Source organism: Epinephelus lanceolatus, chromosome 18 (genome assembly GCF_041903045.1).
Source record: "Epinephelus lanceolatus isolate andai-2023 chromosome 18, ASM4190304v1, whole genome shotgun sequence".
Classification (NCBI taxonomy): Eukaryota; Metazoa; Chordata; class Actinopteri; order Perciformes; family Serranidae; genus Epinephelus; species Epinephelus lanceolatus.
Genome location: NC_135751.1, coordinates 21,842,862 through 21,961,709, shown reverse-complemented (window position 1 = coordinate 21,961,709; position 118,848 = coordinate 21,842,862). Strand labels below are relative to the sequence as shown.

Here is a 118,848-nt window from a genome sequence, read left to right as displayed (position 1 = left end):
ATGCATTTCATACTCACAGTCTTAACTTTTTAAATCATCTCTCTGTGACAGCTGTCATTTGATTTCTCTCTTACTTTCATTACACAGTCTTACAAATTCAACACTGACTGAGCTGGTGTGTGCTCAGGAGGGTTTTTCCTCCATGACTTCAACACAGTTTTCTATATAAACACCCAGGAAACCACAATGTCTAATCTCTTATCACAAAACAATCTATACACACCCGTTTCTGTAAAACAACCATTTCCCAATACACATTCTGTTTGGTGCCAAAGGTTGTAATGATTTTGAGGGTTTATAGCACCAACCCATTTCTCAAACACATTTCACAGCTAAATTTCAAAATATTCCCACTGAGCTGGGTGCTATATAATCAATAATTGTATTTTTAAAGTCTTTAAATATCACTTTAAAAACACGTGGGTGCTGCTTGAGAATCACTTGGTGTAAGAAGCTGCACACGTCTTGCCTTCTAATTAATCAGTGTTTTGTCAATGAGGTTGATAAATATAATTGCATCGCAGTAATGAGTGTGTCGCTGCCGTTGTTTCAGGGTAGAAAGGTCGTGATGACATTATCCAGCAGCTGAAGACAAAATTCCACTTCCTTAATTTAATAAAAAGAGAAACAGTTATTATCAGGGGGCCCCAGAGTTTACTGCCTCGCCTGTAACCATCAGAGTAGGTGCAGGTTGTTGTCAGTAGGTGGCACTGTTGCATAATTCTAAGGGAGGTGGCATAGATCTGCGTCTACTCTCCACTCTGCATAATTATGTTTTCGATATAGGCCATGCATTTGCATACCTGATTAAATTGCACTGGCTTCAAAACCATACTGTTTATAATGACTAATTAAATAACCCGAAATTGGCAAGCGCCCCACTTTCATACTCACCTTATTCACGACAGCAGACGAGCGAGGAGACAGACAATGAAAGTGAACTGGGTCACACACAGGGTTCAAACTGAATTATTCTGTCTTATTTCCAATGGAAATTAAAAAGCACTGGGGAGAAGTGATGGAGCTCGGCTCAGCGAAGGGAGCATCCAGCGGTGGCCTGCTGTGGCATTGACTGACTGGTCAGATGACTGAGGAATCAGATCATCATTTGTATGCAAAGCCTCTAGTCTCAAGATGCGTTAAAGGTCAGCGTTTCAATAAGGCTACTGCCCCCGAGCCAACATCCTGTGCCTGCCTACAGCTGACAACACTCCATCCTGGCATCTCAGCCTGGCGGGGACACTAGAGAGGAAATCCAAACAGAATATAATAGAGGTTATAGCAGCTGCTCCAGTACCTGCCGTGGATTCATACTTTAAGCATGTTGCACACACCAGTCACCAACACCTGCTGTAACATCATGACTGGACACAAAGGCAACACGCTTAAAGTATGAATCCACGGCAGGTACATACTTTAAGCATGTTGCACACACCAGTCACCAACACCTGCTGTAACATCATGACTGGACACAAAGGCAACACACTTGGATGTTTGAGCTGACACAGACAGGTACAGCAGCAGTTTTCTGCCCTTTGTGAATCATTACAGATTTGCCCTTTTAAAACAGACAACAGTGACGGGGTAATTTCACCTCGGCTGTCACAACTTACCATACCTGTTAACAGCATCCATTATCTCCCGTCTAACGACAGGGATTAGACTAGAGCTGCTCCAGTGGTTTGGAACATACATTGCAGAAAGATCTGAGAAGACATTTGGCAAGAGGATAGTTGTACAAGATGGCATTTACAAGATAGCATCTCTATTAATGTATCTCATATCTTTCCTCCACCTCTTAGGCAGATTACAATATTTAATATGGCCAGAGTGTCACTCTATAATCTTTGTTTCACTAATCCATTTAACCACTCCATAAAAAATGTTTTACATCCCAGTAGTGTGTAACGAAAAGCCGAAAAAATATACATTAATGTTTAGACTTTGTGTGGATTTGCGGGTTTAAAAAACAAGCCACTTCTCTTTTAGTACATATATATATATATATATATATATATATATATATATATATATATATATATATATATATATATAAAATCAAGTAAAATGAATAAACATTTCAAACAGTAATGGATATGCGTGGGGTGTTTTTATATCTGGGAAAATTAAAACATTTTTTTGTAACCTTGTATATAAAAAAGCTACAGATCACGTACCACTGCAGATTTAGAGGTTGAACATGATTTCATTGTGGAACTGTGAGGCGGAAATACAGTATCTGACTCCACCATGACAGCATGTGGTGGTGGTATGTGGTTGCTGGTGGATTAACTGCGCCTTTGAAATGCCTCCAGCACAAAAGATTAAACCTGGATGTCGGACCTCAGAGGTTGTTGATGTCACTGTTGGAATGTGAAGTACATTTACTTAAGTACAGATTTGAGGTACTTTTATTTGAGTATTTCTATTCTGTCTATTTATCTGACAGTAGTTACTTTTTACTGTTTACTATTAAGATACAGAACATTAATCAGCTTATGAATTATGATGTACTAAGACACCTCACAGTTCGGGACATCGATGGCTTAATGGATAGAGCAGACGCCCCGTGTACAAGGCTGTTGCCACAGCGGCCGGGTTTGACTCCAGCCCATGGCCCTTTGCTGCATGTCACTCCCTCTCTCTCTCTCCCCCCTCTCACCTAACTGTCCTATCAATTAAAGCCAAAAAATGGCAAAAAAAAAAAATCTTAAAAAAAAGACACCTTGCAGTATTTAAAGTAGTTGAAATGACCCCCACCTTTACCAGCTGTAACATTAGTGTTGCTGACACATGAAAGCATCAGTAATACAATAGAGACTTTTGGTACTTTAAGTATATGATAATGCTAAACATTTACTTAAAGGAGCAGTATGTAAGATTTAGTGGCATCTAGTGGTGAGGATTGCAGATTACGACCAGCTGAAACTTCTCCCATGTACTAAGTGTGAACCTCCATTAAGGATTCCTTCAGTGTTCACTGTTCAGGCGGTTTTATCAGAAGGGAGGTCTCTTTCTCTCCACAACAAACAGACCAGGGTTCTCATTTATAAAACAGTGTGTAGGATCCATACTAAAAATGTACGAAGGGACAAAAGCCAGAAATGGTGTTTCTATAGGCCTAATCAGGTTTCCACCTCACCATCTGCATCATCAATTTCCCATCTCTAAAACATTTGTGAGCGTGGGTCAGAGTTTCTCCCGTCAAGTTTGTTTGTATAGATCACAACTTTTGCATGGAAGGTGGTGTGCACTTCTTTCAGGCCTCGTTTTGTACGCACATAATGTTTATAAGAGACCCCAGGTGATTAAGAAGGGTTAGAACACTGAATTTAAAAAAAGTTTTACGTTACAAATCAGCCTTTCTCCAGCGCTGTTCTGCTCATCACAGACTGGCCACTAGCTTAGCACCTGCTAATGTGTGCTCACCTTTTTTCATTGATGACTTAAAATCAGGCGGTTTTAAAAAGGGAGCTGAGTTTTCTGCAGAGGTCTCTTCCTCTTCAAAACAAGCAAACCTGGTGACCAGTTGAAACACTGATTAAAACGGTTTCAAGTTAAAAATCTGTTTTTCCGACATCGTTTGGCTCATTGTAGAGGGGCTGCTAGCTATGTTAGCCAACAGGAAAACACAAATGGCCCTATTCTGGAGCCAATATTTGGTTTGTCCATTTGGGGCCACTGTAGAAACATGGCAGTGTAATTGTCATAAATCAGTTCAGGGGGGCTCAAATGCAGAGTAACAGGCAGGTTGAAGTTTTAACAAAAAGCAAACTTTAATTCAGCTCATAAAAACATCCAGAGCAAGCAGGAAACTGAAAGTCCAAATGAAAGCAGAACAAAAACCAAACTGAAAACCAACCGGCACAATACAATTAACTCAGGTAAAAAAAATCCAAACAAAACACCAGGCAGGAAACAGAGCAGGGAACGACACCAAGAACAGGGGGATGAGCACAGGAGTGAACGCGGGACAAACTGAAAAGGAATAAAGGGAAACACACAGGTATATATCATACACAAAAAACTAATCAGGAGAATGAGACACAGCTGGAGTGGAAGGACACGGGCAGAAGGAGGGAAATGGGGACTGGCTAACAACAAAGGTGTGGAGGGGAACACTAGGGTGGAGCAAACAAGACTGATATAGAACAGGTGTGAAGGGAAGACTCCGGGAACAGGGAAGGACTAACGAGACAGGCGGGAAAACACACAAAGACAGGAAGTAAAACCAGACATGCCACATGAGGAAAGAATCTACAAAATAAACAAAAACCCAGGATTATGACAGTAACATGGACCCACTCCTTATGTATATAAAAACTGCTCAATCTAAGGTAATAAGAACATGATGCTGCTCACCACTTCACTGACCTAATTTCAAGGCTCTCCAAGTTGTTATGGCTGATCTACTAATGAGCAACAACCTGATGATCATTAACAATCCTTTTAGGTCAGTCGAATATTATGGTAATATTGGCATACAAGCAGCACTGTAAACAATCATCTTCTGGGAAGACTTCAGTATCTGTATTCTGTGTCAGTCTCCATGAGAGTGTAATCTTTTATTATGGTGGGTGCTGCTGTTACAAAATAAGCGTTTATTTCTCTGCCTACTGCACCACAGGTGATTAAAGATTTAAGAGCTCGATCTTCCAACACTTGCTGCAGGAAAAAAGACAGAGATCGAGGGAAACCTTTAAGCTTTCCAGTCACTCTGTGTGGTGTAATAGTATATAATCTCACCATACCATTTAGCCATTCGAAAAGACAATTTAAAAGATTAGTAGGAATGAATACTTAAGGTGTGTATAGCACCTTTTCATCTGCTTTGTGATAGGCTATGTAGAGTGAAAATCATGAATAAACAACAACTTTTGCAACGGCTTTGTGAAGTCTTTGAATGTAACTTTATTGTAGATTTATAAATAAAAGTCCCCAAGATTAATCACTGCCTCATGTTCATTCCTGAGGCACAGCTTGAGGGCCAACTTTGAGTCTGTTTACTACTTCTGCCTTCTCGCAGCCATTCTGCTGAAGCTTCCTCCCTCCACATTGGTGGCACTCTGCATATGTGAATCCAAGGACCCCATGATAAGCTGACGTATTTTAATACCACTATCAAGTCTGTATTGAGCTCCAATGGAGCCAGGAGTAACGCAACACTGCCTCGGACTCAGCTGTCAGCTTCATCACTCACAGAAAATCCTGTATAAATGATCAATGTAATATTGAGTCATCCAATTCTCCTAGCGAGACTACACAAACCCCCAAATCAAATCAAAATTTCATATTATAGTAAAATTTAACAAATCCCAACAGAGGTGATTAGCTGTCTCTTTAAGCATTAAATTTACATCAGTGGGCTGCAGGCCTTTACAACAACAATCCCCTGCTTCGTCGATATTTGGCTTCACACGCAAGACAGGCGGATGTGAAATTGGAAATATGCCTTCACTTTTCTCCTTTGTGAGACAGAACATTGCGAGAAAGCAAATGGAAATGCACCTGTTTATGTTTTCAAATCAGTGTCTTCAGATTTTATTTTTGGAGCCTGGATGTTGTCAAAAGGCCCAAAAATCTGTTTAGGATTAGGAGAGTGTACCATGAAATGAAGAAGACAGCAGAAGCGCTGGTATTGGGCATGCATTCAAAGGTACTTATTTTAATTTATCAAGTTAAAATTGTGAGCCTATGTTTAAGTGAAGGTAAGAGATGGTTGGGGGTTTCGTTGGGATCTTAACTTTGTGAAGGTTATGGCAGGTATCTGACAGACTCATCACTCTGCGTGCAACAAGGGAATCAAAACAATTCTGTGGAAAAAAAGACAGAAAAACAAAAGTGACTGAAGATTACTTTTCCCTGTCATTTACAAAAACAAAGATATTTGTGGATTTTTAAGCGATTATCACATTATTAAAAAAATCACAACTGCTTTAACTGCTGTTGTAGTCAATATTGTTAACAATAAAATGAATATTGTGCTGCTATCCTCATGAATTTGTCTCAAGGCTCTTGATACTTTTATTCACAACTTTAATAACTTGTTCTGTGGTAAATAGTTCTGGTTAAACTAATATCTTTAGCCTGTAGTAGATTTAAATACATCTCTCTTAAATGTTGATAGAGGTGTAGCTTACCACAGTGGGGTTCAGTGGTTTAGTGGTGGGTATATGCACTTATACGGGCTATACCTGCCTTTCTCTGGCCATTTATCAGCCAGAAGCCAGTTGAGTGTATAGTAGCGTATGCCCACTTCCTCCTTGGTAACCTAGCCACCTACCTAGCACGACACTCACCTCATTAACTACACCAATGGTGGGGTCCCATGATTACCAGTGGTGCAGTGGAGGGAATACACTGATGTAGGGTGAGATGGGGGAAGATGCCCCCACCCACTTAATTCATCTCCTAACCAAAATAGGGCACTAAATCTATTTTCAACACATGTATTGAATGGCTATGCCATAGTGAACTGAGACATTTCATCTGAACAACTGCATTCTTGAGATTTATTCCACCAGAAATGTTTCAGGGTAAACTGATTTATCACAGGATAATAGTGATTATGCATTTGTATTAAGTTGTACATAAAAAGCTTTAATATATAATGATTGCGGATTTGTGGGAAGAGTTATTCAGTTTGCTTTGTTAAAACACAGACCCTTGGGGCAAGAAGCCCCTTCAGAAAGGTGGCAAAGACTCCATGTTACATATTGCCTTTTAAATATTATTTAGTTATATTTTCTAGTATATAGTCATGTGTGAATTTATATAGTAGGTAAGTATAGCCTGCTATTGTCGTTTCAGCAGCATGCTAGCGTTATTAGCTCGCTAGCAGTCATTAGCATTGCTAGCTATCTAGCATTAGCCAACATTTTTAGCAAGCTTGCAAGAGGAAGAAATCCTGAAATAAAAACAATTAGTCTGAAGTAACGGCTGCAAGGCTTGTAGCTATTTCATTAATGTGTCGGAGTTGGGACTTTAGTTGGTTTTATTTAGTTAGATAGCTTGAGCCAGGGGCCTTCTTGCCCCAGGAATGAGGCTAGAACAACAGAACTGGCCAAAATTGACCAATTTGTTTCTCCCTCCTGCACACGCTAAAATCATATCCAAATATTTTTTTTAATTTAACAGTAAATTGACTTTGTTCTTAAGGGGGCATCTTTCCCAATCTTACCCTACAGGGTATATCCACCTTTTTTTCTGGCCACTTACAGCATACCCACTTCTCAGCCAAAAAGCCATAAAGCAATATATATACATATATATACAAAGACACAATCCTGCTGGGGACTGAGGGAGCCCCTCTTATGGAACTGAATGTACAAAATAAACAGATAAAAAATAAAACTTGTGCATCAGGAGGATTGTTACAGTTACCTCCACCTTGGCTTTATGCCACTGTAAATGCCAACGGCTCCAGTAATTGTTTTATTCTGTTCTGCTTTTTAGTCCAAAGGCTGCTTGAAAGCAGCAGGGATAACGAGTTGGTCTCTGCCTTGTTTACCTCGTCCTGGGGATTGGCACATCTCAGTGATGCCGCTCAATGTGCATTAGCATGTTTGATGTGTGTCCAATCACATATGCTACAACACCAATTGCCCATGTCCACTCTTTCCTATGCTAATGTAGCTGACCAGGAACCCCCAGACGGGTCTTCCAGCTCCAACGTTTAATTTGCGCTTGCTGTAGTGTGACTGACTCGCACACTTAACTGCTTGTTGTGCAGGACCCAGTGACAACCTCCGGAGCTGAAAAGTGAAGCAACACAGAAGTACCAAAAACTGCAGCTCTTTTTAAAGATATTTTTTGGGGCATTTTTTGCCGTTAATGGACAGGACAGTTAAGTGTGAAAGGGGGAGAGAGAGAGGGGATGACATGCAGCAGAGGGCCACAGGCTGGACTCGAACCTGGGCCACTGCGGCAACAGCCTTGTACATTGGGCGCCTGCTCTACCACTAAGCCACTGACGCCCCAAACTGCAGTTCTTTGAACGCACACTGGAGTCAGTACCATAGACCCCCATGTTAAAACTTAACAGCAGAAATCAACATGTTACAACCTGGTACAAAAAAATGGTTTCTGTGTTTTGTGACAACTGTGCGGAGGGTGAATTTTTGTATAACTCACCCATTTACATTTTATTAAAGCTTAAAGTTACACATACTTAAGGGCAGGATGCTTCACAGGCCGTCTGCCGATTGTGTCCTTGGCTTCTCAGTCAGACCCACCCCTCTCTCCTTCACAGTTCCAGCCTCTTGCACAAATATGGTCACTTCGGAGTCCAGAAAACCAAGATGGTGACAGCCGTAATGCCTAACTTGAGGCTTCAAAACAGGAGTCAAAGGACCAACGGGTGACGTCACAGTAGCTACATCCATTATTGTCACAGTCTATGTCCAGGACAGAGGTGTCTTTAGCTAGGTCAGTCCTCAATGAGAAAGAAAGATCAATGCCTCCTCCTCAGTGTTCAACACTGACCCAGTGGCGAAAAGCTAAAAGTTTCTGGGTGGAACTTGCATTCCTGAATTTTGATTCTGCATTTTGTGCATCAATCTACATACCAGACCGCTGCTTGCATTTTTATGGCATCCGCCAAGGTGGCTAGAGTGACTGACTTAATACACCACAGATGAATTCTGATGAATAATGTCAAGCTCTGATGGTGACATCAAACTGAAGAGGCAGGTGTCCGCAAGACATCTCAAAGTGTCCTGAAGGTCTTTAGTATAATCACATTCTCTTTATACCACAAAAACAGTAGTAGTGTTAGACTGACTGACTGACTACCAACATATCTTAAAAATATAATTAAAGGCCTCTCCATCTCAAAGTGGCAGGCTGAATATAAGTCCCAGTCTTCCCTTTGGTTCTGCTTGAGTTCAGATACTCTGTTACTTGCGAGAAATTAGCCCCTCTTTGTGTTGAAAAGATGTTTGTTGACTTTTCACATAGGAGCACTGAAGAATGCAAAATTTAATTAATAGTTGATAAGACCAGATGCCTTGTTTACCAAATGAGCAGAAAGCAGACATTGTTGTTGGTAGCTTTATAACTTCTCCTGGGGCACTACGTGGTGCTCGACATGAGAAAGTGAAGGACTTTTAGTCATTGCTGTTATAATTTCTTAAAACGATGTTGAGCATCTTTTCAGATTCAAGAAGCTTTCGAGTTTTTCACACCGAGTTGTGTGATTTACTGTTATTCTTAATTGAGTTGCAGGACATACAAAAGTCCCATTTCTCATATTTGTGTAATGGAGGCGATTCAGTTTAATAGCTCCTCAGTCAAATTGCCAGGTACTTAATGGATAAGTGTGTGCAGAGTTCAGATTTTTCATGCAAATAGGAGTGATTAACCGAGGGAGGCAATCTGGCTGCCAAGACATTGGAAGGAAGACTGAAACATTTGTACTTATCTCTACACTGAATGGACCACGACACCCAGTGGGAGGCAAAGGGGACAGACAAGTTTAAAAGCATAATTTAGGTCATTTTCAGTTTTCTCATTTTAGTCATCATGAAAACAGATCGTGTTTTGGCATTGCTTCCTTCTGAGTACTGGTCTGTGAAATAGTCACAACCAAAATTCTGTGAAAACAGCAACAGCTTTAGTAAATCCCGGGATGAACCTATAAAACTTTACTGTTTCTCTTTCTAAGTTTGCATCCTCTAGTTTTTCTAAAGCAGACTAAATCAAAATCTGGAACAGCAGGAATTTTCTGACCCTTGGGATATTGTACAAACTTTGTACACACACCCATTGGAATATATTTTGTTGATAACCAGCTTTGTGGTCTAAGATAAAGGAAGGAAACATTTTCATTTAGAGACAATGTTTCAGTCCTGAATTAATTCCCTCGGGTAGCTTGCCTGCAGGCACTGTGGTGCCCTCCAGAAGTTCAGCTAATTAAGTGGCTGTATTTGATTTAGGTTTTAGATGGTCAGGGTTATGGCTATGGTTAGTGTTTGGGTGTCCCAGTCCTGGTGGAGGAGGTGGATTTGTATTCCGCATGAGAGGAAGTTCTGTCTGAGAAGCTCAATTGAGGGCAAGAGAAGCTAATGAGCTCTTTTCACAGGAAGAAAACGCAGGCTGCCAAAATGTGTTCTCTCCCCTCTGTATTCCACAAAGTTTGGACTATGATGAAATGCTTTTGTGGGCCCGGGGAAATTCTGACAGAGAGACATGATTTTGCATGACACCAGTCAGCTCTGTACGTGATGGGGTCATGACTTCTTATGTGATCTCTCATGATAATGGATATTTTAACTTTCCCTCCTTACATACAGTGAGCTGAAGATGCCAACTCAGAGGACAAAATACATTGTTTGTCCTCTAAAGCGACACATGGCAGCGTTGTCTGATCTGACTGCCCTCCCAAGGCCATTACAAATCACTGTTGAAAAATAAATCTGTGTTATCATCTGACAACACTATGATTAATGGTGCTGCATGACACACTCAGAGCATTAATATAGCAGCAAACCACTATTTTCTTTGTAAAGACATAATGGAGTAATGGCATGCTGAGCAGAGAATGGAGTCACACTGCCCCTGTGTGTGTGTTGTAATCTGACCTACTCTGTGGTGTGTTGTGGTAAGCCAGTCCTGTCATGCCTGCATGTTAGTGCGTGGGTGCATCCCACTGGCTAGCTCATTACCTTCACTTTGCACTTTGCTCATATGGGGGTTACCTCTCATATCAGGACAGCTACGTTGCGGAAGTGTCGTGCACACCCTCCGGCTCCCCCCTGGTTAACACCGTTAGCTCTGTTGTCACTATTACTGTTGTTTGGCATTGTTTAGGGAGTTAGCACCGTTAGCTGCTAGCCACCTCCATGTTGGGAACCATGTAAAGACAACTCATACGGTCTGAGTTTTGCATAAAGCCTATTATAAAGAGATGTATGAATAGCCTTCATTTTTGTTTAGTCATAAAAAAGGCTATACGGAGGATTTAATACATTGTTATCTGCAGGGACAGATGAGTAGGCACTGGTCATCAGCTTACATGACATATATATGAATATGACAGCAGTGATAATTGAACGTTTCCATGGCAACGGGAAAAACAGTCTCAAGGATTTTCTGTCAGCCACTTGCAGTCTCTGCCCTTGCAGACTTTACGTGATGATGGTAAATATGTCACACTGTGTACAACTGAAGTCAGCGAGGACTTAGTCTGCAAGTCCAGAGGGTGGACATTTGGATTCAGCCTCTGTCTCCTTGGGCTGAGAAGGAGGGGCCAAGTTTGAATGTTGTGTCTACAAGCATTCATTCATTTTCCATAACCGCTGCTGGGAGTCATGGGGGTCTGGAGCCTATCCCAGCTGACACTGGGTGAGAGGCAGGGTACACCCTGGACAGATTGCCTGTGCTGACACATAGAGACAGACAACCATTCATGCTCACGTTCACACTTACGGCCAATTTAGAGTCACCAATTAACCTGACGTGCATGTCTTTGGTTTGTGAGAGGAAGCCAGAGAAGGCCCATGCTGGCACACAGAAAGGATCCCCCACCCCAGTGTTCGAAGCAGGAACCATCTTGCTGTGAGGCCACAATGCTAACCACTGTTACACAGTGCCGCCCCCTTAAATTAATGTTACAGTAAAAGCTAATATCTTCTATAATCCCTAAATTGTTGAGATATGACATTGGTTTGACAGAATGGAAACTTCTTCATGTGTTTTGATATTAAATTAGTAATTTTTTAGCAACAATATTCACATCTAATCACAAAATACATCTTTGCTTACCAGTATATTTCAGGAAAATACATACATAATTTACATTACTTGCAATGTTTGAGGTTAATGTGAAGGGTGAGCTATTCTAAGAAAATGCAGAGTTTATGCCATGAATCATCAGTCTATAAATATTGCATTAAAAAGGAAATACAAGAAAAAAGGTATATGAAACAAAGGAAATGTATACTCTTTCTTACTCTGATGAAGTTATTCTGTATGTTATAATTGTGACAGCTGCTTGCCATTACCGTGGAAAGAAAGCAGCAATGCTAAAGGGCAGCCGAGAGAAAAGGTAAATCAGGGCAAAGATGTGCAGTTTTTCTTTTCTCTTGTCGGTGTGCTTCCCGCCGTCGGGGATGAATGGGCTTCTTTAAATAGCTCTGATTAATTAGAGGTTTTAATTGGAAGGGTGGTGGTGGCAGCCGCTCTCTCTCTCTCCTCCAACCAGTCATTTAGGGGAGTGGTGCCCATGTCAAAAGGACACCTGGCACTGGCTGACTCAACACCATCAACCACTGTGTTCAGCCTCTCCTGTATTGACATGACAAATGCTCTAACTCTACTGTATCCTCTTTGTGTAGGCATAAGTGACACCGTTTGCTGTAGGAAGCTTCACCCCATCTCGCAAACGCTAGCTTTTCTTCCCTTTTCACCCCATTTTTTGCTCTTTCAACCCTGTTGCATCACCACGTCTCTCCTCTGTAGTGTGAGTTATTAACGCCCCCTATATTCTCACCTCTCTTGGGTCTCTTTCATTGTTCCTTGCATTGTTTTGCATCACCGCTTACAGTTCCTCCATTCACACAATTCATCAATGACTGCCTGTGTCTCCCTTAAAAATATCATTAAGTGTGTGATGTGTGATCATAAACTACTTGCAGACAAACTCACAGCTGTGCGTCACTACCTGAGCCAACATGCACTTTCTATTACAGCCCTCTTGTCTGTTAGTCATGATTGCTGTCTTGCTGTTCCTGCTCGTTACTGATACAAATGAACATGATTAATTGTAAACAATGCATCATTAACAACAGTTTTCTTTACTTCAACACACATTATATAATCGACAGGAAGGCAATCCAGGCACACTGAAAAACTATAGAAAAATGAGGAAGGAATTATTAAAGAGCAGGAAAAAAACAGGAGCTATATCCTAGTCAACTCTTTCCTGAACCCCCTATTTTTTCTTTTAGACATGCCCCCACGCTTAAGGACAGACTCATGCATTCACATCTTCCAGCAGACAAAAAAAGCACTTGGTTATCCAAACCTTTTGGCACTTTTCAATGTCTGCATTGCCCTCACTTTGACAACATCATGCTAACTAAACATTTTGTAGATGTCAACACTAACAGAGCTTAAAAGCTAAAAGATTTTATTAATTGCAACACAACTTTTGTTATGTACCATCTAACTTGTCCATGTGTGGAAGCCTTTTTCTACAAAGGCCGTACAAAAAGACACCAGAGGGATCACCTTGCTGAGCATAAATATGCCATTAGAACAAAAAATCACTATCACCCCATGGCTAGACATTTCAATGAATTTCATAATGCTAATGATTCCTTATTACACATAGAGGGCATTGAATATATTAAACCTTTGGTCAGGGGGGTGACAGAAACACACACTTAATCAAAGGGAAGCTTTTTGGATCCATCAACTGGATGTTTTAAAGTATCCTTGTCTCAATGAGGATATCGGCTTCTCCATGTTTCTCACAGTCTATGGGTTAAGATGGGTGTATATATGTAACAGGGTCAATTATGCAGCAGTAATATGTTTAACAAAGTCAAATGCATATTTGTAATATTAAGTATTATAATTCCACAAAATTTGGTTCAGTTGTTGTTACCTGACACACTTAGGCCTCTGTACTCAATTTGGGGTCCATGTCATTGGTCCGACAGCCCATTGGTCCAACATCCCATTAGTCCGACGGTCCGCGGTGCTGAACGGCTCCCAGCGGGCGTATTTCTGCCTTGATGGTGCGCCACGACTGGCTCTGGGTCAGCTGGGAAAGGCTTGAGGCGAAGCAGGCTCACGGCTTATGTGTTTGCCTTTTTCTTTTTCATTTTAACCCACACCATGATCTTTTCCTGACCCTAACCAAGTGGTTTTTGTGCCTAAACCTAACCAGACCTTAACCACAGGGCATCATGATGATTTCGGAATGGACTTCGGAACAATGGGTTTAATATGGTCGGAACAATGGGCAGTTCCCCTCAATTTGTGGAACGTTTGATACTCAGTTTCTGTACCCTTACGTTCACCTTTGGGGGTACCCCACCTATAAAGGGATGTCTCCCGCTTTGCCTCTCCCCTTTTGCTGTTGTGCTCTATGGGAGAGGTAAGTGACATTGTTCTCGTAGTAATTTCCGTGTTTTAGCGCTGTTAAGCTACATTTTTAAGTTCATTTTATGCTAACATAATCTTGTGTCGCTTAATTTGTGTAGGGGCTGTTTGTATGGTTGTGTATAATGGAGGATTTTGTTTTTGCCACCTGCTGTCAGGAATAAATGGAGATCGCCTCTGAAGATATCCACAGTCTGGGCGTCTTTCTATCTACACAACGCAAACATCAGTCCACCAGTTGCATATATATTTAAATTCATTTTTTCTTGTTATCTTAGGTCATGTCACTCTCTGTTTTTTTTTATTAAATTGTTATTTTTTCATTTTTGTCGATTTGTTTCGCCTGTCATGCCATTATATTGGTCATGTGACAGCCTCTGATTGGTTCCTGTCACTATATAGGTGGGGCCATACCTGTGTTGTATGTTTTGAAAGCCCTGTAGTGTGCCTGGATTGGCTTCCTGTCGATCCTGTTGTTTCCCATTTGTCACAAGATTTTGATCTACGCTTGTATATACAGAGCAACCAGTTGTCTCTCTCTTTTTCACATTATATAATCTCAGTTAATTTTTCACTCATTCAAGTCTTTTGGCTGATTGCTACAGTTGTATTTGCGGTGTTGGGAAGGTTTCAAATGTAAAAGGCTGCAGGTTCTAGTTGTAGGCATGGCAGACTCAGGTTAGAGCAATGCACACATTTTGATTGGCAGATGCAAGGCAGTGCAGATTCAGGAAAGGGAACCATTCAACAACATTGCTCAAACTCTGAGTGCATACTGCCAAATGAATGGAGCCTGTCGAGTGATAGAGACAGCTGCTTGTAAGCCATCCTACCCTTGATGGTGTTGGTATCCACAGGGGTCTCTTCCTCTCCAAAACAAATGGACCTGGGGATAAACCAGGAAAAACACAGAGTAAAGCAGTTTCATGTTGCAAATCAGTGTTTCTCCATGTTGCTCAGTCTGTCTGCAATGAGCACCTGCTAATGTGCACTCGCCTTTTTTTCTGATCAAGACGTTCAGAAGGTTTTTACTGGGTGGAAGCTGAATTATCCACAGAGGTCTCCTTCTCTGCAAAACAAACCGTGAAAACACTGAATTAAGCATTTTCACATAAAAAAATCTGCGTTATTACGATGCTGTTTGTCACAGATCTAGAGCCAGTGTTTGGATTGTCCATTCTGGGCTGCTGTAGAAACTGCACTGCAGCATGACTTGCTCCCTATGTAAAATGGCTCATTATAGTGTAATGAAAACAAATTATTCTTATTTTCAGGTGATTATACACTATATTTCTGTCAATATATCCCCCTAAATCCTACACACTGGACCTTTAATTGCATTTACTCTGTTACATATAACTAGTTACTCCCCAACACTGTGTTTGTATATACAATAGGAGCTAGATGCTGTTGTCTGTAGAAATTCTCACCAAGAAAAACCTCAAGGAAGATGTGATCCATGTTTGTTTGTTTTTTTTTACTCAAGATTCTTATATTTATCTATCAACTTAAGTACAAATACAGAAGTTATATTGTCATTTTACCGACTTGTTTAAAGGACACTGTAAGTGCCTATTCGGCCTGGTGAGTGACATTGTTTGGCCTTTCCCATCTTCTGCAGCCTGCTTGGGTATGCACAGTAGCCCCCAGTGATTGATGAGTGGGAAAGGGGAGAGGAAATCTATCCCCAGGTTACAGCACGGCCCTGGTGATGGATGGCCCCTTAGAGGTCTTAGCAGAACTGATGGGTCACGGGCCTCAGAGAGCCCAGAGCTGGGAGTAAGAAGACAGATCGGGGGGGCAAGGATGAGAGCGCAGAGACAGAGGTGGGAGTATGGGAAAAGGCAAAATGTATGATACAATCTGTGTGTTTTTGTCCGTGAATACAGTGAAACAGCGAGTGTTATTTTCCTCTCCTCAAAATGAGCTGTGTGAGAATGTAAATTTATCAGGTTTATGGTTTGCTCCACATACAGGAGCAACACATTCCAGAAATAGCTGTTTCTTACGCTCAGGTAACTTAATTTCTCAGAGTTGAGTTTTCCAAGCAAAAAACTTTCTCTCAAGCTACAAATATTCCACCTTTACAAAGATCTGCCAAACATAACCCCTGACCTTATCATTTATGACTTTGTTTGGTGGAGACTTGTAGGCACAGTACATAGAGTCAGAAAAAGGATACATAGGAGGCTCAACTCAGGGCAAAAGTCTTACTCAAAATATCCATCCATCCATCCATTTTCGTCAGCTGAGCAAAGTACTTCAGACATCCCTCTCCCCAGCAATGCTTTCCAGCTCCTCCTGGAGAATCCCAAGGTGTTCCCAGGACAGATGAGATATATAATCCCTCTAGCATGTTCCAGGTCTACCCCGGGGCCTCCAATGAGTTTGATGTGTCTCGAAAACCTCCCAGGCACCCAGGAGACATACTTATCAGATGCCCAAACCACCTCAACAGGATGCCTTTGACACAAAGAAGCAGCGGCTGTACTCCGAGCTCCCTCCGGATGTCTGAGTTTCATCCTACAATGGAAACTCACTTCGGCCGCTTGTATCTATGATCCTATTCTGTCACTACCAAAGCTCACAACTGCGGGTGAGGATCGTAGTGTAGATCCTTGAAGTATGCAACATAAAATTTTTACAATACAACTTGAATGATGCTCTCAATCACACGAACTGAATAAGAGAATCAAGTGATATGTCAGCATGTCATGGTGGTAAACTGAAGGCGAATAGATGAATTGGCTTTCACTCTCATAACTTTTCACTGTTTTGCATTCTCTCCAGGTGTCCTCACATCATTGAAAATAAAGTCAATGTGCTTTTTCAGAGGGCGACAGCTTGAATGTCAACATCACCCTAAACAAGGTTTTGTATGGGAGACAGACTGCATCTCTTGTAATCTGTTGATGTACCACCTTTCTGGGACACATATTTGATCATCCTCCTGCAGTGAATTAACTGAAAATCAATCACGATGATGCACAGGGAGCGCGGAGAAACTGACAGAAAATAATATAATCTGTGTTTTTATTATCACAGGAGATGCAGGAGACGCTCCCGAGGGCTGGCGATGATTTGGGGAAAATATCATATCTGACAGATTTAGCCCTCCGAACATAGACACCTCCTATTAGGCTTGGCTTCTTGACGCCAACTTCTTTCATAAACAAGTAATGAATACTGCTACAGTGGCCTTATGCACTTAAAGCAAAAGTGATCATCAACTATTCTCTCAATGCAGCAAATATGGTAATGAATCTCTCAAGAAACTTTGTAATGCTCTTTTCCTCCCTAGGCTATTGGAGAGATTCATGACTATATCTCTGCACAACAGCAAAGTTGGCCAGCTTCCATGCAGCCATAAAAGGTGCAAACAATGGCTTCCTTCATGGCCATCCTCTATTTTTTATTCAAATACAAACAAGCCCATCTCGTACCCCTATGCAAGACATTACATGCACCCCCCCTAGTGCACACACACAAAAGGAAATAAAAGGAAAAACACCTGTCATTTGCTCTATGTCTGTGCCAGCAGTCTACTCTGAGGCAATATGCCACCCAGTAGTATCCACTGGGGTGGGCTGCAGTGGTGATAAATTGGCATGGATTAAATGTCAACCCTGGAGCAGATTCACCCTCACTGGAGCTACGGTGAATCTCTTCATATGAGAATAGGTCAGACAAATTAGTGCAGTGTCCATCCTCAGCACATAATCTTTATGAATGGGAGGGGAGTTGAACAGACTGATTGAAAGAGGCAAAAGTCAGATAGGCAGCAACACAGATAGACACAAGGTGGGACTGACTTGAGGCATTAAGTCTATCAGTTGAGTTTTACACCATTTTATCTCAGTATGTGCCAAGTTTTGGAAAGTATGGCTGCCTGGATGCTTAAAATAGATGCTTCACTATCTTTAAAATGGTACTAAACTTGCCGTTTACTAACACAATCCCAGTTGGGAATTTGCCTGTTGCAGCACAAAGAGACACGAAGCTCTAGAGAGTACAACAACAGTCTGCATTCAAGCACAACACTGTGGTAAATACAATTCAGGCCACGGCTGTCAGCCCCCTGTTCTCACTTAATCTAGGCCTTCTCCTCCAATTCAACCTGCAGATTCAGTGCCTTACATCTTTGCCTTTCGGCTGAATGTCTTTCTCTTGTCACATCCAACACACTGTATATGTCTGCCTTCATTCTTCAGGCTCGTAATATTTGAATAATGTCCGCACACAAGCAGGAACTGCAGCGTGGTAGTGGCATTCAGAAAATAAAGGACAATTAAATTAAACACTGTTTGGATTACAGGAATTCATTTCCTCTCGGGCTATGTTTCAACTGAATCAGAAAGCCGAATGAGAGCTGGATAGCTCACCAGTATGAGAGTGTGTGTGCGCCTGTGTGTGTGTGTGTGTGTCTGCAGAATTTCGAGAGCACGGTTCCTGCTCATTCGCCCAAGGGCTGAGTGATTTCCCATGCGAAAGGCAATTAAACAAAAGTCTCCAGTGAAGGAATCAGATCAAACTCCACAAAGTGAGAACTTAAATCGTGCCATGTTTTTATAACCGTAGGCTACCATTGCAGGTGTCCCTTGAGGAAGACTTGGTCTTCCCTTCCCTTTTAGAAAACTTTTTTAATGTTTCTTTGCACCTTGTCTGCTGTCTGATTGCTTAAAGTAGCTGTGATGTGATTTACAAGCGCTCTGGCCCCCTTTTGGCAAGTTTGCATTTGTATTTTAATTTAACAGAGACCTCTGCACCGTGCCGGTTCAACAAGCAGCTGCTGAAATTGCTAATTGGCTTCTCTTTTAGTATGTACTCTTGCAGCTCTGGCCAGACCCCAAGACATGCTGCTATTCCATACTCATGCACATGCATGAATACGAGGGGACACATGATACATACAGAAAGCACACAATGTGGGTTTGCCCAAAGGCCTGAAGAACCATTAAGGGTCCATTCGAAAAAACATTGAAACCAACTTAGCATAAATGTGAGTTCGCTGAGACATCAACCATTTACCTCCCTAACACAGTTTCAAATACCTCATACATTTCTGATCTTTTATATCTTCAACGTTTCTTTTTTTTGCTCAGCTTCATCAAAGGTTGTGGCACTGACAAAATTGCCTGATGTAGATTTAGCTTGCAGTTGTGATGAAATGGAAAACAGGGTGCACTCACCAGAGTTCTTAAATAGTTGAAAAGGACAGACCAGCACGTGTTTTGGGATTGCTGGTTTGCCTGGCAGGAAACCAGACAGGAGATAAGGGCTTGGGATGTAGCGTGCTGGACAATATGGCTGTACTTGTGCTCTCTATCTCTCTCTCGTTCTCTCTCACTCTGTGTTTGGACTCTGGTGGACGACTGCCCAGAACTAAGTTGTTTCAGGGAATGGGGGAAGGGGGTTTGGGGTAAGAGCACAAACAGCCCAAGACCCAGAAGAAAATGTTGGCATTGTATGTTTATGCAAACCATGGATACGTTTAATTTGATCACTGTTTGAGAACAGCAAACAACAAAAACAGCCGTGTTTTAAAGAAACGTGACATTTGATTTGATTTGATTTGATTTGATTTGATCTGATTTGACATTTATAGCGTGATTGTGACGACAAAACTGGTATTTTTAAAGCGACATTAACACGTTTCCAGTGGTAACTGTGGTGACATCAACTGGATATGACTGTGGCACTGGGTGTAAGTATAGGCAGTGCAGGCAGGGCGGTTGTACTAGGGCCCATTAGGTAAGGGGGCCCAAAGAGAGAGCAGGCCCTGTTACAATATGTAGGGTAGAAAACGAGGCCTTGTGGGTAAAGAAAAAAAAAAATCACATAAATAAAAAATGCTGCCATTTGCCAGGCTATATGCCTTTGAAAAGGCAAACCCTTCCCACTATGTTATGAAATATGCTAATTCTACATAAAATATGAAGAAGCTATAAAAAACAATCAAATGAATAATTCCTTATTTTCTTCGGTAGTTTTGTCATATACGTATATGCAATTATCATTTCTGGATAATATTTATGGTGTTGTTATACAAAGGCAAATCTTCATTTGATCATGTGACAAGACAATACAATTACACTGTAAATAGTTTAGGTGCACAGATAGTAACTAGTGTGCACTAGGACTCGTCATAATAGCGTGCACTAGGTTGGCCTGTTGTACTTCCTTACACCACTAGCTGTGGCAACAATAACCTGGTATAACCACATGTCAGTGGCTGTGCTGAGAGTCCGGTCTTACTCTGAAGTCGTCGAAATCTGATGCTTGGGCAATGACTTGCAGCGTCAGACACCAATGAAAAAAAGGCATCCTTCAACATTGGTAAGATTCACGGCTGGTTGCTGTTATAGTTTAACAGTACCTGGCAGCGTCAGGGGGAAATGTGGCAGCACAAGGACAAAAGTTAAGGCGGCGAAAGTCCGACTGGGGCAGGTGGCAGGTGTGGTGGATGGGTCCAACAAACACAGACTTTCACCCGAGAGAGCAATGTTTGCTTTCTGTAAGATTCTAAAGCTAAGCTATGTCCTTTTTTCCTAAACCTAACCACATGCTTGGAAGTGTATTTTGAAAGAGGACAATGCATGTAACAGGCAGAACTGGACAAGAAGTCCCAGAATGTCAACAAGCAAGGCACCCAGGGTACCTTGCACATCATACCGTATGTGGACGTGGAAAGTCCATGACCAAACATCAATGTGTGATGAGGTCAGCGTGAGAATGTGTTGGTAGTGACAACAAAACAGGTTATTTCAAAGGCAACATTGACACATTCCCAGCAATAGTTGTACGACAATAACCTTGTATTTTTTTAAGCGCTATCGGCACATTTCCAGTGGTGATTATAGCAACAAAATGAAGTATTTTAAGCCAAAACATGATCTTTTCCTAACCATAACCAGGTATATTTGTGCCTAAACCTGACCACTCATTAATCACAATGTTGTCACAACATAAAACTGAAAATTAAAACGTAAAGAAATGTAAAGTTTCGACATTTCCACTACCTGTGAAATGTACAAATGCAAATTATCAGAGGTTTGCAGAAACGTTCAATGCCAACATTTATTCTGGCAACTGGGTTGGCACAACGTTAGTTCAAAGCAAATGGGCAGCAATGATCCTTTTTTTTGCTCTCTAATGAACACAGAGAGCAATCACACAAACTGCCTGGCAAGCTGAGTGCCGAAAATGCCTCAAAACCTAATCATTGCTGTTAGAAGGCAGAATGTAAAATCAGTGAGCTGCGTCACACTCTGGATCGCAGACCTTTGTCAGCTTTCTCCCTCTCAGTACTTGAGATGCCACCGGCACCTGTCAACAGCTACTTAGTTCCTTTGGATGGGCAGCAGATTTATAATACACCTGCTTTCTCAGTATTGCCTGCTTGACTTCTATGATGTGAAGTACATGCAGCACTCATTTGGCAGTAAACCAGAAAAAGGTACTGCAGTGGCAGAGATGTTCCATTGAGGTGGCTGGTAATTGATGTATGGCTTCAGCCATGTTAGGGCTGTGTAGTGGAGAGGAGGGAAGCAATTTGTGGCTCAGCTAGGGGCCCTCTCAGCAGCTTCAGTAAGCACTCCAATTTCCCTTTCATTCTGCCCAGCGCTTTTGTCTGAGGATAAACGGCAAGCTGAGAATTTCCAGTCATCACATGGACTCTCTGTTACTCACACACACTCATGGGCGGATTGGGCTTTTTGGCCTCTTCAAAAGGATGTTTTCAAGGCAGAGTGAATTTGAGCAGATTCCTTACTTCTTATGCATGAGCAGGACGTTCAACGTACACACAGCGGTGGGGTATGTTTGGGTTTTTAGCGGAGAATTGATTGAGGGGCTGTTTGGGCTGACAGAAGAAGGGAGGAGAATGAGTTGGTTGCATTTTTGGCTTTCAGCTGCATAGTGAAGTGCTCCCATGTGTGCCTCTGTATAAATATTCATCTTCCTCCGTGTTCTGCATCAACAGCTGAAACACTTTCATCTATCTACACTTGCAGTTTCAGAAAATAGATCACTCCTGGGTTTTGAGCAGCAGTAACAGTGTTAGCAGAAGGATTAACTTTGTTAAGATCAGCTCTGAAGCAGTAATTATTTCTGGAGTAGTTAAACACATCCAGCTATTAACTGAAAGAAAATCCAGGCATGTATGCAGAATGGATGACATTTTTTAACTGTGTGACTTTTATCATTTTATAGGGATGTCTTTGCTTTATGACATTACAAGCTCTAATCATGCCTAAATACCATTCCCCAGAATATGCTTCACAGAGGTTTGCTGACATTTTTCAAGTGTGAATGGAGTTTAATTTCCCATGTGTGCATTTAATGTAAGAATTCATTGAACATTGACATTGAAAAAAATTAATTTAATGGCTAAATTTTCATTTCTATAATTGAAAATGCAGCTAAATACAAAAAATAAAGGTCCAGTGTGAAAAATATAAGGGTTTAGTAGTTTCTAGCAGTGAGGATTGCAGATTGCAACCAGGTGAAACTTCTCCCGGTTAGAATTCCTTTAGTGTCCCCATCTCCAAAACAAATGGATTTGATGATTTAAACAGGTAAAAACACTGAATAAAGCAGTTTCATGTTACAAATCAGTGTTTCCCCTACACTGTTCAGCTCCTCAGAGCCCATGACCTTTTATGTGTGCTCAACTTTTTTCTCTGATAACTTAAGATCCAGACATCTGGGAGGTTTTTGTTGGGAGCCGAATTATTCATAGAGGTCTCTTCCTCTTCAATGCAAGAGTGATTTAAACTGGTAAAAAGCACTGAATAAAGCAGTTTCACATTAAAAAAAGTCTCAGAGGGGCTCCTAACTATGGTGGCTAACGCAAACTTGCAAATGCCCCCATCTGGAGCCAGTGTTTGGTTTGTCCGTTCTGGGCTACTGTACAAAATGATAGTGCAACATAGCAATCTCCATGGATAAGGACCCGCTCCCTTTGTAGATATAAATAGCTCATTCTAAGATAAGGAAAACACAATGACTTTTGTTTTCAGGTGATTATACACTAAAGGAAACATACTTCCATCTCTGCCTATATATCCCCCTAAATCCTACACAGTGGACCTTTAAACCATGTGAGATTCTTGCATTCATATTTGCATTAATTTGGTGTCATCTAATCTGTAAATTTCATCATATGCAGTAGTTGCAAGTGTTTTCTCTCCTGCAGTAAAGGCTGATGTTTTTGCTATATCTGACGGTTCATCATGAGCACTTACAGCTGATGAAAAGCCTTGTCAGTGTTTATCCCTGATGTTCAATTTTCAGTTATTGCAAGGAAATTAAACACGCCTGTCAGTCTGTATTTCCAATGAGGTCCATCATGTTGTGACAAACAGGGTAGGACATTTTCTTCTCCCATGCTCTGTATTTACCTCACATACACAAACACACACAGTCATGCACACATTCATAAACACATTCCAGTTTCTGCCTTGCTGCAGTTATTATTTGTCTTCCTCACTTGATACATCATTTTTCCCCCCAGACTATTACTTGTGCCTTATGGATGTCAAGATGGAATAATAATAATACTAATAACAGTAGTGATGATAAAGAAAAAATACTCCAAAACATCTGGAGAACTTAGGTTTGTTTAAAGCTTTACTTTCTGTAATTTCCTGTACATTTAGCGGACTGTTGTTTTGCATAATTATGTAGCTTTCTGCTCCCATGGTAATACTTGGCTGACTGTGGTTTCCGTGGTGATGCGGCTCTTGTCTATGCTCACTTAGAAATATAATGTTGAGTTTAGCAAGGAGGGGGGCCTTAAACCCCGGGGGCTGTGACTGCTGTCTAAATGGTCCAACTGAAATTACGTGAATTATTGTAGCTCATCTGAAAAACCTCTTGACATTAATTAAACAACCCTCTGCAGAAAGTAACTCCTGATTATCCCATAAATTAATCCATAAACCCTTATGCAAATTCCTCTCTTCATGCCTTCAGTTTCTTAACTGCTTTTGCAGATGGTTTAGAGAGCCAGTCGCACTCCTCTACATCATTCATAATGCATGAGCCAGATCGTATCGGTTGGTGATCAAAATTCCTATTTTTCTGCTCTCTTCCTTCAAGGTCTGCATTTTCTTCTATTATTCTCATTTATTCTCCAAATGGACACACACACACACACACACACATACACACACACGTGCCTTTTCTTAGGACAGATTAAATTTAGCAATTTTTTCTTACTTCAGGAAGTTATTAGCAATTTTGTGAATGTGCTTGCCCTTTTCATACTGTTATTGTGCCAATCGCCTATTAAACAGGACATGCACTGACAGGATATGCATTCAAGAAAGACTGCAAAAAGCAGGATTTCATTGCTCGAATATAGAAACCACAGAGGCCTTTTTTAAAGGGTGGAATGTAATTACAATAATTTCCTGAACCTGAAATTATATGATAATGTTCAGAAACTTCTGTCATATCCAAGTTAAATAGTTTAAATAGGGACTTTGTGATTGCTGAGTCATTCAAATGGGAATATAATGGGTGCCGCTGTCTGCAAATTGTAACGTAGGTTGTTCTGTTAAATGATAGGTTACATATACCTAAGATGTATTGGAAGCTTTTACACAGTATATTTTTTAACTGTTTTCTTGTCCTATTTAATGTAATGTAACATAAACAGCTGATGATTTAGGATAAAGCTCACATTGCATGATATACGTAATGCAATACTTGTGTAACTTTGACACAATAAATGGAGACAAGTGTGTGGCTGGAATCGATAACTTATCTCAAGCAAGTTTAGACTCTCAGCAGTTCATTTTGCCATCACAGTTAAATGAATGGAAACCAATGGCTGCCTGGAAGACAGATAAGGCATACACAAGAATCAGGAAATCTATGATATGTCTTGTGGAGTGAATTCAGTAATGAAGGCTACAGTGTATTTGTAGCAGATGAGCTAAAGCATGCTTATGTAATGGGATTCACTTAGCAGACACTCTGAACAGCACTTTTTGGTCAGCGTCTCTTTGATCACAGGCTTTCAACTGTAAGACCTAATTTATATCTTGTTTCTTTGTTGGTTTTCCCCACAGCTCTCACTATGTGTGGAGTTCAGGAGTCATGAGTCTCGTGGAGATGTCGATGTCAGATTTGCCCACCCACTGTCTGACTAGTCTTGCCCCTCCTTAATCATAGGTCTTGTGAATATGCAGGGGCTGTTAAGCAGACTTGTACCTCTTGTAACCACACAGCCCAAGAGCTGCTCAGGGAGTCATAAAGGACCAAGCGGGAGGAGACACTGAATAGCAATAGATGAGAAAGTGCAGCAAAGGGACGTCTGAGCCGGCGCATGTGTGTATCCATGTGTGTGTGTGTGTAGACTACTGTGATGTGAATAATAACTCTTTTTGTTCACCCGTGGCCCTGAGTGTCTGAGAAGTCACCGCAAATCCTCATTTTTGCAGACATAGCACAATGCCAGGAGGGGAAGAAATGAGTTTTATTTTAAAGATTTGTCTCATTCAACAGATTACATTCCTCTCCATCTTAGGTGACTGCATGCAGCCTGGTTATCTAGCCGCACTGACAATATGTGGAGACTGTCTCCCAATTTTACAGCCTGACTTATAATGCAGTGTTGTTGTGGTGGCAATTTACTCCAACTCAGAGTTTGCGCTTGGAGTTATTGTGTATATATCGCCTGGACCAAAATGGCTCCATATTATATCCATATTTCTATCCAGTCAACCCTAAACTTTGAAATAGCATTGTTTTGCCTCAATACTATCTATTATTCTGATAACACTTAATCCCACTATTTTTATTTCGCACTCTCTTCCAAAAGCCATTTATGTTTTGCTTGGAGCTGTTGCTAATTGAGATTTTTAAGTCCTATTTCAAACATGGCAGTAATTTATATATTTATTTACATGCATACACAGGCTTGTTCCTCCTACAGTCACAGAACCATTATGGAAGAAAACCTGAAATGTCCTCCAGGTCCGAACAATCATTTCTTACACCCAATCGCCAGAAAAAATGTTGGCATTGTACGTTGCTGCCAACTACAGATACATTACATTTGCACACCATTATGTAGTGGATACAGTAAAACTTTAAGTTCCAACAGCACTGTGGTTAACGTGTGGTAAGATTAAGGCACAGAAAATGCTTGGTCATGGTTAGGAAAAGATCATGTTCATTCATTTTCCATAATCGCTTATCTTGTTAGGGGTTGAAGCTGAAGCCTATCCCAGCTGATATGGGCAAGAGGCAGGGTACACCCTGGACAGGTCGCCAGACCATCACAGGACTGACACATAGAGACAGACAACCATTCACACTCACATTCACACCTACGCCCAATTTAGAGTCACCAATTAACCTGACGTGCTTGGATTGTGGGAGGAAGCTGGAGTACCTGGAGAAAACCCACGCTGACATGGGGAGAACACGCAAACTCCTCCACCCAGGATTTGAACCAGGAACCCTCTTGCTGTGAGGCAATGCTAACCACTGCACCACCATGACAAGTCTTGGTAAAAAACAATTGCTTATCGTGGCACGATCCTGGCAGGAAATGCAGCAATGTCCTCCCTGCTGACAACAGAGCGATGGGTCACAACCAAACACCCACATTTGGTGCCTCAACAACTGCTGGAAACACAGCAATGACTCGCTAAATCAAAACTGGATTTGAAGTCGTCTGCAGCTTGGCAGGCATCTCGCCAAGGTGACAAACCATCCACCATCCCCTTTGACTCCTAATGACAAAGTCAGCTCATATACTATGCCACTTTAGATATGATATGATATGTATGAAATGTGCAAATGTAACACATGAATGGTTTGTAGAAATGTACAAAGCCCACATTTCCCTCCTATAACTGGGCAATTTTCTCTGTAGAGAATATCTCAACCATTCTTTTATTGTAAAACAAAAAAGAAGGGAAAAAGAATTCTGTCACATGTCAGGACTGATCTCTAAATTGATAGCTTTTTATCAGAGGCAAGAAGGTCTTTGTGAAACTTGGTATATTTTCTACAGATTGGATCTGGTGGAAGCATTTTAGAAATAAGGCGAAGGCGCACTCAAATCCGAGAAAACATTCAGGAGTCAGTTTGAACAACCACTTTGTTTGAAATTGGCAAAAATGAGACTTTACAGGGCAACATTTTGATTTCCTCTGTACTACCTGCGATAGTTGCTTTGGGAATGAAAACATTAAAAATCCTTGAAATAACAAATTGCTGTGAAAAGCCCAAACAGCAGCTCAATCACAATGGGGTTGCCATGCAGTCCTGGGGTGTAATTGGGTGGCATACATGAGTCAGCAATTTAGCTGGCTCTCACTGTTAGCAATTCTTTTCTGCTGGCTCTCACTTCCTCTCTCTTCTCTCATCCCTCTCTTCCTCCTCACCCATGCACATATATGCATGCCTTACCTGCTAACAAGACATATGCACTGACACGTGTAATTCATGCACACGTGCACAAACACTCCTCGCACATGCTTGCAACACCCATTAGAAACTGCATATTTTCATTGTTTTTCTCTGTTGCTGGCATCCATAATGAGTCACTTCTATAGAGAAATAAATAAACCTTTCCCTTTTCTCCTCATCCTCTAGGACAAACCTTGTAGCAGTAGAATTTTGCCAGCTCCGGGGAGCCCAAATCCTTTTTTTGTTGCCTTTTCATCCTGTGTTTACCTGGTATTTGTTCACATTATGCTCACCACACACTGAAAGGACAGAAGCTGATTTTTCAGGCTTTGAATAACTCAGCAACTCCTGTGTAAAACCCAAAATGGCTCGGTTGGTGCCTTTTCAACGTGACCACTTGACACACACTGTCATTTTAGTGTGACATGGCCAGTGATGCAATCTTGGCTCTCTTGACACAATCTGTGTTGGGGGCTTTGGCAGTGTGTCTTTCTTGGTTACTTGCTTTTGTATTAAACCAGCTGGATTTTAATGTAAAGTCGTGGAAAACATTCGCTCAGGCTTTCAGCAAGAGAATTTAGCAGCTGTGACAGAGTGCAGATGAGATGCTACACCATTAATCTTTTAAGTCTTGTATTGGTACAGTATATACATTTATTTTCCTGCAGAGGCTTTTGGGGGAACTGCTCTTTTTATGTCGTGTAAAGAGAAATGAATCGATACTTGCTCTGCTTCGAAGCAAACAGTTAAAGAATAATTGAATGAGTGCCCCTCAGACTGAGACAAATGACTCTCATCTATGAGTGATTGGACTTGTTGCTGCCTTGCCCTCCGCTACCTTACATTTCTCTCTCTCTCTCCTTTCTTCTTATTGCCTTCCCTCCACACCAAATTGAAATTCAAATGAGCCTCAGTGGCTCGACAGCAAACAATAAGCGTCTGCCAAATCATCTTGTCGACACTTTTGAAACAAACAGTATAAAAGTTAAGATGAGATAAAATAGAAGTTTAACATCACACATCCATTGTATGTAGTTGCTTTAAGATTTTTTTTTTCAGGTGAATTTCTGCTTCATTATCTCCCTATTCCCTGTTGACATCACAGCTGATGCCGGCACAAATTGCTTCCTTGAGAGTGTGGCAGTCCACTGCTTTAGAACTGAGAGAGGAATGGATACGGAGCCCCAATTATAGATATAGATGTCTGGTTTTATTTTTAACAATATACTTTGAAAACTGGATAAGTGGTCTTTGCTCTGCTTCAGCGCCAAAGATATCCCGCCGAGTTCTCAGCTTGCACTTGCAGAGACAGGGCATCTTATATTTCTGTTTTATCTGTGCATGGTCTGGCTTTATGGCCAACGTGAGGAGCAATCATGTAAGAGGAGGTATAGCTTGGTCTTCATCACCCTGTGTGGAGAGGCCTTGGATTCATTTCACTCACATAAAAGCAGCATCCCAGAGTTCCCTTGCATCTGTTATTCATGTCAGCATTTAATTAAAATTCACCTGAGTGTTTTTGTAATGACCTTGTACTTGTTGTTTTTAATTACTGGCAACTCTTCTCTTTTTTCTTTTTTTATCTGTTTTTCTTTTTTTCTTTGATTAATTCAATTGCAAACTCTTCCAGATAAGTGACACAAGGAAAACAAACTGCATTAAAAATTTCCATTAAAGAAGTATTTCACTGCTGGAATGATGGTCTTTTCATGGAACTAAAAGGCAAATAGTTTTGAAACTGGTGCCATATGATCAGAGAAAAGGAGTGGTGGCATTCGCTTTTGCTTAAGAGGTTCAAACAAACACTGGACCAATAAATGCTCCCACTGGTAGGTGACGTAATGCCATTTCAAATTACAGTTGCACAGTGCATCAAAATATCTCTTTGAAGGCATTTTAGGCGAGAAATATGCAACACAGAAACAAAATCTTGGTTCATATTTGATCAGAACTGGTTTTACAATTTGCCTGTGTTTTTACAATACAGGAAACCATATGCTGCCTATTCCTGTTCAGAAACTCTTTGTGTCCATGGTGGTGTGCATACTAAAATGCTGAGGTGCAATCTGTAGTTCCAGCAACACCCATAGACTGTATAAAACAGGCAATAGCTCTAGAGTAAGTGGAGGTCAACCAGCGGTGATTAGTTGAAAGATAATCAGGGAGATGTGGGTGTTTGTAAGATGGAGGAAAGTTTACCACAGCTCATTTACACATACTGCCTTCTAATGGAACTGATGAGCTCGTGGTTACCACACGTTATGCTTGGTGTCCATGTGGTTAAGTCCTAAGAGCACCACTGCTAGGAGTAGCAACATGGACTCTACTGTTGGCGTCTATAAGCCACCAAGGCTAACAGCTTAGCGAGCTATCAAGTGGGTCACGTGATGCAGAAAATGCATGGACATAATGAAAGAGGGAGGCCACTGGGTATATCAACATTTTCCTCAGACTCTATGCGACTGAAATTGCGATATATTAAATTACCACTCAGCAAAAGATTAGTACTCATGGCTTCCCCCATTTCTGAAAATGTCAGGAAACATGTCACAACCGCTGAACTTGAAGGTTTCAATAAATTTCCACTTATGAGGCTATGAAAACCTCAAGGGGGGGACTTCTTTTGTGAACACGGTAATCACAACCCCATTTGAAGGCAGCAACACTCACATTGTTATGACACAACGCTAGTTAAAAATCAGCAATGTATGCCCTACACATAGATGCAATATCTCTGATAAAGATGTGCTTTTTTGGCATGGATCCATGCACAATGTTTGAACTGGCCTGATGAGGGAAACAGGACATCTGGGAGGTTAATTAAATCTGAGGAGTCCGATGAGGCACAGATGCACAGATCACAGCTCCAGTAGCACCTGCTATCTATTTCTCTGCTTAATCTGGATGTGTGTGTTCCTGCATTACATAAGAAACACTATACTTTATGTACAGAAAGTGGGACAAAACCTATTTAAAGAGGCCATGTTAATCAAAAGCATGGTCTATAATTAGAGATTGTAGTTTGCAGTGGTACACTGATGTAGTGTCTGTTGGATGGCGTGGTGAGTTTCTGTTAAGTGAGAGGTGGAGTGCAGCTTTCAGCACTGTGTTGAAAATTAAATAATTCTTGAAATAATAAAATAGAAAAGGCTCCTTTTGGCTGTCCTTCTGGCACAAAACTTAGCTGTGACTCTGAAAGTCAGGGAGAACTAATTCACAGCCACATCCACGTCACCGGGCTCGTCCATATGCTGTCCAGTTGTCTGAGTTATGGAAATAGGATTTAAATTGTAACAGCATGCAATCTGTTAGCAGCTCTCCTCCATTAATGATGAATGATGATTTCCAGAGATCAAAAGCAAGATTGTTTTTTTTCACCTCATTGCGCTTTATGGGATTATTCAAGAAGCTCTTTGTTTTCAATGATGCCTGCCCCAGTAATGTCACCTCTTTTTAAATATGTGTGGGAGATAGAGTGGTGATTAAATAGATAGCTTCACTTTATGAAGTGGCAGCCTTCTGAAAGACCTCCATCTGCAACAAAGATCAGGGTGCAGGATGACCTCAATCTCTCACTCATCGGGGGAGCTCGCCATTCACATTTCCCTTTCCACATCACTCAGACGCACGCTTGCATTTCCTCTCCCATACGGACGAGGCACATCCGCCCATATACATAAAGGGCACATTTAAAAGTTTATTAGTTCTCACGCCTCTTGTGATTTTCTCATCACGCACGCACACACAAACAAAGCAGTCACAAGATGAACTAGCGTGTTGGTTTAGTGTGACGTCAAACAAAACGTAATGCAAATTATGTCTAAACGACAGCAGCATTTTAATTATGCATCACGTTTGCATGCTGCTTTAGTCACGTCAGCAGCTGCACACCCTATTTCATCCATGGATGTGCACATGCAAGACATATGCACAGAAAAAACATGTGCTGTGTACTTGTCTGCACCGCCTCCCGCTGTGGAGCCTGTCAGCTGCTGTCAGGTACTGCGTTTTAGTGCAATGGAAGGTTGTAAAAGAGTGGGGAACCTGCTGTGGTTGTGTATGAGTATTCTTCAGCCTGCTGTCTTTCTTCTCTCTTTGTAAAGACCTCAAAATGGCAGGTCTACTGTGTCTGTACAACTTCTCTCCTTTCCCTCTGCCCCCACGTTCCCTCTGTCTCTCTATCCTCCCCTCCTGTTGGGCATCAAAGAGCCCCATTTCTTTCTCCACTTCCCATTTTGGCCTCCTTTCTCTGTCTGTCAGGCAGTGAGACACGAGTACAGCCTCGAAGCAGTGATCCACTGAAGGGTTGCTGTATTCCTGACAACATTAGGGAGCAAATAAGGCAGTCAGTCAGAGGGCCAGCCAAGCAGGGGTGAATAAGGTGTTAGGAATCACGTATATGAGGGAGAAAAAGATGACAAGGAGAGCAGGAAGGGTTGTGGTGTGAGGAAAAAACCTTAACGACATGTTTGCTTCCACATGGTTGAGTTGTTGCTGTTGAAGTCTGGTAATAAAGCTCCAGAGAGTCTCTTCAGAGTGATGCTGTTTGTTGCCTGTCTTGCATCTTCCTCCACTCTCTCTTTCTCTGTTTTTTTCTCTAGCAAAAACTAGGAACACACTGCGCCGCATAATCATAATTATTTGATGTCCACAGACTTCGGAGTGGTGTTATTAGTGAATGTGATGAAGTGCAGGCCAATGGGAAATAAAACAAACACCACACTTTGACCCTCGTGTGTGCACGTGTCATCTTCACCACATTATCTACACAGCATCTCTATAGAAACTGCTCTTTCCCTGACACCAGTGTTAGATGTTGCATAAACATTTAACCAGAAAAATATATGTCTGAGACAGAGACAAGGACACAGAAAGTGAAGCGGCTAATGGAAAGAGACAGATTGTTCAGATGAAAATGTCCTTGCAGATTTCTACCACTAGAGGGGGAGTTTTTGAATCAATGTAAATAAGCAGACATAGCCGGCTGTATGATTGTGCTTGGTTCCATGGCCTTTGATTATGAGCCGTATCTCGCCTTTCTCTACTTAAAAACACTCTAATCATTTCATCAGCCGCTCTTCTTTTGCTTCAGCTGCTCATCACAACCTCTTCATCCCCTCTCATCTCTGGCGCTGTATTTTCTGTGCTGATGAATTTGCTGCTGCAACAAAGGAGTTGTTTACAGTCTCTCAGCATCTGATTTCTCTTTTGCAACTTTCATTTCAGCCACCCACTTGTGTGAACTTCTTGTCTGCACTGTCTGATAAAGTCCCACAAACTATTGATTTTTCCAAACACAGAATTAGCCCTAGCTGCATGATTTATGAAATGACAAATGGCCACTGGAGCACCCGTTCAGGGTCTCTGGTTTATTTGCATTTTAACTGAAATTCTTCTGTTATGAGCAATAAAAAGTTGACAACTGTCGCTGAAATATTAAACAGTTGGATTGTTAATAAGATGTTTTTGTATTTAGTCTGCAAAAATTAGTTTTTATCCAACTGTGCCTCACTGTTTTTTTATCTATGTTACACACAGACACAGATTTAGCCAGGTACATGAACATAGCCAAAGAAAACAAACAAAAACACACACAGTGGGCCTTCTGCATTTAGATAAAGACACATTATAAATGCTAATCTATGCACACAAACAAATTTTTCTTGCCAATTCCTTTTTTAAAATTTCTTATTATGCCTCCTCACTGTTGACAGCCGTTGCTGGAGTCATTATGTTTTCAGTTTGTCTGTCCATCCCATTCTCGTGAACACGATATCTCAAGACTGCCTTGAAGGAATTTCTTCAAATCAGGCAGAAATGTCCACTTGGACAAACTGATGAAATTTTGGTGGCCAGAGGTCAAGGTTACTGTGACCTTGTGTGCATCTCATTCTCGTGAACACCATATCTCCAAAAGGCCTTGAGGGATTTTCATCAAATTTGGCACAAGCATCCACTTGGACTTAAAAATGAACTGATTCGAATTTTGTGACCAAAGCTCAAATGTCAAGATCCATGTGACCTCCAAAAGCATGTTTTATTTGCCATAACTCAAGAATTCATATGCTAATTATGACAACATTTTAAACAAATGTGTACCAGGATAAAATGATGAAGTGATGACATTTGATGTCACTGTGACTTTGTGATATTCTGCAAAAACACGTTGCTGGCCGTTATTCAATGTCATAACTCAGGAACACAAGGGAAGACACTGGGTTAGATACTGAACTGGTGATAGTAATCTTGAAACTGTGCTGATTGTACAGATCTTCTATGCTTTTGGGTTGAAGACGTGTGTGAAGCAGCCATGTTTTAGAATATGTTTCTTTGGAGAAATATTCATTTTTGAAGCACTGTCAACTGTCATGGCAACATATGAGTCTGGACATAAACTGTAACTTGACTGGTTTAAGATACATTTTGGGGCATTTTAGCCTTGATAGGACAGTCAAGCATGAAGGGGGGAGAGAGAGAGAGAGAGAGAGAGAGAGAGGGAGTGACATGCAGCAAAGGGCCACAGGCTGGAGTCAAACCCGGGCCTCTGCAGCAACGGCCTTGTACATGCAGCGCCTGCTCTATCCACTAAGCCACCAAAGCCCCCAACCTGACTGGTTTGAGGAGGCAAACAACTGTGACAACTAGGCTTTTATTGGTGCGAAAAACAAAATAGTAGTGACTTTACAGCAGTGTTGTGGAACACTTTTTGAAGGTCTTGTCTTGACGTAATACAAAAAAGACTTGGGACTTCATTTCAAGAACAGTTCAAGAACAGGTCACAACTGCAAGGATATTGCTAAATAGCCTGTTCACTATGTAAATGATTAAAGATGGTTAAGTTGATTTCAGCTCCTTGGTATTTGATTTTATTGGTTTGCTTATAGAAAACTAACAAAAATTCCCATACATGAAATTGACCTCTGAAATGCCTTTTGATTATTTTATCAAGACATTCCTCATGTTACACTTACACATACACATATCTAGTGTAGCAATGATAGAGGAGAGTGAAGAGAAATCTTTGCTTATTTTCTGTGGGTGTTTTTTATGGGAATGTGAATCATACGAATGCCTATGATTTCCATGTTCCACAGTTTATCATAAGTGTGTCATACAGCGTTGGACTCACTGTGGTCTGGGTCTTGGTCTTGTCTCAGTCTCGGTACACTCTGGTTTTGGTCATGACTTGGTCTCGGTTTAGGTGGTCTTGACTACAACACTGCTTTATGGATGCAACAATGATATGAACAGGGGAAAATATCCACACATACAACATACATATAACACATACAACACATACTTTTGCAAAATAACCTAAGAAATAAAACAGCTGTATGGTAATATGGAGGAATGAAGAATAAATAAATAAATTCATAGTTGGATATTTAGTTATCCTAGGGTCCTGGCAGGGATGTAGAGGTGGGCCCGCTGATGTCACATCATTTCAGTGTCATCCAGAGGAGACATTCAAAAGCTGGACCAGTTTCTTCACCCCTCTGGTGAAAAGTGATGAATCAGGCAGAGAATGGGCTCACAGTCTCTTTGTTGACAGTCAATTTACATTCTGAAAATGTGGTAAACGGTAATTTGCCGCATTTTGTTTTTCCTCAATAGGCCCATTTGGCAAGATGTGGACCTCATTGTTTGTTCAATGTAAAATCGCGGTCTGTGCTACTGAGGTTTTCATCAGTTTAATCGTGTTCCTCTCACTTTGCTCTGCTGCTGCTAAAGCTTTGGCTTAATTGAGTCATAATGGCAGCCCTGATAGTAATCCCATCTGAAAGATCATTAGAGGGATTGAATGAGTGCTAAAGGTTTGAACTTTGTGTGACCACTGGCCTGCATTAAGAAGTGAAAATTGTCTAAAATTAGGAGTTGCAAAACAAGGCTGCATTTTGGCTATGTTTGGTCTAAGTAGGCAGAGGATGCAAACTTTGAATCTTTTATTTTGTTCCAGGTCCGTGGGTGTCTGCAGGCGTCTTGAAATCTCTAGTCAGTTTTAGATTGCTGCTTTGTATACTTCATTCTTCCCTCAGCTCCTCTGCTTCATCCTCCACTCTTCCTTTCTCTGCATCAGAGGGTGGCTCAACGTCTTTGTCGCTGGTTCCTCTGTTGCAGTCGGCACAGTGTTTGATCCACTGGGTGGCCTGTATGTATACTGCTCCTACTCTCCTCTGAAAGTCAAGCACACACTGATATGAATAATTAACGTGCTGGGGAGAGGCTGATTCTTCTCTTTTACATAACCCGACATCCCGACAGTGTTAGCCTGTTTGTCTGAGCGCTAAAGCTTTACTGAATCTGTTTGTGAATGTGTTCTCTGATGTTCCTCCCCTCGTTTCCTCTCGAGATCAGCTGGAGCTTAATCACTGGTTACAAACACAGCACTGTCAGGAAATTAAGATTTTCTGGGCCACTGCGGTAACCTCTAAAGTTCCCACCCCCACCGACAACCTGATGCTCTCCCCCTCTTTTTATGTCATGCTTTTTCTCACTCATTCCTCCACCTTTCTCCCCCTCTCATCCAATGAGATTGGGGGAAAAGGGCAAGAGGAGCCTGGCTGTGATATGAAATGTTCTGATTGCGGTTTGGACTCCTGTGTCCTTAAGGAAATTGAATTGACCGGCGGTTATGTCTCAATACAGTGAGCTCGGTGACCTCCTCCACCTCACTCTTATCAGCCGAGCCCCAGACTCCAGCCTGGCCGTGTCATGGCCAGCTCGTCACTGCTCACATCTGCCAGTGTGGGCAGCTACAGTGGGGACACAGAGCCATTTGAAATTTATGCCTCAGAGGACCAAGTTGCTGTATTAGACATCCAAGTTATCACCGTGGCAGAAAATGCACGCTCTGGAGACCCGAGAAGAGCTATTGGCTATTTTGTTCCTCCTCTTTTCCACACTAGTGTTCACTCAATTACACTTACGAGTCCACTTCTCTTCCATTGAAATGCCTCCTCTTTCCTGCTCTCCTCTCTTATCCTCTCTCAAACACGACTGCCGACCCTCTCGACTGCTGCCTCTGCAGATATTCCACCCTGCTTTCTTTGTCTCCTCATCCTGCACTCTTGTTTCGCTTTCTCGTACTTGCCTATAGCTCAATTTTTTCGATGTGTGCTCTTCTTCATCTTTCCCTTCCATCTCTCTCCTATGCAGGATTGTAAACACCAAGCACATAATTGCTCCCTGTGGCCCTGTGATTTCCTAGTAATTGCTATAACGATGCTCGCTGGTTTGCTAATGTCCCCCTACTCTAGTCTTTGCTCAAGGTCACTTCAGATACAAATAAAAAAAGGCAAGTAAAACAAACAATCGAATCGTTCCCACCTGGCACACAGGAGGAAACCATTTCACCAGTTCTCCTCTGCTGTTTGTTAATCTGACCGTTGGAAGTCAGTATTTTTCAGCATGTGAATGGATGGTGTGATGGTAGAGCTTTTTGTGTGTGTGCATTTGTCAGTAGAGACAAAAAGTAACATGCAGCCTGTCGTTTTTATTTTCTTTTGCAAACTGTCACTGCCCTGCCAGCGGGACCTCTTTTCTTCTTGTGTGTGTCAGTGTCCATTCACATACTGGGTTGATAATAACCTACACTGTGTGTTTGTGTGTGCGTGTGTGTAATTCACACTGAATTGCAGTCTGCTTCTCAGTGGTTTGACAGCGCCACTCCTCAGAGACTGCAGCATTTTAGCTGCTGTGTGACATCACCTGTTGCTGTCACTGCAACAACTTGATCATGTCATCTCAGTGTGTAGTCGTGCATGGAGTGCCAGACAGATGAGATTGGGCTTGTGAGAGGGGGAGATATGGAGATCCTGATCCCCCTGTGTCCCGGGGTTGCTCTGGTGATGGACGATGTGAATGGCTGTGACTGCGGAGCAGGGTGGCCTGCTACAAGGCTGGAGGTGCCAGCATGTGTTGTTCCCTCCATCTCTCTGCTGTGATGAATGTAAAGTTGATAATGGCTCATTAATATGCGCAGATAGAGGGGAAAACCCATTGACTACCTCAGCAGCTCCTGCCACTTGTTTTGGGGAAATTAATTTAATAACTGGATCAGTAAAGCGCTGTGATCACAGCACTCGCTCCAATTTGCATATTAATGTACCATGCTGCATGCAGCCTGCAATGTTTATGGACGGGTGGGGCTGAGGCGACTGTTTTTAATTACCTTTACTTTGTATTGCTCTGGAGGTGACAGGGGTGGGGCCCCGTCGCGTCGCAGTGGAGGCGAGAAAAGGCTGCATTTCCCCGGCGGAAACTTTCTAATGCTTCTGCATATTTATTAAAAAGGTATTTCTGTGTCCCTGCTCACCCAGAAGACTAGTGGTGGGATTTCTTCGTAATGCAAGTTGAAGAAAAATAATCACACCAATACGATTCCGCCCTCACGGGTGTCTCTCTCCAGTGATTTCACTCCAAGGCTTTTGTGCTTTTACCACATAAAATGAATACCTATAAACGTTATTAGATGTCCAGCCTCAATATGTTTTAATGCATGTGCAAGGTAGGTGAAATCAATTTATTAATGCGAGGGCGTTATGAAGATTTATGCCACATTTAGAACAGAATAATATTCCATAGGCATGAATTATACAATAGCTTTATGGGAGGAATGTGATCTCACACATGTCTCAACCTGGAGCAACACTCAGCACACACTGTAGGCGGGAAAAACAGCGAAAAACACAGAGACAGAGAGAGAAAAGAAGTGAGAGAGGCAGCATTTAAAGCTGCTTTGAAAGATAGTAAGAAATTATGACATATATTGGAAGGGACACATAGTCTGACTAATGTGTCAGTCATTTATGTTTTGCTGCATGTGCAACTTATGTAGACAGTAGTAGCCTCCATTTAATAATTAATAATTATTATATAAATATTATAATGTAATAGGAACCGAGTTTTCAAACGTAGGCCTTTTTACTCAGCTGTTGACTCTAGTGTTGACTCCATGGCTACGGCCTTGCCTGAGCCGTAGCAAAAGAAATCTCAATTGAAGTTGGGGGTTGCAAAAACTTCTAATTAATTTATCCTGAATTTTACTACCACTAATACTTTGACTTTGACCCTGATGATACAATAGGAGTAAAAAAAAAATGTAATCAACCTCCTGCCCACGTCTCCATTTAGCATATCACCAATAATGTTCCAAACAAGCAGATGAATACTGCATAAACAAAAGCTAACAAAGCAGTTAAATATAAGACATTATGCAGTGCTGAATAAATTTAAAAGGAATAAAAACTGATATTCTTGCCGAGGAAGATATGCACAAGACATCTACAGTACAATATATATATATATATATATAATGTAGATATTATTATATATCTATTCTGGACTCCCTGAACTCCCACACATTCAATTAAATATCATACCAGAAGTCCAATATAATTTATACACTGTTACTTACTCTAAACTACAGGGAGCTATTTTTTATGTATGATGGAAATCGAAAGTGGTGGCATTTTTTTTTTGTTTGTTTGTGATTTTTAATATAGTATTATCAGTTCACTTGTAATGTGAAGAACACCTGTGTTACAATGATGTTCAGTTTCCTTTGAAATAAACCCACTTACTGCACTGTATTATTATCTCTGCCAGGCATATGCCTGGAGGGGATTATGTGTATTGTGGTGTGTTAGTGTGCGAGTGTGTCACGCGAGTCTGTCACTCCACAGCTAATCTTGCAAACTACTGGAGTATTTAGCCTAATATTTTGTGCTCATTGACTGCTGACTCCTCGTTTCTCTTATGCAGCCAGTAGGGGCCGTGAGTCATCTCAGCTAAAAATAACAAGCCTTACTGTCACATTTTGGCTTTCGTCATGGGTTAAATAAATTGACATCCACAGAAAAGTGTAGCTGCATTTTTGACTGCACCATCAGCAGATTAATTCCATGCCTAATATGTTATGATCTACTAATGTTTGGTGCGATATGAGATGAATTAGTCCCTGTTTATGTTATCTTCACTGCCATCTTTGCTGTAAGGGAGCCGGGAGGGAACAAAACCACCTGCTACAGCCAAGATCCACTTTTGTTTTGTCTGTTGCACGGCGTCATATCACACTAGGAGCATTTCAGAGGTGGAGCATTTTGCCTGCCTGATTTTGTTTGACTTTTGTGCTTCTACCATATGTAATTAAGCAGGCTATGTAGGTATGGTTCCTTTTTTTGTCCATTTTAGTCATGTTTATTGTTGTTTCCGACTTCTTTGCGCTGTAGCCTACCCATAAAGTTAATACCATTCAAAGTCCAGTTATGATCGACATGGATCACAGATTTCTGGCTGTGTCTGTCTGTGCTGCGGTGCATCTGCTGAAATTATAAAAACATAGGGCTGTCCTTGAAAGCTGGAGGTTCTAATCATCATTCAGAGACACCTCAGTCGACTGAGATTGCTTCAAGTCGAGCAGTTGAGTTTTTTCTCTTTTTGTTTCTTTTGCTAATCAGTGTGCCATGCAGTGTAGGGACATTTTGGTCTCCAGATTTTGCTGTGGAGTAAGCACTCTTGACTTTCACCCTACTCTTTGAGACATGATGCAGCAGCACAGAGGAGCAGAAACTCTCCACCCTAAGGCCCCTAGATAACATTATCGTCCTTCTTCTACTTGGAAGTAGTGAATTTACAGCTCACAGATACTTCATATGATACAGTCTCTGGCTTTTGTTTGATATCTAGTGTTGGCAAAAAATGTTGCTGCCCATTTCCGATATGTTGTTTGCTTGTTTACTACATTATATGAATGCTGCTGTCACACTGAATGTTCGGCTGAGCCCTGTTCAAACTCTGAAACTTTAAAATGAAAAAAATTGTCGCATATTCATATTAAATGGACAAATCTGATGGGACTGACATAATTCTGAGTCGGGTACAGCCCTACAAGAATTGTATAGAATCGCCGCAATCAGCCCAGGTGGCGGAGTGGAGATCTGCCCTCCACTGAGTGCACTCCTTGTATTTATATTGTATTATCAGTTTCTCACATAATTAGTTGCCTCAACCATAGTTTTTCATACTGGTGATCATGATGGCTGATCATGATTGTCATTCAGCTCCTTGCGTTGTTTCATAGTGTCCCTTGTGTGTAATTTTTGTGTGACAGTATGTTTAAGGTTGAATCAGATGGTCTGATCGCAGGTGAAATCATCTGGAATCATCTGGTAGGACAGGTGTGAATGAGCCACAGCAGGTTCTGTTTGAAGTTCCTAATATAGAACGTATTGCTGTAGTGTACTCCCAGAATGTAGATACAGTTTATCAGTGATAGTCCTTAAGTATGTCTGATAAAGAGAATGTTAAATTGTGATATATCAATAATACAGTATACGTTTTGATGCAAGAGAATAGAGTAGAGAATAGAGAAGAGAGTATTCACAGTACCAAACCTGTAACCCATCCCAGCAGTGATTCAAACAATGTAGAGGTGTCCTTGGAGATCTGATTTTGGTGCAATTAGTTCTGTGTTTTAGTAGCATAGCACCTCAGGCTTGTAAAATGATCACCCTCCTGTGGCCATTCTCATGGCCACTGACCCAGGTGTTTTGTCTTCTGGAAATTTCTTCATTTCATCGCAGAATAGAGAGAGGACATAGGAAAAGGAAAGAATTCTCCTTTTTTTTGGAGAGCCCCCGTCACCTCTTTGATCTTCTGGGGGAGAGAACAGCATCTTGTCTCTCCCTGACATACAGTAGAGAAGGCCTGTGATCTGACAGTCTTCTCACCTAACCTGGATTTCACTTTGTCTGTCACTCGATCTGTCTTCCTCACCTCACTTGTCTGAACTTTCTAATCTAGAGTGCCACATTTGAAGTTGCTTATATTCCATTGCTGCTCATGATCTGCCCTATATTTCTAATGTTGGGAATGTTAAGTTTCATATACAGTCAGGTCCATAATTATTTGGAAAACGATACAGTTGTCATCATTTTGGCTCTGTACACCACCACAATGGGTTTTAAATGAAACAATGAATACCTGCTTAAAGTGCAGACTCTCAGCTTTCATTTAAGGCTTTTTTCAAAAATGTAGTATGAACCGTGTAGGAATTACAACCATTTCTTCACACAGTCCCCCAACTTTAAGGGCTCATAAGTATTTGGACAAACTAACATAATCATCAATTAAACAGTCAGTTTTAATACTTGGTTGCAAATCCTTTACAGTCAATGACTGCCTGAAATGTTGGACACATAGGCATCATCAGATGCTGGGTTTCTTCCCTGGTGATGCTCTGCCAGCCCTTTACGGTGGCCGTCTGCACTTCCTGCTAGTGTTTTGGGTGTTTTGCCCTCAGTTTTGGCTTCAGCAAGAGAAACGCATGCTCAATTGAATTCAGGTCAGATGATATGACTTGGCCATTGCAGAACATTCCACTTCTTTGCCTTAAAAATGTCTTTGGTTGCTTTTGCAATATGCTTCAGGTCAATGTCCATCTGCACTGTGAAGCATCGTCCAATGAGTTTTGAAGCATTTAGTTGAATCTGAGCAGGTAATGGTGCCCCAAACACTTCAGCTTTCATCCTGCTGTGTTTAATTGATGATTATGTTAGTTTGTCCAAATACTTATGAGCCCTTAAAGTTGGGGGACTGTGTGAAGAAATGGTTGTAATTCCTACACGGTTCATACTACATTTTTGAAAAAGGCCTTAAATGAAAGCTGAGAGTCTGCACTTTAAGCAGGGATTCATTGTTTCATTTAAAACCCATTGTGGTGGTGTACAGAGCCAAAATGATGACAACTGTATCATTTTCCAAATAATTATGGACCTGACTGTATGTACTACACCCTGACTGAAAACAGAGACTTGGTTTTCACAGCACGTCCATCATGTTTAACTCAGGTTTAATATAAGCCTGAAACCTATGAGAAATACTAACAAACTGGAGCCATTGAGAATTTTAGATACATTTGTTCTGGATAATATTTCAGTGTGCTTTGTCCATGATAACAAATAATGCCCAGTTCAAAAGCCCATTTACCCACAGCACTGATTTTACTGCACTTTTTAAATTACTGCACATATAACTGAAGATTTGGTGTGTATGGGACAAAGACCCTCTTTAAGATCCAAGCTTTAGGTCCACGTCACACCACTCTTGAAAAGAACGAGCTGGTTTACCTAATCTCACCTGCCTCTTTTTCAACAAAATTCAAGCTGAGCTATTGGTTTGCATGCCAGTGTGTGAATTTCCAAGTTAAGCAAAATGAAAGTTACACAGATTTTTGGAGCCCCCAAAAGATCGTGGTGGGAATTAATTTTTCTGAAATTCTTTTCCATTATCCTGCGATACATTGTGCTTTCCCTCTGATCCATAGAGGAAAAGACTGAGCTGTATTATGATATAGTATTATGTATGAGGCTGGCTCAGGTGCAAGCCTGTATCACTGCAGATAGACAGTCGACTAGCGGGGCTAGTTAACCTAGCTCTCTCACTGGCTGCGGCCGAGGCTGATTGAGACAGAGCTATGATTATGACTATAGCCATGGGATGACAGAGCTTTGGCCTTTGTTGTTGCTGTAATTGCGTCTGCAGACAATCTTTGGCTTTTATGATTAGGCTATAGCTTTGACACATTTGTTCGTAATGGGTGTGACATGGGGTTGTGTGTGTGCAGTGAATTGACATGATTGCGCTGGCTGGATTTGTTCAGGCAGCACGATTATGTCACAATTTGTTGTATTGAAGCTACTGTACTCCCAAACATCAACAACACATCTGTCATGTCTGATATGAGCACCGCGGGTTCAGCTCCCATGTAGTTTTAATGAGCTACATGCAGCATTCAGGGCATATCTATGATTCAGAGCCTGAGCTGGGATTGTCTGCACACGGCTCTCACCATGGAGGCGGCTATTAGTGCTAACAACGACAACAGTGCTGAGAGAGCTAATGATGTTAACCTAGGAGGGAAGTATAGGGTGGGTGCTCCACTTCTGTGAGGCTGCTGTTCCGTCACTGTGGGCTGGGACAGTATTATCATTGGTAACCTCCATAAAATGTGACTGGACTGGCTACCAAAACAAAGAACAGAGAAGCTCGGAATGAAACACTCAGAAGGCACGTGACTTCATTCTCTGCTCAGGACACCATTACTCTAATATATCTTTACATAGCAATTAGTTGTTTGCTGCTATATTAATGCTCTAAGTGTTGCAAACAGTTACTTTAATGATACGTTTTCAGCTAATGTTATTAGCAGCAGAAAAGAGTAGTCACAGTACAGCTATGGGAGCCATAACCACACCATAGATTAAAGCACAAATGCAGCTTTAGTCTGAGCATTAACCACATCCACAGCCTGCTCACAGCCAGTGGTTGCACACTGTCAGAGCTTGGTGTTTGGAAAGGATTAATGAGCAATAAATGCATAATGTAAAGTGTCAAATCATCTCTCCTTTCTGAAGTATCTGCAGAGCATTTCCATAAACTGGCAGTGTATCATAACTGGACTGGATCAGCACCCCGACTGTTCCCATAGAAAAGAGGGAATGCAAAATGTACTGTGACGTAATGCAAAAATCGTTAAAAAACGAACAAAAAAAAATCCACTGTGACCCAGCGGGGGCTCCGTAAGATTTACTTTGCTGCCACAAGCTAATTCACTGTTTGTCATGACTCTATTCAAATAGTTTGAACTTGGGAGATATCCCTGTCATAAACACTACAACCTCAAATACCGAGCTGATTCTCTAGAGTCCTCTGCCTCAAGATGTATGAGCTTGATTGTCCTCATCATCATAACTGGGTTGTAACAGCAGTTGAAGGGGAATGAATAATGCCTGGTGTCTCACACAATCTATTTCACATGTAATATTTTCCTTGAAATGTGTGCTTCAAGGGGAATGACAAGATGGATATTGTCACACATTCACAGTAAATCTCTCACAGCGCAAATTGTCCATCACAGACGATCAACCTCATTTTTGCTAAGCCAAGCAGACCGCACTCATCACTTTCCTCAGGTCAGTTAGCCTATAGCCTGCATTAGAAGTCTGGGTGGATGCCCCACATATTTTCAGCTCTTGTTTGTGCTTGTCCAGAAAAAAAGAAATGTGTTTAAACATAACTGTGTACTGTATGCAAATGGTGTAATTAACTGTCAAGAAAATGACCCTGGCTGAAACGCACTAAGAAGCAGAACAAAGGACAAATCACTAAGTGGTAGGTATGCACGAAGTGTGATTGATGCCAATTTAAATCTGGCTTGCTCTTTTTGCAAGGGAATGCATTTACTTTGCAAAAAGGTGTGAGCCATTAAAGCAGGAAAGGTTGAAAGCAGAGTGAGCTGAAAGGATTGCAACTGCTCAGTCTTAACAAGAAAGACAGATCTTCTTTTTTTTAAATTTTTGATTATATGTTGTAGCATTTTCACCAACACCAGCTGACAGCTTTGACTGACAAGTGTTTTATATATTCTGCCATTACTGCTTGGCCTTTAAATAAAAAGATCCCTTACTTAATTGACTAATGTGAAAAAATACATACTGCAGTATCCCTCTTGGTCTGACACTGTGCACTTAGCATTTAAGCTAATGTACGACATTTATCATACTAATTTCCATTAGTCTAGTTTTTCTGCTCTAAAACCTTTTTTCAAACCTGTTAATTTTCTTTGTCCAGTCCTCATGAAATTTGGTACAGTTCAAGGCTCCAGAGGCCCAAAATCAATTTATGAATGGTTGTCAGTGTTTTGTGGGCAGGACCATTTTCTGCATCCAAATGATTTTTCTGGCCAAACTTTTCTAAAAACACATTCTCACTCCCAACTCGTCAAATACTGACGTTTAGTAAGTCAAAATATGATGTGCTGGGTACTAGTCCTGTGTCAGTTTTGGATGTTCAGGGATGGTAAATTTACGCTCATCACATGCATTGTCTCTTTTCAAAATAAATGTCTGTTTTCACAGGAAGTGTACAGTTTCTGCTTGTTAAATTTATGCAGTCTCTTGTCAAAATAAACTTAAACAACACATTCTCACTCTGACCTTGTCACATTCTGACATTTGGTCATGGACCTTCCACATCCAGATACAACGTGCAAGGTACCGTGGATGCGTTGGTTGTTGATGTTCTGGGACACCGTGTCAAGTTCTGCCTGTTACATGCATTGTCTCCTTTCAAAATACACGTACGTTTTCACAGGAAATTTAACATTTACATACAGTCACTTTCAAAATAAACGCACGTCGGTACAACACCGCAAATTGACTTTTTTTCCCGTCAACAACAAATGATCGTGGTTAGGTTTAGGAAAAAAGAAGAGGGTTTGGCTCAATCTTATGGAATGCAATCACCGCTCGCCTGGGTGAAAGTGTTTGTTGGACCCATTCATCACCCCTCCCACCAGCTCCACTTGGACTATCGCCGTCTGAACTTATGTTCTTGTCCCGCCACATTTCCCTCTGACACTGCTGGTTGTCGTTAAGCTATGAAGGCAACCGACTGCGTGTCATGCCGACATTAAAGGACACCTTTTCTTCGTTGGTGTCTGTCGCAGCAAGTCACTGCCCGTGTGTCAGATTACGATGACTTTAGAGTGAGATCGGGTTGACATAGAACACAGGAAAAACTCTTCATTTGTAGGTTTCCCTCCTTAGGTTTAGGCAACTAAAGCATGTGGTTAGGTTTACAAAAACATCACAGTTTGGCCTAAAATAACTAGGTTTATTACTAACATAATGTGATGGCACATGACAAGTGTCACATACCTCACGGGACACACATCAGAATCGTGTGCTACACATACAAGCAACTATGCTGCTCCCAAAGTAACTCCAGTGACTTTTGGTTTCACACGGAAACCGAACTGCGGCCTACCAGGTTAAAGTCAAAAGATTGTTTTACCCAGCCACCTCCCTTTCTACCTTACTCCTTATACTATTGTAGTTGCCTGGAGCCAAAAAATACCGATTTGTGTGTCATACTGCAGCTGAAGGGTCCCTCAGTGCATCTGGGCATGATGTTGAGAGCCACTCAGCAGGCATCGGTATTTGATGAATTGAGAGTGAGACCGGGTTGTTTCAAAAACCAGTACAAGTCCCCATAACAAATATATTTCTTGTTGAAATTTTGTAAAACAGATTTTCACAGAAACATTTGCAATTATCTTAACAAATGATCCTTGTTTTTATATTCAGTTCCAAAAAAAAGGAAATACAGTACACAGAACTGCTCTTTCTCATGAACACATTACAGTATATTAACCCAGTTTGGTGGATATAACAAGTGGTCCTGCTTTTGCTTTTGGCTGCATTTTGTTGCACAGGTGCAACAGTAAAAATGCTTTTACGATAAAATGTGCTGTGAGGTTTGATAAAGTTTTGATTGGTGAATGAGAATGATTCATAACAGCCCAAGTTGTTATTAAAGTCTTCATGTCAATAAAGTCATATCTACTTCCAAGGCACAGACTTCTGCAAATCTTATAACATCTTGCAGGATTGTGGGTGCTGAACAATGTTTTATTTCTTTTTCTCAATATTCTTTCAGTAATATTGACTCATTGCACTTATTGACCTCTTATTGCTCATATCTGCTTGCAGCTATGTAGTGATGTTTGTATTTTAGTATCCTGGCCCTTTTCTCTACCAGCACGCCGCAGCTAAAATGTCATCTCTTTTCTCCGGCAGCATTTTACTGTAATTACAGAAAGAGCAGAGGGATCCAGGAGGGCCTGCAATTCAATGTTTCATGCTAAATCTTTACTGCCTCAGCGAGGTGTGCGATGTCAGGACACCAGGGTTATAAAAGTGAATCACCCATGGTCCCTGCCCAGAATGATTCTGCTTTACTGTCCTTCACAAAACAGCCCCTAATGAGATTAGGGATGCGAGTGCTGAAACGATGAAAGTTCAAAACACAATTAAAGAGCCAATTAATGAGCGAGGTTCTCCGAGGAGTGAAGTGGAGTAGAATTACCTCCTTTTCTTGCTTACCCGTTATTCCATCTCCACACCCTGGCACCTTCGCATCCTTTTTGGGTTCAAACATGATTATAAAATGTGGGGCGAAATAAGGAAAGCAAGTGCAAGTTATGTTTAATCATGAGGAAACAAGTGTTCAAAGCACTTTTCAGAGTGCTTCTGTGTCACCTGAGGGGCAGGGAGTTGAGAAAAAGTTTGTTTATTGTGAATCTAAAAGAGAGGAGGTGTTCCAAGGGTGGCTGAGGGCACAATTAATGAGGAGGCTCATAAGGAATGATGCAGTGAAGGAAGCAGTGAGTTAGCAGACATATAAAACAAGATTGGGACCATTTGTGAGCATTGGCGTCTTAGTTGTAACTGTGGATTGAAGGGACGGAAGCAAATGTGCTCTGAATGTACGGTACAATTTAATCAAAGCAGAGTGTCTCAGGACCAGCTATGCACACAGACAGTCGAGTTTCCATTAAAAACAAACCCTTCGTCACGAGGATTGCTGCGTGAATTAAAGTGGGAACTGCATTTGCTTCTTAATTCTAGAGTTGCCGTCTCTATCTATCGTCTGCCTATGAAGCTCACCCCCATGCACTCTATCAAACCAGTTCTATCACAGCCATACCTGCACTCAATCAGCTCGAGTGCATGTGAGAGCGCATGCTTATAGCCACTTTATCAAACCGCCAGTGCCGCACTGTGGTCTGTTGTTCCTGTTGGATTTCTGCTGTGCATTAATGCAGGCCGCTCGCACTGAGAAGTTTCTGTAGGTTAATACATCCTCCAAATAAAAATTCTGTATTGGTTGCTTATTATTCAGGCCAGCTTTAATTTTAACTTGGTTCTTTTGTTTTCCCCAGGGACGTGTACAACTCTGCATTAAGGAAACGTTCCAGCAAAGTCACCACTGACCCCTACGCCAATGAAAAATTTAAGTGAAAGAATGGCCAAGGGTTTTTCAAGGTAAACTAGTTGCAGTTTCTTCCACGTTTGACCAAGCATGACAAACAGCTTAGCTCTAAACTTCTACTTTACTTCTTTTTATAATACAAAGCTATCTTGTGTGCTACACCATGCTGTTTCTGCCAGGAATAGATATTTATTACCTATCAACTATTCTCTGCAATTGTGGGGAACGAAGTAAAAAAGATTGCTGATGTCTTGGCAACAAGAACTTGGATGTGCATGATCTGAATTTCTAATTACGCCAACAGTGTAATCTGCTTTCAAGTACTGTGTGTTTGACTGTACACCTGTCTCCAGATGCCAGATTAATTCCATGCATTTTTATATTCTCCTTTGCATCAAAGAAATTAAACGTCCCCCTTCCGTCCTCTTACAAATTTAGCTTGTTTATAATCTGGGATGTGAATATTTGTCTTTCTGCACCACTGAGAGCTCTCATGTGATTTCTGTCTACAAATTATCCACCTGCCTTTTTTTACAGAAGCATCTTTTTGACAGATCCATAAACAAGTCTCACAGTTCATCAGTTGTTGTCTGGCTGCCAGCTTTGCAAATCTTCATTTACTTTGCTCAGTGTAGAGATTTGAGTCACTGCAGTCTGGTAGTGTTTTTTTTCCCAGGCTCAGTGATCACAGCATCATGTAAAACTTTAGGCTGCACATTTAGACTTTCCTACTTCAAATTCTCTGGTTTAGTATTGTCCCACTGGGTTTGAACATAAATCAGGTACTAGGTGGCACAAAACCAATAACTAATCAGTGCTATCGTATATTAGCAACTGTTTTGTTTTGCCTCATATTGAGTTTTATACCAAGCTTTTCATTTATCCACTCAGTTGACACATACAACTGACTCATACTAAATAGTTCCTTTGTAGTTTTTATTTAATGGTTTATAAACTAATTGGCCATTTAACTCCTGAATAGTCAGTGTCTCCATATATCTGAATGCTGTTTGATATTTTTAAGACCTCAGAATTTGCATTCGCCCTCTATCATTACAACTTTACTATATGCCTACATCTTGTTCCCACATATCTCTGTGAATGTGTGTGAATCAATCAGAGGTCAGTTCATTCATATAAGAACCTCTGTGATCTCTGGTGGGTTTGCAAAACTCTTCCTCCTTTTTTTTTCTTTTTTCAGTCTCCGGAATTTGTCTTCCTTTATGAACAGATTGATGAATGTAATACAGCTCTACCTACACATTTTAGTGTAGTGAAAGTGAAAAGTTTGGCGTCATCTTTAGCTAGCTAACATTGATAGCATGCTAGCTGTGTAACAGAGTGCATGCATAGTGGATCAAACATCAAAATATTTCACGGAACTCACTCACTTATTTGTCGCCATGCATTATTGCCTCTGTTTTTATCTGTGTACTGCTTCACGCGCATATTCCACAAGATTGGGTGGAAAAAAACACGGCAAATTAATTTCTGTCATTTCTATGAAGGTGTTTTATCCATCCATAAAGAGATGCGTTTCCTTGCGTTAAACCAAAGGGGCGCACTATGTTTACAGTACGGAAATACGGACACAAAACAAAACTGTGTGGAGATGAAGTCTTTTATGCTGAACGTTAGATATGTATACGGACACACACGAAGCCACCTGTTCACGCTCTGCATTCATTTTGTCTGTATTTGTGCGCTCTTCTTAACACCTTGTTTCCAACTATGTATGTGTACGAAGACAAGTCAACCGAAAGTCTCCGTGATATCCCATGTGCCTGCAAAACTCCTCCCCTCCTCTCCAGGTAGTTTCTATCAGGTTTCTATCCATCCATAAAGAAATGCACTTCCTTAAGTTGGACACTAGAGGCATCATCCGTATGTTTTCGGGTCTACCGACACTGGTTACAAGCGTAAGTGGAAAAGACGCGTTAAGCTTACAGATACAGACAAAACAGAGCAGTACTATGGGAGATTGTGAGGGCAGCATAGTCCAAGCCAGATATGACCACAGGACACAACAAAGACATTTTCCAAATGACAATATGAAATGAATCAGTTATAGTTAAAGGGATTCTCCGTCCACATGTTGGGGTGTATTTTGTGGCCTACAACACTGCCTCCGTTAAAAGGTACATTTTTACGACCTCCTCTACGGTCGGCATGTTTTTTGCTGTCAGAAACGGTTGTCTCCACTCTCTAGTGCCATCTATTAGGTGTATCTATGCCTGCATAGAGGATGCATTGTATTATGTGGGCAGCAACAGTCTATTTTCATACATAAAGTGAATATAATAGAGGCCCTCTATAGAAAACACCCAGCAAGAGCCCTGATGTACAGATGAGCCTGCCGTCCGTTGCAGTGGGCAGTCTCGCTGATACATCTCAACTATGTGTGAATCTTAGCTTTGAGAGATTTACACAGTGAGTGAACCAGCTTAGTGATTTCAGGCCCCCTGAATCACAACCTTCGCCATTTTCAATCCACTTTCGCTCTTACCCTCAGGATGATCTTAAGCAAAGTGGACACGTAAGTTCTGTTGCTCCACAGCAAAGGGACAAGTAGGGCTTAACTGGAGATGATCTATCCTGACACAGATACGATGATACAATTCTCAAATGGGGCCACCCATAATGATTTGATGCTGTTCGTCATGCCCCTGATCTTTATCGTTATTATCACTTCACTTACTGGCCCTTGGCTCTGAGCATTAGTCGGCACAACAGCACACTCACTGGTGCTCACAGAGCTAATGTTTGCCCCACAAGTGCTGGAGGCAATGGTTCTACCGCTGGCAGCAAACACTCGCCATAATTGATTTTTTGATGAAAAAAGTTGTAAACAAAACTTGTGCCTTTTTTCTGCACTACTTGGTAATAGCATTGCATTTTACTCTCAGCAATACATGAATTTCTCAGAAAAATTAACTGAGTGGAAGAGCGGCAATAACTTATATACTATAACTGGCATATTTCTTTTTTATAGCAACTAAATACATTGAGTTTTTTACTGTGACAAATTCAAATGTATAAATAGCTCTATTTGTGTCTATTGCGGAGCCTATTTAGTTTCAGGGCTTAATTAAGTACAATATGGGCATGAATGGATACATGTCCCGTATGTATTTCTCACATGAGTGCATCTTTCTAGTCTGCTGACTTTATTTTTCAGTGTCTTTGATCAAAGAGATTGCATTATCTGCGTGCAGTCATTATTTCCTTCTCTGCTCTCTGTTAAGGGGAAAAGTTTGTTGCCTGGAAAGTGTAGGTCCATTTTAACCAGTCATGCCTAACATTAAATACCTCTGTGCACTGGTGAAACTGTCAGCTCCAGACTTTATTAAAAGATGATCCGCGAGACACTTCTTTTAAAAGAAGCAACCTTCTGCCCTTTTTTATAATTGCCTGCACATTTGCTATTTTTTTCCGGCAGTCCGATCATCCTTATTTTTTTGGTTTAGATAGTGGGAGAGCAGAGAGAGGATGCTGTGGTGGATCTAATCTCAGCACAGCAAGAGCAACAGTCTTTCACTTTCACCTCAATCGTGTCGGTTTATATGTGTAGAGAAAACTAAAAAAGTTGTTGGGAAAAACAAGAAATCTGTATGTGCTGCCACCCACTTAATGTTGGAACGGCCCACCTGATTATCTGATTAGGGGTGACATGGTCCCAAAATTGTCAATAGCCTACCTATACAATAGAACAGCTGCAGTGGTGCCGGCTGCCGTCACCTCCCCCAACCCCTTCAGGTGGATTGGTCCATCATGTAATGTCAGATCAAGCAGGGGAAGTCAAATAGGACATAAATGAAATTAAGTCAGAAAGAGCAAAGTAAGTGGAATGTAAATACAAATTAGATGGATATGGGAGCAAAAAAACATAAAGGAGGAGTATTCTGTGGACTGTACACTGCAAAATCTTGAGTGAGCTCCTGTTTTTCATCCTTTCTGGTTAATCTCACAACCTTGAATTACATTTTGATTGAGGAATATTGGGGCCAACATGGCTTTTGATTATTCTGAAGGCCTCTCTGGTGATCTAAGATATGAGGAAAAACTCACCCTGATCTGCTCTGAGTCATGCCTAAGGTTGTCTTATGATACCTCTGCACTCGCTTAAAACATGATTAAAGTATGAGTATGCATAAATTTCTTTAAACTGGCCGAGCCTCGGCCTTTAATGAGCTTGTCAGTCATACAGCCTGTCATCCAGCAGCTCTGTTGGTGTTGACATGTTGGTGTCATGAGCAGCTCTCTGCACTGCTACAAACAGTAGCGGAAATGATCTTTCCCCAAAGCTGATATCGAGAGTAGCAGACCACTGCTACAAATAACAGGTCATTGCTATAGACACAGGTCTGATCATTAGTACAAGCAATAAAATCATTTTTAAATCAATATGGAAGCCCAGGGTGATGCAGCCGCGATGGGGCCGGTCCAGAGTGAAATTGCCAGGGACGAATTTTGCTTCCAGTTCGACCCTCCTGATTACTGTCAATTTACTGGTTTCTCCAGCAACCCATTACATCTATTCCACATTGCTGTCTTACTGTAACTCCACAACTTGCACTTCCCCTCTACAGTGTACTTTACACTGCACTCTTTCTAGCTGATACTATTGGATGTGCTGTATTGCTGTGTACTGTATTGTGCTTTAAATGTCAGCCACTCCTGTGTATGAACTCATCAGGGTTCTCTTCAGCACTGCACTTTATTGATAGAAAGGTCATCCAGGATGAATAGGATTGCCATGGTTACGCAGGAAAAGAAAAATGGAACCTCCTATTTTATTTTATATCTTCTGTGTCCACCACAGACTCTGCAAAGAACGACTGCACCCTCACAAGTCTAATAAATGAAAGGAACAAAAGAAACGACAGCACAGTGGGCTGTTGTCTTTTTGCCACAGTGCCCTCATACAGCAAGAGAATGCTGACGTGGCCTCAAAGTTATTTTCAGTTGCAAATAATAACAAAGATGCAATGAAAAGGTTTGTAGTTTGAGACTTTCATGTGAGCAGCGTCCCACTGAATGCCTTGTGTATGAACATTTCTCTGCAGAAAGCACCTGAGCGGAGCTGTGCGACTAACAAGATTAAAACCGATTGGAGCTTGACATGGAACAGTAATTGTGAAGCCTCATTCCTCCACTCAAATGTAAATGCTCTTAGAAATTCCTTTTACAATTTGTCTCTCCTTCTCTGTTTGAGCTTGACATGGAACAGTAATTGTGAAGCCTCATTCCTCCACTCAAATGTAAATGCTCTTAGAAATTCCTTTTACAATTCGTCTCTCCTTCTCTGTTTGTGCTTCTCGACCCTACGCGCCGCCACCTGCTCCTTTTACCAGACGCTTCGCTTTCATTTCCAGCTCACCTTGAAATATAAAATGTAAGCTGTGGCTATTGCAGTTAAATTTAATGCTGTTTGAGTATGTGAAAGCATTTTGTTTTATTACACAGAGCCCTGTGCCCTGGCTTTTTCTTTTAGATGGAAAGAATTGGACGAAATGTTTTCGGAGATATAGTTTAATGCAGCCCTGAAGATTGACTTGTCAGTATTCATATGCTGTCACCTCATTATTTTATGATTTGGCTGTGGCAGTAATAGCCACTCAGTATCAGCAAGACAGACACAATTATTCCATTTAATTGTTTTGAAATTGTGCCATTCAACTTATTTTTAAAAGTGTAAGGTCCTTCTCCAGACATTTTTTAAAGTATGTAATACTTACAGTAACACTAATGTTTAACTGAATATTGTTTCTCCACATAATAGTTAAGAAAAAAGAAAACTAGCCAATGGGATTTTCCATTGGGATTTGGATGATTGCAGACAATAAGCTCTGTGGCAAACAAAAGGTTATAATAGTTACATATTTTGCAGCAAGATAATCTTTACAAATGAACACCACTTTTATTTGAAGCATAAATACAATCACCACGCTAATCTTTGGCTATAAACAAACTACACTACAGCCGCATGAGGTAATGTCACCACCACAATAAATTTGTAAAGCCATGTTCGCTGTGATGATGTCCTATACTCTCATATTTTGCCAGCATTTGGCTAGTGGCTGGTGCTACTTTCTAACCCTGGTATTAGTAAAGTACCTAATCTAGTTTGCACGACATATATTTAAATCTCAGATTTTAGGGAAAAAAATAGGGGTGGAGGAAAAAATCGATACAGCATAATATCGCGATTCTTTGCATGGCGATATTGTATCTATACACAGATGCCAAATATCGATCTTTTATTATACACATCATTGATTTTTGCAAATACACATTTTAATAAAACTTTTCGTACTAGAATAATAAAATCATTCGCTTCCTCGGTCCACTAGATGGTGCTGATGTTTGTTTTTTTTCCTGGTGAGGTCAGCAGTCTCAGTCAGCAGCATTTGGCAGGAAGTTCATCCAAACAAAGACTGAGGCACCAGAGAAACAAAGTGAAAACAAATCGGTGTTTAAATCAAACGTCTGGACTTATTTTGGATTTTTTAACATAGAAAAAAAGAAGGATTTGGATATGACACATGTGATTGCCAAGCAGTGTCACATGAGAATACTCCGCGAATGCTATGAACATGAGGGTTCACCTCACACTCCACCATCCAGAGATAGCATTTACTGCTGAAGGCTAAGCTAGTGCTAAACCCGGGACACACATAGCTTTACAAAACTACCATCCAATTATGAGAGAGCTAAGAAAATAGCACAGTCCATCACCTACTTCATGTGCGAAGATGTGCGTCCATACAGCACTGTTGAAAACGAAGGCTTTGGTTACATGCTAAAATCACTCCTTCAGTATGTGACTCTGTCCAGACGGGGTTTTTTACCAACACAGCCGCATCCAAGCTCGACAGAGACACGAAGCATAAAGTCAAGGAACTTTGAGTACAGTAGGAAGGGTGGCAGTAACTTGTGATGTCTGGACTTATAGGTCAGTGGATTCGTATGTGACTATAACGGCACATTATCCCACAGAGAACTGGCAACTTTGGTCTCACGTTTTCTAAACTGAAGCAGTACACATAAGTCACACCGGAGCACATAAGTCACTCTCATGCTTTATCTGGCCTTGCAGCAGGTGTTAAATCTGCCAACAGTTAAGTTTGTCAGGTGTTTGCAGCATTTATGACAGGTTTTATGACAGTGTTGGTCAGTCTGTCTACTGTGCATCACATTTTGCTGCAATAAAAATGACTAAAGTCAAATGAACAGACTGAAAACTTCATCTTATGAAGAAAAATTCATGTTTGCCTTTGGGGAAATAATTTGCAGTTGGGGAAAAAGGTAATACAATATAGTGTATTGCAATACTCGGCATATCGCAAAATCGCAATAACATTGTATCATGACCTAAGTATTGTAATAATATCATATCGTATCGTCCTCTGGCGATTCCCAGCCCTAACAGACATCACCCCATTCAGTAGAGGAACGTGAAAACACCTCCCCTGACACAGATACAAGTCAGTGTAGTCGAGGTCAGACATTTTAGGGGACATAACCATATAACACATTTGTGAGTGGAAGGGGACTCTAAGTGTTTTAGATTTCATGCTGAAAAACAGCTTCAATTATTCTAAACACACTGTCTATGTTTTGAGTTTCTTAGCAAGGTTTCAGTGAACAACAAAGAATAAATACTTTCAAGTCCCCTTCATTCAAAAAGAAATAAAAGAAACATTAGTCAAAACTAAAAAAGAAGCGATACACCTATTTATACCTTTAAGAAGCACCCACCTCAGGAGAACACACAGCCGAGTTTGAAGCCATGTTTTTACAACAACACAGAAAGTCTATCTTTTTGTTGCTCACCTCTCCAAGATACAGCGAAGGTCTCCTCGAAACGAAAGTGACAATGAAATACAAAGTCATAAATGGTAAAGACTGATATTTATTTCTCATCACAAATAAAAAGAACCATGCTTACTCATCACAGGAAGAAAAATAAGAGAAGCGCTCAGTCTTTGTATCTTTACCGACCTTGCTGCCGGAGTGTTTTTTGAGAATGTGAATAATAGCACTCTATGAAGATTGAAATTCTTTAAAAAAATCCAAGCCTATGCCCATACACTGAAGCCCCCCCCAACCCACACCACCCACAAGCTGCACCCACCCCCACCCAGCTCATTTGCCCCTCCCCGAACAATGATCACAGCATAATTTGAGTGGGTCAGTCTGAGGGCTCTCAGTCCCCAGAAGTCTTAATAACCTGGAACAGTGTGACATTGTAGAGCACCTGGTGTCCGTTGTTCCAGGTGTACAGGACCCTCTCCCTGGGATTGTAGTCCATCATGGAGATGTGGGAGTATTGATTGTGGAAGGGGATGTCTGTGTACTCATAGCTCGATGTGTTGGTGTAGTAGGCAAAGTAGATCTTGGCACCAGCCAGGTGGGAGTTGGTGACATAAAGTGTACCGCAGATCATGAAAGACTCTCCTGCACTGCGCTTGGGGAAGCCTGTGTCCCAAGTCTGCAGCACTTCCAGACTCTGGGGCTCCAGGCGGCTGATGACAATGTTCCCAGCATTAGGGATGGTCGTGTATACTGCCCACAGGCCATTCTCATCCGCCATCAGGTCGATGTCAGAGGAGCCACCCCAGGAATAGGGAAAGGTGTTGTTATAGCCGGCCCCACTCAGGCTGCGCTGCACCAGCACACTCCGTGAACGGAAGTGGTACTTGATGATGATGTTGCTCTGGTACTTGTTGTAGTACAGCGAGCCATTGTAGACCACATGACCAGTGCCTGCCCAGGGGTGAGGCAGCAAGTGTTGCACAAAGTTCTGGCCCTTCATGAAATCATTCATTGTGCGGTATTCCAGGACACGACGTCCCTTGAAGTAACCATCCATGGACCACACCTGTGGAGAGAAGATAAATTAATCCTATTGGGAGGCAACAAACAACAGGAAATAATGAAAAGATCTAGAAGTTATAGGAGAATATTATACCTGATACACCTATTTGCAAGAGCACTGTGAGCAACGTTTCATTATAGCTGGTGGCGATGCCCTGAACAAAGTAAGCATGTTGTGTGTCTATGGTGAGTCTCTGCTTGGTGAGTGTGGGTGTGTGTCTTTCTGTGCATACTTCATACATGTGTGCAGAACTATTGATCTCTTCTCTGTGTGTGTGGGAGTGAAGACATTCCCTGTGCTTTGCAGTCAACCACTGCTTGTGCTCCCTGGCCTTTCCAGTCCACATTTACAGAAAATCAATCCATTTAGCAGCTCTGTCTTTTTTCCTCAAGCACTCTCAGCGGATCTCTCCACTGACATGGCCCCTCCATGGCTGCATCTCCCATCTCATTCCCTCAATGCTTCTGCAAAGGCACAGTTTAGCTTTTAATTGATTCGATTAAACTGCAGTTGGCTTGGATATTTATTTTGTCCTTAACATATCAAGGAGAGCTTTGCTAAGATTTAGCTCTCCTACTTCTGATGCTCCACCCAACTGTTTTGTCCTCTTTCTCTCTTTTCCTGCTCTTACCGTCTTCCCAGGTATAAAATAGGCACTTTTCTTTTCAATAACAATTCCAGTCAGCGGGGAGAAAGCGTATGGGAAGAGTTGCGGGAGGTGTGGTACAGCAGCTGAATTATGGAGAAGGGGAGATTATGGAGCATTGTTTCTCCCCTGCCTGCTAAATGAGTCCCTAGAGCTGAGCCAGGCCGAAGCGTTAGCACATTGGCTCCGCTTTGTTTGGCTCCTCAACGACAAGATGTATCCCAAATATGATTATCATGATTGGTGCAGGGTGTTGATGTGATATTGTTGATGTATGTAGCTATTAATACAATCAGTGATTGATCTAAAGAGTCTGATGTGATCTCAGCAAGTAAGGTGATTAAAGACAAAGATCAAGACATTCAATCAGAGAAACTGACCTTCTCTGTTGGCAACATCTATTTAGCCTGTTATGGATCAGAGTGGGGATGAAAAAAGGCCATCGTCATCTCTCCTCTTAAACTTCATCAGTTTCCATTCTCCCCTACAGATGGCTAATAATCCACTCTTCCAATTCCCCACCACCACCACTGCTCCTCCCATTCACCGGGCTCCACAATTCTTCTTCCCTTCCTCCCTCACTTGTGTCGTTTTCCACCTGCTTCTTAACCATGTATCTGCCCAAATGAAACCGCATGTCATCTCTAATCAGCTAAAGCCATTACTATATCATCTGGGTCCAGTGCAACTCAGCACACTCCTGGTAATTACCTAGGTGATATAGAAAACTTTAGCCCAAACAACTCATTCATTTTTCCACTGATGATGAAGTGATTAATCAGCTGGAGCTGCAGTGACAGAGGTAGACAGGGAGAAGGAAAAGGGATGCTATCCATCAGTGACTCAGCTTTGCATCCCCATTTCTCTCTCTGTCTCTCCCCCTCCAGAGCTCACAAGTAGTCCTACTTGGGCAAAACAGTCAATCAGTCATTGAAGTATCATGACAGTGTTGCTGTGAGGGATATTTTTTATATTGAGCAGCTGTGAGAGTTTTTTGACAGTGACTTTCGCTCTACTTTATCCTCTTTATTTGTGGTACCATGAAGTAGGTAGCATGGACTAATGGGTTCTAGCGAGGGCTGAGCACAAAACCTGAGGGACTTACTCTGTTGTCTGAGCTGGGGATCATGGTGTCTGTCATCCAGGAGCCGAACCTTGACCCCGATGCGCGTACCGTGATGGGATTACTGACGCCCGTCAGCTTTCCACAGCCTGGAGGTCAAAGATGAAATAGAGTCAAGACATGAAACAAATGTATGTGTGTCAACATGTACACACTGTGGCACTGTGTGTGCAAACACACACTCACAAAAGCACTTCCTTTACACCTTGCATTAAAATATGTCTCATATTCAGATATAATGCAACACAATCCGAACAGGCTCTGCCCACATACTGTCAGTGATTTTATAGCCAGTATTGGCATAAAGTAAATTAAATATTTAAAGAAATCTTTGCTGGTCCACAATTTGCTTTGTTATATATGTCAGAGCCAGTCACAAAGATTTAGACGGCAACACCAAGGCAGACAAGAATGAAGCCAATCTATGTAATTGTAAAGACACTGATCTACAGGAAGAATACATTACAGATGATGGAGACTGCCAAAGTTTTAAGCAGCTTCAGTGTCATGTGAGGGAGAGCTGCTGCTACTTTGCTGGTTTGAAACAGTTGTGCCTGATTACCAATTTCCACCCATGTAGTTGTTGTACATGGCTTGAAAACACAATTGCATTTACACTTGGGTTCAGTGTGGTCACAACGCGTCCCTGAACACCTCCGCAGGTGGTTTGGCCAACAGATCACAATCCGTGTTCAATGCGTTTTGGGTACATTTAAACCTGTATTTTCCTGTGATCAAGTGCTATCCAAATACAATTAGATCACCCTAAATGCATTTTAATGCAGAGTGTAAAGGGGGTTGGACAGACAGGCACACAGACAGACATTTATTTTTGTGCCTGGGAACTCCAGTTATAAAGCTAATTTAAAACATGGTGTTCCACAAGGCTGGGTTCAAGGCCCTGTATGGTTTCGGCAATTTAGGGGTTTCAGTTTATGTGCATCTATAAAAATATGATCTCTTCACTTTCTGCAGATGACACCCACATGTATCTATTTAAATGACAGGATTCTCACAGACATAAATGCTGCATTTAAAAGACAGATAGATTTATTGATAGATATAAGAATTTGCAATTTTACAGGGGTGTGCAGAAGATTTAATGGCATCCAATACATGTCAAAGGAAAATAAAATGTGGTTGGGATTGATAATTCTTAAATGATATACCAAAATGTGTGGATTTATTGAGTAACAATTTAAAAAACATATTTTGAAATGTTCGTGCAAGTATTTTTATCACTTTTCTAAGATTTCTTTCACCATTTTCTTATTTTCCTTTAGTTTGCATTTGCTTACCCAGTTTTGTAAAGCACTTCATCAAAGTTTTTTATAAACATATTATATAATATATAAGTGAGCAGTTGTTATGTGTAATTATTATCTCTCTGCATGCATCTTTTTGCAAATGCTTGAAGTCAGTGGAAGACAATAGCAAAACACCAATGACCCAAAAGGCTAAAGTATAACTGCAGTCTTTTCTTGTTAAGTCATCAGTTCGTATATAAGGGATTTTGTAAAATCATCAGTTTGTGCTAACACATTACACATAAACACAATCAATTATTCATTTAGGCTTTCGAGGCCATTTTTTTTCTTAATTTATGCAGATAATTCGAATACAAAGGAGAGTGGAGAGTTGTTACCAGTGTACAACAGACTTTTGACCGCTGATAGTTTTATCATTGATTCCTTTCTGCATTTCTGTTTTCTAACCTCTTATTGTTTATGTGCAACATTAATATTTGAGGATAAATTTAAAATTAAACACTCAATGACTACCCACCCACGCACCCACACCCAGTTGCACATAACTCATACCTAATTTCTGCATGCAGGAGTGGAGCCTGGTCTCCAGCAGCAGGACTCTCTGGCGAAGCTCCTCATAATCATAGGCACCCATCTCTTCTTGGATGGCCATCAGCACCAAGGACAGATTCCTCACCTCCTCCCGAAGTCGCAGGATCATCTTGGCATCCGTCTTGTACTGTTCTAGCACTGGCAGCAGGGGGAGCAGCTGGGTCACCTTGTCTTTCAAGTCCTACAACAGTAATCAGAGAGTAAGACGAATGGAAAAGCAAAAGTGGGTGAAGAAGATTAAACCCTGGGAGACTATAGGACATGGGATCAGGTTGATCATAGTGCAGGGGATTGTGTGCAGAGGCCCTTCAATCTTCAGTTGTTGCTTCTGGTTGGTAGATTATCTCTCAGTATCAGGAGCTCATATTGTAGCTTGGTGCTGGGGCATCTGTTCAACTTCTTAGCACCAGAATTCATCATAAATTTCGTAGTGAAACTTCACCAAGGTATAATTTACTGCAATTTTATGTATTACTGACATTTCTGGTACTCTCTTGCTTTGATTAAATCTTACAACAGGAATACTCAACTTGCTTTGCCACGTTTGCAATATGACAGGAGGCCAGGGGCCACTTAATAAACAAACATCAATAATATTTATCAGGATTTATATATAACATTAGTTGCTGCCTGCGTTCAAGCTTTCTATGTTTGTTGTCTTCACTTATCTTTGCCAAGAGGCAAATCCAGTTGCAGGTCAGTTGTAAGCAGGGGCGTTTGTAGCACATGAGGACATTTGGGGCTTAGCCCTGACCTCTGTCAGGGTTTGGGGGATCCCCCCTGGCCCTTTTATTCAGTCAACAAGCTCTATTTTGATGCTTTTGTATGCACCCTTGCACCTTATTTCTACTCAAAGTACAAATTATTTTTCAAGTGTAAGTCAATTTATTTGCATTGTGAATTAGAAAATGGTTGATGGGCCAACTGGCACCCTAACAGATTTAGCCCCTGGCCATAAGTTGAGTATCACTGTCTTATTTATGTCCTTCATAATTAACCTCAGTTGCCTGCTTTTTTTGTTTCTGTGTTGAATTACCCACTTGCTTGACTTGTGTGGGCTTCTTTGTATGATCTGTAAATCCAGATTTATATCCATTTACAATCCTTTGTGTAGATTAGAAAGCCACTGACAACAAATTATTTCCATTCAGGCCAAATGCATATCTGTTTACTGTCTCAGCTAGTTCAGGTGATTTTTCATCTACAGTAAGAGCTTGGCGCTGCTGGATGCTGACTTGCTCTGTGACTCATGTGTTTAGAAGTAAAAAGAACAATGTGTCCTTAGGTAGGAGTGCAGGAAGCAGCAGGAGAGCCAGGCTGCCTGCTTGGAAGGTAGAAGGCTCAAGAGAGAAATAGGTGTATCAATAAAGTGTGGCCGCCATAGGAGGGGCTGTTTCCTCCTTGTTAAGGTTTATCGTAAATCTGGTGATGGAGCAGCTCTCAGCCCTGTGGCGCCACATCATAAATCTCATTTTCCCCTTTTCAAGCCGCGAAAATTCGGTCTCGTTAATCTCCCACACTCTGCCATTGGCAACTTTGAGCTGCACACATTCATCAGCCAACCTGCTTTGGTCAAATCCTGCTTTTTTTTTTTTAAAGACTTCTTTTTTCTCTTTATTGGATTGTGAATTTGCATTCAGACAAGTCCTGGGATATAATGCTCACTATTCTGCATATTTTAGTCATCTAAGGCTTTGCTGAGGAATTGGCTAATTCCATAAACATCTTCATTACCTCCACTGGACTCACTTTAATAAAACACACTGAGAGCAAAACACAGCCGTTGCCTGTCACTGTGCTGAGACAGGGTCTTGGCGGTAAAGCACACGTAGCATTTATCAAGGCATCTTTTAATCAAACTATTTTATGGTCCATCTAATATGTGTAAGGGTGTGAGAAATGTGGAGAAAGCCTGGGCAAGACAGCATGCTGACAGGAAGACAAAAAGGCCCACTGATAATGGCAGCTGAGCCTTAGCTTGTAGAGAGATAAGGTAGAGATAAATGCAAATATATGTGCCTGTTATCTAAGAGCAGACAGCAGAATGTTAAGTATATGGAGGAAGAGAGGTTGAGAGGGGAAAGCATGTAAAGAGAGGAATCATCTAGGTCCAGGAGTTTAATAATTCAGCAGCATGTGAATTTGCTCAGATTTCCTCTGCGCATGACTCAATGACTCAAAGATGGTTTTGGAATTGAATTTGTGTACCTATGCGGCAGTCTATCGAGAGTCATACAAAATTTTATTGTCTGTGAAGAGTGAAAGAGATTGCAATGCATCTGGCGAAGTTTGTGTGCACATAGAGAGCAGTGCCACATCTAACAGTATCTGCATTCGCTCGAGAATAATACACATATGCGCACTGCTGTGTGACAGCCAATTACCTGAAAGCCCTTTGGATTGAGACTGCGGGGATTTTCAGAGGCCACCTTCAGCTTTCCATCCACCACTTTCATTAGGCTCTCGGTGTTCCTTACATACTGTAGATCTCTGTATGTTCGCAGGTCCAGCACCTCCATTGACTGGCTAATGTTCTGAACCTGTCACACACGCACACAGATACAAACACACACCAACAAACACCCAGGACACAAACAGAGACACAAAAGAAGTTCTTAAGTTAATATTTATTTTGTTCTATTCAAGGAAAAAATTTGATTTTTTTTACACAGTCATCCCTTCCTCATCAGAAATACAGCTTTAGCTTGCAGTTAGAGCTGAATCAATAAGGCAATTTACCAATTAGCTGATCAGCTTTTTCGATTATCATTGCTCATTAAAGTAATATTTTTCAAATGTGAATATTTTCTTTGCCTTTTACAGTATGACAGCAAACTGAATATCTTTGGTTTTTATGGGGCTGTTGATTGGACAACAAAAGACATCCCCTTGGACTTGAAACTGAAATTAAACATCTGTTCATGATTTGCTGACAGTCCACAATCATGAGTTGAGAAAAAGTTATGTAGATTAATTCATTGGGAAAATAACTGCTATAATAGGAGACAACTCTTCACATCTCAGTCATTGTAAAACTACACACCTTGGATCAGCAAAAGATAACTTAATGCAGTCTGTTGCATAGGGGTGGGCAATTGTATCTCATAGCGTTAGCTGATGACAGAAGGGTGGTGGGAGTGGACAATGACAGCCAACTTAACTTATTTTTAATTCATTTTTTCCTTTTAAATGCCTTTGTGTGGGGCACCCACTAGCTCAGCGGTTAGAGTGGGCACGCTGTGTACAAAGGCAATGTCCTTGTCGTAGTGGCCGCAGGTTTGATTCTAGCCCATGTTCCTTTGCTGCATGTCATCCCCTGTCTCTCTCCCCCTTTCATGCTCAAAACTGTCCTGTCAAATTAAGGCAAAAGCCAAAAATATATATGTTTTTACATGCCTGTGTGTCCTTTTGTATGATGCTGTGTCCCTACAAGTTGTTTTCTGTTGGTCTATAAATGCAGTGGAGGAGGAGCTTTGTGAGTTTTCTTTTCCTCAGCAGCAGTTTGTGACTCATGGAGTGGATAATTGATCTGTCGATCCATTCAGGGCTGATCAGATCGGATCAACAGATGAGAGGAGCAGCTGCTGCAGAAGCAAACTGTTGGATCCAGCAGAATGAATGGTTAAGTTTCACTTTCAAGGCGCCTGAGGTTCTGCTGCTCCATCTCTGCCCTGAATGCACTCTGAGCTCCGTCAGTGTGGTGCTATAAATAGCCAAATGGTTTATATATTCCAATAGCGCTCCTACTGAACAGCCCAGCTCCAAAAAAAATCTATTTGTGGTGGCAGATATCAGATATTTTAATCGTGACGGGCTGCCACAAGTACATGAATGCGTGTGAAACCCTACCATATCAATAAAAAAGTCTGGGCAAAAATATTGTGATTTGATTTCCTCCTCGGAGAAACACAGGAAGCTTCCCAGCCTCTCAGTGTTTGTTTTTTTTTCCTACTAGGTCACATCCGGACCAGGATTAGCAGTTAGCTATCTGTACAAAAATGCATATCAGTGCAATAAAATCAAGGATCAAAGCATTATGGGTTATGGTTAGCGTTATTGTAGCTCAGCATTTATCTAAAAAAAAAAACAAAACAAAGGTTGCAGCTACCCTAATAAATCTATGATTTAATACACTAGCTAGCCAGGACGTTAAGTGACCCAAATCAAACACATCCATGATGTAGCGGACAGGTGCAGGCTGGGTATGGTGATATGCTAAATACAAAAATGTGCAGGTGGATCATACAGGTGAGTTCTGGGTTTACTGCAGAACTTTTACCTTCAGTGAGGTGTGTGAGACCTTAATGCTGTTTTGGACAATAATTTCCTGTCATGTTGTGACTGCAGAGCCTCTTTAAAGTTTTTGAAGACTTAGAGGAGCGCAGTGGAAAAACAGACTAGAGAGGCTGAGTGGCCCGGTTGTAGTTTGTATCAAGAATGAACAAGCTAAGGCGTTGAACCTGAAGAGGATTTAGGAGGACTTCACCTTGTCTAAAACTAACAGAAAACCATTCAGACAAGTGAGCAAGAAACTCACCATCTGTTACTCAATGTATCACTGTGTTGCCTGGAAACATAACGTTGCATGTATGCGTGCATTGCAGTGTGCTATAACACAGTTTCTGCACACTGCAATGCACGCATACATGCGTGTGCAGAAACTGTGTTATAGCTCTCTTTTTTTGCCTTAAAGGGTAACACTACCTAAATTAATTATTCCAATATGTCATTATCATGGCCTAAGAAAGTTCAGTCTATATGTGTGACTATGAGCTACTCTCTATCAAAGTCAGAAACCAGAGAAGTCCCAAACTTGTGAAACTTGGCATAAAGTCTGGAGCTGCTCCATAGACAATGAACAAGAGCCTGATTGTGTGGACACACAAAATCTTTGTTTTCTTTTTTTATACCTAAATGAGCTTTCTTCTGTTGTAATGTCCTCAGCTTTGAAACTGAAAATCTAACCATATGGATGAGTGTCATCTACAACATCTTTCCAAGTACACTGGTAGTGGAGCAGCTCCAGACTTTATACCCCCTCACATCATCAAGTTTGAGTTTCAGCACTCCAGAGTGTGGATGTTGGAGAGAGTTGTTCATGTTTACTAATCTTATTGGGCAGTTTTAGACTATAGGAATAACTTGTATGAACTTTGAAAATGGGTCTAGTACCCCTTTAATGTGTGTGTGTGTGTGTGTGTTTGTGTGTGTGGCTGCAGTTGCTGTGGAGTTTTTATTGTTTATACACCTCTGTGTTGTCTGCTTTGGTTGTTTTATTGTGCTGTTGATTCTACAAGAAGTTGCAGCATGTCTTATTAATGCTTGTTGCACACGCCGGGTGTCCTTGGACTCGTGTTTTGGTCATTTTTGTTTAATTGTCTGAGTTTTGTCCTCTTTTCTTGTGAAGCCTAGTGGGGCAGTACAGAGGAGGGCTGATGCATATTTATAATTGTGCACAGGCTGCAAAGCACCATCTAGATAAATGTAATTTGTTGTTGGTTTGGACGTAAGGCTTCGTGGTGTAATGCTGTTTCCTTTTAAAGAATGTAATGCAGTAAACTTTACTCAGAGTACATTTACTCAACTACATTTCACCTTTTACTTGAGTAAAATTTCTTTTAAGTAACAGTACTTTCATTGGGTGTAATATTCAAGCACTCTCTCCAGTTTGGTTGAACTGAATGTGTGGATGTGTCAGTCAGCAAACTGTCAACCCCCCTAAGAATGTTTCAGTAGCTTTTACTTAGTGCATTCTGGGATGTCTTGCAGCTCCCCAGGAATAAGTGGATATGGAAAATACATTTCCCTCAAGGCATCCATTGCAATTCATCATCTGTATATTCCAATTCATATAAGAAAACATGTAATATCCACTTGTATTTGCTACAGATAGACGCATCTAATAGTTCATGGTAGCTATAGCCTCATGTTGCACTTACTGGCAATTGTAAGGTCGTCACCATAAGGCTGAATAAAATGGGAAAATAATCTAATCACAAATTCTTAGACCAATATTGCTATTGCAAGAAATCATCCTATAGGATGACCTACACAACACTGGGTCTACGTAATATGATGAAATGAGATGAACTGAACCGCAAAACCACAGTGATAAGTTGCTTTTTCGCCAAGTAAGAAAAAAACCCAGTCACAGCCTTAAAGACAAGTCATTCATGCCTTTTTCCGTGTGAATGACTTTTTCTGTCCCATTTTGAAATCATTTTGGCGTTCAGTCATAGCATGAAAAAAAAACATTTTACCCCATATATATATTGTTCTTCAAAAATCGAATGCAGCAAATGGACCAGTGTTTATAAAGAATACTCAGAGGTGCTGCCCTGAAGCGAATAACTAATAGCTGGCTGCAACCCTAAAGCCCATTAGTTCAAAGATAGATGAGAAATGGATGAGATATGAGGCCATAAATAAACTGAATAAATTCCGTACATTCAGATTGACAGAATAAGTTACAAGTCAACAGAGGCAAATATTGGAAAACAACAGCCTAGAGACAAACTATAGTGTATACATCTTATTCTTAGTGTCAGGGGCTGATGGAAACAATAATTATGAATATAATATTCCATTTCTGCCAATAGATGCCCCTAAATCCTACACACTGGACCTTTCAGTAAAATCTGAGAGAAGAACAACAGAGCACTTTAGAACAACAGGCGTGGTGTGAACATTCATTTATGAAAAATAAATATCTCCAGTCAATTACAGAATCAAATCAAACTAAAGTGCACACTGACTGTGGCTCTGCAACTCTAAAAATACCGAGATAACTCAAAGCCTCGTTGTAAACATGTTCACTGTTCCTGCTTTGGCTTTCAGACTGAGATCAGGAAGCACACGGGAGACTCTCTGCTCCAGTCACCAACACACGCCTGCTTTTAGCGCGTACACCGTATCGCTCTCCCTTGCTAGACCACACACTCGCTACAGCAAACATGTCAACATGTGGATTGCACTTAAACCTGACCACTGCCATTTTCTACCACTGTGAGCATCAAATCTTGTGCATGGCACTTTACTACTCTCATCTGCATATGTCACGTGAAGTGTAGGGCAGTGTGTGTGTGTTTTCACCTGGAGCCTAAGGGGCCAGATGTTTCCAACCTGGTTGTATTTTTTGTATCGCAGATATATGATTGGAAAATTGCATTCTATTACATTGTGATGTTGGTTGGCATCCCCCAGTATGTTTGCCTGGGAACCAGTTATTTGCTCTGACAGATGCATCTCATTTCCCTCTCGTTCAGATAGCTTTCCAGCTGACCTGGCCTGGGTCGGGCCAGTCACAACAGTTTATCTAATACAGGGCGGGTTCGATACAATGACTGACAATTTGTAGAGCCTTCATGCTTAATGCAAAATACGTTATGACATCATTTTTGGCTCATGCACCCTCACATCGGGACACGACAGCAAAGCTTAGTAAAGAGAAGTGCACTGTGATTGAGGCACTTCTTAAAGGGCATAGATATAGGATTCATAATTCCCGACCAGTACAGTAGGTGTCGCACTCACACTCGCCCGCTCTCGCTCCAGTCTTCAATTCTACAGGTTGCCACGTAACCACATCAAAATATTGACATTTTTTGGGCCCGTAAAAATTTCTAAAACAATTATTTCTCTACTGTAATTATTTTTTTTCAGGAAAATATAGACTTTAATTCTACATCTTTCTAGACGTTCTGTGGATGTATTATTTTTGAAAAAATATTCTTTTTGATGAAACAGCTATACTGTACATATGACCTTTAAAACTTCCAAGATGGCTACAGCTGATGTGTAACTTTCTGTTAAATAACAATTTTCATATTCTGATGGCAAAAACTGCAACAATCGTTCAGACATATTGATGCTACACCATCACAGCTCTTCTCTGCACACTGTAGTCTGTTTACTTTTGTCCATCTCTCAGCCCTATGTCATGTTTCTCTGGTCCGATTGGTTTTAGGTCTACCCAGTTTGATCTATGGCCGCTGACAACCCCCCATTGGAAACTGAAAATAAACTGCGAGGTTTCAGACTTATTCAAATTTGTGAAATGGTCTGATGATGCCAGGCTACCAGTATGTGCATAGAACTATAAATGAAAAGCTTGTGCTTTGCACCTAGGATAAAGACAAAGATGGATGAGTGTGAAAAGAAAACCCAACTACAGTATGTACTATAGCACATGAGCAATGAGTTACAGTGTCTTCAAAATATACAGCTGAGCATATAGACGTTTTAGGCCTTGATGCCACAAGTAAAAGAAAAAGAAACACTTGCTGCACCTTATCATTGTTGCCAGGCAACCAGCCCATCACGTCCTTACACTATCCGTCCATGTAATCAATATATCTTGGGGGTTTTTCACAGTGATTAGTAGCTAGTTACTAAAATGGACAGGCAGAGGGTACTTGCTGTAGCTCTGGTTGAGGGTGAGAGGCTGTCAGCATATAGTTTGTTGGGTGCAGGGTAACAGAGATCTGTGTGGGTACATGAGACCCTAAAAAAGGGGGTGGATTATAGGGAGTACCACCAGTTGGTCCAGGAGCTTCGCCTCCATGATGGCCATTTCCAGGCATATTTTAGGCAGGTTCAGGGGCAGTTTGACAACCTGCTGGCTAGCGTCAGGCCGTAAAGTTCTGGGTATCCAGCAACCGCTACCACCAGTTTGTCCTCCATTGTTAACCAACTGTAAACTTATTATTGTGACCACTACAGAAGGCCCACCTCTCAATTCATCCAATTGGACAATGGGAAAAAAGATGACAAAACAAGAGATGACGTGGGGCGCTTTTCTACTCTGAGCTGAAGTTTTTTCAACTCAAGGAGTTCAGAGTGCTCCAGCCAAACACCAGGCGCCTAGAGTACAGAACTGTGAGGCGCGTTGCATTGCAAAAAACGTGAGCAAAAAACTTCATTCTCATTAATAACAATTACAAAAAGGCACCTCCAGCTGCTAAAACACTTTATGTGTGATCAGGGCCTTAGTCTTTAAAACACACTACAGACACACAAACAGAATATATAGGCAACAAACAAGGAGCAAAGGCAAAAAATAGGAAACAGACAGCAAAAATAACCAAGATGAAAGGTTAAGAACTTAAAAAGGCAGCGCAGATATCCAGAATATATCAGGATGATACACATAAATACACAACACATTTATTAATTATGCAGTGAAAGTCAACAGGTACCCAGTCAGGATATAAATATCCAATCTCCCACAGCTATCAAAACAGAAGGGGACCAGCCCACAGTACCATTATAACAGTGTACACAAGTTAATGGATACAAACACAGTATAATGCAAACAGAATAAGTCTCATGGAGGTGCAAACGTGCTGTCAAGTAGGTGTTTATTGAATCTCAGTTCTCAGTTTGTGCACTCTGTTTAATTTTTACTAAGTACTCCGCTTACTCACTCTTTGACAGCCCACTCTGTTGCTGCATAACCGGCCTACTGTTTCATACACCCCCTCATCTCCTGCACGTTGCACTGAACTGGCCAGAAATCATCTGAACATTGACAAATGTTGCAGGGCTCTGGTGCATATAGGCGGATCACGTGTGCATATGTCCAACTACCCACACAAACAGACACCCACCCACACAGACACGCACCTCTGAAAGTCCAAGCACACAGAAGCTATTTATTCAAATCACTCTGAACAAAAACAAAAACAGTCCCAACTCTCAAAGGTCACAGTTTGACATGAAGTCTGTTTAGCACCAAATGCCTTGCTTGCCTACACTTTGACAGCCCACTCAATTACTTTGCGTCCAACCTACTTTTTTTCCAACACCCAACTTATCTCCCACATGCTTCATGAACTGGCCAGGGAAATATTTGGTCAAAATATATTTTCTTTACCAATTAAAAACTTATTTTACAGCATTGCAGATGGAATAGTTGGAGGAATGTGTAACAGTAAACTGTTCCACCAGCCTGGAGTCTAAACAAATGCAGTGTCACCATCCTCCTGGGCTGTGGTCACAGTTGGGACCTCTCCATCCTCTGAGCTGTGATAAATGATCACACATACGTACACACATCAGGCATTTCATGCTTTCCTTTGGCCGTAAACGATGCTCCCCACCCCTCAAACTTCCCAGAATCCAATCAGTCGCAGGTGTCTAGTGTAATGACTCACTATGCACCAAATCCGAAAGTGTCTGTGTGTAAATGCGTGCCCGACTGTGCCCTCCTATTGCATTTTATCTCATCTCATTTCAGTCAGTCAGACAGAGAGGTCAAAGGGGGATGAGGTGCTCTAAAGTCTGCGCTGTGAGCGTTCTCGCACCACTGTCCTTCAGGGTCAGCTCTGCTCTGGATGGTGCTTTGTCTGCCTTTGCAGAAAGCTGAATAGAGGCTTTTCCACAAGGCTACTTTACATTCTTTGAACAGAGGGCGGTTTTGACATTGTTAGTGCAACCTTGCCTTTCTGTGTCAGGGAGAGCCTTTGTGGATCTGGTCCGCTCAAATAATTCCCACACATGCTCTGGGTTCAAATGAGGCTGTCTTAGCGGGCGTGGTGCTATTGCGTGCACATACAGACAGACACGTAGTCTTTTGACTTGTGTGCAGCACAAATAGCGCTGACCCCAGGTGTCCTCATTAGGCACGGCTGTGGACTGTATTTGACGGGAGCACTTGGCTGCGATAACTGGCGTCTTACAAGCAGTGTGCATGTACAGAGGAGGGTAGACACAATAACATAAACACCCACACTGTAATTCAGTCCAACACAACTATAAATAATATATCTGCAAAGCTTGTAATATTCAGTTTTTGTTGAGAGTGTCGGAGAGGAGATGATTTCATTTCATGGCATTCTCTGAAGCCTTCTTTTGTATTTCGTATTGAATTGTAAGAGGTAACACAAACTGGGCCCTCAAAACTTGAAAGATGAAATCAACACCTCTCCGACAAAGACGCAACAAAATAATATCCTTACACGCCTCAAAAGGTTTATACATGTTTTTTTTTCTAATTTCTATATTCAATGTTTAACTGATTTTCACAGAGAAATATGAACATATTTCAAACCAGATAACCCGATTTTCACCTGTATTCTAATTCTCCACCCACCTAGAAGTTATGTTTCACTCTGCCAACAGGCTCACAACAGCTACAGTAAACAAGATCACCTTGCAATGTTGAAAAGTGAAAAGAAAAATGAGCAGAAAATACCAATGAGCAGCTGATTACATCACTTGAAATAAGTAAAGCATAAGTAACAATGTTAACATATTAACCTGAGTTGAAGACACGCGTGGGTACAATGTTTCCCACAGAGTTAGGGCAAGGGATGCGCTTGATCAGCAAACATTCTGTTTTTGTGTGTATGAGTGTGTGAGTCTCCCTTTGTGATCACTCTGAGCCCCCTCTCTGAATTCAGAGGTTTTTGCTGGTCCGTGAATGCAGCGCTGGTGGAACTCTTTATTAGGTTTTTGTTATTTTTCTCAGCAGCAGTCGTTCATTAATTCATATAGAAAAATAACACTCTATTTCTTAGAATGTCAGCACTCTATTTTTAGTGTTGTCTATTTGTTGTGTCTAACCTGTGTAAAGGCAGCAACAGAAAGTTTGCTTTCATTTGCTTCTGCAGTGGCTGCTTGACTGGTCAAATTCTTTAACCAGCTGATCAGTTTGTGTTTGGAACAATCAGCACTGATCGGATCAGATCAGATCTCCATCGGAACACAGTTGGTTTCACCTAAAGTAGGTTAGAAAAACAGTAAACAGCATTAAAATGAGAGCACTGTAGTTCTAAAAAATAGAGCATTCTATTTTTATATGAATTAATAAACACTTAGGTTTCACTTTCTGGCGCTCTGCTGCTCTGTCTGTTCCTAGAGTCGGCCTACTCTCTGTGCGAGTGTGGTCTGATATTGTTGCGGTTGGCCTCAAATAAATGAATTTGTGGGAAACCCTGGGGTAGATATATATTTATACAACCACATGGATAAATATGTTGCAACCACATACTGTACTAATGTTGTCATGATACCAGAATTTTAAACTTAAATACAATACCAGTATAAAAAACAGTACTCAATACCTTTTTAAATACCACGGCAAAAAGAAGGAACATCCTAGGTACATAAAATAGGAAAACTTTTTCTTTTTTTTAAAGTAACATCCTGCATACAGCCCTGCTATGGAAAAAATCAAAATCTCAATCATGCCAACAGCTTTTTTTATAGCATTAGTCCTTTCGTTATCATTGAATGTACAATGGAGATTGTATTATTTTAAACACAAGGTATTGAAGTTTAGATACATTTGACAACCTCATACTGTACTGTATAGTACTCTAGACTTGTAGGGAATTCAACCTGCATTAAACTACAATCTCACTGACTATGTGCTACATAAGCAGCACTGACAATACTAGAAAGCATACACATAACATATATATACAAATCATATTGTATGTAGTGTTTTTTTATTCTGCATGCTTATTAAAAACCTGCAGAAACTGCATTCTTTACGCGCATACATACAGTATATAACAATCTTTATAAAGACAGTGCATCTATACTTTCACATATCTGGGTGAACACAAACACTCAGGATGGCTTTATCAAGTTTGTGTCTTCCTCAGCCGGAATGCGCTGTCTCTGTTGGGATATGCTTCTTTTAAAGTGTGCGTGAGTGTGGATTTTGTCTGCATGAACGTATGCTTGAAACAGTAGCAGACAGAGACTGTCGGGGGAAAAGGCAAACTTCAATGAGAATGACTGCAATATGTGAATTCAGGTGTCTCATTGATCCACCAGGACCTCAGAGCCGATTCAGCATCTCAATTTACCTCCATCTCTCCTCACAAGACCGCATCAATGTCAGCTCCTCCTGTCTTACCCGCTCTTTTCTACCTCTCTACTCCCAGGCTTTCACTCGCTCGGTGGATCCACCCTCTCATTCATTCACTGGTTTTAAGCACCCACAAGAAAAAAAAAACAGCTTTGCTGTGAATGAGCTGCCATGGCCCATCAAGCAAGTGAAAGCTGTTAAACATTATTTCTCAGCATTTTATTATTTAGTTTGGAAAAGACAAGAGGGTAAGAATGGAAAGATGCCAACCTGCAAACCACCAATCAATGCAGTTGCAGATCTGGAGAGTCAACAAACAGCTGTAGATCACTTGTAAGCAGAGGTCCTCTCTTGCCTGTACTCTCATCCCTGATCTGTGTGTGTTTATGTGCTTGCCACTAGCAGGAAATTACATTTGCATGCACTGCACTATAGGTCAATACTACTCCATGCAAATAAAACATAGATTTATTGTCTTGTTGCTGAAACACTGTAGTGGAGTTTTGCGTGTGTACACACTTTTCGCATTACATTACATTTATTTGCTAGTCATACATGACACAATTATTCACAAAAAAAGAGCGCTGACTTATATTTTTCACTTAGAGGAAGGCAGAATGAGCACAAGTCTGAGTAAACAGATTTTGTGTGTGCAGCATTTACTGTGTAACTATGCAAACAAAGCATTTGTCATCTTCACTGATTTGTAAAACAGTTAATTTTCTTAATTCTTATTTAATGGATTTATATTAACAAAAGAAACATTAGAAGGCTAAGGCTCAGTGAATTCAATTCCATGGGTGAGTTTAGGACATTTCTTTTATCAAGGCAATGCATGCTACATTCACTTTAAAGGGACAGTTCGCCTTTTTTGAAGTGGGGTTGAATGGGGTGCTGTAGATGTTAATCATCACGCCCCCACTTTGGAGAAACAGGCTGGAGTCCAACATGGACGATAAGCAATGTACTGCTGTGATTAGGGGCAGTATCAAAATGTATTTTAGCCACCTAAAAAAAGTCCCACCTAACAAAATAAATATCAGTTTAAGTGTATGCTATATTGAGAGTATTTTCACTGCCTTACTTTAAGGTCAGAGAGTGATTTCTAACTAGAAAATGAAGCCGTTTTATTGCTCTCTTCAAAGCCAGAGTCCATTGAGAAAAACTTTGATTTAATATTGCTTAAATACAGGAGCCACTTGAATACAGCTGCCTGGATCAGTCTTTTTGTTTGTGTTATTGTGTATTTTGGCATTTAGTCCGGATTCACAAAAGTCACACAATAACACAAACTAATTTACTGATGCAGCAGTAGACCAGCAGCTCCTGTATCCAGCGAGCTAAAAGTGCTGTTTTTGTCAGTGGGGTCTGGTGGCTTTGACAGGAGTATAGATGGGGAACTGAAGCCGTTGGAACGGGCTGTCTGACAGAAGGGTAACAGGCTGAAAAAACTCTCAACATAGCACACACTTAAACTGATATTGATATTTTTTAGATGGCTAAGTTACATTTTGTTCCCGACCCCCATCCACAGCAGTACATTACTTAGCTTCTGTGTCTGACTCCAGCCTGCTTCTCTAAACTGGGGACGTGCCAACTGACACCTAGTGTATATAATTCATTGACTATGGGTAATTATCCCATAAAACCCCACTTCAAAAAAAAAACAAACTATCACTTTCAGCAGCTCTGTTGCTCAAAAAAGAATAATTAGACCAACAATGTCTTTCCATTAGCGTCATATTATCCTGCATGACTGATCAACTGTGGGGTAAAGGAGACTATTCACTTCAGCAGCCTGTATGTGACAGACGGCGCAAGACACGAGCGCATTGCGGCATGGCAGTTTTGCATGTCTGCGTGGGTAACAGTCGTGTCTCAAAGTGAGTGTGTTATTGACAGCTGTCACCTTCTCCATGAGCTGGCGAAGTTGCCTGCTGCGTGGGTCGCGGTTACACATGTTCTGGGCTGGTGCGACCACAGTACAGATACACTTCCCATCTGCGTCCTGTGCCGAGCTGTAGATCTGCCAGCCCTCCTCTGGGCTTGGGTACAGAGCCTGCAGAAACACAGAGACATATATATATATAATTATATATATATATTAGAGCAAGAGAAGAAACTGGTTGGTTCTGTCTGCTGTTGTTTATCCATGTTGCTACTAAGCAGGCTTTTCAAAATGGATGAGGGCAGAAAATATATTTTTTCCTGCCAGCATGTATCAACTGTAATCTTAGAAGTGTTCCTCCCTTATAAAACATTTCATAACTAATAAATTTATCTAATACTTGAAAGTGTTGTAGAAAGTGTTTGCAGGGAAAAAGACGATCTAATACATTCCATATCGTGATTAGATGTGCCCATTCTGTCACCATACGTTAGCTGCAAAGTCATAATTCCTCCATGGCATTCTCTTTCTCTCTTGCAACCCTGTCAAAAGTTACTCTTCCCCAAAGGCAATTAATGGCAATTGATCCCTCCAACTACTCAAACTCACTCGCAGTCTAATTTTAGTATTAACTGGAGAGCAACAGAGAGAGAGAGAAAGCAAAGGCAGTGATTGACAGAGGTGGCACTCACAGCAGTACAGACAGGAGACGAGAGAGATGGAGGATAGAGGAATCAGAGGGAGAAAATAAGCAGAAATGGGTGCAGATTAAGATAAGACAAGAACATTGGTAGAAAATACACAAAGGGATGAAAAACACAACGGCATGACAGAGATAGAGTAAGAGCTCGATGGAGGATGAAGAAAGACAAAGACAAATGGGAGGAAAACGGGGGTTTTCAAAGAAAAGAGGAAGAGGGAGGGATCAGGCCAGGCTGTGTGAAAGCAGAGCATCTAATAAGTTTGGACACAGAGAGGAAATGGAGCTGTTCAGGATCGATAATGCAGCCCGTAACCAGTGGAGGAGGGGCGAGGCTGAAAGGATGGATGTCTCTCTCTGACTAATCCAATCAAAAGTAGTGCTGTGTGCTTGCGAGCACACACACACATGTAGACACAGTTTACGCGAAGGCCCGGCAAGGACGAGCCGTTCATTCACACTGCACCTACACACACGCGGCATATAAAGCAAAATGTAATGAGAGCAGGAGCAGCCATTTTGGTGATAAAATTAAAGACCCATCCACATAAGTGGAAGGAAAAGGGCTGGAAATAAAATCTTGTGGCTCGGCTCGGTGCCGCTCTCCTGCTTTCCTCTGAGTGGTGTTGTGCTCTCGTCTCTTTGGGTCAGGGGATCAGATTAAAATGTCTTGGGGGACAGGGGGACTGTGTGATTGGAGTGTAAAGTAGCAACCACCCTGCAAGCCAATATGCTCACTGTCACATCTTGTCACTCCTGCCAATCCCTTGGCACCCCACCCCCTCACTCCCCTTCCTCTCTCTGCTCTTAGTGCCTTTTCCTCATCCTCCCACACACTCTCAGAAGGAGTGAATTTTAAATCTGACTTACTCTAAATGAATTGAGGTGAACAGACTACATGAGTGACTTAAGTATGCTGTAATATCGACCATCACAATGACATTATACATTCCTTTTATATTTTATCTTTTTCATTATTTTCAAGTATTTTAAGTAGACTCATACATTTTTAAAATTAATACATCTAAATTTAATTAAACTAAGTAAGAAGTCATATTCTATTCACATTCTCTATTCATACAGTATTACATACATACATTAGTCATATTTCTGTATGACTGAAAGTCTGCCGTGCACATGAATGACTCACGATGGAACTTACTGGCACTCTTCCTAACTTATTATAAAATTATCCTTAATATTGATGCATATTTGTGAGTCAGTGTGCAGCCAGCTCCTGCAGTGACTTGCACAGTTTTTTTTTCTGTCAGTCAGCACCTTTCTTATCATTAGTCTGGCTTCTTTGAGGCAATCCAGCTTCAGTCGGCTGTTAGGTGGAGAGACGACCAAGGTCTACAGAGGCCAGAGTTGGAGTTAAAACAAGACAAAAGAGGCAGTCTCCACAGCGGAGCCTCCTCCAATTTCTTTCAACTGCATCTGACTGTCTATTTCATTCTGCCGTTGCCTGAGGGGGAGATACTTTTCCTCTGTCTGCTTCTCTGCCCGCATCTCACTCACTGTCAGGACTTCTGATTTATTGCAGCATATGTGCATGAGCGCGTGTGTCATGACAGTGTGTATCTGGAAAGATCTGCAGATGTACACGCGAGAACAGCACACACAGTATTTGCGTATTCTTGATCATACCGTACAGTATTTACATGAATGGATTTTTACAGATTTTAATAATGCATGCATTTAAAACTGCAACTATCTACCCCTGAGAGGGTTTGTTTGGAAACCCCTGCAGCTGTAACGCATGATTACTGCAGCACTGTAGGAGAGCATATACAATGGCTGCCATAGTACTATGAATGTGTGTCTGATAGCGGATCGTGAGGCCACAGCATGGCACACCGGCTTCTCATTACAGTCGCTACCCTGCAGTGTTAACAGGTGGAGGTTAGCTTGCCTCAAACAGCAGAATCCACTTATGTTACTCACTCTGAGGGCATGTGCAGCCTCCTGCATTCAATAAAATTACCTCATATCCATACATGTGGGGGCTGTCAGCCTACGCACCAGATAGTCACTTTCAGTTAAGAAAGATTCTTGCGAATGGATGCAGAAGTGGGCATCAATATTTCATACTGCTATCAGCCTAAAAGGGAGCCATAGTTGGCGCCACACTGATTTTTTTATGATATGTTACATAGTGGGCAGTAATAAGCAAGAAGTTCAGAATTCAACAAAGTAATATTGGGAGCATGTCAGCTCCATTACCATAAGACTTTCTTCATTTTCCAACATGTTTAAACTCACGCTGCGCTCCTCATGTGCCTTTTCGCAAGCCGGGGAGTTTTCACAGCATCACATCTTCTCCTCTCTTCATTAATGTTTCATAAATGCTGGGCTGAAATTAAGAGCTTATTTGAATCAGTTCCAATTTCATTACCACCCACCTATCCATTCTGCACTAACCTCCCCATTCTCATCACAGTGGCAGTTTAGAGAGCAGGAGGGAAGAGGTAATTCTTAAATGCAAATGTGCTTTGTCCCTATATGCTTTGTGCCTGAGCTGTTGCAGGGAGATCTATATATCAGCACTCATATGTGACTGATCTCTCGGGGTGCAAGTAGTAAACTTGAATATGTTTTGGAACACTGGGTAATTTATGTAAATATGATTAAGTCTCCTCTCTGCAGCGAAGAGTGGGTCATTGACATTGGTTCATTTAACATAGTGCTCACACCATGCCGCCCATCAGATATCTCATTAATGTGGGAAAAACAACTTCCTCAATATCTAATGTTATACAGAATCATATTCGGGATATACAGACTGAAATGAATGAATAATGTTTGCATACTGCAGGCAGGTCAGGCCTCAGAGTGTTTGAGTAGTGATGATAACATAACCTGTGCTATCATCATCATGCTATCAGTGGCGCCTAGCTGGGGGCACTTCAGGTCTGGGGGATAATCCTCTCCTCCCAGACACAGACGGCGGTTTCAGGGGAGAGGAGGTGTTCAGTTCACTGTCCCAGAAATTCACCCATTAGATGTGAGGGATGAAATAGAATATGTAAGTGCCAGATTTGAAGCTGTCACAGCCATGGCTGCCATGCAAAAGCCCATTAAGGAAGAAGACAGCGGCAATGAAAACAACAGGAAACCGCAAAGGGGCAAGAGAGATGAAAAATCAATTGGGCTTGCTCACTAAAGTGAAAATTACTCTTCAAGATTTCTGGCCTGCCCCCTTTTCGCGCCACCCCAGGGTTCCCTCTGTTCCAGCGATATCGCATCTGACAGCTCGGGTCTGTGAAGTCCCACCATCCACTGATGGCATGTCTTCCAACCACAACCACAACCAATCTTCCCAATAGAAAACCGATTTAAGTGTGAATCGCTGATACACTGATAGGCAGAAAGGGAAGAGTTGTGGTTTGAGAAAAGCTGACGGGGAAAAGAGAGATGGCTCTAATTTCCTCTACCTTAGTTCAAATGCTGCCCAGCTACAATGCTGAATGAGACCTTCAGTTAAATCCCTGCTGAGGGAGTGGAAGAAGAGATGAGATGAGAGAGTGTGGCCATTACTAAGCTAAAAAGTCGTAACCAAATGCGACTCCAACATTTTCTCCTGTACACTGCACACCGTAGAGATCAGATTCATATCAGTTATGTGCATAGTTCAGGCGGAACCATTATGAAAACTAACCACCTTGTGGCATTACCTGAGAATTCCCTCATGGCACAAAGGTGTTCAGAAGCCTTACGTTGTTAATGATTTACAAAGTTCAGAGGGATTATCCAATTAGACATTCGAGCTAGTGGTATCACTGTCGAGAGTTGCAGGATGGACTTCCTCTGGCGTTTCATTAGACCGACCCCGGAGCTGGCTGCTGTAAAGCCAGAGCTAAATGAGATCATAAATCTACAGCTCCCTACTTTATGAGCATGACGGGAAGTCTATTATAACTTTCATAAGCAGCAAGCAGAAGGGGCAAACAGGCAGAGGCAGGCGCAAGTCCTAAGATATGTGAGGGAGCTGACCGCCACATTGTGAGCTGAGCTTGCCACTGCATCTGAGAGACTGCAATGCCACAAAGGACGGACAGTGTGAGAGCAGGAGGACTGAGATAAAGTTGTATTGGGAGAAAGAAAGAAGCATTCTGAGAACATGAGGTGTCAAGGTGAGATAGTCTGAGAGTAAGGAAAACAAATAAAGAGGCACTGCCGATGTAGTCTCTTCTGTTTCCCTCCCACAATGCCAACTTTGTTTATCCAAGTTCCACAGCTTCACTTTCTGTCCCTCTCTCTTCCTCTCTCTGCAGATTTATATTTTATGCCAGGCATTAACTTCTCTAAATGCCTGTCCCCAGCAAAGTAGAAACATCTGTCTCTGTTACACAGACCTCACTTCTATCTGCGCTCCGGCCAAACAATCAGATCTCATTTTTCAAATTTTGCTTGTTTTTGCTGTAACTGACCGCACACAAATAAACATGCAAATGCACACCCTCACTCTTCAAACGATCAATCAGTCAATCCTCAATGCACAGGCCAGCTGCTGGCCTTTAAAATCAAACTCCATGAGTGCTCCTAGTGAAGTCCCTGGTCTCCCCTGTGCCCAAGGAAAACCTATTACCACAATCAGCACAGCATGGTTGCCAGTCAATAATATGACTCATAAACTCATCATGCCCCTCTCCCTGCTGCCTCCTTTTTCCTCCCTGCTGCCTCGCACTCTCTCCCACTCCATCACGCCCGTGACTGCCGCCCCTCCTGCGTGGTGCCCTGCTCGCTTTCCATCTGCAGCTCACTCAATCCAATCCGGATCACACTTGAACGACAGTGGGGGTGGGCAGATGCGACAAGCTTTTCTTTTTTTTTTTTAAGTGTGGGGGTGCTCAGTTGGAGAACTCCAGGAGAAGTGAGACAAAATTACACTCACCAATGCTCAGCACTTGAGCTACAACGTTATACTTTTTGGAGCACGCTGCCAGGGCCATGCCAGGTGCCCTGGTGTAAAGCATTTGGCACCCACTCTGCTGTTAGACGGGTACAAGATAGCTTTATCACGGCTGGTGTTAAATAGAGGAGGGAGATGAGAGAGTGGCAGGGCGGCTGGTGTGAGAAAACACTATATAAACTGTTAGAACACAGTCAGTGGTTCAATGGAGGAAAATATGGATTGTAGAAGTGTGTGAATTGTGAAATCATCAAATTACTTTTGAAGGGCAAAGCAATGATTCAGGTATAAGTTCAGCTGGATTGAAATTACACTCTCATAATAGAAAATGAACCATGTCAAAAGCCTGATTATGAGCTCAACTATAAAGTCTGGGATCAATACTGCTTTGTACACAGGCTATCACACAATTAGCTCATGTATCAAAACAATTTAAAATTATATTACAACGTTGGCTCCCATCGAGATTCTGGCTCCGCACACCGTTTCACATTGACTAAGTAATAGAGGACACCTGTCAGGGCCTGAACTCAAATAAAGTTTGTTTGAAAGCATCACGTTAGACATAAAAGCAAAGTGCTCAAATAAAATTCTGCAGCAGTGTTTAATCTCTAATCCATAGCCAGGAATCGATCTTTACAATCTGCTTTATTGGATTGCACAATAGATGTGATAAAGTTTACAGTCCTGCTCGCTGACAGACAGAGGCTGGGCGACCCCAATCAGACTCTGAGTTCTGGCTCTTTGTTCTCTGCCATTTGTTTATCCATGCTCCCCTTTTGATGGTGTGAATATTTTCTTCACTCTTCTGCATCACAGCTTTCTTATTTTAGATATCAAAGGGAGAGTCTCCACACACACATGCTGTCTCTCAGTGCAGAATTACGGGTATACAAACACAGTATGTGGAGGTTTATGATTTATGTATGCCCATCCTGCATGCACAGTTGAGCACATGCACACAGTATTTATTTATTTTAAAAAAAAAACAATATGTGACTGTAATTCTTTACTTACAGGGCCAGTGTGAAGGATTTAAGGGGACGACTGGCAGAAATTGAATGTAATATAATAAGTATGTTTTCTTTTGTATATAATCATCTGAAAATAAGAGTCGTTGTGTTTCTGTTACATTAGAATGAGCTGTTTATATCTACATACAGAGGAGGTCCTCGTCCATGGAGTCTGCAATGTTGCACTGCCATGTTTCTCCAGTAGCCAGCAATGGACAAACCAAACACTGGCTCTAGATAGGGCCATTTGCATTTTTGCAACGCCACTGTAGTTAGCAGCCCGTTCACGACAAGAGTGTCAGAAAAATATATATATTTTTACAAACTATGTCTATTTGTTTTAGAGAAAGGAGACCTCTACGGATAATTCGGATCCTCCTGAAAGTCTTCGGAAGGAGGGTCTCTTGATCTGCTTCTATACTCTTTGTGTCCATGGTCGCCAGCATACGAAAATGCATACGTAAAATCTGTAGCTTGAGCGACAGTCCTAGAGCTGGTGAAAATTGGATGACATGGGTGTTGGTGACTTAGTGGATAGACAAAGGCCTCGTCCCTACGGTAGCGGCCCGGGTTCAACTCCACTGATGATGCAAAATGCATCATCAGTGGATTTGAGCTAAAAGATGAGCAGGTAGATCTGGCCACTGGTAAGATGGAGGGAAGTTTGCCATAGTTCATTTACACATACTACTTACATTGTTGTCATACAAAGCCAACTGAAAACCAGCAGTGTATCCCTTTAATTATATCTCACAGCCAAGTTGATGTCAATTTTGTTGATTTATTTTGTTGAAGTATTATTGCACGATTGTAAATAAGATTTTATGTGTGCTCAGCCTGGCAGGTTTACATCTCTTGGTTTGACCATGTTGTGCAGACACACCAGTTCCATGTAGTTCCAGGGTCTCTCCTGCTCATTAAGGAACATGGTTTTGCACTATCCAGATGTGTACAAGCATCCAGGCAGTGTTGTGCTCAGTGCCATTGCGGAAAAGCCCGTATAAACTCAGTCAGCTGTGTTCTTGGATCAGCTGGTAAGAAGACAGGCGCAGAGAGCAAGTGAAGCAGACTTTGAAAATAGCTCTGAGCTGGGAGAATATGGGACGCAGCATGCATGGGTGCCAGGGTGGGTAGCAGCCATGCAATGGCCACTGGCGCACTCGCACCACAGTGTCACAAGACCGTAGCCAGATCGCCTTTGATTGGGAGTCTAAACATTATGTGAGTCATGACTGCTCCTGAGATCATCACAGGCAAATGTCTCATTAATAGTGATGGGACTTTGAGGCGAGGTTTTACATTAAAGTTTTATTCGCTGCCATTGTTTATGAGGGGAGATTATTCCTGTCTCAGAGCGAAGACATTTCCCATCACAACAGACTGTTATACTTTAATAATCCCTGGCACAATCAAACAGGCTCATCAGTTTTGATGAAACTTTGATGAAATGAACTTCATGGCAGTCTTTTTCCTCCATTGGTTGTGAATGGCAGTTGCCTAAAACGAAAATAACCACTCATAACTATTGTATCCAGTCTTTTGAAATTCAAATGATAAGGCTTCCAGTCATGAGTATGATGAGTTTACTGCAGAAAAAAAAACTTGCAACATTTTTATTCCTTTCGACCCTGAGCAGGATAAGCGAGTATACAAAATAAATGGATGGCTTATCCAGGCCGAACCCCCCTGGGGCAGGTGGGTGTTCAAAAGGATTATAGCACTTAATGCTGTAAATAATTCAAACAAGCCTTACCTTCTGACATTGTTCCAGAGATTAGTTTATGATTTTACTTTGATGTTGTACTCAAAATTACCTGCTGAGATATGTACACATTGCAGGAAAGATTAAAAAAAATAGGAGCGAAATGCTTTTAACTAGATGCTTGACATTTTCACAAAGGCAACACTTTGCTAAGACACCTTTTTCTCCAAAGAAAACATTTCAACCCGACACCTCGCTCCAACATTAAGGCGACATAAAGCAGGGGGGGGGATTGATGTTTTAACGAGCCGTTATGAATTATAAAAATCTTCTTCAAACAGATGGACCTCCACCCCTGAGAAAAGAATGCCTAAACATACTCAGGGTACATATTTAAAACCACAAACACGCACACGCAGGCACGCATCCATGCACACACACATACACACACACATATCCAGATGGTCGCAGATCTCTTGGGACGTTCAATTTCATTCAATCATTTCAACAGAGCAAGGCATTTGCTTAATGGGTGAGTGCCATAAAAACACATTCAGGATAGAAGCAAAAGCAATCATTAACCGCTGATGAACCAGAAAATATCTCATTTATTTGTCTGTTTGATTTCCCATTGTCTGTCTCACCTCAAATTAGCACTTTGAGAAAGACAGACAGACATAAAACTTGTGTGTGTGCATTACACAGAATAAAATCTGTGTAAACAAAATTTAAATATAGAACCCTGACAAAAAACTGAGCCAAAAACTGTCACAAAACCCCTCCAATGCCCTCTCTCTACCTACATGACCTCCCTACATGCCAGAGTGTTTTGCTCGAGGAGAGGAGGATTGAGAGGATTTGGAGACAAACAGAGCGAAAGAGAAATAAGACATACTCGAAACTGTAACATTGTCTCAACCTCCCCGTCTTCCCGTTCACCTCTGAATCTGAGCACCATCCTTGCCACCCTGGAGGTGACTGACAGATGGGATCAGCCTGAACATCACTCAGAGCAGCTCTCTACCTCCCGTCACCCCGGCAAAAACATATGATTTAACACCGCCAACCACACTGCGTCCTCAGCCTCTCACCATCACTCACAGTCACAAGCCCACAATTCAGCATCATTATACTTAATGTGACTCACACACAAACATATGCATCATTCACGTTCAGTTGAAACATTGCTCCCGCTTGCATGGCTACATCTCTCTCTTACTAATAAAATATAACCCCTGAGATGGACTCTCAAAGTCCTGCTGTCATCTGTGCACCCCTCTCTGGAACCCCTCTGCTGCTCTGTGGTCAAACACACAGACACACACTAACTCACATCTCCCTCTGTCTTCTGCTATGTCACTCTTTTTCATCTCTTTTCCTGTCTTACATTCACAGAAAAATACAGTGCACACACACTTGCAAAAAAGCAAAGGAAGTCATACGCACGCTGACAATCCTCTCCGAGGTGCCCCCTCTGGAGATGGTGGTCCCGTTGAGTCCCACCAGAGAGGGCAGAGTCTGAGACATCCAGTTGGTCACCATGGCCATGGTGCTGAGCACCGCCCCGATCTTTAGCATGGGAACGCTCATGTTTGCTCCCTGTGGGGCCCCGGCACAGACGGCCTACAGCCAGCCCTACCCTGCCCTGCCCTGGACCTCGGTTCCGGTCAAACCCTTCTCTGCTCCAGACGGCCCAGGCAGGGAACCAGCCAGTCAGCTTCTGCCTCAGCCCGAGCAGCAGCAGAGCCCCCAGAGCTTAATTACCAGACTCACACACCACTGGCTCAGTCAAAGGGACAGCCAGAGACCGGTTAGAGGAGAGCAGCTCACATCCAACAGCATCACGCTGGAATCTTCCCTCTCACAGTGACTGCCTCAGCCTCACCCCCTCCCTCTCTCACACTCTCTTTCCATCTCTCTCACTTCCTCACTCTCCCCTTATCTCTCCCTTTTCTCTCTCTCTCTCTTTCCCTCTCTTCCTCAAGATGCAGAGCTGCGCATTGGCTGCCTCTCTGTCTCAACCCCTCCCAATCAGCCTATGCTCTGTTCCTGCCAGCCCTGTTTTGCATGCATGTATCCATTCTTTTCTCTTTCTCTGACATTTGGCTGTTCTCTTATGACTCACATCTTGGTGTGTGTGCACGTACACATTTCTGAGGCGTGTAGATCAGAGGGAGACTGATTTCAGAGGGCTGCACTGTGCTTTATGTTATGTGGCATGTGTCTACCAAAGGCATCCCAGGCAGGCACAGTAGACTGTCCTGATCACACTGTCTGTACTGCATGGGGGACTGAAGGTATAGAGGGGGGTGTGTGGATAGATTTAAGGCTGGGTAGGGACTTGTGAGGGCAGACATGGGCAGCAAGGTATTAATGTGGGAGAGATCCAGGTGCTCCTGCCCACGGCTGCATCTGACAGCTCATCCATCACTCTGCTTCATGACATATCCTAAATCAGCCTGTAGCTTGCACTTTTCCAGTATCTTACCAACTCCACTCCGCCTGAGGCGTAACCATATCACCATCTTCAGTTGACACTTACCGCCTATTGCACAAGCTCAAATTTGAAAGAGGATTGAATTGGCATAAATGATGGAGCAGATTAAAGCTATCAAAACACCTTGAATGTAAAACTGACAAATGCGGCTTGGATTTGTTCTTACCTGACTGCTACAGCACGCTCTTCTTGAATAAGGGGGATTACATGTTATTTTTTGAGTGGTGCCGTTTAACCATTGTTGTATAGCTATAATCCAAATGGCTTCAGCTCTCAGCACAATCACAGCGGGTAAGCCAGTGTCAGATATCACACCAAATACTTCGCTGCCTATTTTGGTGTCATTTCCCTTCAGGGTGATTTGAGCTTATTTCAGGACAGATTTAAGACATGTTCTGAAGTATAGATCGGCCCTTTTCGATGTGGAGTATGTATTTTATCTCCAAGTCATAACTGTCTGAATTTGCCACTCACCTCTGCCGCAATGGCCCAGATGGACTGAGGGGTATGAGAGCTAGAAATTGTCTGAAATTTAAAGCTCCCCAACACAACTTCCAGCAAGATACTGGGCCCCTGGCAGTGCCATGTTATGCCCTAAACAACCATGAATAATGATGACAGAATGGCCTACTCAGACAAAACGGCCAGGTCATCTCCCTTTCTTGCTTTCTGCTTCCTGGTCTGCTGACTTATTCAGTTTGTCAGCCATGGATGGGCTCCCTTCCCCACACAGTCACATTGGGTGAGTGATACGGGCTCCTCTGTGTGGGGCGTACTGTGAAGTAATATGAGAGCAGACAGCTTTCTGAGCCCCATCCAAAAAATGTCAGCCCTCCTCAGCTCACCTGCTGGCTCCCACATTGCGCTCGCCTGGCTCAGGTCCCTTCATTTTTGCAGCAAGACTGACCCCGTGTGGATAAAAGTAGAATTGCACCCAGTGTACTGCCTCACACACTGCCAGAGAGCGAGCCAGTGCCTGTCACAGTTGTTGTGCGGTATTGAAACTGGTGACAGGTAGTTGTCACTTTATAGGAATGTGTCAAGGAGATGTGAGGGGGGCATGTGGCAGCACTGTTTAAAATCACAGTGCTCATGTCGAACAGAGGTTTTAGAAAAGCGGTTATATGCAAAGTAGTATGCACGCTCACAAACACACTGCTGCTGCTTTCTCAGTGACGTGATGCCATCGTCCAGGTGCTGGAAATAGACTGGTGCCACGTGATTGTAACATGCATGTTATCTGATTACATTTGACAGGTGTTTCCTGATTTATCTAAATGTGAAGCTGGTTATATCTGTATTCTCAGGGTTCTGTGTTCCCAGGTTAAATACTCTGTTTATACACACTAACTCTCTTATTGCATTCAGGTCAAATTTGACCTGATTCAAGTTAAAAATGTTCATTAATATACTACCTTAAAGCTTTTTTGTAATCTTTACCTATTTGGAAATGATAAAAGTCAACCTTCTAACCTTCAAGTGTTTAATACTCATTGCTCTCCTTTAATTGTCTTTTGTTTTTCTCCCTCTCTTTTAATTGGTTAATTAAGTGATTGACTAATTGTTATCATTTTAACTTAAGGGCTGAAATATGTATATATGTATATATACAAAAAGAGTAACTATTGGGGTGCCCCGTTAGCTCACCAGGTAGCATATGTACCATTAAGGCTGAGTCTGGTGCACTTTCACAACTCTCAGAGTCCTGATTCTAGTCCCCTAACCTGGGAACTGCCCATTGTTCCGACCATATTAAACCCATTGTTCCGAAGTCCATTCCGAAATCATCATGATGCCCTGCGGTTAAGGTCTGGTTAGGTTTAGACACAAAAACCACTTGGTTAGGGTCAGGAAAAGATCATGGTGTGGGTTAAAATGAAAAAGAAAGTGACAAACACATAAGCCGTGAGCCTGCTTCGCCTCAAGCCTTTCCCAGCTGACCCAGAGCCGGTCGCGGTGCACCATCAAGGCAGAAATACGCCCGCCGGGAGCCGTTCAGCACTGCGGACCGTCGGACTAATGGGATGTCAGACCAATGGGCTGTTGGACCAATGACATGGACCCCCTAACCTAACCCTACCCCATGTCATATTGAGCAAATAACATCTTTTCCAGGTTCCCATTATGTGCTATATAGAGCAGGGGAATATTGGACGTTGGGAACACGGGAATCTGTGAGAGGAGGTATGTAGAACTGAGGGAACAGAACCCTAGGGACATAGGAATGACCCTCTGAAGGGACTACAGCTGAATAAGTACATCTAATCAATCAATAGAATATGCATTTAAATATCAATAATGAAATGGTATTAATAGATTTAAGGGTTTTTGCTTGCAAGCTGTGAATAAGGACACCCATGCATTATAATGTACCATACAATATAGTGTACCTCCTTTAATGCACCGTCCATAGAGAATGCAGTAATCTTGACATTCACAGGGTGGCAGCAAAGATTTAAACATGAACATAGATGTCCTTTACCCTTGTATCTGCATTTAACCAAGCCTCAGCACTCAGCCTCCTCGAAGAAAATCCAGTACTGAAATAAGAGGGCTGACTGAAAAAAGAAAAATCATTGGAGATAGTGTTTATTGACACACTGTCTTAGATAATATGAGACCACCTACCCCATGCACGGCTGTGGCTGCTGTGCAAGAAGTAAGCTGGATAATTCACTGCGAGTAGAAATCCATGGCTACAGCACATTGATATCTTAAATTTCCTCCAGTGGCTCCAATTTGTACAGTTCGACTGCCGCATATGTGCTCGATAATGCCTTAAGCAATAGACACTAAAAACACACAGACATTAGTCTAAACTAGTGAGGACCTTAATTGAGATAATGCAGTCCGCAGCCCCTATACTGCACAACTACATCTGTTTCTCTAATCCTTACTCTGACCCTAACTTCAAACTGTTTCTTTACACTTCTAGAGCCCTATTTGAGAACAGAGGACAAGCCAGAATGTCCTAATTTTTTTAATTTGTCCTCACAAAGTTGGAAGCAATTATAATGGGTGGCAGTCAAGACCATTTTTATAACTCCTTCTATGTTTTGTTCAGAGCTATTAAATGAGGGCTGAGACAAGCTCTCTGACCCAGTGGGAGCTATGGGTCACTACATGTGTAATCTAACTGGAGCAGTGATGGTGAAGTGTTACAGCTGACAGCGCTATAAATAAAGGGATGGTGTCTGCTTCAGGTGTGCTCGGTCGGACAGAAGTTTTTGGGTGCACACTCAAATGGATGGCAGCTGATATACAACAGAAAGCTTGTTTATGGTCTTTCATGAAAGACCTTTTCAGTAATTGCAGAATTGTAATTCTCACCCAAATCTTTATTTTTCGTATAAAATATATTCCAACCCAAAGTCGACTGTGGACACCTCAGTGAAATGAATCAGTCATCCCTATGTTCTATGATAGTGCACCAGCTATGGAGCCTTTTGACGACTGCAGACCAGACATCACCACACATGTTGTACCCCAAGGACATGATGCGATATGACACCATGTCTTCTCCTCTTTTTAACGTGCTTGGTTCTGCTCTCTAATGATTGCTGATTGTGTCATCTTGAAATAAAAAGCTTTGAGTTCTCATGACACTAAATAACTATTTTCTGATAAATACACCAAACTGCCTTATTGTGATAATTTAATAATAATGTGATCATTTAGAAAACACATGCAACATTCTGACAATCATATAATAGACAGCAAACATATAGTAAATCATTCTGAATCTCACGTTTCTCCCACAGTCTCTAACATTTTCATTTAATAGTCTTAGTAGTAGTCACGTAGATCAAATTAAACATAGTATTTAAATACTCTTGTAATGTTACTATAGGAACTGTGGTCATGAGCACATAGATTAACACAGTGACTTTGGACAAGCTCTTATTCTCTCTTGCTTGCATGAATAGCAGTATTTACACCTCTATTCTCTCTCTAGTTTGATGACTGTTTTTTTCTCATAGAGACCTGATAAGTTTTTATTCATTTGTGCCTATAAAAAATGCCATGTGTGCATGCTGCACCTGCTGAATGTATAATAACTGAGGCCGCCACCAGACACTCCCATCATATCTTCTGTCAGAGGTTTTCACCTTTGGACCTTATTCTTCTATTTCAAGGCGTCTTCTCATCGGAGACCATTGTTAATAACTTATGTATTTGCTTTACCCATGTAGAGTGGAGTGCACCTGAACTCTCTCAAACTTAAAATTCCTCTCACAGACTGCAGGTCAGATGCCATCCTTTGTAAAGTGATGGACCAAATAAAGGATGGGAATAATGGGTGTCATGAGGACAATCTGCCATACCTCAAAGAATTCCAGGCTCTGCCAATCAACTGTCTAATCACAGAGTCTGTTGGCAGAACAAGCTTTCATTAAATATTAGCTAGAGAGGAAGTCAGCCATTTAACCTGTATTAATTTAATCCTTTTTGATTAATTTTCACAGCCATTCCTCATAATTTCCACTCTAATAATTGGCCAGCCTCATTTTCGCTGCTACTCTGCTGTGTCATTATCTCCAATTCGCTGTCGCTCTCTTTTGTTCTCCTTCCCCGTGAATTTTATTTAGCCTTTAACTCCTCTCACTCGCTCCCTCTCTCTGTTGTCTCTCTTGGCCCCCGTGGCAATGAGAAAAAATGGCATCATACCATGTGTTTCTCCTTTACCCTACATGTGTCTTAGCTTCCACTATTTCTGTCCTGAGCTCATACGCTTTCAGTGGTGATCTTGGCTGTTTTGTCACATGCTTGGACTCAGATTTGCGCTGCGCACTGTAGATGCAACAGTGTGGAGCGTCTACATGCACACATGCTATGCAGCTTTTTGGTGTCTCCACACAGATGTGCCATCGTGGCCTTGTACTTTATCATAAACATCTAAAAAAAAAATCCATTCTGCTCCTAGCCTGTGGGCGTGCTCTATAAAGGGCATTTTTAATCAGTTCAAATGGTGAAAATGGCCACCAACTGCAAAAATGACAGCATTTGTGCACACCCATGGATGGCAGTAGAGCGCTACAAAGCCCTGAGGTCATAGGGACAAGCTCTGGGTGAGATAACAATACCGGGGAGCAGAAAGCACCAAACGCTAGCCGCATTCTCACTGAGCACACACATGCAGCCAGCTACAGCTGAAATACAGGACCAAATTACACCTCAGCTAATTACACAGACCTCCTTCATAATGATGCAGAGCTGTTTTGACTGAGGCAGCACACACACTGAGCCCCCGCCTGAGCTCTGAAAGATGCTGGAGTCATCTGGCTCTAAGAATACTGGCTATTTTTCTGAGTCATAATTCATTAATTAGATGATGGACATGGAGGCCCACTTCCTTCTAAATATATCAAGATCAAAATCAGCTTAAACAAAGCGTGACCTCATTACCATGGCAACTATTTAAATGGCATAAATAGGCTGTACCCCAGGGTTCAGGCAGGGAGACACAGTGGTGTGCTTTCAACATGGAGTGTTTAATCTATTAACGGCTCCTGTGGGCCTTTGATTAAGGAAACTCATCTGGGCTTTTAAATTTTATAGCAGCGACTGAGACCACAGGAGGATTACAGAGTACACATGCATCGACCCCTGCATGCATAAAGTGCAGAGAACACATCCTATCGAGTTGAGTGTGTTCAATAATTCAAGCAGCGAGCGTTCGCCACAAATGGAGTGAGCCCTCTGTTCCACCCTGACCACAATAGCGATTGACAGTATATGAAACATGACAGGGTATATATGGCAAGCATGAAGTACTTTACATTGGAGTCAATAACCTTGCATGCTTAGCACAGTTTGACGAGATTAAGCACTATAATCTCCGGAAGACAGTAAAAAAGACGTTGTATATTTGACTCTTAGACCTACATGTGTTTGTATGAGCATTCATGTAAAGCTTATGTGTTCCAGTGTGTCAATTTCTGTGTGTATGTGTTTACATATGCGTGCTTAGATTTGTTTTTGTGTGTTGGTGCCTCTCCGTATTTTTGTGCCCACTTGCATGTGCTATGCTTTCTCTCCACTGAGCTGTGAAATTTCTACAATACCCTCTAATGGTGGTTACCACAGTGTTGTGTGCGAGACCCGGTTGAGCTATGACATGCACGTGACGTACAGTCACTACTGTATGAAACAAAAGTAAGGAACAAAACAACCCAACAGTGCTTAACCACAATAATGTCAGTTAACAGGTGAGAATCTGTCCTTGCAGTTGGGATGTGTAAGAAAAGAAAATCAATACAGTAAGTGTGCCTGCCTAGCTGTATTGACTGTAATATCCTGAGGTGAGTTCATCCATTGCCTTTACAGTAGAGCCCTTAGAGCCCATCTAATCACCCCACACTGAGGACGAGGAGACATATTCGTAATATATCACGAAGCAAGACTGCAGACCAAGACTCATACCAGAGGGATGTGCCAAAAAGCGTGATCAGTGATTGAGGCTAAAGTCAGAGTTTTCTGTCCAATGAAGGTGGCTCTCTTTTCTCTATCAAAACTTATGCTGCAGGCCTTGCCAAGTTTAGACCAGTTTTTGTTCTGATTTTTGGCCTAAAAGCTGCTTAAATGCAGCTCCTGTGAGTAACATCACTCTATAGTCAATGTCAGTATGAGTGATACAGATTTTTAGCTAAGGGAATACCTTATGAAGGCACTTTATCCTACTTGTTGAGCCATAATGTTACATAAATGCCACAGTAGCGCTTATTGTGGCTCACGCATCACATAATTTTTTTTTTTTTTTTTTTTTTGCCAAAGGAACCTGCAGTATGTCCATGATGCACAACACTGTTTTATTTTTTTCTCAAGGTTCTTGCTCTTACTGGACTCCTGAATGTGTTTGTAGTGTTCCCTGGTCCACATGCCCATGTTGGCTATAAAAAAAAGCCTCTATAAAATAGCTCACTACATTATTAGGATGATGTATATATAAAATGCAGTATAATTCCTTTAAACCACCATAACATCACCACTTCGAATTGTGTTTCTGTGCTTGGTCCTGATTTGCTACAGCCTGTTTTACACTGCTGGTATATTACAGCTAATAGAGCATGGATTAGAAAATGATTCGTTTAGTGGTTTGTATCACAGAAAATATTCAGTAACAATCATTTTACTTTGATTTGGCCAAAAGCTATTACATTTCCACGTATCTTTCATTAAGGGACTGTGTCAGTGTACATAAACGCAGTTCTTGATGTTTAAAGTGTAAGAGCTGTAGAACATGCAGCTGTCACGGTAGAAATAAACAGAGTGGTTAATTAAATATACCAACTTGTGAATTCACACAATTCTCGCATTAATTGAAGCAACAGTGTTGCTTATTCATGAAATAATCTTCATTCTACTTAACTTAGACCTGTTGTCCTCATTCATGGACACTTTTTTGTCCCATCTAGTGGTCCTGGTGGAGTGCTGAGAAGACAATCAAACTTGACTATCTAGAGGAAGTAAAAGTTGTTTCCATCGGTGAACATGCAAAAGGATCAATTGCACAATACACTGATCCATGTAAAAACAAGATGGCAGCCATCTCTGCCAAGTCAGTCTGAAGCCGATCTCGACACAAAAGTGGACAAAAACCTGAAAAAACCTAAAACCACAAAACCTGATCACATTGTATGGTTTAAAGTTATTTATTTATGGTATTTACGGATCCTATTGATCCCAAATAGCTTGGAGAAATTAAAAATGCATACCAAACAGAAGATCGGGCCTCAGGAGGCTATTCTTCAAAGGTGGAAATAAGCGGTATACAGATCAATCATTTTTAAGAGTGTATAATGAGAACAGTGTATAATGAGAACAGCATGGACCCTGAGTTCTAAAGCCTGGGTTAAAGAGCAAGTTTGTTGGGTTCAAGAGCAGCCACATGATACAGCCCTCTGGTCTCTTAAAGGTATGCAGCATTGGGAACACACTCACCAGTGACAGCGAATGTAAAAGCCAAACCCAGATTTACTCCCGTTCAGCATTACACCTCACTGTATGTGTCTCTTGGAAGCCTGCTGCTTACAATCTGGCACCTGGCTGCTAAAATTTGATAATGCCCTAATCTCACCTGAGCACTGTGGGGGTACATGCCCACAGATGACCCGAACACAGACAATAAGAAGAAAATAAGAAAATACAGGCAGAGGGCAGAGCCTCTGCAGAGAAATACACCACCACACACTGAGAGTGGGTCATAAGTGATGATTGAGAGGGATTACTTCTGTAGGAGTCTGTTTTTTTTTTAGGAAAATCTTGCATTCACATAGTTTTTCAAAGTGCTTTTTAAGTACCAGTAAAGTGAAATACTTAAACAACAGTAGGGACAATACATTCTTTGATTAAATATGGATATTCTTTATCTTTTTTGTCAAAATTCTGAAGTAATATATATTAAGTCAAATGATTAAACCCAAATAATTTATTTATAACCACTTCAATATACAAGAAGGAAAATGTGTGTGTGTGTGTGTGTGTGTGTGTGTGTGTGTGTTTGTTTTCCTGAAATGCAGCAGCCACTCGACCTGCCTTTTTAATCACCCACCAGAGTGACAGATACAGTTTAAGAGGCTGCACTGCAAAAGTATTTACATTTCACCAAGCAAACATGACATTGGAGAAATCATAGTTCAGTGTACTTCCTCTTAGAAGCTTCATGAATATATTTCTGGAACATGCATTCAAATTTTATTCATGGAAGGATTGATTGCTCCTGATTGCTCCCTTGATTACAATCCCAACAGTCCATGGGGGCTTATGCATTCTTATTTGTAGGGTATTTGGTATGACTGAACAGTATATGGTTGAATAGCTTCAGATAGCTCAGACAGCTCAATCAGGGGCAAGCAGGGCACAGCATTTTGCTTGAGGCTTGCGAAAGAAAAGGCCTGATCAATGCAATAGACAAGAACTACATGCGGCAATCAGCAGCCATGCATTCTGCAGCACAGCATGGCTCTATCCACTGTTCTGCACCTACTCATGCCAACAGCAGCAGCTAAATACGACTCAGTGCAGCACTTCCTGTGGTAAATGTGCCTAGTTGAATTGCCCACCCACATGGAGGCACTCTCACGCACACACACATGTATTCAGATTCACACACACAATTACTATGATCATTTCCTGGCTTTATGACCTGATTACCAATGACCCACAATTCCGCCCTCTTCTGGGTCCAACAGCAGAAAGTCACAACCACATCCTGACCTTTTCTCCCACCCAGCTAATCAAACATTCTCCCTGTTGCGTAGGGAAAGCTATTCCTGTAAATGGAGTAATTACTGACAGCAAATTGGGAGTCTTCAGCCTGGCAGAAAGGTAGCTGAGGCTCAAAGAAAGCCTGCTAATTGAGACTGCCCCCCATGGCCGCTTGTCTATTCAAAACGCCCTTCAATGAACTTGTGGCACCAGCCTCGTCACTTTTATCCAGAATAATTGAGTTTTTTCATCCAGATGGTAACTTGACTTCAAACAGTGGCTCAGTTTTAGACGACACAGCTGATGAAAAATTTCTGCGTGCTAATATTTACAAATCTGTATTACGCCTTGATATAGGATATTACTGTTGCTGCTGAGAGCCTGTTTATATCTGTTTCTGCACTGCTGGAGCTGACCACCACTCCATTGTCTTATTACTGTAAAGTGCTCGTCTTCATTAATGGTGTTTATCTATATCTGCAGAGATCTGATCTCAGATGCCATGCACCTAGTGCCTTGTTAGGTGAATAAAAAGAGACAACCAGTGGATAAAGTGTCTGCGTTTTCTCATTTAGGCTCTGTCTGAGTCATTGTTTACAAGTGTCACCCAGACACAGAGTGAAGGTATCACCATGATTAGCTAACCACTGTGGTAGGTTACACAAGAGGAAAATAAGCCAAAGAATAACACAGGAGATAGACAAAATGGTAATAGAAGACACTGTGATGTTTAGGAGAGGCAGAGAGATAGAGTGAGAGGCAGTGAGAGAAAGCGATAAAGAGAGAAAAGGATGGGTGATGCATTTGAAACTCCCTGAGGTGATGAATTTACATCTTGTCTGTTTTCTGCCACGTCTGCAACAGCGAAACTAACAGGACCAGAGAGGAGTGGTGAGATCCTGCCAATTACAGTCTGGTTGACGGAGAGTTTGCAGCAGCCAATTGTGGAGGAAAATCTAAATGCTCCGCGGTCGACATGCTCTGGAGCAAACAATGACCAGAACCCATCAGCTATAGCTGTATATCAGTAATGAAGGGACAGAACCAGCCTGCAGTCTCGTGTCCAGCCTCTTTGTCAGAGCTCACACTGGGGCCTCCATTTGTATCCTCTGTCTTCAGGTCATTAATGCTCAGAGAAGCTGTAACATTTAATTAGGGACACATTATTAGTACAACGCAGGCACAGTGTGCAGTGGAGAGAAATCCCAAAACAGCCCCTAACTGAATATTGCATTTACAGCCACATGGAGTTATGGGCAAAAATGGTTAGGAGAAAGTTGTAGATAAACAAATTAGCTTGTCACTGTGTGCTTTTATGGAGTTTTGCCTTGCTGGTGGACAGAGTAGAAATAATTATTTGTATAAATAAACAGTCTTGTGTTAGCCTGTGTGCGTTGTGCCTTCCCCCAACACCCTGACGATGATTCCAGCCGTGCCATCTGCAGAGTCTCAGCTGCATTGTCAAAACGATGAGCCGCTGATCCGTTCAGTGATTAAACAAACAAACAGACAGGAAAACATCAACAAACTTGAGAAAATGAGTATACAGAGCAGGAACGAGTGGCCCATATGCTGAATATTATAAAGGGGTAATATTCTGTGGAGTTAGCCGAGTGTGAGATGAGAAGTATTGTGAGTGGGAAGGTGTTGGTGGGAGGGAGGGAGGAGGAGGAGGCCCTAATGATAAAGAGTGGCCATAGAGTCTGGTGCTTCACCACAGGGGGTTGCATTGGATCATCAGGCTGGATCTCTCAGCAACAGACGCAGTGTTCATGAGATACACGGCAATAAACTGTATGGTGAAAGCAGTAACGTGTCCCGCAGTACAATCTCAATTCAGCTGTCTTCCCTAAATTGTGAATTACATAGTGGGATGCGTGACTTTATGTGCAGGTTATACACAGACAAACAGCTGCTGTGTGGATTTCTATAAACAGTCTGTCTGCGTCTGCAGGATTCCACTTGATGCAGGTTGTTGTGTAGCGCGCTCCTCACTCTGAGCACGACGCAAATCTATGGTGCTTAATGATGATATTTGCGAGTGCAGCCTGGGAGATAAGATATCAGAAAGGCCATCCCTTGCATTAGTATTCCATGCAGTGCAAGAGGGGAATGGGAGATGGTTTTTCCCTTAAGGAGGCCCTTCTTTTGCTAATCGTTAACATAAATATTTTCATTTGGTGTCTTTAAGACATGGCAGTGACTACACCGCTCGTTCCCTTCTGGGACGCATCGTTTTTGACTATTGCCTGATTGCCTGTGGTAAAAATGGGCAAGAGTGGATTCAAAATGAGATCCAACCTCTAAGCATGGGAGATTAGAATGACTGAAATGCCCTTTAATTATGATCTTGAGAAGGCAACACATTCTAAGGACATTTCTGTCACCCACAGATTAAATCACTAATTTGAATTTTAATGGCACCTATGCAAGGTAGCTGTTTTGTACTGTGTGTTTGTGTTAATTTGAAAAGGCTCACACACAAGAAGGACAGTGCATTCTTGTCCCTTGCATTTCATATTAATCTGGCAATTTTCAAATGTCCTTGTTGATGTTCTCCAGTTAGTGGCACTTCCTTAATTAACAGAGTGTACCCACACACTCATTTCATGGCGTAAATGAGTCTCACCGTTCACATTTAATAGTCTTGTTTGGAGCTGTTTGGATAAGATCAACACAGATTTAAGCATGGCAGCTGCAGATACCGATCCAGAACATACCAAGTAGAAAAATGTGCCAGACAAGTGAGAGGTACTCCTCTGTGAAGATCCCTGCACCAGCTCCCTGCATGCTGTTACTTTCACTGAGAGGAGTAAGAGATGAGAGCTGGGCCTGAGAGGGCCAGTAGCCTGAGGCACTACGGCTTAAAGAGAGAGACCTCTCCTGAATACCTATTCATCACATCACCATTAGTGTGGCTGAAGCACTCAGCTCTGCTGCTCAAAAATATAACGAGGATTACTGCATAAGATCCCATAGCATAGTCTGACATGATAGGACTATCACTGTTGCCTGATGTACAGCTGAGCCGAAAATTCTACCTGCTTGCTTTCCTCACCCTGCGATGCAGCGAGATGGAGATGTACACATCTGCTACACATCCGCAAGCACACAAAGTCAATAGTAGATAAACAAGTGCAGACTCTAATCATCATGAGAGCAGGTTTTTATCAGAGCATGACGTTTCTTCCCCCCCCCCCCCCACAGAAATGCCGCTCTACATCATTTTCCTCTCTCATCTTGTCTGTCAACACTTCATCCTTTCTTCCTGCTGCTTCCTGTGTCTCTCTTGCCCGAGCGACAGGATGCACATGCCATTGTTTTGTCATGGTCACGGCCGTATTGATTAAGCGATGTGGAGCTAATTAAAGACAATCTGCAAGGAGCGTCAGTGCCAGTGAGGGGAATAAAATCATGGTGACGGAGCGATAGGCCTCTAATTATTATTCTCCTTTTGGTTAGGATGGGGAGAGATAATAACCCTGCAGGCATATTCGGCAGGCACAGTCGGAAGGCACTCTCTGTCTATTTCTCCCTCTATCCCTGCCCGCAATCTCCAATTTTCATTTCCAGCAACTCCACTCTGTCTTTTTCTCTTTCTCTCTCTCTCTCTGACTCACTTTACAACCGTGCTGTCCTGCTCAACTACTCCACTGGGCACTAATTCAAACCCAGTCCACATCCTCTCACTTTGTACTCTGACACTGCCCACCAACCCTGATCACCAAAGCATCTTCAGCATCTGTGTGTGTGTGTTATTTAATGCATGTTAAATAAATGCTGGTAGTAATTTGTAATGCACATTAAACCTTTATAATATAGTACAATATGTTTCTTAATTAGACATTGTAACATCGTTTACATGCACATATACGCACCCACTGCCAAGAGTATTACTGAGGGACTAGAGCTTTCTTCAGAGTATAGAAGAAATACATTTTGTTCTTTGTACTGGCTGTCTTTGTGTGTCTGAGGCTGCGGATTATTGAAAAGAGAAGGTGAAAAATGTTTTAGACAGAGAACTCGGGGCAAGCTCAAGGCCATTGTTTCAAAAGCATGTTTTGTTTGTACACTCTGTAAATAATCAAAAGGGCATATTGAGCAGTGGATTCGTGGTACTGGTGGATACACAGGACTCACTCACAAGGAAAGTTCCTCTCAACTAATATACTTATCTACATTTGAGCTGTCTGATCTATAAAAAATGAATACAAAAAGTCAGCGTGTTACATCATTTTCCTCCAATTTGGTGTAATCCATCAAAGCAAGATCAAATGTCTTTCAGTAAATGTCATCAATGCTACATATATCGCTCCTTTCTACTCTTTCTTTAATGTGATACTCCGTTCTCTCGTTTTGACTCCTGCCTCCAGATGTGGCGTTCACGTGCCGTATTACTCACTGCTTTGTCTGTGTGTGTTTTGTAGACTTGGAGAAATCCCACGGGTTTAGAATCAGGCATAATGTAATGTAAGCTGGTGTTCCTTCCACTGGAGCATCTTGTTATCTCCCCTCTTCTACATGTAACGTCTCTATCAAAGGACCTCTCTACCTTGCTCACCGTGGGCCTGCAGAGAGCAGCTCTGCCAGCCTGCTTGATATGCAGCAGTGTCTGGTGGCTGCTGGGCTCCCACGCCTCCCTGACTGGAGCCTTTAAGCCTTGGCGCAGTCAGAGAGAGCCTCCCTCATCAATGGCCCTACTGAGTGGCTGTGACAGTGCCACGCGGAAAACACATCGATTAAATGGTTCCTCTTGCCACCCGCTTCTGCCGCGGCGCATAGCTCTCATCCTTCATTCCCCAAAATGAAAGCCCTGCAATTGAGTTAGCTTTCAACATGGGAGGCAATGCTGTCACACTCACGCATGGTGGCGAGGAGAGGATTCTCTGGAATAAAGGTAGTAAGGATCATGAGCAATAGGAGGAGAGGGAGATAAAGTAGAGAAAAACATAAAAGAGAGAGAGGTAGTAAGAGAGAAAGAGGCGTAGTACAGTCGGAGGAGTTCAACTGAGATTTACTCTCTCACTTTTGTATCGCCTCTCATTCAATGTCAACTGCCGCTACAGCTCACCGTAACATGAATGTGAGCAATCTCTAATTAACTAGGGCTTTCAAAGAGATGCTGACGAAAAGAATTCCACGTAAAAACCAAAACCTCTCTTTAAAGGCAACAAGATTTCCCAGGAGTGTGGCAACGCTGTCCAGCCATGTGATGGAGCAGGTGGAGGCAGAATCTATATGTGGTGTTTGAGAATGCATAACACTCTCTGATATGGGATGTGTGTCTTCTGATAAAAAGCAGGGAGATGTGAAGAGCACCGTTCAAGTAGCAGCTTGCCCAATCTGCTCAGTCTTATGAAAGCTTTTGTATCAGAGCGGGAAGAGGAGCTCTAGGCGCAACAGCCATATTTATATTCCAATCTTCTACACAGAAACCCACATTGCCAGGCTCATAAAAGATTCATCGAGCAGGGGAAAGCAAGGTCGTACAGAAAACTGGTCAGGAGGTGCCTGCTGCAATGCAAAAAAAGAGCAGATGGACGCAAAAAAAAAAAAAAATCACTGGGTGAGTCCCACGGTGGCAATTACTCGGGTAACATGCGTTGTTGCCCTTATTATTGTATGGTAGTGTGTCCAGCATTGACCAGATGTTCAAGCGTGTCTGTGCACTAATTGGCATCTGCCATTCATACTATAATCTACAACAGGCTTTACAGCCTCAGCCATGTTTGTTTGTATCGATTCAGTGCGTTGTTTGGTTCTTTGTCTGTGGTGGATCCCGTTGCTGATGTTTGTGAACTAGAGAGCAAAGGGGAGAGAGAGCGGGAGACAGAGACAATGTGTGTATGTGTGTGAGAGTGAGACTGCGCGTGCATGTGTGCGCCTGTTCGGGGTGTTGTCAGAGAAATGTCACTCTTGCTTAGAGTCACAGACATAAACCTCTGGGAGTCCTGCACCCTCCAGCACACTCACGCAGAAGGAAAGAGAGAAAGTGGGGGAGCGAATGCGATATACAGGGATGATATTCATCCCACCAGTCAAGCTGATCCTTCCATACACCGTTGACAGCAAGCATACAAATAACATCCTATACTTTATATGAGCACACCGAATATTTCTGAGAAATTACGTGTGCATCAGTCAGTCATTGTGAAATTGTCTGGAAGAGAGAATTAGGGTCGTAAGGGGAACACTACGGGCTCAGGGGACACATGTAAATCTACTTTTCTTTCCTTCTGCATGTATAAAAAAGTCATCGGTCCCAGAGTGTACAGCTGGCTGCTGGGCAGCTGCCAGGTTAACCATGTCTGTGTAAATGACACAGCTCTAACAACTGTATTCAGAGATCAGTCCCACAAGACCTTAAAGACCTTTCTAATGACGATTATGAGCTGCCCTGGAGTCAGCCAGCTCAGTCCATGGGATCGCTAATGGTCATTTTAGTACAGCAGGCCGCTGGGTTTTCAACAAGACAGAAAACAGCAACAGAGGTCATTTAGAGCCCACACAACCCCGGAGCATAAGTAGTGGCCCGTCTGTGGCTCTGAATGAGTAAGTGGTCATTTACAATATGGACTAAATATCAAGGTTACCAGACTTTCCGTTCTGACTTTGACAAGCAGTTTATGACGCAAGAGCATTCCCTGTTGTCTGAAATATCTGCAATGTTCTCAGGGTTTCAGGGGGGGGTGACCTAGCTACAGCGGTGTTTGGGCAAGTGGCATCCACATGAATGCCATGACCAAAGGTCTCCCAGCAGAACATTGCATTGTAACAAAACGATCAATGTTACTCACTTCACCCACCACTGGTTATAATGTTTTGGCTGACTGGTGTACGTCACATTACATACATCATGCTACACATGCTTGCACTCGACTTTTGGTCTCATATAAGAAATGAACAGCAATCTTCAGGTTAAAAGTCCAGACTTTGTTTGAGTCATCTACCTCCCATTCCGCCAGCCCTGTGCGGACTTTCTCACTCTTGGGCAGTTGCTCAGAGCATCAGAAAATGCTGCCGCCCAGGGCATCCAATGCCACCTCTGTGCGTCAGTATCTGACGCTGAAGCTGACCGAGCTTTGGTATTTGACAAGTTGGGAGTGAGACCAGGTTGTCGTGGTGTTGTTAATAACAATTCTGATTTATCTACTGCCAGATGGGTGAAGTGGTACCTTCTGAAGAACATTTGCCACCAACACCATCACTGATCAACATCCACTCACATTTGCTGGACTGACTATCAAAAAGTGACGAAGCTGCCTCTTGAGAAGTCTAAGTTATTAATAACTTGCAGAGACATTACGCACAATAGTCCACCCTCTCCTCCCCTCTTTCTGTCACTCACTCTCTCAAACACATACACACACACACTCACACACTTGTGTCACGGTGCTTAGTTCTTGTGTCTCTGTCCTCAGTCCTGACAATTGTGCCACTGTGCCATCGTTCATCGTGAGGTTTCACCACTTTTATGACTCTGCTTGTTTCATAGGCTTGTGTTCTTTGTCTTTAAGCTAGCGATATGTTGTTATGTTGGAGTGGAAGAATGAAATCACTGAAGATAGATGACATCACTGAAGGATCGAGCAGCTGTTGGTTTAAACACAACACAAAATGAACCACTGCCATGAATCTTTGCATGTGAAGTATTAATTAAAAATCTATAGCGTTTTTGAGAATCGAAACAGTATCCCAAAATCTATTATCTTGATACTCAATGCATCATTGTTTTCTTATACCCTGAACATATGCCCATACGGAGAAGGACATTCCAGCCATGAAGGTACAGCCACATTGACACACCCTTTCTACCTCAGGGGCCCAACCATAACAGGGACACAGTGTTAGTCTGAGACTCAGGCCACTGACCTCACACGCTTCTCTACCTGGCCTTCCATCTGTTAACCAATTACCACACAGGCCGCTTGCCTGCCTTCGTGCCTCATCCAAAGCACTGCAGTAGTAAAATCAGTCACCCATTTCACCCAGGGCCGCACCGCAAAAAGGGCTCTCTGCCATCATCACACGCTAATATCACCCTTGTGTGAGTCATGAACAGACCACATTTAGAAAACTGACCCAGAAACAGGTATAGCATCATCACAAACCAAACCACTCACACAGGCGCACGAACCTCCCTGTCCATTAAAAAACACACACGCCAGCTGCCCCTGCCACACGGACACGCGCTGTACTGGTGGGGAAATTGTAAAGTATTGACTTTCTCTAACTCCGAACCACAAAGACCACTTGTTTCACACTTATTAAACAAGGTCTTACCTCAAGAATAAATGATTAACCCTTTGAGGACCAAATATTTGCTCTCAGATGGTGGGTGAATCCCCACAGTGTCATTGTGTGTACTCATTACATGTCCCTACAAGTACACACACATGCCTCTGATGATGAAGCAGCGGGCGGCATGAAAGCACATCAAACATTAAGATGAGGGAGTGAACAGCGGACAGAGCACAAAGGCTCGACATCTCTCTGTGCTCCAGCCCCCCTTTCTTAAGCCGCATCTCTTTTATGAAACAGATCTCTTTACGGTGGTATGATTCTGACTCGCACAATGTGGTATCATTATCGTGCACTGATTCGAGCTCTGCCCTAATCAGTCATGACACAAGCACATACTATTCAATCTCTTCAAGCAGCACTGAATCAAGCATAATGCAACCTCATTATCTGTGGCTGATTGTGAAGCAGCACCTTTGTATATTAATGGGGATGTGCATGAAGGTGGATGCAGGCATAGTGGCTAATCTAACCTGGCCCCGCTCACTTACTCACCCACATGGTGCTCAACATGATTGTTAGTGACTGACAGGCAGCACAGAAATTAGGTTACGTGGGTTATCTTACTTAACAGAGCAAAAAAACACGTGAAAATGACACTGAGCTTACATATCATTATTGGCATGAGTTAGGAAAACCTGGCTCATATTATAACTATACTTGAAATGTTAAAATCCAGGTAAAGCAAAAATTAATATATTTTATGAGTTTGTCACAACACAGAAAAATGTGTCACTAACCACCCTGCCAAATTGGAATGATTAAAAAACCAGAGTGTCTATTTGCACCCAAGTGAGAATAGTCACACTATTTACACCCATCATGCATTATTATGGATCCCACTGCGTGCTACTCCTCATCACATTGATAGGTCAAAGTTGGAAGTGGTTAGAATTAGGGCAAAGAGGCTATGGTCAGGGCTAGCACTAGTCCATCTAGGATGTTCTCTGAGATTAAAGTGGTACATTTACAAGAAAAAACTCACAAATGTACTGCCAGAAAGTCAGGTGACGTAGTACAAAGAGTGACACAGTCTACATAGGGAGTAAGATGTGGTGGCTGAATAGCTCAGGCACAGGACTTGCAATTTACACACAAGACTGTGTGTGAAAGTCATTTTTTATAATGTATGCAGCTGCTGAATGCACACCATGTATATATTTTGTACAATAGCTGAATTGCCCCATTCACCTTAACGTCATATTTTGACCTTGCTAGGACACCCAGGATTTGGTCTAAACACCCAAGTGTATATAGCTTGAGTGGCTATTCGGTGTGCTCTGTTCTAAGACACTTGTTGTTGTTGTTGACTCACCTTAGCAGCTAACCCAGTGGCACAAAGCTCACACACCCTGAGCTTAAAAACGTGCCACTGCACAGTGACAGACTCTCGTTCAGCAGCTAATAGCAGCTAACATTAGAACAAAGGACACACTCACAGCAGTAAACAGTAACTGCTGGGCCAGTTAGCCAATTTGGGCTAAAAGACTGACAGGTATATTTGTTTACAGAGTGGTTTATTCGCATATTTATTAGACTAAAAGAGCTAAAACAGCTTGCTGAATCTAGCAAACACCACCCATGTAGGGGCTGAACAAGATGACACTGATGCTCTGTGCTCTAACGTATGATGAGGATGGCTCCACTGTGTCACTGAGCTATAATTTCAGGCCTGCCCAAAAAACCCTGGACACCAAAATGGTGGAAAACTTTCTAAGGGTCTACCTCACAATGCAGTACTGTATGGATCACAGTCTTTACCCAGCCTTTAACAAAAACTAATGCTGCGTGAATTTCATGCAGTGCAATAATGTCCTCGTATTAGATTTAAAGTTGTATGCGTGTGCTCCAGCTTGACCTTCCAAGGGCTTGTGTGGTCACGCAATGTTAGTAATTCAGACAAGCACTGGACCTGTCGTGGCATAGCAAGGTGATTTTAACAGTTGAGTGTGTGTCTCTGCCTCTCACTGGCAGATTTACACCCCGGCTCCCGCAGCTTTTCATTTGTTTAATTCTCTAGGTGGAGGTTAGGCTGCTGCTTGGCAGAGCACACTCTGTCCAGCCCGCTACCCAGTGTCCTTCCTCCTGGGAACTGTGGACTCACATCTCTGTTCCTCTTTGACTGTAATCCAGCTGCACTGTCTCATTCCTCCATATTTATAAAAGCTTTTAACAGGTAGGTCTGCTCATAATGATGGCAGAGGGGACATTTTTTAGAAGTATTTTTTACAGGATTTGACAAGCTTCAGTGTTTTGGTAAGACTGCTGCGTAATAGGCTTTTGGCATAGAGACAAGGACAGAAATTTACCACAAGTGGCTCGATTATTGTCATGTCTGGGGAAGGGCTTTTATTGTGATCATGCTGCTTTGCTCTCACGGACTGGCACCAGAAAAAGAGATTTTTGGCTAAAGGGTCACTGCCAGGTCGGTGGACTGTTTAGGGCTGTCTCCACTGGACATTATCCAACCCAGCTGTTTGTCCTGCCTGACTCTGAGTGAGCTGAGGTCTGTCCTTGTTGTCCTCATCATACAGAGACACTGTAGATAGAGTTAGCATTAGGTCAGCTAACTGCTTTACCTGTTTGTATGTGGTATCAGACCCTAATGTATACCAGGTTTGTCAATAACACTGACCATGGATGGATTACTGAACAAGCTTACCAGGCGCAAGCCTGGGGGCCGAAGTGTCAGGGGCTCCCCTGGCCTTTGCCTGCAAAATGTCACTCAAATTTACATGTACCAACCAGAAAACCTCAAAATGACTACAAAGGGCACACCACAAAGAGACACAAAGCGACTAGAGAGTAATGCAAAGGAACTGAAAAGAGACACAAAATACATATAGAGGGGCAAAACAACGACAGATAGAAAACAACAACAAAAAAAAGACACAACATTACCTCATAGACAAACATAATAACAACCACAACAGGACACAAAATGACTAAAAACAAACAGAATTACCACAACAAGACACAAATCAATCACAAAGACACACAAAATGATCAAAAAAGACACAGAACTACCTCAAAGAGACAAAAAACAGCCACATGGAGCCACAAAGTGCTCTCTGAAATGACTACAAATAAACTCAATACAACCAAAACACACATAATTACCTCAAAAAGACACAACACAACCACAAAGAGACACAAAACCACCACAAAGTCTGTGTCTTCTATGTAGGAGAGGTGGTGGGGCCTTCTGCACGTCTGTGCCCAGGGGCCCATTATCTCATAATCCACCCATGATGCTGACATAGCTGAGAAAGTCTTCTTATCATAGCTATGGTTTTATTTGCGTCAATAAAAGCATCTCAATTCACTGGCACTTATATTACAGCACTAAAGTACTGTATAATTAGCTCGATGTAAATAAACTAAATGTTTCTGCCAAATGATGTTTTAAACAGCAGTGTGATTTACAAGTGCTGGTTCCTTTACAGTACTTGCCTTTTAGCTATAAATCGACCCTGGCTGGGCGAGTTTCTTATGCAATCATCACACCAATCTAGAATGAGGAAACAGACCTTAACAAGGTCCTAAATGGTAGTCTGTTCAAAGTGATTGTTTGTCGTGATCCCTGGTGAGAGAAAGGATCAAGTAAATTACTGAAAAATCTAGCCAATTGCTTACACAGGGTTCTGACTCCCTCTTTGAGAATGACAAGCAATTAGGTTTTCTCCCCCACTGCACTCGGTGTTTGAACAGAAAAACACCAAAGCAAGTGTTCATTTCCATCACTCTCCACCACGCTAGTGTTGGGAGTCTTCGAGGCCAGACATCTTAAACCAATAACTGTATTCCTCTGGCGCTCCTTTGCTCCAGTGGGACAACAACAACATTTTTTTCTTTTTTTTGCCTCCAAACCTGAGTATGAATCTTTCAAGTACATGAATAAATCTCTATGCTCGACAACTTAGGCAGAAATCGAGCAGCTACAGCAAATCAAACAAAGAAATCTTTTGTCCTGTTGAACAATATCACCTCACCATTCAGTTGGCTTTTTTATATGGGTTTGATGGTTAGACAGGAACATTAGAGGAACACACATCTCGCAAACATTCATCCACATACAAACCCATTTGAGAATGTGACTGAAATTATTCAGTCTTTGTTTTTAACAAAGAGCTTAAATTTATTCATGAAGTTTCAGGACAACTGTCACCAATCAAATTCATAGTTATTTTATTTGTGATTAAGGGGCTATTTCCCAAGCACTGAATTTTCCTGTGATCCTTATTTGTTTGTTTTTGACAGCAGAATATCTGATAATCTCATTGCTCACATGATTTCAATTCACCGCATTTACTCCTAGTCCAAATGCACTAAACGGAGCATCTCCTATTTCTAAGATGAATTAGGTTTTGCATCAGAATTTCTGCTGTTGCATTAAATTTACGTTCTGAGCAATCAATACTAAGCTATTAATATTAATCAGACTAATGAAAAGATGCTGATTTCCACAGAAAATTACACCAACATACTATAATTCCCATCTCCTGACTGATGAGAGTCATTACATGCAGCTTTTTTTCATGCAATATTCTGTATTTGGAGACTGTTTTCCAGAATGATACACATTAAATAAGGTCTACACCTTGCAGAATGATCATTTACACCCTGCAGAATGATCATTTAAACCGTGCAGAATGACTGTTAGCACAAATGTCTCTGAATGTCTGGTACTTTTAGAGAAGATGAGTAGCCTTAGGTTGATTCAAAATGATTGTTTATATTTGAGACATCTTGAGTGCATTTTGAAGAAGATACTTTAAATTAATTTACAGTGTTTTCAGGCTTTTTCTTCCAGGCAGATGCAGTTTACTGTATAGTACACACACACACACACACACACACACAGCATGGTGTCCCGTCATGCATGGCTTGATGCACACACCGTAGAAGGATGCCAAGGTCAAGCAGGTGCCCATCTGTATCAGTAGCACTAAGGACCCCTGGGCTTTATGGGTACTTAACAAACACATGCAGAGAACGAACAAGTGCATCTGTCTCATTAAAGCCCTGTTAATATTTCATACAGGCCTGCGCTGAGACTGTGACTGAAAATATGTGGATATCTCAACTCGGCTGGTAGGAGTGTTACCCTCATTGCAGCAGATACGCAAGAAGTCATCAATTCTTTATGTTTGCCATGCAGTCTCTGGGAGGGCTGGTAGCGTCATATTTTCTTTCAGACCCTTAAATATTTAATGTAAACACTTACAACAAATTGTCCCCCAAGGCCAATTACAGTGTGAACCCAGTGAAGAAAGGGTCGAGATGTAATAGTAAGTCATCAGCGACATTGTCAGTGTCACATTTGCAAGTGGTTAACATTGGCATTTATTCCTCTTCGTTTACTGAGAGCTGTGTGGATAGACAAGTTTATTTGATTTACCATTTTTTACTTGAGGTGTTAGAATTAGTTAGCACATTTGCATTTAAGTTCATTTCCAATTAAGGTTTAATTAGTAATTTCACATCAGGAAACTTTATCTAATTAAATGTAAAGGAGTTTAAAGCACAATTGGCTTTCTTCTAACAGCATCTGTGATGTACACTACAGCCTCTTCATCTGTGTAGACTGAAAGCATACTGTAGATTCTATTAAAGGTCAACTGCGGGGTCCACCTGCCCTGCAGACATGACATATAGAACACTAATGTATGCTGCAACATATTGGCTTTACTGTTTCTATATGTAACAGCATGTTCCTCAGGCTGATACATTTGCACTGTCTTATTTGAATATTTCAGACAGACAGATGTACCCAGAGATGGTTGAATGGCTGACAAGTCTGCCAAACCCAAAACATGTAGCCTATTATTTAGGGGCTTTCATGGGCCTTCAAGGTTTTTTGTCAACATTGGGGTGGACACATATGAAATGAGGGTTTTGGGGATCCACCCAAGGAAATTCCAAGCATCAAATACTCCATTTCCAATTTTAATGTGCTAATTTGTGGCTTTTCTGCATCGATTTATGGTGAAAACGAAAATATAAGTCCTCTGCTCCTTTCATCTTTTTATAAGGAGGCAAATGCACGTTTTAAATATTGAGGGGGACATGTGCCCTTCCTGAAATCCACGCTTATGGAGCCAACAACTGGTGAGTGACCACACTATTTCCCACTCACTGTTATTTGCCATCGTTTACATCACTTTATCATACAATGTATTGCTCATGAAAGCTGTTACATTTGTTTGGCACCCTTTAAAGATTTTATTTTCAGGGTCGTTTTTTCTTGTGAGGCCCTGCGATCTGTCTGGTGGCCTTCGCCAAATGGTGACACTCACCGCCAACGTACGAGGAGGCGCTGTCTGTGGTGCTAGATTGACTCAGACTGCCGCTTTTAACCGAAGGCGCGACACGGCGCTGTCCGTGGTCCTGAATATATAGCTGCATGGAGCCAAAGGTGCGAACAGGCGCCGTCTGGCATACAGACCATCGGCTATTTTACGCACTCCTGAATAACATCCAACATGTATCTACTTTATCAGCAGACCTTACACTTTCTAAGCTGCGGTGGCTCATGCTCGACGCTGCGTGCATGCTGACCAGCTGAACCTCCCTGCAAGTTCAAATGCTTGACTGCCTTGACTGAAAGCTTTTCTGGGTCAAATAATTTACCGTCCTTCACTTCGATTCACAACTGTCACATCAAAGCTCGTCGTTTTTACCGAAGGGACGCGGCTTTTTTCCCCTCCCCGAGTGTCATGCACTATACAGCACGCCACGCACTCAGACACACGTCACACATCTCCAGGATCTACAACCATTTGTTGTACACTGCTAATTACACATGGGCTCCTGTTCACAACCACAAATCACACACAGATCCTGTAAACAAACGTCCACTGCTTGGCTCTTCGAGCTTAAATCAGCGCGATCGGTTATCTGTGGAGCCCCTGGACCTTTCTGTCAGTGATGTCGAGGTAGATAGGAAGGTCTGCAAACAACGACCCCCGGGGCATCAAAGGTATCAGAGCCACCAGAAATCAATTACACTGTCAAGGGAGCACGTTACTTCATATTCTTACTTTTCCCTTTAAAACAATGTCGCCACCATCATTTGTTCCACTCATTGTAATTTACACCACAAATCCAACAAGACTGATGCAAGGCTGAAAATGTGTGAGAGTTCAGTGAGTCAAGTTCACATGGATTTACCATAAACTGCAGCTTTTGTCATATCTTCCCTGAAGTTTCTATCTACAATTCCCTTCCCTCTCATCAGCACGCTTCTCTGCATACACTGAAAGAAGTCAGAACAATAGCAATTTCCCTATTTAATGCTGCAACATGTATAGTCTTTGCAAATAATACTTCCCCTCCTTTTTAACTGCCCAGTAGCTCTTATTAAGCCGCTGGCTCTTACTGAAATCATCCATATTTGAGAATTCATACACAGCACTGCTTTGGCAACTTTTAAACAATGCTTATTCATTGCGTGCGAGCGTTTGTGCCGCGAGTCCTTACCTCACAGGGCATGACAGCTAACATCACAAGCAGGAACATGGCACTGAAGAGATGCATCCTAGTCGGAATGATAGCGTCCCAGCCGACACCAGTTCCCGCAGCTCTCCCCCCGTTCTTGTCCCTTTACTGGGGCGGTTTCTTCAGACACAGAGGGATTCCTTTAATGCTGTGTCGGCTGTGCGCCACCAACCTCATCACCAGGACGCACGCATGGCAGCCCTCTCTGGCTCGGTAAAGCGACCAGCCGCGTGTCTTCCGTGGAGCATAGACTCTTTTTTTTGCGGGTAGGGTAAAAAAGCAACACCTCTCAATCCCCCAGCGTTGGAAAACTCCCCCCAGATGGTGTAATCGGGCGAAGCGGACAGTAGGCGAACAGTCCCCTCCGTCCTGCGAAATAACTGCGACTGAGCGAGAAAGAGCGGAGGAGAGTCGCAGAGGTTGGAAGGTGACTGCTGTGCTTGCAAGGTGCCGACGCTAGGAGCAGCACGTCTATGTGCCAGCCAGGAGCCCAGTCAAAGAAGTACCACTCTTTGACGCAGCCAAGCTTGGCCGTGCGCGCGCGCGCGCGTGTGTGTGCGTGCGTGTATGTGAGTGTGTTGGAGAGGGGGAGAGAGAGCTGCTTGACTGACAATATCCTTGCACCAGTGACTGATAGATAGATAGATAGATAGATAGATAGATAGATAGATAGATAGATAGATAGATAGATAGAGGCATTGCTTCCAGTGACAATCCTTTTTGCTCCATAAAATCTTTCCACTACTGTGACAGATACCTCAAGAAAGAGCTGACATTTAGCATTGATAATGTCTCCCTGCTTAGAAGCCCGACGGTGAGTGATAACTGTGTGCATTTTTAAAAGACCGAGATAGCGACTGTCAGATCTACATTAATACCATCAATTCAGCGCTGACGCATATCCAATTAGAAGATGCCAAAATAGAGGGATTCTCTGGGGTTTATGGAAATGATAAAGATTATTCTTTCCCCGATTACAATGGAGATAATGAATGTCGTTAGCTAAGAGATGTAGTTAAATGACGGTTAGGCTTTCTAATAAGTATTTTCCAGGCCAGGTGAGAATGGACATGCACACAGCCTGCTTCTGTGGGTTGTTTCTTTGTGTGTATGTCCATGTGAACTGTGTCACAGTGATTAGATGGTGTGGGCCTGTGATTCCTGTGCTTTTTTTTTTTTTTTTTTTCTTTGACAGGCTGTGTTTGTAGCTTCCAGCGATCCTGAATTGGGTATGAAAAATATAGCAGCCTCTCCTGCCAGTTCTGTCCTCACCCATTTAATAATAGCTTATGAAATATGCTTTTTTTCCAAGGGTAAATGCTCAGCATGTCAGCTGTGGTGAAGCCCTGACTGACCAGTGTCAAGAAACCACAAAGACAAAACATTAAAAAATAATAATTTAAAAAAAAGATACTGTTGCTGGGAAGAGTATATTCAGCCCTCCCACTCCAATTTCCTTCTCAGAAATTCAAAGAGATAAAGCACCGTACACATAACCAACAGAATGTGCCATATTTTGAATAAAAAGTGACTGGAACAAATCATTTGTGTAGTAAGGGACAGCTGGTACTTAATGCACTGTTGTAGGGTTGTTTAAAGGCAACAAAGGAGACGAGTGCAGTTTGGAAAGCTAAAAATCCGAGTCAGTTTTTGCTTGGACTGTATCTATCTTAAGCCTTACACTCACAAACAAACCTATAGAATCTATCCAGTAAATGTGAGGTAACACTTTGCACACAGTTTGGTTGGGTAGATTTCATCTTGAGTAAAGAGTGCCTACAATAAACAGCTATGACAAACTAAAACGTGTTAGGTAAAGAACACCTAACATTTTTAATACATGACACAACTGATTAGTCATACAAAGTGAATGATAATAACTCTTGGCCCCAGCTGGCCGGTGGTTTCTAACCCAGAACCCTCCAGCTGAGAGGCAACAGTGCAATGCATGACACCATGATCAACTGAATAGTTCATGTCTTCTGAGTAACAGTGACCAAAGAGAAGTTGTTTGAATGCAGCTCAACACTCTCCAGTCCCCTGAATGAAACTGACCTTAGCCTTGCTGCATGGGTGCTGATACATGTGTACATTGCAGTGCAGGATTATACAATATCTTGGAGTATCCATCCATCCATCCATCCATTTTTGGAACCGCTTATCCTCTTTAGGGTTGCGGGGGGGCTGGAGCCTATCCCAGCTGACATTGGCATTGGGTTGCCAGACTATTGCAGGGCTGACACATAGAGACAGACAACCATTCACACTCACATTCACACCTACGGCCAATTTGGAGTCACCAATTAACCTATCCCCAACCTGCATGTCTTTGGACTGTGGGAGGAAGCCGGAGTACCCCGAGAAAACCCACACTGACATGGGGAGAACATGCAAACTCCGCACAGAAGGGCTCCCTCCTGGGATCAAACTAGGTACCCTCTTGCTGTGAGGTGACAGCCACGCCACTGTGCCGCCATCCATATTTTATGATATTGTTTTATGTTGCAGTTGTTACTGTTAACAAATAGGTAGAGTAGGTACAACTTACCCATTATCAATATTTCACTTGCTAACTAATATGCTGAATTAAAGTTTAAATGATATGCAAGGATTTTATTTACCACCCTCCAAAATCCTTTTTTTTTTTACAGTATAATGATAGCAGATACAGGGGATTGCCCCCTTTGGTGAAAATAATTGCACGCCCATAGTACTGTCTTTAAGAGGCTGTGACACACTCTTTTTTTAAGCTAGTGGTTTCTCATGAAACTAGACAGCCTAAGGCATCCACTGGTACCAACCATGTCGACATAGCTTGACAAGAAGGGATGTAAATCCTAATGCTTCAAAGTTAGGCTATATGTTGTCAAGGCAACATCTGGCAAGGCCATTTTTAAAGGGGTCCCTTGAACTCTCACCTGAAGATATCTGAATGAAAATGGGTTCTATGGGTACCCACGAGTCTCCCCTAAACTTTAGAAAGCTCTTTTCCAGTAAATGTTTTGTTCCTTACAATCAATGTACTCCTTCAAATTTAAGCTGTTTATTTGTCTTTTTAAAGAAAAGGTCAACCAGCCTTTGAAGAGCAATGAACTGTCTAACATGTATCGATATATAACACATTAAAACACAATTGTTGTGGAACTGTATCTGTATAAATCTATGCACATCAGATAATTAGTAATATTAAAAAATCAAAGCATATCAGTATGCAATCTCTTAACTCTCTTAACAGAATGAGCGAATTCCTGAAATTTAATTATGGCTTTTGGTTTCGGTGTGTCACCCCAAGATTTTCAGTGGCCCCATCTGGCCACCACTGTGAAAAATATCTGGGGGCACCACTGGGCTGATGTAGTTAAGACAGTGACTCATCACTTAAACACGGACACACTGGAGGGCTCCTGTTGCTTCAACACAAGGTTTATCCTGATTGGAATGTGTCTATTTATAATGATAATACATTTTATTATAGAGCAATTTTCAGGGTACTTAAAGATGATTTACTTCAGTGGAATGACAATTAAAAAATAGTTATTTTGCTTTTCATTCTGCAAAGCTCAAATTGCCACATTTTTTATTTTTCATTTCAATACTGTTTTGATTTTCCATCCCATATCCCATCTCTGTTTCTTAATGGTCAGCTACATCATAACTATGTTTTACTGGTATAACTCAGTAAAAACATTATTCTTACAAACAAAACCCTGTGGCTCCAGTTCATCTTGGCTTTTAACACTAAGAGCACTGGTATTAGTTCATAAGGCATTCACAGAGGATTTTAAATCAGGCAGTGTGATGGCTTGTGCCTTCCGGCCCCTGCCCCTGTATGGTTCTGCAGAGGGTTGACTTTCACCACCCCTGCTGCTGCCCTCAGTGGCATGGTGCACACCCCTCTATTTTCCCAGCAGGAAAAACCACAAGGAGGTGAAATGAGTAGCTGAGGGGGAGCAAGGGAGGGGTGGTGCATGAGGAAGACAGAAGAAAAGAAAAGGAATTATTCCTGCTTTTATGTGCTGTTATTATATTTTGCTGTGCGATCCCGGATAGTGCCTTCGCTCAGACACATACAGTACAGCATGAGGCTGAGATTAATAGCGATGTCCAGGGCTGCCAGGTTGAGTAAAAGTGATGTTGAGTCATTGCATGGGGTCAGAGTGCCAGTGTGTTTAATGTTCATGCCGAGGATATACACTGAACTAACAGACTCCCTTCTCCCGGCTGCTTTGCTCCATCTCCATCCCCTACAGTTACAGTTTAGAGACCTGGGGCGCTGAGGGAGCCGGGGGAATGCAAACAAAGCATAACCCATTTGTCAAAGATGCAACACTTTTCTCTTTTATCCTCGATCAGTCCAAGAGGCCAAGAGAAAGGAGAAAACAGACCTTCGGGGCTACTGTGTGTCCTCTCAGGCAGACATTATCTCTCTCTTCTGTCACCTCACATGTGGCTGTACCGTGTTAGGCAGACATGGCACTAAAACCACTAATTTTTGCATTTTTTCAGTCTAGACCTTTTGCTACCCCTCTGAAGTCATCAACTCTCTCTTTTTCACTCTTCACACTGTCACGCTTGCCCTCAGTGTTTATGTTAGTTATTGACTTATGGTTGTTTGATTGTGTTTCACGCTTTATGACTTAATCTCGGATTTGTCTTCGTGTGTTCCACTGTGTGAGCATGTTGCTAAAATATCTGAGGCGATGCTACGTATCTACTGAAGTGGCCTAAGGACTAAATTTAACAACCACCAGCATCTCTGTGGTTCTGTGTGTGAGTGTGTGTGAGTGTGTGTGAGTATGCGTGAGTGTTTGTCTCTGACTGCCTACAGGCACTCTGCTTGTCAAAAAGGATGGTTCTTCAGCATTAAAAACACAGCTGTTCAGATGGGACTATTTGTATTGAGCCACCGTTGCCAAGCCTGTCATTATATAGATTTTCAGTTTCCAGGAGTTGATTCGCTTCAAATAATTGGAAAGCAAGAAGAGTTTTAAACACTCTCTGAGAATGAACTGCAGTAGGGCAGAGGCGGAGAAAGAGGAGCTTAGTGTTTTGTTCATGGTTATAGTGAATATTAGACAGGTGGAGAGACCCAGTGAGTGACTAGATTGTAGATCATCACATAGACATACACAGACAGTCTAATTGGATTTTGTGAAGTTGGAGAACATGAGTTGCTCTATCCATCCTGCAAACATTGGAGTCTGTCCTATAACAGAACATTGTGGTTGTTATTGATCTTCGTAATGTTGCTGCTACTGCTGGTGCTGCAGAGTTATTATGCAATAGGACTGAAAGACCATATGCTTCCTGGAAGTATCCAGAATGTTGAATCTACATTAGGTACTCCAATGGGCACACAGGATAATGTTAAGCTCTCAGTGTTTGGCTTAAATGTCACTGATTAATACACACGCAGGCAATCTATCACTCACAGACACACTTAACTACAACATCAACATGTCAATAAACACGCAGATGGAGAAGTGTTAACCCTGACACTCCTGCAAACACAACACAGATATCGAAGCCAACACAAAGCCTTGTGCAAACACTGCAACAGCATGCGTCTCACATTTGACAGTCCCGCTTCCTAATGAATATCTAATCAACTCGCGCCTATGTAAACAGCATGAGACACCTCATTCAGCCATCGCAAAAGTGCAATGTCTTTGTACGGCCAAATGGACTGCCACAGCTCACACTCACCCGCCTGCTGAGTTTGTCTTTCCACATCGCTAATGGAGAGTCATTAAAAATCTAGACCTTTTTTTTTTTTTTTTTTTTCAAAAATACAGGATTCCAGGATTTCAGGCAATTTGCTGAACGTGATCAAGGCGGACCTTCATTTATGACAGGATTTATCGAGAGCTTTTAGTCTTACAATTAAAATGTCCGTTTTCCAGTGCTTCTCCTGTCAGATCAGAGTAAAGACAAAGACAGCTCACTAAATCCCCTCTCTTCTTTTATACAAATGAGGAAAAGCCTTTTTACGTTTTCATCTGGAATAATACACACAAAGTTAGTGATGATGAGAAGTTTGGGTCAAGAGGTTAAGAGTGCTCAGTTGCCATAGCAATGCTCGCCCAAGTGCCCAGAGGGAAAGGTGTGAAATCCTCAATGGCTGCCTGAAGATGGAATTAAACATGGCTTTTCACACCCTCTCTCGGGCTGTCTCACTTTACTACCTGCTTGTAACCAAGGCAACCAGGGCAAGGACAACTCAGGTTCAGTTGGGGTTTTCTGCGAGGAGGACCTGCCATGCTTCATGTCTGAGCCATGCCATATTTCGGCAAACATCATCAATCATCATCTAGATGAATTGCACCGCAGTCTGCTCGTGTCTCTGTATCAAAACAAAACAACAGTGAAGAAGCGATGCCCTCCACAGACTCACAGAAACGTGAAGACATGAAGGGAGACTGGCACATACGCAGTCTGCCAAGAAGTCATTTTTTTAAAGGAACAGTGTGTAAGATATACGGGGATTTAGTGGCAGCTAGCTGTGAAGATTACAGATTGCAACCAGTTTAAACATCTCCTGGTTAGACTTCGTTTAGTGTTCATTGTTCAGGAGGTTTTTACAGAGAGACAAATTATCCGCAGAGGACTCTTCCTCTACAAAACAAATGTGCCAGGAGTCTAATTTGTACCCATTGTGTACGCATAAAACAAGGCCTGAAAGAGCCGTACACCGCTTCCTATGCAAAAATTGTGATCTATTAAAACAGACTTGATGGGAAAAACTTCGACTCATGCTTATGAACATTTTGGAGGTGGGAAATTAGCGACACAGAAGGTGAGGTGGAAGCCTGATTGTACAAATTGTTGAATATTTTTTGGCACATGCCCATTTTTGGCTTTTGTCCACACATATTCTTTTAGTATGGATCCAATGTAATGTCTTATAAAGAGACCCCAGGTGATTGAAAGTGGTGAAAACACCAAATAAAGCAGCTTCACGTTGCAAATCAATGTTTCCCTGACGCTGTTTGGCATATTGTTTGGCACCAGCTAATGTGTGCTCACCTTTTGTCTCTGATAACTTCAGACGTTCGGGAGGTTTTCACCCGGAGCTGAATTATCCACAGAGGTCTCTTCATCTCCAAAACAAACAGACCCTGTGATTTAAACTGGTAAAAACACTGATTAAAGCAATTTCACATTAAAAACAATTAGTGTTTTTCCAATACTATTGTTGTGGAGGGGCTTCTAACTATGGTGGAAGACAGGAAGAGCTAAAGCTAGTGTTTGGCTTGTCAGTTCTGGGCTACTGTTAAAACATGGTGCTGCAACATGTTGATCTCTGTGGACCAACCCCCTTGTGTACATATAAACGACTCATACTAAAGTAATGAGAGCACAATTGTATCCTCCTAAATCCTACACACTGGACCTTTAATTGAAGCCACCTAGCCCACACATAC

General features: G+C 41.9%; 1 protein-coding gene across 2 annotated transcripts; it reads right to left on the bottom strand.

Moving 5' to 3' along the window:
* Positions 1–56,270: 56,270 nt before the first annotated feature.
* Positions 56,271–111,601, bottom strand: olfm2a (olfactomedin 2a). 2 transcript variants are annotated; one of them, XM_033643761.2, is made up of 6 exons: positions 111,407–111,601; positions 75,614–75,763; positions 63,269–63,424; positions 60,846–61,065; positions 59,008–59,114; positions 56,271–57,259 (listed from the first exon to the last, which is right to left on the bottom strand). In XM_033643761.2, the coding sequence occupies exons 1-6, from the start codon at positions 111,461–111,463 to the stop codon at positions 56,585–56,587; spliced, it is 1,365 nt and encodes a 454-aa protein (XP_033499652.1). In that variant the 5' UTR covers positions 111,464–111,601; the 3' UTR covers positions 56,271–56,584. The 2 variants fall into 2 exon arrangements, with proteins under 2 accessions (XP_033499652.1, XP_033499651.1); XM_033643760.2 differs by lacking the exon at positions 111,407–111,601 and adding an exon at positions 85,366–85,831.
* Positions 111,602–118,848: the final 7,247 nt, after the last annotated feature.

Coding starts and splice junctions, on each gene's coding strand:
- olfm2a (XM_033643760.2), bottom strand. CDS start 85,509: ATGAGCGTTCCCATGCTAAAGATCGGGGCGGTGCTCAGCACCATGGCC. Junction 63,425..75,613: donor TTCGCCAGCTCATGGAGAAG/GTGACAGCTGTC, acceptor CGTGTGTGACAG/GTTCAGAACATTAGCCAGTC. Junction 57,260..59,007: donor TCCCCAGCTCAGACAACAGA/GTAAGTCCCTCA, acceptor TTCTCTCCACAG/GTGTGGTCCATGGATGGTTA.